Source organism: Zootoca vivipara, chromosome 4 (genome assembly GCF_963506605.1).
Source record: "Zootoca vivipara chromosome 4, rZooViv1.1, whole genome shotgun sequence".
Taxonomy (NCBI): domain Eukaryota; kingdom Metazoa; phylum Chordata; class Lepidosauria; order Squamata; family Lacertidae; genus Zootoca; species Zootoca vivipara.
Genome location: NC_083279.1, coordinates 41,077,345 through 41,221,523, shown reverse-complemented (window position 1 = coordinate 41,221,523; position 144,179 = coordinate 41,077,345).

The following is a 144,179-nucleotide window of genomic DNA, read 5'->3' as shown; positions in this document are numbered from 1 at the left end:
TGAGCAAAAACAAAAAAATTAAATTTATTCATCCCTACTTGACACATATTATATAACTGAATGTTTTATATATTCAAAATACAGGAGCTTACTGTGGGCAATGGTTGTCTCCTCAAACTTTCTCATGTAGTTATCCCTAATAATTAAACTCAGTACTTCTAGAAAGGGAAGAAAATGCACCCACAGCTTCAGTAAGTGTTCTCTGAGGTTCAGAAGAGTTTTTAAATCCTGCAGCTAGGAAGTGTTAACTTTCGAGCCTTACACTTTACACTTCTGCTGTGAAGAAATGGAGAGACACCAGAAGCTTCAGGCGAAATTGTTTTGGATGCTAGCTCATCAGGAAGCTTCTGTTCTGAAATTCTCCACAGGGCTGACAAAAGAACTCACACAACCAAATACAATAAATCAATAAGCTTTTAGAGCTTGTTTTAAATGGAAACTATTAACGGTTGAGAAAAACATATGGGTGGAAGTAACAGGGGGGAAAGCAAGAAGCAAAAAAAATTAACAAATCAAGACACACAAATGAATGCAATACACCAAAGCAAATAAAAACATTTGACCTTAATTTTGGCAAAACATCAAATGATGGAGAAGGGGATCAAATGACAGGAAGAACAGAGAGGAACATATTGCATAAAATGTAAGGGGAAAGTAGGTCACACACAAAAAAACATACTTTTAAAAATCCATGAATGTTATCAGCATTATATGCATACATTCTGTATATTCTTATGTAAACACTCATATTTGCTTTATAAAATAAGGGAGAAAACTGCTAGCACTGTTGCCATGGTTACCACACTCAGAAATAACAGAATGGCGTCAGTGTTCGTTATTTTATACCTTACAACATTTGAAGTGCATGCTATGGACTATTTTTAATACTTTGTTTTCTCAGATACTGTATGGCTTGTGTTCCAGACAAACAGGGAAATCACAGGATTTGTGTTATCATTGCCTGCTTGAATATACATACTCTGGAATGCTGGCTTTTCCAAAAGTATGCTGCCTGTTAGAAAATGTCATACAAAAATGATGCTGAATAATTACCAAACCACTAAATAAAGCAAAATCCATTTGAAAATAACAGGGTTTTTTTTGTTATTAACTCAAGATTTCTCATGTAATAGCAATTTATAGAATTGTCCTATATCTGTTTAGCTAGTAACAAGTTACACTGAGTTCAATGGGACTTACTCCCAGGTCTATGTGTCTATGATTGCAATGTTAGTGTTCTTGCTCAATGCAGATTCTTCAAGATTACCAGTCAGCAAATGAAATTATTTCCCCAGCATAACTTGCCAACATACTTACAGAAATTTCATGCCCAAAAGTTCCTTTCCATGTACATATAACACCCTGAAACCTGTAGAAGAAAGGTAAAAACCAACATGAAAAATGAAACAATACGGACAAACAAGTTACTAGATCTACCCCACCATATGATAATTGATTTTCACTCTTCTTCAGCAGTTTTTGTGAAGCAGAGAAAAAAATGGTCCACTCTCTTTTTTTCTATACCCTAGTCCCAATACCAGATCCACACACCCACCAATGACTATTAGCTAAAAACCTCAAGAAATCCTAGGCATGGATCTTCCATGTCACATTTAGTTTGGCCCTTCTATTAAATGCTAATCTCTTTGCAATTCATTATATCCTAACTATGGTTTGTCAATGACTTGTTGTTCAGCTCTACTTAGTTATATTGACCTATGTTCCTTATCCATCCATCCATAGATGCATAGGTCCTTTCATACATGATTTCCCTTACCTTCTTTGGAAATGAATAATGAATTGATAAAACAACCCATAAGTGTTTCATATATAGAGATGGTCTACACAAGAACACTACACAAACATTGGAGGTGAATTCTTTTACAATGCCATATATTCTATTAAAAACTATTCTTTCCCCAAATAATCTCAAAACAAAGCAAAACTATTGCAAAGGAAAGCAGACTGGGTGCAACTTAAATATGAATGCTTGAGTCTTGTAATTAATACAGGTGGGCGTTTCAGGCTAGCTAAGAAATTCCAACAGAATAAAATGTGAACAGATGAAACCTTTCCACCATTTTCTGTTTTGTTTTGGTGTTATAAAATGGTTTCTTTTGCTTTTAGAGGCTGCAAGGAGGGGCAAGGGTTCACAGAAAGGTACATAGGGAGGAGTTATGCACAGGAGGTTTAAAAGTTTAAAATGGGATGTGTTGCACAGAAGGGTCAGAAGTTCATTGCAGAAACCTGGCAATTAAAGCGAAATAAAATTTTAACCAGGACTCTCCTCTCCCTCTAATTGGCTAAAAAGTCAGAAGAGGGAGTGAAAAAATGTCTGTAATTCAAGATGCATGACAGGAAAAGGGCTGAAACACAGTTGAGACCCCATAGTAGGGAAGAGTAAGGCTGCAAAGGGACCCAGACGTGGACCTGAAAATAGATAATATTAGCTTGTTTAGAGCAACTAGAAATACAACTGGATGAATATGTCTCTGTTTATTTTTTGTGGGTATCTACTCAAACTGCAAAATTGGTTTATTTTCCCTAAAATATATTTTTCTCAAAAAATTGTTTCACCTGTTGCCTTACTAAAATTCTAAGTAAAAGCACAGTTTGTTTGGGGAAAAGTTAGTCAAGGGTCTTTTTAATCACCTTTGTGCCTATGTGCCATACTCCTCTACCCAAATTCCAAAAAAAATTATATGACTTTTTAAATGAAAGCAGCCAGGGGGACTGGAAGGTATTGGCTTGGAGGAGCAAGGTTGGTTTGGCTAGCTTGCTTGGCTCTGTCTTTCTATATATAGATATAGATATAGATATAGATATATAAATGTTCCCACTGCGTGCACGGATGTAACACCCTTCCTCTGTAACCGCTGAACTGAATTCCAACAAATTTGGCCACAACATTCCATGCCCATCAGGGAGGGATCTGGCATAAAAATTTTTTTCCAAAAAAGCACACCTTTCACAGCTAAAATAATGATTAAACACAAAAAAGTGGCGCCCAAATTATACATCACCAGCAGAAGGTCTGAAGACTCCAACAGCATCCAATAGAAAGACAGATCGCACCCTTGCTGCCTCCAAAGCCGCGCCACCAGATGACACCACAAACTTCCACAGCAACCAACTGAAAACAGGCCTTTTGCAGCAACAGTGCCCAACATTGCCCAGCAGACTGAATAGGCCGCAGCAGACTAGGCCACTTTCCAGACTAGGCCAAGTGGAGGTAGGGGCCTGCCGGGGGGGGATGGGGGGACCAAATAGGGGACAGGGATAGGCAATGGGTCAGAACAGGGTGGGAGGAGGCACAGGGATGAAACCTGCCCTCTCCACAGTATCTCGCCTCGGCTTTGCAGACTAGGCAACTTTCCAGATTAGGCCAAGTGGAGGTAGGGGCCTGCCTGGGTGGGGGATGGGGGGCCAAATAGATCATAGGTTGGGACAGGGTGGGCCCAATCACAGGGATGAACCGGGGGATGGGGGGAGGGACAGAACAGGGTGGGGGGAGACACAGGGATGAGCCTATGTAAACATAACACACGAGAAACAGGGGGACTCTGAAGGTGAGGGGAGTCTGAAGTGGGACTCTGAGGCTCCATTTCATAAACTGAGCCACCGCAACTAGTTACTCAATAAAACTCAATGTTAACTTTGCCTTGAAAGTTGTCCAAAAGCATTGCAGAAGACATGCATTGAATAACCCACATACCCTTCATTTTCCTGCACTGTGGCTTTATGCATGCCTATTGCATACTGGATTCCGTCTCATGTATAAACAACAAAAACACCTTCCAGCTTAGAAAGAGGCCATTCTGCTGACCTACTTGCTATAAAGGAGAGTTTGGTGCACTGTATCCAAGCATTTGAAATATGTCAGTTGAGCTAGGCATCAGATCTTCTCTCTATAAGAAGAAGACCACTGGATTAGTGTGCCTCCCCCCTTTCTTTCCACAGTATATTCTATTCTTTCTAGGAAATGATGTGTTGATTTAAGCATCCACAGTGATTATTGCATTGTTCCTGCTGATGAAACAGGACCGATAAATTATTTGGAATCAAATGGATGAAGGCACAATACTGGATATGCTTAGCATGACACAGAACAGAGAAAGTCTTTCCCTTAAGCTAAAAGTTATGTCATGGCAAAATTTCTAAGACAGCATCATTATGGTTTTGCTTTACTGTAACACACATCAAAGCTTACAAACTCATTTTAGGATGTATCTGGAGCCTGAACTAAGAAAAGAGTTGGAACATTAGCCTGAAATATAACATAATAAAATGTAAATGCTGTCCTGTGCCCATGCTGCACTGTAAAATGTGTTTAATAGACACCACTCAAAAACAGCACATCTGTGTGTCACAATTGATGCCATGCTGTGCAACGTGGTCTATAATACATTTTCAAGGAAAATAATGAGATTTGCAGCTTTCCTTGGTGATAATATGTTTTTTAAATGCAATTTTGGGAAGCCAACCTCAAAGCCAACCTCATATTAGAATGAATAATTGCATTGGAAATAGTTAATTATTTATCAGATGGATGCAAACTGCCTAGGAAAGTATTGATTAACAATTAATTGTGATATGACAGCCTTTATATTTAGATATGTCTAGGGTTGGCATATGTCAATATTTCATCCATATGGCACGTCGGAATTGAATATCTATGTCTGATCTGCAGGTTTGGATGCTCAAAATCTGAAAATGGCTGGAAAAGGGAGCAGATTAGTTCTTTCGCCACTTAGCTCTCTTCTGTTGAGTGCTGATTCAGCCCCAGAGAAGCTCATGCTTGGAAGCCTGGGAGAGCAGAGATAGTTGAGGGGAAAGGGAATTTAATTGGTTAAACCACTGTATTAGCTTTCCCATCCTACTCCCTTCTCCTGTCACTTGGCTTCCTGGGACTTGTGTACATGCTAGCTTTGCTTTGTAATTGGAAAGAAAAAAAGGCTCATGTCAGCATGAGCCCCAAGAGTCCAGTGAGAGCAGAGGGCAGAGTGGGAAATAGTGGTCAAACCCCAGCTAGGATGAGCTGCAAGTTACAAAAATACAAAGAAGGTCTGTTGGATCAAACCAATTCATCTCAGCCAGAGTCTGTTGGCATCATTGGACAGCCAGCAGACTCTGGAAAGCTTACATCCAAGTTGTGAAGGCAGGACATCCTCTGTTCTTCCAGCCCAGCACCTGGGACTCATATTTTGCCATCTTTGGACTTGGATGGTCTCATTTAAAATAGGTTTTTATGAAAGTCAGGGGAAGTGTCTGTTTTGGGGTAGCACCTATGGTAGCAATGCTCAGTAGATGAAAGAGTAACTGAACATGGATGGGGAACTTGTGGTCCTCCAGATGTTGACAGAGTCCCTAGCCAGATCCAGTCACCTCTGGGAATGATAAGGGATGGTGGGAGTTGTAACTGAATAACATCTGGAGGACCAGAGGTTAGTCATCTTTCATTTATATAGTGTGAATTTGCTGAGTATATTTGTTATCATTAAGTCATGATGAAGATAAAAAGCCAAAGTGCGTCTGGCATTTTTAAAGATACACATTTATTTTCAGTATTTTTTAACAGCACCATTTGACACCTTCCAGAGACATCCAGATCAGAAACGTGGTGTGTGTGTGTGTGTGTGTGTGTGTGTGTGTGTGTGCGCATGTTTATCCTATTGGAATTGCAGACTGCAATGAAACAACAGTATTTATCTGTGGAATGAGGGCTGCATTTATTGCAAGCCCTTATTGTTCTGACTCCATCATTTCTGAGGAGCCTCATGACAGGAACAATCAACAAAATATGGGGGGGGGGTATTTAAGAGGTCATAGTACTAAATCCTTTGTACAGAAACTACCCAACAAAATACAGAACAGCATCTATTTTAGAAAAAACTTACGTGTCCTCAAAGCTACATTATTTTCAAAGCACTGCTCAGGAGTGGAGAAAGAATGCAAACTTCACTTCAAACATTTTTTTTTAAATACTCTGTCCTGAAACTTTCTAAACTCCAACTGACTGTTTAAATGGAGGAAATAATTTGATTTATTAATCCAAATAGAGCAATGAGCAAGCACACCGGAGTGCATTATGCAAGGAGCAGTGGGGTTCAGCAGTGTTAAATGACCAAAGGCATTCTGGTGTTGCAGAAGGTGAAACATTTTCTTTCTGGGATTAAGAAGTGTGAAAAGCTGCCAGCAAAAATGAGATGTGGTGTAAGCAGTCTCGTTCAAATCTACCCTATGCATGCTTTGATCTAGGAGAGATAGTGCAAGTGGTGTTAACACTCATGGTTAGCCCCCTGACAGCCATGACTGAACATGCTGCTGCTGGTGGTTTGCTATTCCTGCCTTTGTCAGTTTGCCTGATCAACAAGGTTGCAACAGATGGATATGATCATTGCAAAAAGGACTGTATTCCAACAGAGACAAATACCAAAAGAGAAGCTGTGCTGTTTTGCAGTCATAGAGACAAGAACCACTGTGAAGCCTGTGAGACTAATTGGTTAAACCGTAGCATGGATCCACCTGCCATGCACATGTATGAATACACAGCAGTTGGGACAAAGCTGCACTGTTGAAGCTAGTAATGGAAGTATATACAGTGGTACCTCTGGTTAAGAACTTAATTCATTCCGGAGGTCCGTTCTTAACCTGAAACTGTTCTTAACCTGAAGCACCACTTTAGCTAATGGGCCCTGCTGCTGCCGCCGCGCCGCAGGAGCACGATTTCTGTTCTCATCCTGAAGCAAAGTTCTTAACCTTAGGTACTATTTCTGGGTTAGCAGAGTTTGTAACCTGAAGCGTTTGTAACCTGAAGCGTTTGTAACCCGAGGTACCACTGTAATCCTACTTTATTTGAATAATGATACACTGGTACCAATCAAAGCCACTACTACCATTTTCTTTTACCCTGGAAGTTTTAGTTCATGATGCAGACGGGTTGCAGTTGCTAAGTGATGAGCAAAATGTTCTTTGCGTCTACTCAGAGCATTTTTCATCACCTATACAAGCATTCAATCCTAGTATGGAAAAAAAAAGAAGATTCCAGTTTCCTGGAATGTATCCCAGCACAAATGAAGAACTGAATGACCACTGTCATTTGGTCGGAGTCCTGCTCTTGGGGGGCTCAAAGGTGCCAGGGGAAAACATTATTCTTCTCCCAGGCCTTTGCCTAATTAAACAATCTATGGCCTTTTAGTGGAGAGGGGTTATTATTTTGTTTGCTAATATCTTATGTATTTTTGTATTGCAAACCACCCTGTGATCCTAAGATGAAGGGCGGTATAGAAATTTAAATAATAGCTATGATTATTATTATTATTATTATTTAACAACAATAATAGTTGATCCAAGCATCCTTCCAGACTCTGACAGATATACAGACTCTGACCAAGAGGCTGATCCAGAAAGCCATGACAGCCCTGGGATGGACAAACAACGTTCTGGTGGAAGCGCATCAGCAGTAGAAACAGCACCAGGAAGAAAGAAGATCAAATTCAGCAAAGAGGACTCGTTTGCAACATTAGATACAGGCCTTCCCCTTGCAGAAGATGAAGCGCTAGTATTACATCTGCTCAACAACCAAAGCTAATTTCCCCACCTCCCACTCTTATTTCAAAGCTATTTCGTCTTTGTATCAGATAGGCACCTGGCCAATTTGGTTGCCAATAAATAAATATTGCTGCAAACATTTCTGAGGTAATGGTCTTTCCAGCAAGTGGCTCTTGTCCAGGTTTGTTAATTGTCTTACTTTAAATGTTGTGAAGATCCTATGTCCTTTTAAAATGGTTTTTTTGGGGGGGGGTATTGGGTTGTTTTTATTTGGATTATGTATTTTGTGGTTTTCTATTTTGGTTTTATTCCATGAAACACCCTGAAACCTCAAAGTATAGGGTGGTATATTAATAATAATAATAATAATAATAATAATAATAATAATAATAATAATAATAATAGGCTAACATATAAAAGGCCAAAATATGGCTGAGCTATAACACTACTACCAGGGGAATAGCAAGAGATGACCCCCAACACCATGTAGAGAGATCTGTGGTGGCCAGTATAATATGGTGCTCTCCCAAAGTGGGTGACACTGCAGCATACCTGGATGGGGATGGGGAGGGAAGGGGCAGGATAGAGGCAAGGTTGGGTGGCACAGATGGAGCCAATGTGGCACTCCTGCTGGTGCACCAGTGCACCTCCCCCTCTCTATTACCCTTCCTCACCGCAGCTGCTTCCAAGTAAACCGATGCTGGTATCATAAAGGTGCCTCTACAGCTCTGCCCTACTACAGCAGCCAATAGTGACAGAGATCATATTGTTACAGGTTTGTGGGTGCTAAATGTCTGGGTTCAGTAAACCTTAGCATTTGATTAGAGCTTGTGTGTTAGAACCAGGAAAGAGACAAGACTCGTGTGTGCTGAAGATAGTTCCATGTGTGCATCTGGTTCCATGTGCGCACCAGATGCTTCTAACCCTTTCTTTAGCATGTGTGAAAGACAAATTCAGTTAGGCAAACTTCCCAAGTTGTGTGGTAGATGTTTCTTAATCCTAGGAAATCAACATGAGTAACATGTTGTTACAAGGTCTAATGGATCCATTAGCACATCTAAGGAGCTGTGTCTTAGCCAGAGTTAGAAAAGGCAGAGACCAATAAAGTTTGGGAGGAACTGTGTGATGTAAGCTGACAGGAGGAAGTTGGGGGCAGAGAGAAGCATGGCAGTTTGTTGTTGTTGTTGGGCAGCAAGGCTGCAGTCATGTGAAGAGCAGAAACCTATTGCATAGCTGCCAAGTTTTCCCTTTTCTCGCGAGGAAGCCTATTCAGCATAAGGGAAAATCCCTTTAAAAAAGGGATAACTTGGCAGCTATGCTATTGGAAATTGATGCTCTGAACTCCTCCATCCAGACTCCGGTTGTACAGTGGTACCTCTACTTACGAATGTTTCTACTTCGAATAGAGCTCCGTCCGCCATCTTGGATGCAGTTTAGATAGGATTTTTTTCTACTTACGAATTTTTAGATAGGGTTGCTTCTACTTACGATTTTTTTCTCCCAATGTATTCCTATGGGATTCGACTTACAATTTTTTTCGACTTACAAATGTGCGTTCGGAACGCATTAAATTCGTAAGTAGAGGTACCACTGTATATATGTGTAAATAAGCTATACATGATAAAGATACCACAATCTCCACTATCTCTCATTGTCCAAAAGGAAACACAAACACTGAGCAAAGAGCCTGCAAGACTTGGAATCTGACACCACTCGGAGAATGAGGTGGTATGTAACAATCTGTAATGCAGCAGTGTTATACCCCAAAGCTATTCACTAGGGGATAATGTACAGATCATCAAACTGTTCACATGTTCCCCCCTGCATTCAGTGTTTAGGGTTGCATCTGCTGGCCCTACATTGCATGCCCTGCCACCCTCAGCCCAATGGCGGTGATGACTTAAAAGGGAGCCTGTGGGTGAGCAGCTGTCCATACAAATGGGCCTCCTACATGACTAGCATTCCCAGGCACTCTGAAGGTACACTGAGATCTACAGTGATATCTTCCCATGATTTGCAGTAGATAAATAAAGGTTTCTAGCTTTCAGTAATTTAGAATGGCAAGTGAAATTGGAACAAGAAAAAAAGATCCATGTTTCATTCTCATGGTTTTTTTGTTTGTTTGTTTTGGTCAGCCTCAGTGTTCACTAAGCCCCCACTTGCAAAATAAGAAATAATGTTAATTGTTTACTCTGCTCTTTTTGTTCCAAATGCACCAGGAGAATCCAGGTATTGGCTCTGCAGGTGTGTTTGAACAGTGCTGACCTCCCCTTTCTACCTCCCTTCCTGATAAGAAGTAGCTACCCACCTGCCAGGAGATCAGGTAAGCACTACTACCTGCTACTGCCCGTTATAAGGGTGATAGAGGAATGTGGAGCCAGCACAGATAGGCATCTCAAGGTGGGCTTCAAAATGAAGCTGATCAAGCAGCAGGGTAGGGGAAAATAAACGAGAGTCATCTCCAGGTCAGCATGTAAACTACCCTTCAGTTGTGGGGAGGGACTGATTAGAGAAGCCGAGAGGAGGGAGTAGATGAACAATATTTATTTCTGGCACAAGAACAGACCAGGGCTAATTAACAAGTCTAGAGACAGAAAATTTCTGAAGATGTCCAACAGTGAGAAGGGCTTTATATACTGAAATTTACCAATAATTAAGCCCCCCCCCCTTTTTTTTGCATCATATTGACATGGTGACATATTTCCTTGTGAATGCATGAAGATCCAGTTTCAGGTCCAGATAACAGCAACTTACTCTCTGTCTGCCTAACCTGTCTCACAATTTAAAAGAATCCCCTTTTCTCTTCTTTTTTAGTACATTGGAGGAAGTGGGAGATCGTGTCCTCCCTCAAAGAGTGTTGCAGTGAGACCTGGAGACCGACCTCCTATGCTGTGGGTGGGTAAGATTGGTCAGCCACAACACCCGATTGGTAGGTCCCCCGGTGTTGGGTTTAATCTGGCCAATGGGATGCAGTCCAAATGGATCAAGGGACCTATTTATGCCCATGCATGTGACCCAGAGCTTCCTCTTTTGGTGCGTGCACTGGAACACCCACCCACCTCTCCCTACTTTTAGGGCTCTGTTGCACTTGACCTTGCTATGCCATCATGTGTTGTCTGTCGTTGGGACAGGGGCATGGCAGGAAATTTCCCCACTTTGCTGATTGGCTGGTGCCATTTGGGTTTTGCCTGCAGTGTAGCAAATCATCACAACTTGTAAGGTTGCGGATAGGCACTGGTTCGGGTGATAGGGATGGGAGAACGCTCTCGCCATCCCTACATGAAGGGTATTCTGTTAAAGGAATCCAGGGATTCAAATGGTTTGGTCAACCCCTGAGAGGGGGTTGTGCCCATGCCTGAGTCCAGGGGGACATCTGGGTGGTGGACATAGCCTGTTCCCAGTTTTCCGCCTATCCAGGTGTTCATCCTTGGCTGACCTATGCTGGTGCCCTGGAACAGCACTACCTGCAAGGGTGCAGGGAGCTAGTCGATCCAGAGCCTATGCAACCACTCACTTTCGGTAATCAATAAAGTTGTGGCCTAAATTCTGCCAAAAACCAAACCAAAAATTTGAGTCATGTGTGAATTTATTTAGGGGGGGAGGCGTGGTCTCTGGGTCTGAACATGTAAATACAAATGGTACAACCACAACAAATAAGATAATGGTTGATTGCCTTGAGAAAGATATAAGTAGAATTATTTCTAATGTCAAGAGAATCTCTGGAGTAAAGGTAAAGGTAAAGGGACCCCTGACAATTAGGTCCAGTCGTGACCGACTCTGGGGTTGCGCGCTCATCTCGCATTATTGGCCGAGGGAGCCGGCGTATAGCTTCCAGGTCATGTGGCCAGCATGACAAAGCCGCTTCTGGCAAACCAGAGCAGCACATGGAAACGTCGTTTACCTTCCCGCTATAGCGGTTCCTATTTATCTACTTGCATTTTGATGTGCTTTCGAACTGCTAGGTTGGCAGGAGCTGGGACCGAGCAACGGGAGCTCACCCCGTCACAGGGATTCGAACCGCCGACCTTCTGATCAGCAAGCCCTAGGCTCAGTGGTTTAGCCCACAGCGCCACCTGGCCACCCCTTGGCAGTTTCCTGTTAGTTTTGTAAAAGAAATAGAAAGGTTGTGTGATTCAGAAGGCCACATCTGCCCACACTCTTAAAAAGCATTTCAAAAATTTGAAAAACTAAGTCTCATTGACCTAGATGGAGCCAAAGTAAGTTTTTGTCATTGGTTAGTTTTCAGTGGGCATGGCAATTGTTCCACAGTGCAACATCGACACAGAGTACACTATGATAATGGAATGAAGCTATTCTAAAAGTTTCTCAAGAGCTGCACAGCTGTTTGAAACTACTTCTGCATTCCTCATCCTGCTATTCGACTATCAGCAGGAAAGGGTGTTTTTGAGCTCTGAGCCTTAGCATGGTTGCTGTTAAAAGAGCAAGAAGAAGCGCAAGAGTCTCTCCAAGGCATTGAGCAATCAAAAGTCAAGCTTAAATAATTAAAAGTGCAGTTCTATCTACCTCTACATCATGAAACAGCAAGCCCCCAAATCCTGGATTTTGCCTTTGCTATAAGAGTGCACTTTCTACTGACCTCAATACAGGGATGAAGGGAGGCGTAGCCATATGAAAGAGCAGGTGTGTTGTTGTTTTTAAAGAGACAAGTATTTTTTGAGATCTTTGGGGGGGGGTGTCAGTGCAAGGCTGTAACATATGGGAGCCATGGAGTATAGATTGGCAGCTGTGTGCAGTTCAGAATGCAAGGCTCTGTCCTGAGAATTTTAAAAGGCATTTCAACTATGGGGTAATGAACTCAAAAGGGCGCTTTAAAATCACCTGAAATTGATTTTTTAATCTTGATTTTATACAATTCACAAATAAAACCAACAAACGTATTCCATTTGTGTCTTCATTGCAAAGTATGAGGGCAAACTGCTTTCTTTTAATCACTTGTGCAACTCTCTTTATTATTGATTTCCTTCTGACTTCGTATCTCTTTTGGAAATGTGTGACAGACCTTAATGTTTGAAATGGGGGACAGGGGAGGGATCTTAGTCTGAACAAATTAACACAACAATGAACTGCATAGACATAAAACATAAAATGTTTTCTTCATTCCTGTGTTGCGTTATGTTTACTTGCAACTAACAAGTCTAGACTATGTTGGGAATGGGTGTGAGTATGCTAACCCATAAATCAATAAAACAAAGCACAAGATCATTGTAATAAGTCTTAGCAATATTGCAGTTTGCCTCCTCACCATTCATGCCTCCGGCTTTCAGGTACAAAAGGCTTAGCTGTGCCAATATATATTAAGTACATCTAGCTTGTCTACTTGTTAACGATTCTGTAATTACTCCAACACAGTATCCCTGTTCAGGCATTATTCCTAAATGGGCTTTATTTATTTTGTTTGTTTGACTTCTATATCACCCTTCATCATAAGATTTCAGCTTTCCCCACAAACCACCTGTGTGTCTTCCACACCCACAACCTTCCCATGTTAAGCGGGATTGTCTGAAGCACACTTGGGTTAGGGGTCTCAGTAACATGAATGATTGTCAGTGTGTTCATCTACTGCAGGGGTGTTGTTGTTGTTTGTTGTTTAGTCGTTTAGTCGTGTCCGACTCTTCGTGACCCCATGGACCATAGCACGCCAGGCACTCCTGTCTTCCACTGCCTCCCGCAGTTTGGTCAAACTCATGTTCGTAGCTTCGAGAATACTGTCCAACCATCTTGTCCTCTGACGTCCCCTTTTCCTAGTGCCCTCAATCTTTCCCAACATCAGGGTCTTTTCCAAGGATTCTTCTCTTCTCATGAGGTGGCCAAAGTATTGGAGCCTCAGCTTCATGATCTGTCCTTCCAGGGAGCACTCAGGGCTGATTTCCTTAAGAATGGATAGGTTTGATCTTCTTGCAGTCCATGGGACTCTCAAGAGTCTCCTCCAGCACCATAATTCAAAAGCATCAATTCTTCGGCGATCAGCCTTCTTTATGGTCCAGCTCTCACTTCCATACATCACTACTGGAAAAACCATAGCTTTAACTATACGGACCTTTGTCGGCAAGGTGATGTCTCTGCTTTTTAAGATGCTGTCTAGGTTTGTCATTGCTTTTCTCCCAAGAAGCAGGCGTCTTTTAATTTCGTGACTGCTGTCACCATCTGCAGTGATCAAGGAGCCCAAGAAGGTAAAATCTCTCACTGCCTCCATTTCTTCCCCTTCTATTTGCCAGGAGGTGATGGGACCAGTGGCCATGATCTTGGTTTTTTTGATGTTGAGCTTCAGACCATATTTTGCGCTCTCCTCTTTCACCCTCATTAAAAGGTTCTTTAATTCCTCCTCGCTTTCTGCCATCAAGGTTGTGTCATCTGCATATCTGAGGTTGTTGATATTTCTTCCGGCAATCTTAATTCCGGCTTGGGATTCATCTAGTCCAGCCTTTCGCATGATGAATTCTGCATATAAGTTAAATAAGCAGGGAGACAATATACAACCTTGTCGTACTCCTTTCCCAATTTTGAACCACTCAGTTGTTCCATATCCAGTTCTAACTGTAGCTTCTTGTCCCACATAGAGATTTCTCAGGAGACAGATGAGGTGATCAGGCACTCCCATTTCTTTAAGAACTTGCCATAGTTTGCTGTGGTCGACACAGTCAAAGGCTTTTGCATAGTCAATGAAGCAGAAGTAGACGTTTTTCTGGAACTCTCTAGCTTTCTCCATAATCCAGCGCATGTTTGCTATTTGGTCTCTGGTTCCTCTGCCCTTTCGAAATCCAGCTTGCACTTCTGGGAGTTCTCGGTCCACATACTGCCTAAGCCTGCCTTGTAGAATTTTAAGCATAACCTTGCTAGCGTGTGAAATGAGCGCAATTGTGCGGTAGTTGGAGCATTCTTTGGCACTGCCCTTCTTTGGAATTGGGATGTAGACTGATCTTCTCCAATCCTCTGGCCATTGCTGAGTTTTCCAAACTTGCTGGCATATTGGGTGTAGCACCTTAACAGCATCATCTTTTAAAATTTTAAATAGTTCAGCTGGAATATCATCACTTCCACTGGCCTTGTTATTAGCAGTGCTTTCTAAGGCCCATTTGACTTCACTCTCCAAGATGTCTGGCTCAAGGTCAGCAACCACACTACCTGGGGTGTACGAAACCTCCACGTCTTTCTGGTATAATTCCTCTGTGTATTCTTGCCACCTCTTCTTGATGTCTTCTGCTTCTGTTAGGTCCTTACCTCTTTTGTCCTTGATTATGGTAATCTTTGTACGAAATGTTCCTTTCATATCTCCAATTTTCTTGAACAGATCTCTGGTTTTCCCCATTCTATTGTTTTCCTCTATTTTTTTGCATTGCTCATTTAAGAAGACCCTCTTGTCTCTCCTTGCTGTTTTTTGGAAATCTGCATTCAGTTTCCTGTATCTTTCCCTATCTCCCTTGCATTTTGCTTGCCTCCTCTCCTCCGCTATTTGTAAGGCCTCGTTGGACAGCCATTTTGCTTTCTTGCATTTCCTTTTCCTTGGGATGGTTTTCGTTGCTGCCTCCTGTATAATGTTACGAGCCTCCATCCATAGTTCTTCAGGCACTCTGTCCACCAAATCTAAATCCTTAAACCTGTTCCTCACTTCCACTGTGTATTCATAAGGGATTTGATTCAGATTGTATCTTACTGGCCCAGTGGTTTTTCCTACTTTCTTCAGTTTAAGCTGGAATTTTGCTATAAGAAGCTGATGATCTGAGTTACAGTCAGCTCCAGGTCTTGTTTTTGCTGATTGTATAGAGCTTCTCCATCTTTGGCTGCAGAGAATATAATCAATCTGATTTCGATGCTGCCCATTTGGTGATATCCATGTGTAGAGTCGTCTCTTGTGTTGTTGGAAGAGAGTGTTTGTGATGACCAGCTTGTTCTCTTGACAGAACTCTATTAGCCTTTGCCCTGCTTCATTTTGAACTCCAAGGCCAAACTTGCCAGTTGTTCCTTTTATCTCTTGATTCCCTACTTTAGCATTCCAATCCCCTGTAATGAGAAGAACATCCTTCTTTGGTGTCATTTCTAGAAGGTGTTGTAGGTCTTCATAGAATTGGTCAATTTCACTTTCTTCAGCTCCGGTAGTTGGTGCATAAACTTGGATTACTGTGATGTTAAAAGGTCTGCCTTGGATTCGTATCGAGATCATTCTGTCATTTTTGAGATTGCATCCCATTACAGCTTTTGCCACTCTTTTGTTGACTATGAGGGCCACTCCATTTCTACTACAGGATTCCTGCCCACAGTAGTAGATACGATAGTCACCCGAACTGAATTCGCCCATTCCCTTCCATTTTAGTTCACTGATGCCCAGGATGTCTATATTTATTCTTGTCATCTCATTTTTGACCACATCCAGCTTACCTCCACTCATGGTTCTTACATTCCAGGTTCCTATGCAATATTTTTCTTTACAGCATCGGACTTTCCTTTCGCTTCGAGGCATATCCGCAACTGAGCGTCCTTTCGGCTTTGGCCCAGCCGCTTCATCAGCTCTGAATCTACTTGTACTTGTCCTCCGCTCTTCCTCAGTAGCATGTTGGACGCCTTCCGACCTGAGGGGCTCATCTTCCAGCGTCATAACTTTTATATGCCTGTTGTCTTTGTCCATGGAGTTTTCTTGGCAGGGATACTGGAGTGGCTTGCCAGTTCCTTCTCCAGGTGGATCACGTTTAGTCAAAACTCTCCACTATGACCTGTCCATCTTGGGTGGCCCTGCATGGCATAGCTCATAGCTTCTCTGAGTTATTCAAGCCCCTTCGCCACGACAAGGCATTGATCCATGAAGGGGATGGATCAACTGCAGGGGTGTCAAACTCAAATTCATCGGGGGCCGCATCAGCAGTTTGGTCACCCTCAAAGGGCCGGTTGTGTCTGTAGGACTATGTGTCCACTCTTTATTATCATAAATTATTGTCACTGCATTCAATTATTACTGTTTTTTGTAATAATGTAAGCTCATTCCCGCCCCCACGCGGATCACATTCCTGAGTCGTGGCGCGTGTGTGGGAGGGGATGTAAACGAGGGAAATTTGAACAAAAGGTGGGGATCGACGGCTTCCGGGGGGGGGGCTCAACTAAACCTTCGGCAGGAAGGAGAAAGCCACTGCTGGGATTAAAAACCTGCAGATGGAAAGAGGGCTTCCCTCTCCCGCCCTGCGCACACCCAAACCCCGCTAGGCAGGATGCCACACGCTGCAACCCACCCCATGCTTTGGAGAGGGGCAGGAACATGCGGTGCAGCGCCAACTCCCTGCTTTGCTTTTGCATCCTCCCTCCTCAGCGCCAGAGTCCCTTCCCCTCGTGCTGAGGGAGGGCAGCGGATTTCCCGAGGAGGAAGGCGGCGGCAGCCCCAGCGGACGTGCATCTTCGCCTCAGAGCTGCTCTTCCCCCCACCCGCGCTGTTGTCGTCTTCGCCGCCGCCTCTCCCTACCGGGACTGCAGGCAGAGGAGGCTTGAAAACCTCCCCCCCCCCAAAAAAAATTCCCCTCCCACCTACTCAAACCGCGAGACGACTCCATCTGGAGCCCTACATCACGAGGGGCTGAGAGGAGGCGGCGACAGAGCGGGAAGAGCAGGAACCCATGCCGTCGTCGCTGCCTCCCTCCCGGCCGCCCCCCAGGGAGCAGCTCCACCGGAACTGAGAAGCCAAAGGGCGGCACGGGGGTGGGGGGCAGAGCAAAAGCCAGGCACCCTCCCGAGTGTCTATGAGGAGAAAACGGGGGAAGAGGGAAGAGAAACCCGGCTCCATCAAGAGAGCGACTGTTGCGCTACGCCTACTTCCCCCTCAGGCTCACTCCGCGTCCCTTTCGCCCGCTCGCTCGCCCACCTCCCGGATGCAGCCGAGTAGAGGAAGGGAAGCGGCGGGCGGCGGCTCCCCAGTGCCGTCTCACTCGCTCTCGGAGACAACAGCAAAGCCTGCAAAAAAAAATCCAGCGCTGCTCCGTCCCGGCACCAACTTTGCCGGCAGCGCCTGTAGGGCTTTCCTACCTCCTCGGCGGGCTTCCTCCTCCTCCTCCTGCATCTCACTTCCCCGTCTGGCCACTGTGCCACCGCCTCCCTCAGCCTCATTCGAAATTGAAATTCCCTGGCCAAGGCAATCAGCACGGCTCCAGCGCCCCGGCCTCCGTCTGCAGCCCCGCCCCCGGTTTTGACCCTCGGCCAATCGCAGGCTCCAGAACTACTGTCAGTGGTTATTGTCGGCGGCGGCTACGCGGGCCACATGACGAGGTCTGGCGGACCGGATTAGGCCCCCGGGCCTTGTGTTTGACACCCGTGATCTACTGCATTATCCAAAATGCATTGTAGGAAAATTGAGGGGGGGGACGACAATATATACTTCTAATAAAAATTATTGGCATATCCCTAGTTGTACCAATAACTTGACTGGGAGCATGTGCATTGGCTTTTGTCCCTCCCTCCCCAAATTTTTCATGCAATGCCACATTCTGTTGTTGGGAGATATGGTTGTTGCTTGCAATTTTCTTGCCTCTCCACTATTCCACTATGTTTTCCATGAAGGCAAAAGTGTGTGTTTTTCCATTTTGAAAAGACATACAAATTTAAGAGGATGAATTTGTTCAGTGATGTCCTGGAGCAAGAACCATGTTGAACCATCTTCCTTTCTACCTCAATAGCAATTTCCATAATTCAAGAAAACGGGAAAGGCCTTGATATTAATTCCATGATTTATTTTTTAATTGAAAGCACTGCAGTAAAGTATGTGTGTGTGGTGAGGGGAAGGAGGACTCTTGGTGTTGAAGCTGAAATTTATTTATGCCAATTTCAATTATTCATATTTACCTTTGGATCAGGGTGCCCAAAGAAGGCCATATCTGTATACTGCAGACGTATTGACTCTGCATATCAGCCCTCGGCTTTTGTCACGCACTAACATTATATTCAATAGGAAATTATTTCAGGCTACCATCATTTGGCTACAGTACTTTGAAGAAAAAGGGTTTTCTCTACACACTAGAAGCAGGAAGGGGAATTCTGTTCTATGATTTTATAATTACCTATCAAGCTAGTCTGTTCTTCCACTACAGATAATGCATTTGTGACATTTGACACCCCCCCTCACCTGACTCTTCAACATTAGGTTTACAGAACAGCTTCCAATACAATAAACAAAGCAACAATAAGTTAACATTTCCAACAAGTATAACAAACGACGGCAGCCTAGTGAGTTAAAATTCCAGTTAAAAATACAGCCAGTGATTTGAATCAATTATAGTTTCCAAAGAGTCTTCAAGAAAAGCTCGGGCTACAAAACTTGTCCTCTGAATGGGTATTAGCATCAGTAAAATGACTAGGCTACCACTTTTTAAGTATTGTTGCAGCTGGCAAGCCAACTTCAACTAATAATGAGTGCTTCACAAACAGGAGCCACTTGGGCTTGCAACAATAAGACTGGATCACATACCCACACTGTGGACCTGGTCCTCAGTCCCATCTAGACATAGTTGAACACCTTGTCCCCGAGCCAAGGTGGCATCTATCAATAGTATCTCCCTCTTGTTTTTATTTGGCTTTAGTTCATTGGCCTTTATCTGTACGACAATTGATGGAGAGAGGAGCCTGATGGAGCTGGCTTCCCAGCAGTTCGGATACAGTAGCTGGTCCCCCACCCCCACCCACCCCTCTCTCTCTCTGTGTGTGTGTGAGAGAGAGAGGAACAAAGGAGTGACCACTAAGAAGTGCCTAGTTGGCTTAGCCTCTTGGTGCACTTCAAATGGGAAAGAGATCCTAAGTCAGGAAACCCCAGATGATCTAAAACACTGTGGTGGGCATAGTAATGAAACCACCAGTTTAATACTGTATTTGGCTTTTGTTTGCTAGAATAAGGTGACTAGTAGTATGCAGCAGTAATGTGCCAATGTTTCAAAATTTGCAGAGATACAGCATTTAATTTTGAACCTGTTGATGATAAAGGCCCTATTACACCTTCAAGTTCAAGTTATTATTTTATGTTTGCTGGGCATAGGTGTATTTAGCTATATTATATTCTCTTCATCTTCATCTTCATCTTCCCCTTCCTTAAAAGCATTCTGAAGAATTAACATTCTTACTTTACTGTTTCTTGGGGACTATGCTTAAAACTTAAACACACATTTCCTAAATGTAAAAAAAAAAAATGAAAAGATACAAAATAAGAGTGTTTCATTATGTTTCATTCTGTTTTTTCCTTCTTCCCACTGGAGAATCTCATTACACATCCAGCAAAGGAAAAGCAAATGAGCCATGAAAGACCCCTGTAGCTTCCTTCACTGTTGAGAATAGTGCCAGACATTAACAAAAAATGTTAATATTAGGTACAGCCTTTAATTCAATCAGTCATTGGCTTGCTAATAGCATATTATGAAGACAATCTCCTAAATAAGTAGAAGGGATGCCCCTGAAGCTTTCCTCCCATATTGCAAAATAAATGAAAGGAAGGGTCATTTTTGACTTGCTTTTTAAATCATCTCTCTTTGCCTGGTCCACAGAGAACAAAATAATGAAGTTTAAATGGAAGACCTTGGAGATCAGTAACATTATGCTACCTGTAAGAAGTTACATCCATGGTAGTTGCCCCCATGCTCCCAAAAGGAAGACATGTAATAATAAATGTGGTAAAGACTTGCAGCTTTATTAACTGTAACATCCAAGGATCTGCAGCAAACAGGGCTGACTAACTCAATCCAAGCAGGCAGCTTATCTGGGGAAGAAAGATGGGAACTTCTTACCAACACCCCTGGTTCTGAGCACCTGATCAATAAGTTAAGTTGTCCATGCCCTTCCTTAATTCCTCACTCAAAGTCAAGCCGAGTGAGCGCTGTAATAGGTGTGTGTCAATCTGAGTTTATTTCTATGGTTTATCACTGTAGATCATGGCATTAATAATAAGGTTGGCACTAATATGACAGGACCCTCCATGATGAACCTTGTACAAGCCTGATTCCAGCCTTGCCCCATGTAAAGTATTCATCCTGACCTATCTATATATGACCTAAGGGTTAACCCAAGCAAATATAGTTTCCAAGTACAGGGAGCCACCCATACAATAGCAAGGTGATTTGAAAGCAGACAGCAGACAAGAAATGGCCAAGTTCAATTAAGGGAATAGCACACTTTTGTTTCACTTTAAGGACAAGTATATTATTTTCTTCCACTTCTTGCTCTTAGTGTGGGTTTATATCCCAATTTTGTTTCTGTAAAAAATAGTTTCTAGATCTTATTGTATTTACATTAAGTGTAAAATGAGTCAGATTTAATGTTTCCTATTCTATCTGCCTGCTTAACAAGAAGCATTTTGAATTTATTTTTGCTGCTGCAGCTCTTTACAGCTTAAAAACCACACAAAACCATCAATTATATAACATGTTACTTTTTGAACACATAGGTTAATTAATTTATTTTGGGGGGTGGTGGCGGCGTGTAATTTACTGAGCAAAGTGAGGCTTCAGTTTGAGGCAAATGTTCAGCTTCTGGTGTTGATGTTTTTGGATGTGTCCTTTCGCTGCTACTACTCATCGTTATAAAATTTGGTATGTATATTCAGGATCTTAATCTACAGTTCAGGTTCAAAAAACTGTCTCTTCATCTACCCCAAGCCTGTGGGCCTAATTAGCTTCCCCATTCAGTGTAATAACATTCCCATAATCCTTTTATCCTGTTCTTTATTTGAATGTTAGAAAAGAATTGCTTCCCTTTGTGGAATATCTTTAATTAAAAAAAAAACCCTTTCTACTATAAGATTGCTTATTTAATCAGTTTCTAAAACTGGACTTTAAAACCATTTTCACAAATAACTATGAAATGAATTTTGTTATAACCAATATACCTTAAAACTATGTCGTATCCGTTTTAAACTGAGAATCCAACACATGGGATACTGGTGCAGCATACATGAAGACTCTGAGTGGCCTCTTATACGAGGCTTCATAAAAACCTCATACTCGTCATGAATGAATCCTCAATTCTAAAAGTGGTGGGGGTGAGAAGCAGCAAGGAAGCTGTGACTTATGTGACACTTTGCAAGTTTTGCATGGCCTTGAAGTGCTAACACAATTTGACTGGCTTCTGCAAAGGAGTAGAGAGGCCCAGTGTATGGCAGGATGCTTCCTAGAACCCCCTTGAACAAAGATGGAACCTGGAGCCCTCCGGGTGATGTTGGGACTTCCCCATCAATCCCAGCCAGCATGGGCAATAGTCAGGGAACTGTAGTCCAACAATAGCTGGGGGACACAGGCTCCCCATCCTGGCACCAGACGCTGTTCTAGATTCTGATACCTCCCCCTCCCCCCAGGCCAACTCTGCAGGTGAATGACTACAGGTAGAACCCTAAATCATTCAACAACTTCTAGGCTGGGCAGAATTCAGTGTCAGCTTTATAGCTGACAGGTAAAGCAGTCTACTGGCTAGAATGGGTTGCATAGTTTCCATGTGCACACGAACTGCATCCCTGGGCCACCATAGCCAGAGGCCTTTATAAATTGTGTTCATATTTTTCTAGAATAAGGCATACTGAATTAAAGAGATTTGCTCTTTATAAGAAGCAGCACATTCTCTGCCTTATTCATATGAATGAAATAGTGCATTTGCACATGAATTTCATAGTCTTTAAAGATGCTAAAGTGCTTTGCCACTCTCATGACCATTTTACACCCGCAGCACAATCAATTTGCATCTTTTTTTCTAAATCAAACCAATTGGTCTGAACATCTTTGCTGCAGATATTTTTCCTTGACAGTTCAGTAATAATAGTATATCATTTAGAATAGAAACTTTTCCTTTTTTTAAATGGACCCAGCTGTACCAGTACGATAGCTACATTTTTATACTTTTGAATCATAATAAAATATGTAATTCCCAGTGGCATTTAGTGTCAAGTCTACTTCTACCAACAGCTAGAATCCTGTCCCAATTTGTTTAGTTAATCGTGCAGTCACTTGAAGTAGTGCATCAAATCTCTTGCTTTCCCATTTGTTTCCTTTTACATTTATTTAGTTTCATGAGATCTAAGAATGAGAATCATGTAATTAAAGGCTTGTGCTGATAGCCTACCAGCTGCAACATTCTTCAACAACATTATTTACATTCAAATATAGGTCCTACATTTAGATTTTCTTTCTTTCTTAAAAAAAATATTTTTAGATCCCCCCCCCCCCAAAAAAACAACCCTTAGATATCTTGAGATTGCATCAAAGGCTAGCCTCTGTTGTTATGGTCACAACGTTAACATATTGGTTGAAAAGAGCATATGTTCCGTTTATCTAGCACCTTGCATACTGTTTATGGAATCAATTAAAACAGAGCAGTGGCAGTCTGAAGCAGTTTGGCAAGGTAGAATAGTAACCTTGCTGAATTTAGTAGTTCACACATGCAGTAACATTTCTTATTCTGTCATCATTTAGTCAGTCAGCATGTAATGACTTAAAGCTAAATATGAAGAATTTAGCCATTGAAAAGTATTGTGACTGAGGTAACTGTGGTTGCTAGTATGGAAGTTCTGTTTGTGATGAATAATCAGTGGTGGCTATAAGACATCATGATGCTACAGCCAAAAGCCCAGTTCCACTCCTCTGTCAACGAACAAGGCCCTACATATGACTAATGAATGACTAGGACTAATGACAAATGAATATGAATGTGTTAATAGGTGCTTTAAATTTTCACCTAAATATGCTTTTAATGTGTCCTATTATGGTAGACTTGTTATCTACTGCCATATTTTGAAGACTGCATTGTATCACAGCTTTAACTTTTGGGTCAAGATAGAGGCAAAACAGATGTTGAGCAGTTCTGCCTTGTTTCCGTCATCCAACAGCATTCCTCTCTTCTCCACACAGAGGACCTACCACTTGTTTGCTCTTCTTGTTTTGAACATAGCCAAAGAAATCTTTAAATTGTTTTTAACCTCTCTTGCAAGCCTGAGCTCATTCTGAGCTTTAGCCAGCCTGATCTTCACCCTGCAACAGTTGGCTAAGTCAGCAGAGCATCTTAAACTCAGGTTTGGGCAAAGAATGCCTGCATTTCAGGAAGTTGGACTAGGTGGCCCTCATGGTCTCTTCTACTCCATGATTCCATGATTCTTTCTTGATTTCTCCTTTCTTCTATTTAGTATACATTCCTTTCTTACATCTCAGTTCATCTGTAAGGTCGTTATTCAGCCACACCAGTTTCTTTAGGTGCCTCTCTCTTTTCTTTCTTGTTGTAATTGTCTGCCTTTGTGCCTTCAATATTTCACCTTTCAGAAACTCCCATCCATCTTCAACTCCCTTCTCTCTCCCTTCTCTCTGAGTATTTCTACAATCAGCTTTCCCTTCTCTGGGTATACTGAAACCCAAGAGAACATGATCATTTCCTCTCAGCGTTCCCCGTGCTTTCACTTCATCAGTCAGTTCCTCCTGACAGATGTGGGGAGGCTAATATTCTTGCATTCTGGGTGCAAGCAGCAGTAGTGAAAGCAGGTGGGAACAGACTGGGATTGTGATCCTTTTCCGCAGCCACCAAGAGCAGCAACAGCTGCCACCTCCAACTGGTTCCTGTTTCAGGCACCTGAATGAATGAAATTGTTCAGCCATTTTGTTTGTTTTCAGCTATACAACGTTTAGTTTCTATTTATATGCTGCTTTGCAAAGAAAGAAAGAAAGAAAGAAAGAAAGAAAGAAAGAAAGAGAGAGAGAGAGAGAGAGAGAGAGAATATAAAACAGAGCAAAACTATACAGTCTTTCTGACTGGCTATTGAATTAGGAACAGTGTATATAAGTGACACTTGCAGTTGCAAGCAACATAAGAAGAAGTACCGTATCTGCTGGATCAGGCCAATGGACCATCGAGTCCAGCAGCCTGTTCTCACAGGGAAACTTAAAAGCAGGATTCAAGCAAAATAGCACTCTCTCCTCCTGAGGTTTCTAGCAACTGGCATTCAGAAGCATTGCTGCCTCCAGCAGTGGAGGCATAGCATGTTTAGTAGCCATTGATAGCTATTCAATGGAGAAATTTGTCTACTGCTCTTTTAAAGCCATTCAAGTTATTGGCCATCACTGCCTCCTGGAGGGGCAAGTTCTGCCTGCAGAATGGAGAGAAAGACATCAGAGGAAAGAAGCCAGGATGGAAAGTACGGCAGAGGACTTCCAGGGACCAAAGAAGCTGAGCTGAAAGCAATAAGGTTAGAAGCTGCACCATCTATAGACTAGGATGAGCTGAAAGAAATTTCTTTATTGCTAAGACTTGGTTGAAGCATGGAAATGGTTTAAACAAGGTTTATATGAACACCTTTACCTCTGCTATTTTCCACATTGCTCTTAAACTGCTGAAACTATTGCAAATCCCCCACCCCCACCCCTCAAAAAAAATTATTTTAAAAATCTTCCATCTGGATAGAAGGTTTCAAATCCTTCAGTAAAATTGGAATTTCTTATTGGCTAAGCATTGGTCTGGTGTTTTGATCTTCAGTCATTACCATGTCTGATTCTTAGTCAGGTATCTGGGATTAATATCAGAATTACAGATTATAAATGGCTGCTTCGGTGAAAGCAGTCAGGAAATAAAGATGTTCATTAGGTGGCACTAATAAGAACCACAGGAGTGGTTATGCTTCCTAGAGTTCTTGGCTCCTTTCCTTCTCCCAGTGAAGACTACTGCCTGTACCACATAAAAGGAGTTTCCTTCTTGGATCTACTTTTTTCATATTTGCCATGGAATGCCACATCATGATGATTACATAATTAAATAATTAATCGTGCCCTCATAAGAAAAGGACTCCGCTATTATTGAACTCACTAGTATAACGATTGTCTACAGATCGCGTCTTACCTACAATATTTGGCTTGGAGTATTATCTTGGTATTTTAATTATTATTCTTCAACTGTAATGTTGCTCATATTTAAGACTAGCATTTTATCATGTTTCACCATCACAGAGTCATTTTTTATACCAATGTTATTCCCTCATGGATACTGTCCATTTAACTAAATCTCTGGCAGAAATTGCAGCTTCAATTTCATGATGAAATGACATTTATTTAAGTATCATTTGCTTCAGTACAAGAGGTTTTATCCAAAGATGACCAGAGTTTTATAATAGCTAGGAATTAAATATGAGGAAAAAGCAATTACAGCAAACTGATTTAAATGTTTCATCCATTAGTTTGTTAAAGTAAGTAAATTGTGCACCATCCTTCTGAGTGAAGTGAAACAGCATCAGTTGATTAATCAACAAGTGTGTGTGTGTGTGTGTGTGTGTGTGAATATCATATTTGAAACATTACTCCTTAACCCTAAAATGTCCTCTTCATGAGAATTATTATTACATTCTAACTGCCTCACTTAGAACTTGAGCATATAAAAATTCACAAAGCAGTTTTGAAAGCAAAAATGTACAGAAGTTTACACATATTTTCTGATAAAATGTGTGTGTGTTTGTATGTCTTTGCTTTTTTATATCTGGTATTCACAACATGTGATCAACAAATATTTCCCACCATCCATGTATGGTGACACAAATGAAGTTACTGTTTTTGCCTCCCTGGCAATTTATGAATTACTTAATTTAGATTATCACTGATAAACACATGTTCTTGGTTACCTTTCAAGATTAGCAATATCTAATTAGTGTATAGATTTGGCACATTAAAAAAGGGAAAGTAATTAATAGATTGAGAAGTGCAAACTGACCCTGAGATGCCTCAGTAGTCTTAAGTCCAAGCATACAGATTCCATTTTATCAGCATGGTGAGTAGATTTCTCCCATGTTGTGCCTCTTTAGTGTGGCAGTAACCGAGTCACCAACGCAGTGGCTGAGAGGTCCTTGGTACTGATGGAGGATGCTCTGTGTCTAAGCACCATCATGGAGCCAAACACCTCCCAAGCCCAAGCTGGTAGAGGTCCCCAGAATGCAGATGCCTGAGAGCCCTGAGCTTGGACCAGAGACTGTAGCTCAAGGCCTCAATTGAGAAGCTTTCCTCCAAATAAGTTGCTTGTTCTCTGTCCATGGTCCTGAAATGCATGATGCTATTCTTCTGCATCTTCAAGGAAACTATCTTTGATTAAACACTGCCTACCTGATTCCCACTTGCCTGTTTCCTTTTGCTTGTCAAATCCTGACTTTGCTCTGTCCTACATGCCTTCCCTCCTGCATGCCAGTTGAATCAATACATATGCACACCAGCAAAACTTCACACAAAAAGAATGGTTGCAATCATGCAATCACATCAGTTGAATTTCTTCAATGTTTTATAAATGCTTATATCCACATTTATTATGTAAAAGGGTTTGAATTATAAGAATTCTTTCTTAAAATGCCTTTCTCTATAAATTACCACACGAACATTTATCTCCTCTTTTCTTCTCTGTTTTGGTAATGCAAATCTCCACTTCTTATTTTTGGCAATATACAACTGGCTATCCTGGTATACAGCTCTATATTTACTACTACATATTAGTTTCATACTCCCCTATGAAGTAGTTTGTGCTGAGAGGAAGTGACTCCCTGTAAGTTTCTTGGCTAAGTAGAACTAAAAATCCTCACACCTAAATACAAGGCACCCTGCTGGTTTCATGGATGAGTTCCTTCCCAATAAACATGTTTAAAGTCAGGATGCGGAATGTTGATACATGGAATGAATGCAGAATGAAAACAATAATCTATAACATTCCAAAGGCAATGTTACTAATCAAGGTGAATGATTCTTCACTGCAAAACATTTGGTTCTGTTGTTACCATGTAACATTTATACAGTTAAATGTAACACATACAACTATGTAAAGCGGTTTTCAAGAAATACATATCTAAAGAAAGACAACAAAAAGCACCACATCTTCTGGTGTTCTGTAGGGAAACAAAAGATATTCTCAACCAAGAAGGTAGGGATACTCTGAGCTCCAGAATAAATGGATTCTGGCTAGCTTTGTAAAGCTTTTCTCTTTGGAATGCAGAGATAAAATCCTGGCCAGGATTCCAAAGAGATGGGGTGTTTTGTTTTTGTTTTTTTATAAAGGCCAGTTTTGTTGGAACATAATTCATTTAAAAAATGATTGGCCAACCTGCAGGTTCTCTTGTCTACAGGTAGATTTACAGTAGTGTCAAGGGAGAGAATCTTTTTCACAGGTGGTCATAATTGGTGGTCTGTCACAATAGTTCTGCTGCCTATGAAATCATTGACACTGTGTGTATTATAGATCCAACATTTTTAACACAAAGAGATTGTTTGTGTAAGTAGGGAATTCATACAACTGGTGTACACATTAAAAACCAAACTGGATCCATATAGAGGATTAAAAAAGACTACACAAATTAGTGCAATTTCTGTAGTTGTGTGAATCCATTATCTGTGTTTTACTTGAAAATGTGTATTTTAGATATGTGCATTTACTAAATGGCATTAGTGTAGTGGGGTCCTTTGTAGCAGAGAAATAATTATTTATCTCAAAACTAAAAAGGGAAATCATAACTAGGGGGAGGAAGAATTCCCTGACTTTGTCCTATATGCCTCCTGAGAAGGTAAACCAGCCAAGCGAGAATGGTTATTAGCAACATTACTTGATTGTGAGGCTGTTGCTGTCTTTATAATGACCTTCTAATGATGATAATGTCAGGGAACTAAAGAGAAGAAGGTGAGATATTCAATTATAGCTGCAATCAATCTAAGGCAAGCTGTTGCTGATAATTAAAAAAAAAAAAGCCCAACATGATTGTGCCGGGCCATTTGGTTACACTTCAAAAGTTAAATAATGACTTTATGGTTTTAACTTGACACTGAGAAATAGATTTAAAGTTGAAGATAGGACTACTTAAAGCTCTCAGAGTCAGTTTTCATGTTGTGATTAGCTGCTTATTTCCACTTTCAGTTATGAGGTGCAGCCCTGCATTCCTTGCAAAATAAAACAACATATTTGGGTGCACTATTGGACATAGCTGCCAAGTTTTCCCTTTTCTTGCAAGGAAGCCTATTCAGCATAAGGGAAAATCCCTTAAAAAAGGGATAACTTGGCAGCTATGCTATTGGATTCCATGCTGCTATGCAGAAGTCAGGAGTTGTGATCAGTCTTTTGCACCCCGTTGCAGAGAATCTTAAATATTGCTTGCCAATACTTGGGAGTAGGCAGAAGGGTATTTAAGGAGGCCCCACCCATACCCCCCCTTCTTCAGTTGGAATCTGGCCCTCCCTCCAAGTTTACAGTATGAAATAACACAGTGTGGGGCCAAGTCATTCATATATATATATATATATATATATATATATATATATATATATATATATTCATCTGTAATCAGCCTGTAGAGGGGGTCCTCCCCCCTACTCCATACTCCATCAGATTAATTAGTTTGGTCGCTCGGCAGGTGTGAGAAGGAAAGGGAAGAGGCTGGTACTAATGAGGAAATGAGGAACTGTTCAGATGAATCATGATTCCAGAGACTAGCGCACAGGGCTGTGGGACTAGTGGTGCATGGCATGGATTATTTGTGACTAATCCATGTCACCCTCTGAGTTATGAGTCTCTGAGAGAGCATGGTGCAGAAATGTATCTTTCTTTACCTGAAGGGGTATGGCATGAGAAGAGAATTGGAGTTATGTCCACCTTTCCTCCCTGCAGCATGGGCTTACCCAATAATGTCAAGCCTAGCAGCCTAGTTGTTACAGTATATTTCCCACATGTAGGAAATTCAACTATGCAGATTGTCAGATCTGGTAGCCAATGTTCTAAGCATTCTTGGAAAACAGTTAAACAAAATTCGCCTGGTTTTTTTAAGAAAGCTTGGAAAAGGCAGCTAATTATGATATAAGACAGCAGTGGGCATCACCCATCACTGTTATTCATGACATCCATTTTGAATATATGGGTTAAATTATTGGGAAAACATTGTGTATGTATTCAATGAATAAATCCAAGTAACAGCCCTCACTGTGCTTAATATTTCAGCTGCAGAATCCATGTATTCCCACACACAGAAAAGGGCAAATCCAAGGTGACCTCTTAGATAGTTGAGTGGTATTTGACATTTGTGTGTTCCTGTTGGCTAAACTCTATTATTGACATTGAACTCTTGAGATCTTTGCTCTTAAATTGGTCAACAAATGATTGCTTTTAATGCACACTCCCCCTTCAAAGTGACATGTTTGTAGTGCTACTATTTCACATTACCAGCTATGAAAATCAATTTATCTGATGCATGGTTGCCACTGATGTATCCCATTTACTAAAATAACTGCTCTGGCTAGGAGCAAACTCTGTACCATTGTACTAGGTTCAGACATGTTTGATCACAGTTCACTTCCCAGACTGCCATGAGTCAAGGAGACTGAAGGTGTATGTACTTCAGCTGAAGTACATAACTTCAATAATCACTATGTGATCAAACAACAGTATGTTGTTTGAATGCTAAACATGCACATCTCTTTTTAAAGAGGATCTTGTTCTAATGAACAATGTACATTAGTAATAGATCCAAGTTCTGTTGTCCTGCCAAACATGGCCATGAAGTAGAAAGATAATGGGCACAGCACACATAGAGGCAAAATATCCACAAAAATGCAGCATTCAAAGATAGAACTCTTAAGTAAAAAAAAAACAAAATATAGAAACCTCTATAAACTTCCATGGGTTTCAACAATATGTGTGGTGGGGCAGATTCTTCCCATTCTGCACATAGATAATCATATGAAAATATAGCACATAGACCCCAGCAGTTATTCAATGTCAATCTCACATGATAAGCAAACTCTCATATGGATCCTTTATATAAAAACTTAACATTAATTTGTTTTTAAATGATAATTTCTTAAAGGTAAGGGTTTTAAGGTTTGATCTTTCATTCTTTACATTTCTCAACTACCAGTATAGTGATCCTTAGCTCATACATTTTGGAGCAGTCCAGGTAAAAAAACCAATGGAACCATTGAAGAGATTGAGAATTACTTGCACAGAAGAGTAAACATGATTAATGCTACAAAACCTCCCATCTGTGATGTCCCCTTCTCCCATCTGTGAGGTTAGTTGAACTCAGAAAATGCTCTGTATATTAGAACAACCCCCCCCCTTCTGCCTCTTTTAAATGTAGCTCTTGTTTGATATTGGGCAATTTTTTACTTCAGTTGCAATGAAACTCTACTTTGGGTGCCTTATTCCTTTACAGTGTGTGGATTTATTTCTTCAAGAAAGACAATGCTTTGAGAAAGTTTCTTTTTGTCACTTGCAAGGTTGCTCCTGCTTTTAGGAACATCTGTAGTCAATGGGTTGTATCCAATGCTGTGAGCAGTGCTCCACACACACAACTTGACTTTCATTTCCTCTCCTCTTCCTGCACTACCAACACCCCAAATCCAAATGTTTCCAAAATACGTGTGGAGACGAACACATATTTTGGTTCACCACTATCCTGAATACACTGGACACGGATGGGGCTCAATAAAATGACTATTCCTCTGAGGAAGGAAAATCACCCAGTTTTGAAAAAATAGTTGCTGTGAGCAGAAAATTTCTGAAAGCAGCAACAACTACAGAAGAATAGAACCAGACACAGTACATGATACAAGAGATAAGCAACTAATTATTGGAATGTGCAATGGGTTTCCAGCAGTGAAAAAGTTATTCAGCCAGTATAACGGAAGCTTATGCTTATCTGCACCTAAGGAAAGAATCTTTTCATATGCTATTATGTTTAATCAACCAAAGAGGTGAGATCTTGGTGACAATCTCCTTGTGAAACTAGTTATACTGAAGGCTAATACAAAGACTTAAGTTGTCAGGATTGGTTCAATGAAGTGTTACTTTCCCCTCAAATTGGTACACATTGCTTTAAATGCCACTTTTAAGTTCTTGTAAAATGACAGATAAGCTTTAAAGAGATTTAACTTGCATATACACAAGTTGCTCCAGCATTACTAAATAAAAGAATGACTGAATGAATTTTATTTTAGAATTTAAGTACTTATATTTGAATAACTTGTATATTTCTATTTAAGTTACTCCAATATATGTATTTTGTCCAGTTCTTTTAGCTTTTCGTTTTCCTTTCTTTTAGTTTATCTGTGTCCTTAGGTCAAAACATTGATAATTCTTCAAATCTGGAACTGAATATATTTCTGTTAAATGCTTACAAGAGGAACATTATTGTCTGTTTCCGAGCATAGCTGCCAAGTTATCCCTTTTTTTAAGGGATTTTCCCTTATGCTGAATAGGCTTCCTTGCGAGAAAAGGGAAAACTTGGCAGCTATGTTTCCGAGATAGAAAACAATATCTAGGCCTGGAAACGATGCCTTATGAGGAACGGCTTAGGGAGCTGGGTATGTGTAGCCTGGAGAAGAGAAGGTTAAGGGGTGACATGATAGCCATGTTGAAATATATAAAAGGATGTCATATAGAGGAGGGAGAAAGGTTGTTTTCTGCTGGTCCAGAGAAGCGGACACGGAGCAATGGATTCAAACTACAAGAAAGAAGATTCCACCTAAACATTAGGTAGAACTTCCTGACAGTAAGGGCTGTTCGGCAGTGGAATTTGCTGCCAAGGCATGTGGTGGAGTCTCCTTCTTTGGAGGTCTTTAAGCAGAGGCTTGACAGCCATATGTCAAGAATGCTTTGATGGTGTTTCCTGCTTGGCAGGGGGTTGGACTGGATGGCCCTTATGGTCTCTTCCAACTCTATGATTCTATGATTCATGTATTCAGAGGTATAGCAAGCCCAAGTGGTACCCGGTGCAGATTTTTTTTTATAAACACCCCCCCCCACGCCGCTTTGCTGGGGCACTGGCAAAGCTGCGCCTCTTGGGAGTCACAGTTTCTGTACATACGTACGTCCCCTCCCTCCCTCCCTCCCTCCCCCCCTCCCCGGCTCGCTGTAAAGCAGCAAAGCGGGAGCCACTTACAGTGAGCCAGGGTGGGAGGGGGCCCCCCGGCTCGCTGTAAGCAGTTCCTGCTTTGCTGCTTTACAGCAAACCAGGGAGGGAGGGAGGGAGGGAGGGAGGGAGGGAGGGAGGGAGAGCTGTGGCTCCCATCTGCCCCTCACTGTAAAGCAGCAAAGCAGGAGCCGCTTACGGTGAACCAGGTAGGGAGGGAGGGGAAGCTGTGGCTCCCATCTGCCCCTCACTGTAAAGCAGCAAAGCAGGAGCCGCTTACGGTGAACCAGGTAGGGAGGGAGGGGGAGCTGTGGCTCCCGCCCGCCCCTCCCTGGCTCGCTGTAAAGTGGCAAAGCAGTAGCCGCTTATGGCGAGCTGAGGAGGGAGGGAGGGAGGCTGGGAGGGGCGGGATCCTCTGCTCACAGCTGCTGCCGTGAACGGAGGATCCTCTACATGCGGCTGTGGTGGTCGAATGGCTGCTCACGCTGCTGTGGCGGAGTACTGCCTTGTCACCCCCGGAGACGTGGCACCGGGAGCACACACACCCCGTTGCAACGCCACTGCATGTCTTTCCTGTTCTCCCACTCTTCCATTTGTTATCTTCTGTAAAAGAATGTACTCACTCAATAGCATGAGGGTTTCTCTTGCCGACAGACTGAATAGTCAGTATTTTCATGTTATAGACCAGCCACCCTGAACCTGGTGCATTCCAGATGTTTTGGACTATAACTCCTGACATCTCTGCCAATTAAACATAGTGTCTGGGGCTGGTGAGAGTTGTAGTCCAAAATATTTTGAAGGCAAAAGTTGAAGGAGGTTGTTATAGATCCTAAGCTATATAAATAAAATCCTGAAATAGTTTCTGATTCAGGCTTAAATCATTTCAAGAATTCCTTGTTTTCCTTCCATGTCTAGTTTTAACCCAAAGTAGCTTGAGGCTAAATGTGCGTGTTTTCCCCCCAAATTCAAAAATCTCCCTACCAAACCTGTGTTTTCACTAGTAGGGTAAATATACATTTTCCCCCCATTAGATGAAAAAGCAATATAGGGAAGGTGATTTTGAAACTCAACCAGAGAAGGGACAGCTATGCTTTGGGTTAAAATGACAGAGCATCGTGACAACTTAAAGACTAACAAATTTATTAGGATGGTATAAATTTTAGATTAGGAACATAGGAAGCTGCCTTATTGTATTGTTTACAGACTGTCTGGCAGAAGCTCTCCAGGATTTTAGACAGAGGTCTCTCCTATTCCTCCTACCTGGGTCAAATTTAGAACTTTCTGCATTGCAATGAAGATGTTCTACCACTGAACTACAGCCTTTCTTTTAAACACAAACATGGAGAACCACTCAGAAAAATACATAACGCATAGGATGAGCCTGGAGTGATTTTTTTCATTGTGATGCTGCCTGATTTTATTTATACATATTTCAGATGTGTGACAATGTCTTGAACAAAATCAGTAGAGAGGAACCAATACACAATAATGTCTAATGCTTGGCCACAATCATCTACCCACTCTATCCCTGTGGATGAAAACCCTGTGTACAGATCATATTCTACAAGGAAATATGTATTATCTAAGAAATCTGTAGGTGAGTTTCTTTCTTGGGGATAAACCTTTGATGTCATGTTCCTGGTGAGCCTTGAGCAGTAACTGGATCTGTGCAAAAAAAAGTTCAACAGCTGGTGCTGTTGGGTTGGAACATGTTGAAAAGGAGATACTGGAACCAAAGACTGGTATTCGACTGATGTTTCTGGGTGACAAAAGCATATTTCCTTGACCATTCCAAGTCTGACTGAAAACAGAGTGGAAGCTAAAGCAGGCCTTGTTCTCCAAGCATCTTTGTTCCAGTTTGGAGCTGGAACCATTTGCCCATGACAGATGACAGAAGATCACTACAAACCTTTCTCTCTTGTGAATGCATTGCATCTGCTTTCTTCCCCAAGGCCCTGTTCTCTTTCCACTGTGTACTTTACTAGTTCTGTTAAACAGAAGCTTCTCACAGAGAACAGATTAAGGAGACTTTTTGTTCTTCCATCAGGATGAAAGAGAGAGGGAGAAGGGGAAATAATGTCCTAATGTTAGACAGATGTCTCAGTAGATAAGCTCTGGGACAAATTTGAAGCCAATATTTGAGAGTACTTGTGCTTAGTGCAGCATGTATTCACAAAAATACACTGTAATAAGCATATGTTATGTACAAATATGTCACTTGCTCATTATTTATTTTATTCTTTAGGTTTCTAGCACATTCTTCAAGTACATTATCAAAGCACTTTGTAGTCATGTACTTAAAACACATTAAAGCAGTTAAGCTATGAAAGCAGCATGAAAATATCAAAATTGTTGAACTAAACCAGGTGAACAAAAATTAAAACAATGCATCACCTTTTTGTAATGCTATAGAATACCTCAGAATAAAAGCCCCAGTTATCCTACTGGCATCTTCTTCCTACCCTAATGGAAGGTTTGAGTCCACAAGCCATAGTTAGAATGCCTCCATAGCCAAAGACAGTTTTTGAGATAGGCATTTTACCCTTTTATGAGAAGTCTGCACCCAACATGCTTCAGTCCATGCACCTCTTCAGCATTTTGGAGAAGAGTCTATTGTTCATGCCTACTTTTTAGAGCTCTGTCAAGCTCTACAACAGACTATTCCCCCAACTCTACTAACATGGAACATAGGACGCTGCATTTTACAGAGCCAGACCATTGGTCCATCTGTTGTCTACATTCAGGAAGCAGCTCTCCGTGGTTTAAGGCAAGAAGTCCAGCCCTACCTAGACATGCTGCAGATGGAGCCTAGGATGCTCTACCACTGAGCTGCAGCCCTTCCTGCTACCAATGGACTAAGTCAGGCGAGTCTCCTACAAGCTAAGAAAGTCACATGATTCTCCTATAGAAAAGCTGACATTTGATTACACCGAGGCAAATTAAGAAAAATCTTCAGAAAGCAACCCATAGTGCATACAAATCTTCTCAGAATGAAGATGAGATAACTGACAGTCTTCAGAATCCAAGATTGTACACTTATTATATAATAGGAAATAAGTCAATAGGATAGGAAAAGGATATACAAGGTGTTTCTGTAGCTCAATGAACCTTATGACTGGGTCACATGGGATTCTTATATTATGAAAGAAAAAGGAACTTAACCTTCCACTCAGGTAACTTATTGCATGAATCACCTATGCATCGACATAAGAATGACCATCTCAGTGCTCTAAAAACACAATGCAACACAGATGGACACTTCACTAAGTAGTCATGTTGTGTATTTCTGCCCTATATGTCTTTGATTCTTTCACTGGAAAAAGGAGACTACTTGCTGTTACAACAAGGAGGTTGAGTCTTTCCTATTTCCTTCTACAGAGATGCCAAGTGGAAACCTTTAAGAACTCAAAAGCAACAGATTTTAAGAGTATTATAGTCTAGAGGGTCTAAGCACACAATTCAACTAAATTTGAAGTAAGTATTCCCCATGAAGAGGTACCTTGGTAATAATAAAACAGCAGGAACACTGACCACTTCAGTAAATCTACTGGCTATTTGTCCTTTAGTAAAAAGTTCACGTTTAGCTTGAAGCAGCTGCTTGAGCTCCCAACAGAAGAAGCAATATGTATCAGCATCTATTCAGCAAATCCCTTTCTTTAATAACAACTAATGGATAGTGCTTCCCCCCCCCCTCCACCCTAGGAAGTGATTAATGCAAAATATTGGGGCTGTCATTTTCAGGTCAAATGGAATGGGAATCACAACCAGTAAGTTATAATTAATTGTACTATGCACTGACTCAGCTAGTTAGTCCTAACGATTTTATTTTTAAAAAAATTAAGCATTTCACAAAAGGGAGGCAGGAACATTTCCAGTGAGTAGAGTTAGAGGAATAACATGTGTGTTACACAGAGGATTAAAATAATGTTTGCCAGGTGCGGTATGCAGAAAATGGAGAGAGAGCATGTCAGGAGCTGGAAGATCCACAGTTGTTTTCACCCTGTTCACATGAGTGGTTACCCAAGTGAGGGCATAAAGGTTGTAGGCAGCATGGGCACTCACTATGTTGTCTGGGAAGTTTCACTATGCCATTCAAGATGGCCAGGGAATTGCAAAACATGGTATGTGGGGTGCCAATAATAGCATGAAGGGAAGCAGTGGCACTTCTCTCAGCAATTGGGCCCCGGGGTGGTGGTGCAAAGTATGTGGGATGCATAAGCGTCATGCTCAACAGGAGACTTGCTTTCTTGGTGGCATATGGTCCAAGATGGTGTGTATGTGTTTCTAGAAGAAGGAGAAACAAGGTCTCAGGACTAGATGAGGTGGACTGGCATTGACACAAATGGCTGCCAGGTTTCATGATCATTGTGGGCTTGGTCCTACAAATGCAGTCCTGACACAGTGCAGCACTTTTAAAATATATAGATATCACCAGCCATTCTGGATACCATTGTGGTGACTAAACTTCACACAATGCATGCATAATCTTGCAGTGTTGGGCACTTAGACATTACTTCCAGTTGTATGGGTCATCTACATGTTCCTTGTAAAAACCTTCTGGTTTCCCCCCCTGATTCTACCCCAAGCTCTCTGTGACATGGCAGAAAATTAACTGCCCTGATAAAATGCAGTTCCTAAAATATATCAATAAAATAGTAATGATAATCAGTTAGTTGGCTAATATTGGTGAGGCTGCTTTTATTTTTCATATGTACCACAAAAATAGAGAAATTGTTTAAACTGATATGTTTTCCCCAGAACTCTTTGGATTCAGTTAAATGTATTTTCTTCCACTTCACACATTTTTAAGGCTAGTAATTTATAGAAGGAAATATGTTCAAAATATGATTCCTGCCCCACTGCTCTTTCAAATGCCAGAATGCTGAGGGCAACCTTAGTATGGTTAACTTTGTAGGGGAGCACATTGGAATCTTAGATTACAATCTACTTACTGAAAACATTGAGAAAGAATGTCAGGAAAGTAGAAGCCAGCACAGGCCATGCAAGGTTCAGGTCCAAAAAGCTGTATCAGGCAGCTGGTGCCAAGCCTTTGGTTCCTACTTCCAAGGCAGCCAGTTTGAAACTGCCAATTTTTTCTCTCTCAAGCAGGATTTTTTTTTGTTATAGGTCCAAATACTTTTTTTGGGGGGAACTATTCCAGCTACCTAGCTTTTTCCAGCCTTTTGGCAAGATTTATCTATGTATTTTATTTGTGTGCATTATATAAACTTTTAAATATTAATATGATTATGTACACATTGTTTACACATACTGCACATGATGGCAGTGTTCTTAGACATCCTCTGATTAATCTAATGAATCTAATCTAATGAATCCCAGAGCCCCAGGGCTAAATGCTGTATCCAAAATAGGAAACATTCATTAAAGAACACATATTGTACTCTGTGAGGTACTAGACTTAGTCTGGGTTTCATGAAATAATAGTTGGTGTGTGCGTGTGAATATATCAATCTGGGTAGTGTGGCAACACATAAGAGACTTTAGATATTGGATCTCAGGTGGCCATAGAATGGGATCCATATTTTATCTGGGATAAGGAACAGAGATGTTGTTAAGAACAGCTGGATTTAGACAGTATTTTGGATTGATATTTTGAGTCTCAACTGGTAAATGACAAAAGCAGTCTAACATATCAAATGAGAATTTTAGCACACTCTGAAAGGAGGGTAGAGGGAATATTCAGGGTGGGATCTTTTGCCATGAGTAAAATTGAAACAGGATTCTATCAATGCTTTCAATCTGTGTGGAAAATGCATTGGGACAAAGGCAGCTGGTTTAGATACCCCAAAAGGTTTTAGAGAATTGAGCCACATGGAATTAAAGAGATTTCAAAATGGATGAACGCAAGTCCTGCCAGAGCCTTCCTAAGCCTTAAAAACAGTTCAGCATTTGGGTAGGATTGAGACTGTGGGGTTTGCTTTTATTCTTTCATAGAGAAGAAAGCATTGCCTATGATGCTTGCTCCTCCTCCTCCAGTCCTCAGATATATATTTTCCTATAACACGTTACGATTTCTCTGTCCTTGAAAGATGTACAAACCTGACATAGTAACAGGACAATGGAGAAAAGACCAGATGGAAACCTTGAATTACAGAGTCCCTGCCAGTAGTGAGTGCTACCAGGGAGGCAGCAGTATTTGTCCCAATGCATTTGCCACACAGCATTGATAGAAGCTTGTTTCAATTTTACTAATGGCAAAAGATCCCACCATTGGGACAAAGGCAGCTGGTTTAGACACCCCCCAAATGTTTTTGAAAATTGAGCCACATGGAATTAAGGAGATTTCAAAATGGATGAATACAAGTCCCGTCAGAGCCTTCCTAAGCCTTAAAAACAGTTCAGCATTTGGGTAGGATTGAGCAGTGGCGAAGCTGCATGCTCTGGCACCAGGGGCGGAGAGCAGGCAGGGGCATGGCTGGCACGCATCCCAGGGGTGTGCATCACACGGTGTGTGGTGTGCATCACGGGGGCATGGCACTTCGCCCGCAGGGGTGTGGTGCGCCGCCCACAGGGGCGTGGCGGGGGTGTGTGCACCGCATGCCAGGGTGGTCACGGTGGTACCCCCCTCCCCAATGGTGCCAGGGGCGGTGAATCCCCCCCCCCGTTCCTCTGCCAGTGGGCGGCAGTAGTTGCTAGATCTCTCATCACTATGACTTACTCCAATTGAGAGTGGGAAAACCAATGTTGATACAGTGAAAATACAATGGATTGGCTCCCCTGGTGCATTTGCAGCACACTGACCACCTCACCCATCTCCTTTCCCATAAGACAACAATGCTAGTGATGGGAGTTCAGGTAAACAACAACGTCTCACTCCCGACAACCGTGACTGATTCCTGCTTAACTGGCATCTGAAGTACACCATATGTTTTTAAATTTGTTCAGAAATGAACTAGAGTTGGGGGTGAACAGTGAGATAGCCCAATTGTATAGGGTGGTTAAAACAAAAGAAAAAAGATTGCAAAGAGCTCCAAAAGGATCTGTCCAAGCAAGGTGGATAAGCAATAAAATGGCAAGGGCAACTCACTATAAGGAAGTGCAGAGTGAGGCACGTCTAAATTTCACATCTACACTCGTGAGGTCTGAACTGGCAGTGACTGACTGGGAATGACACCTTGGAGTATAGCAGATAACTTGATGAAAATGTCAAGGCAAAATGTGGCAGCTGTGAAAAGAGAGAATTCCATATTGGGGATCTTCAGAAAGCGGATTCAAAATGCTAACTGCCACACTATACAAATCTATGGTGTGAGCACACCTAGAACTTTGTGTACAGTTCTGGTTGCCTCATCTCTAAAAGGGTGCTGTAGAGTTGGAAAAGATGCAGAAAAGGGCAACCAAACTGATCAAGGAAAGAGTGCAGCATTTGGGGCTTTTTAGTTTAAGTAAAAATGTGAGTGAATGGGGACCTGATAGAGGTGTATAAAATGTGTACAAAATTGTGTGAATATGGGTATGATCTCTCATAAGTGGGGAGATGGCCGTTGCACTCAAGTCCCACTTTTGAGCTTTCCATACGCAACTGGTTAGCAGCTGTGAGAAAAGAATGCTGGACTAGATGGACCTCAACCTGACCCAGGAGGACTGACTCTTGTATTCTGTATCTGCAGTGTAGAAGGACAGTAGGTTCGTCCTACTTACACCTACATAGTGGTGTAAGAGGGTAATAACTGTGGTTCTACTTCTAGAGACCTTGGGACCTTACACAGCCATATAAGAGCCGCATCATTCTCTTTCAATTTCTTCAGGTTACTCATTTCCCATAAAGTCTAACCTTTGACACATATTTTATTCAGTGTTAAGTGCAGTCCCTCCTAGTGTCCCAATTTTCAAGGGACATCCCTGATTATGAGAGGCCATCCAGGTTTCTGATTTGATCCTGGAAAGCCCTGCTTTTCCTTAGGATGTCCCTATTTTCATTGGGGAAATGTTGGAGGTTTATTGAGTTATCTATCTATATCTATATCTATATCTATATCTATATCTATATCTATATCTATATCTATATCTATATCTATATCTATATCTAATCTATATCTATCATCTATATCTATATCTATATCTATCTATATCTATATCTATAATGTTTTATTGTTGTTTTTTTATATGTTGGAAGCTGCCCAGTGGCTGGGGCTACCCAGTAAGACGTGTGGGGTATAAATAGTAAAATTATCATTATGGAATGGGACATCCCTATTTGCATTGGGGAAATGTTGGAGAGTATGTAAGCAGTTCAAAAGATTTCACTTGAAAACAGAAAGAAACTAAACCAGTTTATCTACCTTCTTAAGCAATAATATATTAAAACACACACTGACATAAACATATGCTAAACAAAATAAAAAAATTAATAAAAACTTAGTTGGTCTTTAAGGTGCTACTGAAGGATTTTTTTTTATTTTGCTTCGACTTAGACCAACACGGCTACCTACCTGTAACATGCTAAACAGAAGCAGTTCATAAAGAAATCCTGCTTAGTCATGTACAAAGAGTCAGATTTTGCAGTTGTGAACAATATAGACCTGGCTGTGTTTTACCACATTTATATGTAAAAAAAGGGGGGTTCTTTCAGTAGATGCTGGGGGTTTTCACTGCCAGCTAGCATAGAAAAAGGAATGGGCATAAAATCTTAATCTCCCAAATGTTTCATTTGGTAGCCTAATCCCCCTTCAGATGTCAAATGACCTGAGATAAGCAATGTCCAGCCACACACAAAAACTGTTTCCAAATGGATGATTAGTTAGAATTATCCCCTTCTATTTCTGAATGAACCTTTGAAATTAGATACATCCTTTGAATAAATATGATAATGAGGGGCTCCTTGCTTGAGATTGCCAGAGACAAAGGAAAGTTCCTCTAAAAGTACACAGACATGTGAAAAAATGACCTCATTCCCACAGTTTGCTAAGGAGATATTAAATGAAAGAACTGTTTGTAGATTATTTCTAGTACATAGAACAGAATTCATTTGTCTTATTTTTAAAAAGGGCTTTTATTTAAAAAGAATACACTGAAATTAAGATCTTAAAAACACTCTACTAAGGTGCCTTACAAAAGCACCAAATGATTGAAGGGTGACTGCCTTCTTTCTGTGTTCATGATTGTATTATGCCTTCTTATAATTAAATGTGTAGCTGATTAATGCTTTGCTGGGTTATCATAAAGTGTGGAAAACATTGAATTAAAAAGTGCATGCAATTATATGGATGAACTGGTAGCATTTGTTACATTTTGATGGCACACCTATACCAGGACAAATAGCTAAAGCTATTTAACTTTTATGGAGGGTAGGGGAATCAACCTGAATGACAAAGCTAGCACCTTGATGACTTTACAGGTATTTTCATAATAGAACATATTATGAAAATGATTTTGTGCAGCCCACAGTGTATCTTTAAGCCATAGTAGCACATTGGGGAATTCTTTCCTTATAATAGGAGTGGGAATAAAATAGGCCCGGAATGTCACAAGATTTACCAAGGCTATTTCTGTCAGGAATAGTTTTTCATGCAAGTGTTATGATTTGGCATTTGTGGTGGTCATTCTGAGGCTGCTGAAAAGCAAGGAAATTGCCATCCATTAAAGTATTTATTTTTCAGAAGCATTAGGAGCCATTTCCCCAATTTTATGAGTTCTTGCCATTTAAAAAATATAATGTGGACAATGTTTTGCTTTTATCATTAAAAGTGATCCTACCTGCCACAGGCAAGATCATTTTCATTCAACTTGCAACAACATTGTGAGCTAGGTCATTTCATTCATTCATTTAATCAGTGTACTGTATTTATATTCTACTCAGTGCTTTTTTCTGGGGGGACACAGACCCCTAAACATTTTGTGAATCTTTCTACTTTTGTCCATTTACTGTATTTATTTTTCCTGATTTGAACTATAAAATGGTGATTTAGTTCATATTGATCAGTCTTTTGTTGGGAAATTATTGGGGTATGAGCCAAATGAGGGAAAAGGGGAATTGGGGGTATCTCATTTATAAAATGCCTTAAGACTCTTACGCCTCTTTTTTTAAGGAAATCTCTATATTTATACACTAATTTTACCCTTCTCCAATCACTGAATGTGACCACTGCTCTGGCTAGGGAACCATCAAAGTATAGATATTCCACCCTTTCCAAGTCTGTGAAATTAATAGGGATATCTGGCACGCTGGTCTTTAGAAAGTTTAACAAATGATCTTTACGTTCCTCTTGAGACAGGACACCTGGAGGTTTAGGATAGCTTGAAAGGACTAGCTTGTTTGAAGACAGCACTAGTTTCCAGTTATTAATTTTCATGGTCTTTTCCTTACGAGGTTTTGTTTTTCCAGCTGATAATACATAGGACCAAGGATCCTGGATCAAGGGTTCTTGCTGAAGGATTAGTGCTGGTAGGGGACCCGGACAGTCCAATGCACACTCGGAACAGAGGTTGAGAGGGGGTTCTTGTAAAGGTGACTTCCCAGCGGTCGACCTCACTGGGTTCCTTCTGCTTCCAGTAGTTGGAGCACTTTCAAGGAGATTAAAAAGCTTTTTAAAATCCATTTTTTTGTATTGCACTGTTTTATAATTTTTGACATTCTTACTCTTCTTACTGTTCAGTAGTCTTCTTTTGTGGTTTTTAAATCTACCAGATCTCTTAGCTTTCCTTAGAGATCTATTTTTGCAGGAGACATGAGGGGAGTTATTGCTAGCCATTTCTGGCACACCACCGGTAGATTTACTCCAGAAGATTTTACAGATGTCTGTCACGGTGGTCAGGGTTTTCGTACAAATGGCCAAATAAGATTTTATAAGTTCAATGTCCTCAGTTAAGAGGGCAAGCCATTTAATAATTGAAACTTCCTCATCGTCTCTCATCGGGGGCTGGGGTAGGGAGCCTTTAAGTGATCTGGTATTTCCCGAAGAAAGATCTGAAATTTGTTTTAGCATAAAGTTCTCCATTATTTGGTTTTGGGATAATTCAGGGGGAACTTGGAGTTTAGCACTCAGAATCAGAGATGGTGCAACATCAGTATCAGATAACATTGAGGATGTTTTGAGTGCATTTAATCCATTATTATGGCTTTCCTCGACGCAGTCTTTTCCCTGCAGGATCTGCCCATCGTTGTAGCAGCTCGAAGCCTTAGTAACGGAGGGGGGAGGAGGAGTTTCTATATCCTGCTGGTTTCTAGTAATCTCAGTTTTTCCCTTATTCGAGTAGAAGCGAGTAATTTTTGTTTGCACCTTCCTTAGAGATTGCGCTTTCTTTAAAGTAGCTTTATTAGCTTTTTTTGATCTTTCATCGAGCAAGGTAGTTCCTGAAGTTTTACATCCGCTCCTGGTCGTCACCATATTTGTTTAAGGTCACTTGGGGTTAAGAAACCTCAGTTCGGTTAAAATTCAATTCAGTTCTGTTCAGTAAATGAGGAATTGCAACAGGGAGTATGTAGGGAGTATACGCTGGGAGAGACAGCTACAAGATGGATGTGGTATAGCTGGAGATAGCTAGAAACTCCCTCACTCCCTCATTCCCTCATTTCTCCGAGTAAAAGTTTAAGATGTAATTAAAAGAATAGAAGATAAAAGATAAAGAAAAAGCCTAGAAGAGGACTTGACAAGGCTTTAAAAGGCTTTAAAAAGGCTTTAAAAACGGTAAAACAAACCGGTAAGTACAGAGCTTAAACGGAGAGGTGATGCACCGCCATCTTCGTGTCGGGAGCCTCCCCTAAACTGCGATTTAGAGTACCCCTAAACATTTTTTTAAAAGCACTGATTACACTTAATGCTTCAAACAGTCTTAAGTGAACACACACACATACACATATATCACACATATTTAAAACAAACAATTAATATGAGAAACTGCAATGCAGTACAATGCAATATTAAATAAAACTACAATATATATATTAGAGAGAGCCTCCCTCTTATAAAGGCACATCCTGACTCATAAGCTACTACACATCATACTCAAATTCTGACTTACATCTACACAAATCATAGGGAAGAATTCAATATAGCGCTCAGAAGATAATTTCCCAGACATAGCAAGAATATGGCAGTCAGAAGCAGTGTCTGGGCTTGAATGTCTGGGAAAATCCGGACGTATGGCAAGATTTTGTTGAATTCACCTTTTGCAAAACAGCAATCCTAGCATAAAGTGCAATCATTTCAGCTTTTTGGACAAAATGATCTCCCCTCTCCTGTTCCCACACACTGATCTAGGGCTTCCTCCAAACCCTCTCCCCCAAGCCAATGGGGGCAGCATTGGACTGGCTTCTGCTAGCAGAACTCCTTAGCTGAATTCGGCCCTTAGAATATCTACTATTCAATATTGCTCACCCCACTCTACTCCCACTTCTCCCACACCTTGACTAAGGCACACAAACACACCGTCCGTCCAATCACTCCAATATTTCTCACTCAATCACAAACCACTATCACCAGCAATTCATTTCAGTCAATGAAAATCCACTGCAAAAACCAAGGAGACAATGAGAGCATTCACTGCCATTACAGTACAGTGGAACCTCGGTTTATGAACACCTCGGTTTATGAATTTCCGGTTTATGAACGCCGCAGACCCATCTGGAACGGATTAATTCATTTTCCATTACTTTCAATGGGAAAGTTCGCTTCAGTTTATGAATGCTTCAGTTTAAGTACTCCGCGGACCCGTCTGGAACGGATTAATCCACTTTCCATTACTTTCAATGGGAAAGTTCGCTTCAGTTTATGAATGCTTCAGTTTAAGTACTCCGCGGACTGTCTGGAACAGATTAATCCACTTTCCATTACTTTCAATGGGAAAGTTCGCTTCAGTTTATGAACGCTTCAGTTTATGAACAGACTTCCGGAACCAATTGTGTTCATAAACCGAGGTACCACTGTATAAATAACAACACAGCACAATACAATTGCCACACAAGTGCACTGCTTCCACTAGCAAACTGGCTCTCAGCCAGGTTACTGGCTCTCACCTGAGAGTCTCATCCAAGGATGGATGGAACTTCACACATACCCCTTCCTGGTCCTCCTTCCTCTCAATAAGGAGCACCCTCAGACAATTCAAGCCACACAAAAGGCATCTGCACAGAACCCCACCCTTGAAGTAAACACTCATCATAATCCCAGCACCCCTTGCCTCATCAATGCTGGTTTTGTAGTTCTCTGGCCACAAGCAACACCTGGATCCACTTACTTCCTCCACAGTTCTTCCCCAACTAGATAGCTTGCAGGACCCATAGGGCTAAGAAAGAGTGAGGAGGACAGATGCTCTTATCTCCCGCACCCCTTCCTCCTTAGCACCTGTCTAGAAGTGTCTCCGTGAGGGAAGCAAACCCCTGCATATGAGACATTGAGGTAAACAGATATAGTATTGGTACCAGGGCCAGCTCTATGGCTAGGCTGGGTGGCGCAGGGCGCCACGGTGCCGGCCCGCCAGGGGGGGCACCACGCAGCCGCGCCTGACCGCCCGTCGGCCGCTCCGCCGTGCAGCAAGCCCACGTGCCCGCCCATTGCGCAGTAGCGCCCTCAGCGCCCGCGCTGCGTGCTGAGCCCGCCCACCCGTCACGCTGGAAAACGGGGCGGCGGAGGGATCCGCCGCACCACAGCGCCAGGGCGCCAAAGGTGCTTAAGACGGCCCTGATTGGTACTGCGGTGAGGAGACACTTATGTTATCAGGCCCACAGGATCCAAACATGATGGGGTGAGTTGTGACCACAACCTAGACAATGAATGTAAGGGTTGTGGAGCATAGGCCAAGAATGCTTGATGTGATCAGGAACTATGGGTGAAAGTCTGTTTGTTTCCACATATATATATGCTAACTCTTTATACATTTTTGCACGTGAAACTGTAGAATCATGCAGCAACTAATGGAAGGAATGGAATAGCATATGGCTTTGGAACAAAAGCACCGTAGTGGGTTCGTAGGTGTTTTGACAATTATATCCTCCCATGTATATAGCATACTTATAGCACACATTTATTGACCATTTTCTTAGATAGATCCATATTCACTCAACAGTTTAATGATGCAGAGTGTCAGAAATCTAGCAATGTGGTACCGTTTGTTTTATTTTGAAATAAGTATGATAAGATACTGTTAACTAATACTGCAACCCAGTGCATGAGTACTCAGAGGTAAACCGTAATGAGTTTACTGGGACACACTATTGGGTAAATGAGTATAGGATTGTTTTGCAGTTTTATTAAGCAAGTTTTTTTAAAGCACTCTGTATTTGAGCAGCTGATATTTCCTAGTAACAAACAACTAGGAAGGATTTTTTTTAAAAAAAAAATCTTAATCTCAATAAATGTACCCTCCAAGCCCCCAGCATGCTAATGCGTTTTCAACATGCAAAACAGATTTTTATATAGGGATCACTGCATGGAGATCCCCTGCCTTCCAAGGCACATGGAATAAATCATAAAAATATGCTAACATGCCAAATCAAAGTAAATATCTTGAAGCAAGAGCTCTTTGTTCTGAAAGCTAGAGGAAGATATGTTTTTTCTTCTTCAGAAAACGGTGAATAATAATTTTGAGATGTAGGTCACATTCCTGTTCCACTACAATTGGCCCTGGCAGTAAAAGATACTGAGATGCAGCTACGGGGAACACAAGTACCTATTCTAGAACTGATGTAAATAATATATAACTTCTAGTTATTATGTAAAGCGCATTTTTATAAAAAATTAAAATATCGTTTTTATATGAAGGCTTTGCAACCTTAGGAGTTAAAACGTAGCACCCTTCTTCATGAATATAAAATAGATTAAAAATGAAGTGTAAAGTAAGATTTACTGTGCAGTCTAAACTGCAGATACAGCAAGCTGGGAAAGGTGGCAAATCGGTAAGGGCAGAGAAGGGGGGCTGGACAGGGCCTACACTAGTTAAGTCCCAACCTCCCAGAGTAAACTTCTACATCTACTGGCAGGCTGGAGATAGCATAAATGCCAAAAAGGGGTGTGCCAGGGATGGGGAAGGTGCATGATGTGGTAAGGCTGGGCTGCACCACATTCAAACCCTACTCAGTTCAAGATCCCACACCAACAAGGCAGAAATTATACTAGTCAATTGGATTATATATGTCAAAAAGCTCCATAGAATTCAATGGAATAAGTTTGATTGTGGAAGCACACCTGTTGGTCACACCCACACCAGCCTGAAAGTGATCTCTGGAAGCAGTTTAAACACTAAAGAACCAGAGTGCACTACCACCAGGTTATAAACTGCAGGATCCAACATCAGTTCAAATGCTGCCTCTTGTGGCATGTTGCAACATGAACGCCTCATCCTTTGCATCCTGGAGGGGACTCAGAGCACCAGGGTGAATGGTACTTTGCACAGTGGGGAGCACCCTGAACAAATGTCAGGTGGCAATGAAGTCTTGAGCTGGACCAATCAAGGCATGATATACCCAGATGATGTATGAACATGATGTATCCAGAACCACTGCCCTTTGGTCCTCCAAGACCACTGTCTACACCCAAAAGGCCACCCCTCCCCAGTTAAGTGTGTACACCTTTTCAGTTGAAGAAGTCATTGAAAGTTCATGTTTGCCTAGATCTTTTCCTTTCATCCTTTTGGGTACCCATGTAGATGCTCGCCAAAGATACCTTCTCACCCTAAAGTTAGACAAATGAATTACCCTGGACAACTGGCTAGTCCTTGCATTATCCATAGTAAATATTCTTGCTTGTGTAGGGTTGCTCCAGAATGGTTAATGCCAACAAGGATTCAGTTCCTGCTGCTATCACAGCTAATATGATGCTATGCTCTCTCTCATGTTTGTACCGACAGTAGTATGCTTTTCAAGACCCATATTCCTTAATCCTGTTCAAGAGATACAAGTACTATTCATGATTATGAATAAAAAATATGTGGTGTTTCTCCAGGTTGAGAATAAATTCTTTATCTTGCACCTCATTATTTGACAATACTTTTGAGCTAAGACCGTAACCTGCACCATAGCCACCAATCTCATAACTTTACAACCCATTCCCAACATATTTCTTTTCTCATCCCCCCATTATTATTTTATCAGTATTCTCAACCTGAGGCGCTGCTGTATCCATCAATTTATTCTGCTCACTCAACATCAATATAACAGGACCATCTGTAACTACTGCAGTGACCCAAAAGATTTTTCCACATCTGATTTTATATGAATAACTGCTGTGAGTAGATGTATTGATCTTCTTCAGATGCCAATGGACAGCCTATTACCAACTTCTGATAGATAATTTTGGAGAACAACTTATGCTTCTTTGTACACTACTTCAGTGCCAATAATATGCATCGAGCTAACCTAAACTAAATGGATTCCATGCTAGATCAGCATAACATACATTTATCTAGGACAAGTGTTGCCTACTTGAACCAGAATTGCAGGAACAAATCCCTCCACTTTTGCAAAAAGCTCCTTCATGTGTAACTATCCCTCAGAGCAGTGAATTTTGACATCCAGCCATGCATAATGATTTCATTTCTATGTTAGGTATATCACTGGCTATATTCCCTAATACATGCTGAGTTTCTCTATCTTTCGACCCGCTTTTTTTCTTTCTAAAGAAGCTTTAGTAGATGTAAGTTGAAAAAAATTATACTGAAGCCTGCTTAGTGTGAGCAGATTCATGCCAGGGCTTTTCAGATACTCATACGACTGGAATATCTTCCTCCTTTCCCCTTTAAACCCAATCCAGATTTCTACTGCTTCTATTGCTCTGTTTCTTCCATCTCCAATAGGACATAAAATTCTGCTTCAAAAAATTTAAGGAGTATTTGATGTACTACCAACTTTGAACGCAGGAAAGATCTGGGAGTGCTTCACCACTTTGACAGCCCCATTTTGGGACTGTGAAGGTGGTTAGATGCCAGAGCCGGTCCGCTACATTTTGGCACCTGCGGTGAAACCTGTTCTCCATGCAACCTGACAATGACATTTTCCATGTGTATACAGCACCAAGCACTCACCAGCAAAAACAATATTTTTGCAATTATAATCAAGAAAGAGAAATATTTACACATTTGTACAGTACCAAGCACTCACCAACCCCCATGGCCAATTAGACAGGGATGACATGACACTGAAGAGCCAGTGTGGTGTAGTGGTTAGAGTGATGGACTAGGGCCTGAAAGAGACGAGATCCTCACTTGGTTATGAAAGTCACTGAGTGACCTTGGGCCTGTCTCTCTACAATGAATGAATGAGCAAGGAAATGGGCAAGCAAGGAAGGAGAAGCTGGAAGCCTATTTGCCAAGGCTGCCTGGGTGGCCTTGGCAAATACATAGGCTATGAGAGCAGCAAGCCTATTCACTGAGGCCACACGGAGAGGGGCAGCAGCACTTGGAGAAGGAGCGAGAGGAAAAGAAGCCACTGCCTTACATAGCAGTTACAGCGCCACCGCCATGTAAAGCAGAGGCTGGGCAGCAGCTTCCTCTTCCTCGGTGCTGCCCCTCTCAGGTGCTGCCCAAGCCAACTGCTTCACCCTGCTTCATTAGTGGGCTGACCCTGTTAGATGTTTCACGCAATTGCAGGCTAAATAAATTCTTATTATTTTCAGGAGTGAATGACTTCCAGTTTCATCAGTACATTAGTCAGTTTCAATGGATTCTTTGTTTTGTTTTGTGCGCCTTTTGGGCTGAAGTCAAACTGTAATTATTATTTATTTATTTATGCCCTGCCAATCTAACTGGGTTTCCCCAGACACTCTGGGTGGCTTCCAACAGATTAAAAACAGAAGAAAATACCAAGCATTAAAAACTTCACTAAAAAGGGAAAGTTGTGGTGCCTACTATGGCTGCAGAGACTGCTACGGGAGAGTTACAGTTGGAGCAAGTGAAGGAGTCTGCTTGGGCTGCAGCATTTCTTCTCTCTGTGCTCCTCTGAGTGGTCATTCCTCCTCTGGTCACTGCTATAGATCTACAATCAGAGATGGCTTTAGGGTAGCACGGCCAATTTGGCCTGAGTTGCAGGTCGCACCACAACAATGCCATAGAATAGACAGCAAGAGGCAGGGGGTGCTGAATCTTAGCGTCACACAGAGTGCCACTGAAATTCAAGAGTCCAAAGTCCGCCACTGCTATGATATATAGAAGATCTGGGATTTAGGACATAGCAGAGAATTCTGAAATAGTTGAGCACGGTTATCTCTTTTCTGTATATGTAATCAAATCTGAAGCGGGAAGCCAAAGATATGTGCAAGGAGCTAAAGGAGCCAAATAATCTAATTGCAGTAATTCTTAGTTTTAAAATAAAGTCTGTATCCAGGTTAGGTAAAGAAATTTGCTTGAACTTCAATATATTAAAAGAAAGGACAAGCATATAAATTATGAGGAATAATTTCCCTAGTTGAATGTGCCGCATGATAGAAGGAAGGAAACTAAAGGACATGCAGCGAGTAAAGAACTATGGAGAGACAAAGAGAGGGAAATATGGTTTCCATTGCAGAGTGGCCATCACTCAGTGACATGGCATCTTCTTTCCATGCAGAAAGTTTCAGGTTCAACCCCCATCACCTCCAGGTGGGGCTAGGAATGTCCTGTCTGAAACCTGATAGTGCTGTTGCCAATCAGTGTAGGCATGGGTCTGACTCAATATAAGGCAGCTTGCTACGTTCCTAAAGCTTTTCTCAAAGAAAGTAAGCTTTTGTCTGGTCTAAAAGGAGATTTGTTGTGGAGGCAAGTGCTCTATTTCCTAGGAAGGAGCAGAGGCCAAAGATTGCTAAAGATCCATGCCATTATTGATGATCACCTCATTTCCAGATGAGTAGTCAAGTCAAAACATGATATAGTTCTATGAAAGCTGGGTAGACTATCTATAGATACTCTTCAGTTGTGCTCCAGAAAGCTTAATCTGTCACTCTTACAAAAGTGTATATTTTAGTCCAAAGAAATCAGCAGTTTCCTACTAAACGTCAATGCATCACCAAGGATTTACAGCAATCATTTATAAGCAGATGGCACACATAAATTTCCTGACTGCAGCCAATAGATTCCACTCGGTTCTGGTCTTCTTTTTCTTAACACTCTTGCTGCTGTTTTCAGTGGTTGGATAGGAGAGGCCATTGTCAGAATTGTGACTTGTTTCAGCTGACGCTGGCAGCTCAGGAATGCTTTAAGAATAGCCCCCAGCTATCCTTAGCCAAGGGCAAGCCACTGTCAATATTCTGTCAGTCTTGATTATGCCGGGGGGAGGGGACCTTTTTTCAGAAATGATAAAATTAAATTGCTCATTGAAGAAGAAGAAAACGGAAGTTTTAGAAGTTGCTGTCCCCTTAAACTTACATTACCTTTTCAGCTATCTCTAGAGTGAACAAATCAGCCTAGTTTTGTTTCAGATGTAAACTTGTACCTTGGTTTTCAAACAGCTTAGTTCTCGAACGTTTTGGCTCCTGAACGCCACAAACCCAGAAGTGACTGTTCCGGTTTGCAAACTATTTTTGGAAGCCAAACATCCAACGGGGCTTCCGTGGCTTCTGATTGGCTGCAGGAGCTTCCTGCAGCCAATCAGAAGCCACACTTTAGTTTCCACACATGTTGGAATTCTGTTTGACTTCCAAGGTACGGCTGTACTCACTCTTTTTGTGAATTTTTAAAAACAAGCCTGAACCATTTCCATTCTTATTGTACTATTTTTGAAACATTTTTTGTTAATTTTCTATACATTGCATTTTTGTACTATTTCTCCCACCAATTTTTATTTGCTTCATAAAATTTATGCACTGCTTGATTGAAAAAAAAAAAAACAACCTAAAAAGGAGTTTACAATAGATCGAACGATAAGATCAAGACAACTTTACAACTCTACTTAAAACTTGCAAAAGTTAAAATAATAAATCAGATTAAAATTACCTCAATTTTCTAAGCATCTGGGCAGGCTTGTCTAAACAGGAATGTTTTTGGCAGGTGCCATTTTGTATGCTTTTCTAAAATCAAGACTGCATCACAAAAATCAGAGAAGTGTGTAATCTGATTGATTACGACATTCTGATCCACACATTACTGTAGCTCTGATGAATTAAGTTGGTTTGCTTTCAAATGCAGAACTTAACCAATTTCTCCTCCATCCTTAGCTTTCACTCTCAATGAGTCTCACACTAACCTTATGTTTGGAGCAAAATAAAAAAATTCCTTCAGTAGCACCTTAAAGACCAACTAAGTTTATATTTTGGTATGAGCTTTCGTGTGCATGCACACTTCTTCAGATACCGAAGTTATGTTTGGAGGATAGCTCTGGTTGGTTTTTGCATGCAGATACTTATATCCTTCAGCTGTATGCAAGAATCAAGGTCAATCAAGGTGAATGGAAAATAAAGGAACAAAAGTGTATCTTCTCCCCCCTCCCTCCCCCTCCCTCCCTCCCTCTCTCTCTCTCTCTCTATCTCTCTCACACACACACACACACACACACACACACACACAAACAACGAGCAAGAGAATCTGCCCGATGGATCTAGGCATTTATCTAAAATCAGCCTGTTCCTCCAGCATGACCAAATTTGCCTCATCTGATGAAGGAAGAAGCCTCATGAGACTCCTGAGGTGAGGAGGTAGAGTGACACGGTCTACTCAGGCCATCAGCTTGGAGAGAAAAGTCACAATAATTCTTCTAGGTTGCAGTATTCCCCAGGGGATAAAGATGGAAACATATACAATGCAGATAACATTTTGTCGAAGTAATGCTGAAGTGCATTTTGCTTCTGGGAAATCCTGATTAACATCCATTCCACAAATGAGGTCAGTGCTTGGAGTTAATAAGTATGGATTATGAACTCAGATTCAATGTTAAATAATTCCAGCAAATAAACATATATTTAAATAAGCTAATCTTCCCCCCTTCTTTTTAATTTTAATTATAGAATTAGGATTTCCAGTTTACATTATTGCAAGACACTGAGTGCATATAAAAATATTTATAGCTGACTTGACATAGGAAAATAGTTCCACCCTTGTCTATCTCTAGAGCCACAAACCAATTACAGGAAGAAAAATATGAGGGGGGAAATCCCATGCTAGAAAGATTAAACAAAAATCTTCATCAGAAGAGCAATGAAAAGAATAACAATCTACTTGCGGAAGAAATAAGCTCCACTACCAAGTCAGGAAAAGATGCCTATTGAGAATATAAATAAGGGAAATCAAATACCTCCAGATGTATCCGAAGAACTGTTTTGTCTTCACAGATAATTAAGTTTGTATGTGTGTGTGCTTGTTGTATTGAAATAATAATGAATCCATGACTAATGACAATGATAACGTCAATGCTCAGAAATTGTGAACCCCTTCTCTGGTGGAAGAATATGCATATATTCATGGCATGAAAAAAGACTAATGAAGCAGTAAGAAGACAGGAGAAACATAATCACAAAGGAATTAATGGATAATATTTGATAACAATAAAACTGAAGTGCTTGGGGTAGAAACAGTGGACAAGGTTAAGCAATCTCAGTTGAACTTCAAGTGTGACATTGCTTAAAGAAATCATAAACAATGCAACTTGCAGTATGGAGTTGCAATTGTAAGCACTAAAAGAGGTTCCAGGTTTGATCTTTGGCAGTCCATTGAAAAGGTAAGAGGGAATTTCCTCTACCTGAAACAATGGAGAACCACTGCTAATCAGATCAGGCAATACAGGACAAGATGTATAAATTATCTGATTGGTATAAGGAATGCTTATGTTCCTCATTTTCTCTCTAAATTAGCCAACTGAGTATTTTGTGTTAATGTTGACTGAGTGTGTTGTTGTCTTGCTTATTGTTTTAGCTGACTGATTATTAGGAGTGGAGGAGAAAGCTGTTTCAAATGGATTTATACATGGGCTTTTATGATCTAAGAAGCAAAGCGAAGTGTGGAGCTGGCTTACAAACGGTTAGCCAATCATCTTAACCATATCCTCCGGCTCTAAAAGAAGTTGGTATATTTGTTAAATAAATACAAATAAACAAAAACTGAAAGACACCCAACCAAATAGGAACAGACGGTGCCCGGAATACCTCCTGCATGATCACAAACAAATCACTACATGCTACTAAGAGTTGCTACTACTATTTATTGTTATGATTTATTCCCTCTATGAATCATTTCTAATTAACCAGCCTGAATCCATTTACAATACAGTCATACCTCATGTTACGTCCGCTGCGGGTTACGTATTTTCAGGTTACGGACGCACCGAACCTGAAAGCACGTGCAGAAGCACCGAATTGCATCGCACGCATGTGCAGATGTGGCGCTTCAGGATGCGGCCTTTTCATGTTGCGAACGGGCCTCTGGAACGGATCTCATTCACAACCAGAGGTACCACTGTATAAGAACCTATTTAAACACTTACATGTATAAAAACAGTTTAAAGCAACAACAATTGCATATATAAAACAATTGCATATATAAAAACTTTAATTCCCCCCCCAAAAAAAAACAGAGGTACATGCATAAAATCAGTTCAATCAGGCACGCAGGCTTTGATCCAGTACCTGATAGGCACACCTAGAGGGCGAGAGGCCTTGCTTTAAAGATGTGCTGCAGGTGTGTACCCACACATAACACCCAATTGTAGGAGCTGCAGGTTGGATGATTGTGCAGTTATTTTAAATATCAAAAGATATGTGCATTGCATTTGTTTTAATTGATAGGAACAAATGTTCATTAATATATTCATTTAGGCTTATATGCTGCTTCAGCATCCATAGCGGTCTGCTTGTCACTAGCTGATTTAAATAACTCAAAGTACCGATGAGTTTTTTTCTACAGCTTTGTAGGTATTTCCTCATTAACATTTAGCTAGATGGAACACAAAGGTGTGCTATTTTTATCCAGATTTAGCATTTCAGCTATGAAATAAGCTTACAGCTGTCTGGTAATTAGGATTACAATAATGTGCAGTTCTGAGTACAGTCCCTTCGTGAAAATGGATCTGCATCAAATGTTTTGTTGCAGTTTTTTAACGTTAAAAGGAGACCTTTTGGAGAGGGGGGGGGGGTAATTTCCAAAACAAACAATTCACTATTTTTTTTTTTAGTTCTGCACACTAACATGGATTCCCCTAACTACCACTGCTGCAATGGCAGGATGAGAAAACCATACATTTTTATGTAAGCTCAACAGTGCCACCTTGAGTGTTTGGGATTTTGCACCCTAGTTGAGAAAGAAACATCCAGGGCCTTGACCCCACCTACTCCCCACACAAAGGCCATCTTAGCAGAATTTGCTGTTTTTATTTATCTATTTAACTTTTTAACCACATCTATATACCACCTTTTTACCTAAAGAAATCCAGAGTGCCACCAGCCTAAAAAATATAATCAATAATGAAAACATTGGAAAATTATAATGCTTAAAAAAAGAAAAAGCAAGTACAGAAAATCAGAATAACAAAGCAGTTGAATCCCAATTTATGGTCCAAATGCCTGGGTGAATAATTATGTTTTTTAAGTGGAACTAATAAGCATGTTGGGGACAATCACACTTATTATTATTATTATTATTATTATTATTATTATTTTATACCCTGCCCACCTGGCTGGGTTTCCCCCGCCACTCTGGGCGGCTTCCAACAAATACCAAAATACATTAAAATATCACAGATTAAAAACTTCCCTAAACAAGGCTGCCTTTAGGTGTTTTCATCTCCCTGACCTCCGATGGAAGGGCATTCCATAGGGCAGGCGCCACTACCGAGAAGGCCCTCTGCCTGGTTCCCTGTAGCTTTGCTTCTCGCAGTGAGGGAACCGCCAGAAGGCCCTCGGCGCTGGATCTCAGTGTCCGGGCTGAACAATGGGGGTGGAGACGCTCCTTCAGGTATATAGGACTGAGGCCATTTAGGGCTTTAAAGGTCAGCACCAACACTTTGAATTGTGCTCGGAAACATACTGGGAGCCAGTGTAGGTCTCTTAGGACCAGTGTTATGTGGTCTCGGTGGCCGCTGCCAGTCAGCAGTCTGGCTACCACATTCTGGATTAATTGCAGTTTCCGGGTCACCTTCAAAGGTAGCTCCACGTAGAGCGCGTTGCAGTAGTCCAAGCGGGAGATAACTTCTGTTGGGAAGGAGTGCCACAACTTGTGTTCTGCCACCAAGAAGGCCCTGTCTTGGACAAACACCCTGTGACCATTGGGATGAGAATCAGAGCTTCCTCTCTTTCAGAAAAGAAAGGGTGCATTCAACTTTTAATTTTGCAGTACATGATGTATCAGTTACCAGTTAAGACACTGCTTGGCTTTGGGATAATTCTGCCATGCTATGAACTTTCTCACAGAACCAGAGTCCTAATTTTCTATAGTATAGGGTGAGCAAAAGCTATCTTTATGCCATTCAACTCATAGCCATGGGTTGTGGAGAAATTGAACTTCAGGTCATGAAGAAATAAAGTTTTTAGTTCTTTCGATAGAAACAATTGCTAAAGTGGATATTGTATAGCGTATCTTGATGGTAAGCTACCCTTCTGCAACCTTTCCTGCTGTTTGAAGTTAATGTGGTTATATCTCTGAGGGTAAAATAACTACATGGTGCTTATGTTACCCTGACAATGCAGCTTTCATCTCTGCTATGCGGAGGTCACCAGAAATGACATATTGGTTCATCAAATGAGTACTCTCTGCTCCGTAGGGCAGTGAAGTCTAGAGCAAATAGACCTCTGTCTGATATGCAGTGCATAACAATTTCAATTAGTTTAATATAGATTTACAGTTAATTGTCATTCCTGAAATAGTTGAAAAATTTAGATAACTGTATAACCCCCGATTGGGAAATATTTAATTACAATTCTTATTGTAAATTAAATATTATTGCATTGTAAATATATTCAAGTTGCATATCACAGAGGATACAAAGGGTGTGGCTTCTTTTGGAGCTTCCCTTGGCCCCCTCCCTGCTGTCCTTCCACTGGCAGATGATGACTTTCTTATTCCAACAGGCTTTTGGGAACTGACTGTTTATAAGGAACGGGTTGATGCTGTGATGTTTTTATTGTAATGATCTGTATGTTTAAATATATTATATAAATTCATATACGTATGTGTGTATGCATTAACAATAGTTTTTTCCCCTAAGTGCTTTGCTGTTTCTATTTTAACTGTAAGCCGTTCTGAATCTCCATCAGGAGAAAATGCAGGCTGATGATGATGATTAACATGAACAACAAATGTATTTTCGACTCTAAACAATGATGATTGCTTCACCCTTGGAAAATGATTCATTGCTAGACCTTTCCATCAAAAAACTAGAACTTTCCATCGAAACCAAAATATTCCCCCTGACACACACCATCTCTATGCACCACATCTTGAGCTCCTCAGAAACCGAAAGCAGCTCCTAGGTCCTTCAGAAAAATCTCCTTATCTCTCATTGAGTTAACCACATCCTTATCACCCTGATGTGCAACACTGCTTACTTCTGGTTTGGCTTGCCATGGCAGAGGCTGTTGATTACATCTGAGCCGTTTTGCATGGGATGAGATGGGAGTGATCGGAGGGGCAGCTTCACCCGCAGATCGCCCAACACCTGCCCTCAATACGAGGGGGCAGGGGGCACTGGGTGGAAAGCACCATGCATCTCTTTCGCAACTCTCCAAAGTCGCCACCATGAGCAAGTGAACTCCTGTTTTTTAAGATGATAATTTGGACTTAATTAATGGGCATGGTCTGAGTGTGGGGAGATAAACTACTCTGCCAACTGATCAGCCACTGAGGAGCTAAAGGATTCAAGTGGAAGAGAGGCTATCTTTATTATGGACTGGTATGTCAGAATGGAAAGGGGGAGGAGCCTCCTTTGTTTCTTTTTGATACTCTGCGTATTTGCTATTTTACTTGGCAAATCCCCCTGGAAAGTCTGAATACCAATTGATCATGTTTGCAAGTGAGACTGGACTGTATTGTAATATTGAAATAATATTAATTTAATTATTAACTGTGTGGGAAAAGATTTGCGAATTTGCAATGAATTTAGATGGACTGTCAAGAGCGGAAGGTGGGAATTGAGGCTTCTAACCAAAGTACAGGCTTATCTTTTCTGGTATGAGATGAAACCGAGAGGTTTGGAAGTATGCCTGGAATAACTGGCAGAAAGCCAGATTTCCTCCATTTTTGGACATGTCACATGGGATAATTACAGGTATGATGAAGAATAGAAAGCGAAAGATACGGATGAAAATAATCACCCACACATAAACATATTGTTTTGATATAACTTGCTTGCTGGACGAACTCAGAGACTGTGAAAACTAACGAAGGATTGACATCAGATTGATTTATGGAAATCACCTGGACTAATTAAGAAAGCAGCACAAATGTGAGATGATGGTGATCCTCTGACTTCAGAGCATGGGAAGTCAAACAAAGATTTAGGATGTGGACTGTTTGATTATTTTATAATTTGAAATGTTTTTATTGTGGCCTTTATTGGATTGTTAATTTGGAAAATTTAAGAAATTTTTTTTAAAACAAAATGTGCAACACTGCTCCATATTGTATGTGAGTTATCATGGGTGGCGTAGCAAGTCAAACCACCCCTAAGTCTGCCTTTGCAAATAAAGGCATAACACAAGTAAAATGCCTTTCTCCAGATTTAATCAGTAATCCTGCTCATTGTTTTTCTGGCATGAGTATTGTGAGTAAATGTCTAAGAAGCTGTTGGAAATTGGAAAACACTTCACAATCATTATCTGCATGAAGAGAAATGCAGGAAAATGTCAGGATCTAAGATAGTCCTCTTTATTAATATTGCTTCCTTTAAAACAATACTGGGCTGCAATCATAGCTGCCAAGTTTTCCCTTTTCTCACGAGGAAGCCTATTCAGCATAAGGGAAAATCCCTTTAAAAAAAGGGATAACTTGGCAGCTATGGCTGCAATTCAATACTCTTTAACCTGAAAATAGGTCTCACAGTCATGAGTGGGATTACATCTGAGTAAATGGGCATAAGACTGTGCTTCATTTGCTTATATAGCACTGATCCACATATAGTTCATATTTCCTGGGAAAGCATCATGGGCATAATAAATATTTTTAATGTCCTACATCAACATAAAAAAATAAATTTCTTTATAAGAGATTTTCCTAATCTAGACAAGAACAGCCTTCAGCTACACTAGAAGCCACCCGGAGTGGCTGGCGTAACCCAGTCAGGTGGACAGCATATAAATGTTTAGTAGTAGTAGTAGTAGTAGTAGTATTACTATATCTGATACGAGGATTTTGCTTCATCTTTTAATATTAGAAAGAGGGATCTTGTGCCTGTGGTACTTGCACAACCCCATATTTTCCCCACATGTTAATCACAGCTGATTTAGAGTGAGACCTAAAAAATATTAAGTTGCTAAGAAAAACAAGTTTGGAGGTTGTTCTGATAAAAGACATGGAATTGTATTCCACAATGTTGCTCAACTAAAAAGAAATCTATTAGTGGAATGGGGAAACAAATTTTCAACAATCTCCCATCTTCCTCAAGATGCCATGCACCCCTAAATCTGTCCCAGACAGATTTGGACCCTTCAAAGCAGATTTATGGGGATAAAACATTTGGGAAGCCTTGGGAGAAAACAATGGCTATATATCTTAGGAGGCAAATAACCCTCAGGCATTAATATTAGAGATGTTTCAGGCCAAAATCTTAGTGGGTGAAGATCGGTAAATTGTAGGAGAAGTGTAATATCTTCAATCTGTGATATTGGACGGAGGAAGACATTTGTTTCCTGGAAAGGATACATTTAAAGGTTAAAGGTTAACACACAGCAAACAAGTAAAATGACATTTTGTTGTATGGAACTTTTAGAACAGTAACCAGCTTTGTGCCTGATCAAAATCCTGGTGGGGGGAAGAAAGAATTGATTTCTATCACAATGCTAAGAAATTTCACTACATCTTCATATGAGTCAATTGAAAGCTGATTTCATTTTGGCTAGTGCTCTCAATTTTTCATTCATCTTTTGTTAGCCTCTTAACAACTGCCATACTGATCTGCCTGCATCATGTTTTAGCTTGCTGTCATGGCCACAATGAATTCTGCAATATACTCTAATTTCCAAATTAACATGATGTAGCTTAAGGCTAGTTCCACGGTAGTTTACACCAGGGCTCCCAGCCAACTGAAATAACATATCTTATGTTCAACTTACAAACATAGGTCTAATGCAGGCATCCCCAAATTGCGGCCCTCCAGATGTTTTGGCCTACAACTCCCATGATCCCTAGCTAAGAGGACCAGGGGTCAGGGATTATGGGGATTGTAGTCCAAAACATCTGGAGGGACAAAGTTTGGGGATGTCTGGTCTAATGCATGGAAGAAACAGAATGGCTGGGCTCTGCCCTGGATGTGCTCTGCTGGTTCCATTACCCTAAAATTAGTGCTTGCAAAGGTGTTCCTTGTGAATAGCTGCTGAGACATCCAAGGTCCATCCTGTCAAAACACACCTGATTTGTGTATCCTAATCCTGTCAAGCACCTAGGGGCAAAGTAAGCCCTTTGCAAACATCCCCCATTTTTTTCTGGGACACTTCGAAAGTGTTGGTGTTGACCTTTAAAGCCCTAAATGACCTCAGCCCAGTATACCTGAAGGAGCATCTTCACCCCCATCATTCAGCACCAAGGGCCTTCTGGTGGTTCCCTCACTGCGAGAAGTGAGGTTACAGGGAACCAGGCAGAGGGCCTTCTTGGTAGTGGCACCTGCCCTGTGGAACGCCCTCCCATAAGATGTCAAGGAAATAAACAACTATCTGGCTTTTAGAAGACATCTGAAGGTAGCCGTCTTTAGGGAAGTTTTTAACGACTGGTGTTTATCACATTATTATTATTATTATTATTATTATTATTATTATTATTATTATTTCTATTGGGAGCTGCCCAGCGTGGCTGGGGAAACCCAGCCAGATGGGTGGGGTATAAATTCATTATTATCATTATCATTATTATTAATGGATTGAACCTGAGACCTACCACTAAGCTGCAACTGTCCTTAATGGCAGGGCCAACAATATGCAGGTTTGCTTTATCCTTCATGCACTAGGCTCACAAATATAAAGGGTTTGAAACTGTACCAAGTTAAGACTAAGTGGAGGTATTCTAACTGTAATAGGCAGAAGTGCAGAGGAACATACAGAAACAAACTTCAAGATAGTTGGGCAGGCTTCTTTAAGTTGGTGAGCCAATAAGGAAACTCTCAAACTTGGCATTTGTGGCTAGAAAACAGTAGGTACAACTGACTCTGCTGAAAGAACAGAATAATTGAAAAAAAGAAGTGCTATTTTTAAATGACACTTCTCACAGCAGAACTGCACTTTAGCCTTACCATGACTTAGAAGACAACTGCTGCCTCAACAACAAAATCCATACTTAAAATTATGTTCGGGAGCTCCAAAAAGTCTTGTTCTGAACTCGCTGTTGTGGTTTTCTAGTGTATAACAAAACTCAGTCACATAAATCTACTCTCAAAGGGGGGAAAAGATAAAAGCATGCGTCCGATTCCCTCTTCTACAGAGATCCAGCTGACAGGCTCCTGTGCTGTATCAATCAAAAGCAATTGAAAAGCACATATGTTTTATTGGGGAGGGGGGCTTCCAGTTGCTGTTACCAGGGTACTACATTGCCAGGATGATAGCATAGTACAACAGCAGCATTGTGCTCTACACAAATGCTTTAAATACTAGTGATTATGTTTCTGTAGAGAAACATACACTATTTATTGTATACATTGGAATATACTGTGACCATGAGGTTCTGAAGCTGAATAGACTCAAATGAGAGATAATAGAAGAAGAAAACCACAGGATAACTTAAATTGCTGCCTGGAGAGGTGAATGCAGTTGCAAATATAAGATATTGAACTTCTTATGCCTGCAGTGCAGGGATGAGAAGGAAAGAAACCAACACAGAGGAAAGGAAGCTGGGAGGAAACAGGACTTAGCTTTATTGCAAACCATCTTTTTAAAAAAAAATCTCAAAAAGGTGCCAAGCAAATATCCAGGCAAGGAACCCCTTTCCCATACCAAACTGCCTGACTGCAAAAGAATGGCATGTAATGCAACAGGAACAGATTTAATTTCATGACCCTTATACTCTCAACCATCTAATAGGCAGGTCCAATGAAGGAAAACTCTGAGGACTGACCAATAGCCTGAGGGCAACACGCCAGTGCTTTCCTAAGGTATGGATTGCCACCCAATTTTAACAAAGGGTGCTAAAGAAGGAAGAAGCACTAAGGAGTCATATGCAGAAGATGGAAGTAATTAGGCAGCTGGCTGTACACAAGTGCTGTGTGCCACCGCTACACACCACTGCTGGGGGGAAACAGACCTTATCAAGCGTAAGGAGTGGCAACTGAAGTAGCCAAAGCAAATGGAAATCAAAATGTTGAAGGAGTGCTAGTGCTAGGTGGATAAATAATGGGTGATTTAAAGTGTCAGGGGACCACCTTAAAAAAATAACATACTGGGAAGATCTCCCCCACACATACAAAAAGGGGAGGAAATAAAATGACCATTTTCAAATCTAATTTTACAACCATACAGTTAATTGTTGCTGCCGCCGTCTTCGAACAGTAAGATCTATTTGAAATGTGTGACTGTGTCCCTTGTGTGTTTTGTTTTCTGAGCCAATATACTTTGGACAACAGAAAGTACCACTGGCATTAAAGCAAGAACATAAGATTGCCAAGGCATGCTATTTTCCGTTGTGTGTTGGAAGGAATGCCAAATGTAATTTCTATGGCTTCCTTTGGTCATGTTTAAAAAATCATTCTTAATAAACAGTGCTCACCCACACCCAGATAGTCACTCTGGATAAATGCTGAGGGACTTTTGTTCTGCTTATTCAGATGAAAGCTATGGCTAGCTGGGTTTCTTAAGACCCTAAAGACTTTTAAGATGTGGCGGATGGACATAAAAGACTGGAGATGCAGCTATTGTGGTATGTGAACACTCAAACAAACCATATCAGTAGAAGCCGTGCACAAGGACTTCTGCTTGTACAACGACACTTCCCTGCCTCCTGCCTGGGTGCCACCTGACATTGGCTCTGAATGGGTTGGAGGAAAAACCCAGAACAGCACACAGAAAGAATGTTCATCATATCACAACATTGAATTCTACCCTGTGTCTACAACCTAAGACCACATGAAAAATTATTAAAGTACATTGGGGGATAATCTAGTGATGTACCTGCTTGCACAATGGAAATTTGCTCACATAATGGGATTTCCAGTTTCGCTTCTTCCTGCTTCTAGCCTCCACATGACCCTAAAATCTGTTCTAGCAGATCCTCTAACCCTGTAGAACAGATTTTGGGGCACTATGGGAATTGAATCCATTTTGGTTCTCATTCTTAGCATTGGGACTAGTGGGAACTTGGGTTGGAATGGAGTTAGGAAATATAATCAGAATATTATGATGATAGGAGAGGATCTATTCAACATGTAACATTTGGAGGAATGCTATACTGTATTCTCAGCCTCTTCCATTGGATCTATGATGATGGTGATTATGATGATGATTCCTCCAACAGATGTTTAATGCTACCACCACAGCTACTGTCACTACTACTGCAATAAAATAACTTGTAGCAGGTGGAATTGAATGCTTTTGTTTTTACATATTTGCGACAACTTTTTGCGAGCAGACATGCTGATATAGACAAACAGAGATCTCCCATCTATCACTTGTCATTGCATCATAGGACAGAAATTGTTAAGCAGCAAATTAGGAAGAGCACATGCTGGCTTCTGAAATCAAATTAAAGGATTACAGGCTTGGCTTCTAATGCTGACAGGTAGCAAAACTTATTTGAAGAGGTATGCATTTTATTGCCAATTTGGAAACATTGGTATTCACTGTGCTTAATGAAACTGTCTAAATAATGTGGCACCATATAAATTTGCTGTATAAAATCAAAGGCGAACCATCATTCACTACCTAGCACAATATAAAGTATGATGCTGAGAAAGTTGTAACAATAGTCTGAAGCAACCAACCCTAAAAAAACTGGCACTTTTTAGAATGACTTGCTATTAAAGTATCAAAGTAAATAATTACTTGTCCAACTTCATATTCTTGCAGGAGCACATACTAATTATTATGTGAAAACTGTGGCCTTAAAAAAAAGATTATTTAGCAAACGAAATTTAATTGTAACTGTGCTATTCTTGTTCTAAAATGCTGCTGCTGAAATTAAAATGACAATTGCCAAATTCATCTACTCTCTTAAGTATGAAACAAAATGAAAATGATCCATTCCACTAGCTTAGTAACTGATAAATAAAATACTCTGTCATTTTCCAATGCTGCAATACAATCCACAGTATCTGGGAGTAAGGCCCAGTGAATTTAGAAATGAACTCAGTTGAGTCTTGCTTCTGAGTACAAGCATATTGGACTGTAATAAAAAAGATACTGAACTTCAAGAATTGTTGTTCCAATGGCTAATTAAATGAAAGCATACACCATTGCCTCTGGTCCAACATTAGTAAAATGTTAGGATTACTATAAATCTGTATAAAATGAAGCATCACTGATTGCTTGTCCCTCATCTTCATCATGTTAGGGTTAGTTGTGTATCCTACCCTGCAGCAGAGATCTCTATATTTCAAGGGTGGGTAACCTGTGACTCTCCAGATGAGATGGTCCTGGACCTTAGCTTCCACCTGGCCATGCTGGTTCGGGTTGATGTGAGTTGAAGTCCAACAACATCTGGAGGGCCACAAGTTCCCCACCCCTACTCTATTTGAAGGGCTATCAGAGGCCAGAATCCTCTGTTTGAAGGACTGACTTTTCCAAAGCTGGTTTAAGTATGACTGACCATAAGACGGGAGAAGTTGTCTTGAAGTTGTCCATGTCTTGAAGTGGTCCATGAATGGAGATCAGACACAGCAGACACACAGGTCAAATGGTTATGGTCTTCTATACTATGATGAGCTGTATTACTGTATATTTCTACGTGTAGTAATTATTTCTAAATTTTATCCTATAGATAAAATTAGCATGTGCAAATTTTATGCAAATATTTTGTTCTCTTTTGTTCTCCTTTGTTATTTTATCTTTATTTGGTGGTGCAAAAGCAGCATGTTCAGAGGTAGATAACTTGTCTCTGTGATAGATCAGTCCACAAGCTGTCTTTGTTCTGATAATGTTTTGTGTATTTATAGACTTTCAGAAAAATCATTATGATGAAGCAAGCCCACATCATAAATGTAGGGGTGGAACAGCATGGCAGGTCATATAAATTAATGATATTGCTCTATCAACTTTGCATGAGAGCTTAAGAAAAAAGATGTCAAATGTACTTCCGAATGTTCCATTTTTGTGTCTTAATTGTTTTTTAAATATATGTTGAAGCTTGGATATTAAGTGAAAGGGGATGCCTTCTACTGAAAGACTAATGTTGCCAGCAGTTAGTCTGCTGCATGGAGGTCTTGACTCCTTGGGGGGAAAGCACATTGTTGTGGCCAAGTACTGCATTTTCTTAGGATTATATTGTTACATTTAGAAGAAAAGCCAACTAACATCCAACCAGACTGTAACTAGGTCATGCCAAAATCAGTCAACTAGAAAAACAAGAGGTATAAGTTAGGTAAATGTTAACACTTGTAGGCCCCATTGATTACAAAGGAAGAATCAAAGACCCTACATCTCTTCCCTTGAAATTAATTTTATTCAACTGTGCTTAAGTGCATAATAAAGAACTGCCCTGTATTCCAGTCCATTTCAGAGCCAATTTCAGAGAGTTCATCTCTCTCTTTTAACCCCTGCAGTGCTTAAGATCTGAGTATCAGTCAGTTCATATATTAATGCCTGTTCTTGCTTATGTGTCCAGGTCATTTGCAGAGATGTGGAAGATGGTGACTGGGAAAGAGGTCCTTTTCAGTTGTGGCACTCACTGGCAGCTCTCTCTTGCAGCCAGTACGCATACCCCTAAATATTTTGCAAATCTAAGTTTGGCCTCACTGAAGGGGCAGTATTTCAATATGAGTAGGAAAATGAGAGAACCCCTAAACATTGCATTTTTTTAAAAAAAGGAAAAAAACAACTGCTTGCAGTCATCTACTTTTCTTGTTCTCCCCAGTTTCCAAGTTCTAACCTGTCTTAACTGCTGCTTTATTCCTGGTTTTATTTTGTTTGGTTTGTTCTGCTATGTTGCATTTGTTTACTGCATAGATTTGTATTGTTGCTTGCATTTTATTGTGAACAGCCTTGGAAATGCATATGAAAGCATACTACATGCATACAAATACAGTTCCTTGCTCCAACCTGATATCTGCTATGAATTCACTAAGTCTTTAAACCTCTATCTGAATCAAGAATTATGCAAGAATTCATATGGATACTCTAACGTGTTATGCAAATGCTAAGCACGATCATTGCCCTCCTCCTAAACCTTGGTAATTATGGCTGAAAGGCTTAAGACACCAGCAACAACCTGCTGCCGACACACCAATTAATAGTAATGCCCTGAGCTGCTGTTACAAAACAGAGCAAATGTCAAAGGCTGTCCACTACATAGAACTTAAGTGGATGGGCTAGCAGATGGTCTCTGCACAGCTACGGCCTAAAGGAAGAAGCAGCTAATCCAACAACCAACGTGCAGAAAATCCCAAGTACTCTCAGGCCATGGTCAAAGGAAAAGGAAAGCAAAATCCATTAATAAGAAAGCAATAAACCATAAATAGCAATGGAGTTTGTCCCAATAAATATTCTGAACTATCTTGAGTATGGCTACATGTGGTTCTATCAGTAGGTGGTTTTACAGTCCTCTGGTGTTTTTGCAGTACAATTTAGTAAAGTGGATGGGGTAACTGGTGATAGTAGTTTGATGCCTGAGAGGGAGATACTGGAGTGGCAGGATGGATGGTATGTTTGTGTGTATTGGTGGATGTGTGTGAAGTGCTGGAAGACAATTGGAAGGAAGGGAGCTAGATGAGCTAGTGGGTACTGTGTGATTTGTGTTCATGTAGAATTAATTATTTGAGTTGGAAGTAGATACAAGGCAGAATCATAGAACCACAGAATTGTAGTCCAACCCCTGCAATGCAGGAATCTCAACTAGATCATACATGGCAGGTGGCCATCCAAGCTCTGGTTAAAAACCTCTAAGGAAGGAGAGTCCATCACTTCTTGTGGGAGTCTGTTTCACTGTTGAGAAGCTATTAATGGCCAAAAAGTTCACCCTAAAGAATCGAGTGTGATGTGTAAGTGTGAGCGGGGTGTGTTTTGCATAATGTGAGTTAGGATTTGTCTTGGCAATAGGGAAAGAATAGAACACTTATTCTGTTGGTTATAGGTAAGAAATCGTATGATGAACACAGGGAGAGGTATGGTTGGAGAACAGTGGGGACGAGATGGCTGTGGACTATCTAATCCTGAATACACCTTACAAGTGACCAGGCTGCTAAGTGATTTCCCTGACTCTTGAGGGTTTCTCAATGTGTACTATTATGCTTTTGTTTTTTGAATATTTTATTGTTTCATCTGAAACTGTAGTATTTTAGTTTCATTCTAAACTCTTAGAGACTGTTCTAGTATTAAGTGAAATAGCAACTTATATCTGGTCATCCAGATTCTGGGCATTCCCATTCATTAGCTAAACTGGCCAAATATTCACCATGTTTGGGGTGAAGCTGCTCCACTGCTTCTGTCTCTCACCTTAAGAGATTCCCACAAATTTAAAAAAATTGTCTTCAATAGATTGTACATAGTGATATATCCATACCTGTATTCTGCTCCCCCTTCCTTTCATGAATTCCAAGATGGTATGTTATTACAAAGAATACACCAACAACTAGACTAGATTGTAACTTCCCTCCTTTCCCAGGGTAAAATCTGATATTTATCACGTCTGAGACAATGATAAACAAGACAATGTAAAGCATTACAGTGGAACCTCGGTTTATGAACACCTCAGTTTATGAATTTTCGGTTTATGAACGCCGTGGACCCATCTGGAACGGATTAATTCACTTTCCATTACTTTTAATGGGAAAGTTCGCTTCAGTTTATGAACGCTTCAATTTATGAACAGACTTCCGGAACCAATTACACCCATGTTTCAGTTTATGAACGCTTCAGTTTAAGTACTTCGCGGACCCGTCTGGAACGGATTAACCCACTATCCATTACTTTCAATGGGAAAGTTCGCTTCAGTTTATGAACGGTTACTCTGCGGACCGTCTGGAATGGATTAATCCACTTTCCATTACTTTCAATGGGAAAGTTCACTTCAGTTTATGAATGCTTCAGTTTATGAACAGACTTCCGGAACCAATTGTGTTCATAAACCGAGGTACCACTGTATAGATCATGATACCTGTTTCATTGACTCTTACTGATAAAACACTGAAAAGGGGGGGGGGACAGTGATAAGAGATGAAGATATGAGATGAAATAGAACTATTTTATGGCCCTTGAAGCAGAGTTCTTTTCAGAATCAAGATGACGCATTTCCTAGGGCTCCACCAAATGCCCAAAGGGAAGGAAAATGTATGCTCATCATTGAAAAGTAATGATTAATGGTGATTATGGTGATTAAGGCTGAATAATAGGTCCTGGATATTTTTGGGATTCTCATCCCACTCCCAGCTCTTCAGCAGATGACAAATGTAGCACACAGCTGCAATGCTATTTAGATGCCTTCCATTTGCAGAATTAGGAGCTAATGTTAAGCAGCTGTAAACTTCCATAGATTTATGGGTGCTCGACATCTCTATAAAAATTATTTAAAAATCAGGTATTTTAGATCCTTGAATGATAATTTAGTACCCAGAGGCTTTGTATCTCTGCATCTGTTTCTGTCTCCTTCCCACTCTCTGCATTTTAAACTACATTGTTATTTCAAAACTCCAAAGATGAATTAGAAAATAGATGAATGACTAATGATGAATGAGTTTATCTCTTCTTTTTGTCAAAATCAGGTGAAATGGTGGAAGTACTAAATCAGTGCCTGGCCGTAGTAATGCACTAGATGGCAACCAATAGGCTGAAGTTTGATTCAGACAAGAGAAAGGTACTGTTGGAAGGTGGCATGTCTTCTCCACAAAGTGGTGGTCATTCAGTGCTACATGTGGCTATAGTCCCACTGAAGGAACAGAATCACAGCTTGAAGGCACTCCTTGGACCACCTTTCTTGCTACAGCCACAAACTACTTCTGTAGCATTTACCGGCCAGGGTGGGGCACCAGCTGCGATCCTACCCGAACAAATTTAGCCTAACAGGTATTGATGTTCTGGTGACCTTCAGGTAATACACTACATGGGACCTGTCTATGAAGGATGTTTGGAAGCTGCACCCACAAATGTTGCAGCTGCTTTAGTATTAGCTGCGACTGGGTTTTATGATCACATTGCCAAAAGTGGCCAGCATGATGGAGTGGGAGCGTTGAGCTCCCCTACCACAACATAAGCTTTCCTGCCACTTACTGTTTTAGTGCAGGAGCTGGGTGGGATGGCAGCAAGAGCTGGGCTACACCCCAGCAGAGCCAACTGGGTGTTAGCACAGCCAGTATGCTTGCGCAGCCCCATCCTCACTGCACCCTGTCACATCCCACCCAGGATAATGGCAATGTTCTTGCTGTCAGAAGGATGCTTCCCACTCCTACATATCACACTTGTGTTTGATCAACTGCCCTGCTTCTCAGCCTGTTATTATGCTCAGTTCTAAGTGGTTTTGACCTTCAAAGCCTTTCATAGCTTTGAAACACAGTATCTGAAAGGTCACTTTTATTTAATCCCGCTGATTCTTTTTTATGCTGCTTTTTAATTTTGTGACTTTTAGCTCCCCCCCCCCCATTTATATATGAATGGTTTTAGCCCTTTTTTCAAAAAATAAACTCACCTGGGAATATGACTGGCATAAAAATACTGCAATTACAAAATAATATAATACATTTATTTCCATAGTCAGCATATTTTACAGATGGACACCAAAAAGTATGTCAATATCAGAGAAGCAAAAAGGTAGCCAAACTAAAATCAGCTCAGTCATGCTGACTGAGTGGAGAGGGAAGCTGAAATAGATTTCAATCTCAGTTGAATTTCACAGCATATACATTGAACTTTAAACTGGACGTAAACTGGGGAGGTGTTGCATATAATCTTGGCACACGCACCATGCCCCTAACCATCCCACATTGTGAAGGAAGGTCTGCAGGGAACTTGATCGTACTTTTTGCTGAGTGCTTAAAAGCTTCCCCGTGATTGGAAACTTTCCGAAAGAATATGAGAACAAAAATATTGCCATATTTCCAAATTCACACTTCTCTGAATTTTGCAGTGCAATTCTTAAGCCAAGTAATGCATACCAGAATGCATATGCTAGGGTAAAGTGTGAACAAAAATGCTTATGTTAGTGGAAATAGCATATGAAAAAAATTGCATACTGAAAAAAATACTTTATAAGACTGCATACAGATAAATGTATATTAGGAAATTGGAACTAAAATGCTGGTGAATTTTCATGAGGACCTGAAAAAAGTTGCAAACTGATGTGGAAATGTGGATCACCAAACTTAAGATTAGAAAAATGAGAAACTCTGACCCCATTTGTGCTATACACTTAAAAACACCTGAAGCAAGCTGCCTCAGGGCAGCAACCTGAAATGGGGAGTCACCCTGAGAGGGTGGGTGAGAAGTTGCTACCCAAAGCAACAAGATGACCAGCAGCACCATCACTCACCACACCATCATGCTTCTCCCTCACAGACAGAGCTGCCACTTCCTGCCCCTTGGCACTCGCTGCTGCCTGGTGTTTGCTGTACCTAGGTGTTTCCTTCACCTAAACCCAACAGCTGCAGCAGTGGGCTTAATGGTGGTTGCAGTACACTCCTCTACTCACCAACAGGCCACTATTTTCCTCCTGCTCACCTTCTTCAAGGCAGCCCAGGGAGTGTAGAGGAGTGTGCTGCCACCATCCAGCAGCATGCCTCTGGAGTTGAAGAGGAGGAGGCGGCAAGCATCCAGCCCTATTTTAGATTTTACTTCTTCTGCCACCGCCAGCTCAAGTGGTTCAGGATCAGAAGGCAGACACCAGACAAACATGTGGAGATTTAGGGTGTGAGTATACAAAATACTTAACACCTATTAGCAGGGGTCAGCAACCTTTTTCAGCCGCGGCCGGTCTACCATCCCTCAGACCATGTGGTAGGCCGGACTGTATTTTTTGGGGGGGGGGCCGAACGATATCCTATGCCCCACAAATAACCCAGAGGTGCATTTTAAATAAAAGGACACATTCTACTCATGTAAAAGCACACTAATTTCTGGACTGTCCGTGGGCCAGATTGAGAAGGCAATTGGGCTGCATCTGGCCCCCGGGCCTTAGGTTGCCTACCCCTGCCTATTAGTCAACAAAAGGGAAATTATGCCGAAGTGAAATAACCTGTCTTTCCTAGGACTAAAACCGGTCATAAACCCCATGCAATGTTTACGAAGCTTTATAACCACTTGCTCAAACCTCATCATGAGAGCTTCTCTCCAGACCCCTGCAGTCAGTGTTTGTGAAGTGGTGAGCTGAGCATGCTCAGTAAACTACAAGCCTCAAGACAATCTGTGAGGGCTTGGTTTTCGCAGCTAATGCAGCTACGGTATATAAAGCAAACTGGAAAAATGTCTGCAACCCTGTAGGAGAAATGGAGAGTAAGCTACTTGGCAGTGCTAAGGGACAATACATACTTCCAGAGAGATACAGAGAGAGAATTAGAATTACAAAAGCTGCATTTTATTTGTTATATTAAAAATATTCTATTTGTTATGGCCAAATAAAAACCTGTCGTATAGGAACACTGAAGTGATTGTAAGTTTAGAACACCCATTTTCATTTTCAATCCCGCTTTGAGAGTAATGATCTTAAAAATTTATAGGTAAGATTAAACATTTGGTATTGCTGCAAACATTTTATTTCCAACTTTGTAGAGCTCCTGGGAATCCTCTGTGTTATTCTTCCACAATATGAAGTAAAGCACGTTTCCTCATGCACACTTGGGAAAGATTTTTGGATGTGATGAAGTTTACAGATTTTATCTGTTGCAGATATGATGACTTTATTGTGGAATCAATTGAGGTAACAATGAATCCTGCATAACATGCATACATCTTGCAAGAATGTCAAGTGGAATGTTCCACTTGGATACATATATTGGATGAAATGTAAGCCCAAGTAATAAATACAGCTTAAAGGTATACATTACGGTGATAATAAAACGTCAGAGCCTTGCACTAAACAAATATTACTTAAGGAAAGGCTCACACACTGAAGGTTTATTTGCAAGGTTTTTCCCCCTGTAGCATTTACTGTGTAGCTCATTTGAAAAATATTCATGGCATTCAAAAATATGAGGTCACTTCCATTAAGAAACTTTTGTTTTGTTTTGTTTTGTTTCTGGCTTGTATTGGACTGGCTTAAACTATCTCCCAAAATGGGGGATTTCCAATTCAATCCAAATTTTTTATTGAATATGTCAGTATCTCCAATGACCTCAACAGGGATAGTTAGAGGCTGCAGCCCCAAATTGACTGGAATCTGTCAAAGGCTGAACGGGGTATGTTTCTGCTTGCCACTCACTAGCCAGTTGGGAGTTGGCTAGGTGTATAGATAAGCACAGAAGTATTCTGTTGCCAGTATTTTTATCTCAGGGCATCACTTGGGACTGATGGCTAGGATATTATAATCTTCATAATCATATTTCACTCACTGCATTCTAAGGAACATTCTGCCCCCCAGCAGACATGGTATAAATTATGTCAGCTCTCTGCCTGAAACTATGGACTGGTGTAGGAATTGATTGCTTGTTGCCTTTCCATGAATGGAAAAGCAAACTGAACGGTGATTTTTAGTAGAAGAGTGGTCAGATGAGATCAGTCAGCCCCTTCTGTACTCATATTATAATGGAAGCGCAAAAAAGCTCATGTCCAATTAAATGCAATTACTAAAATACCCAGAGACTAAAACTAAGCACATATATGTCTCATTTTAAATAAAACCTATACATGTAAACATCCAATTTTAGTCGGACACGACTAAATGACTAAACAACAACAACAACAACAACAACTTGCAATATTCCCTAACATGAAATAAGCCACAATAAGTTCCAAGGTTTTAGTCCCTGTCAGCATGTATAAGATTTTCGCCTCAAAGTTTCTCAACAGGAAACCAGCCCATTTCACTGCAAAACCCTAATCAGGAGGTTTAAGAGTGATTTATCTTAATATAGAGATATACAAAGATGGTACGATTCTGTAATGTAGCTCTGAAGTGTTACCTTATCACTTTTTAAACCATTAACAACCTAACTCTGTTTTATCTTATGTGGTGCACATGCCTTATCTGGGAGAGAGAGAAAACACCCTTTGGTAAAATTTATTTTTTAGCAATAAATATATTGTACCATCCTGAGCAAATTCATATTAATCTTAACATGTTTTCCCTACTATTAATTCATACTGATTTTTAAAAGATTATCTTAAGTGTTGCAAAATTCATTATCACCTCAATTCATAAACTGCTAGCAAGAAGTTCCTCTTTTGAATACAATATTTGTTTCACTTTACATTTTCATTCTTTGCATTTTTCTTTAAACATGCAGCAAGGCGGAATAGATTTAAATTATGGAATAATAATTCACATAAACTTGTGCATGAGCCATAATTCAACCTTTGCCATTTTTATTATGTAGTTAGTATGCCAAAGTAATATTTATGATCTGATTTCTGCACCTAAGTAAGCTCTTGAATTCTCTGACAAAAGCAGATATATGTTCATATTCACTGTGGCTCCTAATCCACAAACCTCCACAGCAATAGGCTGCAAGTGCATTGATACACACGCAAACATCCAGGAGTGGGCAGCCTAGTGGGGCAGAGGAGTGGAGTCACCCTCCTGTTAGTGGCGTCACTGCCACTTACCGGAATAGGTGAGAAGCAAAATGGTGGCTGCACAGGAACACTGATGGGAGCACCAGATTGGCTCTGCCAATGAGCCCTTCCAACCTGCCCTTGTTGCTGCCCAACCTTCTCTCTCTCCCATCACAGCTGCTGTTGGGATAGCAGCACTGCACCACTGCATCCCCACTCCAGCCCATAGCTGCCAAGTTATCCCTTTTTTAAAGGGATTTTCCCTTATGCTGAATAGGCTTCCTCGCGAGAAAAGGGAAAACTTGGCAGCTATGCTCCAGCCACTCCTGCAAACATCTCTTAATTATTATTTTTTATTCACTCTATTTCCATACTACTGAAATTTGTAAGTTCATGGGGTGGTGAGTGTTGGCTTTCACCAGGGGTAGGCAATTTTTTTTAGCTGTGGGCCGGTCCACTGTCCCTCAGGCCTTGTGGCGGGCTGGAGAAGCAGCACTGGGGGAGGGGAGCTGGAAGTAGAGGTGAGGGAGGCAAGTAGTCTGAACGAACAGAATCCCCATGCCAATCCACGGACAGTCCGTGGGCTGGATCCTGAAGGCAATTGGGCCTGATTCGGCCTGCGGGCCTTAGTTTGCCGACCCCTGGCTTAGACAGTACCATTCATCTTTTGGATTTAAGGAGTATAGTCTCTGGATTCAACTCCCTTTCTCCCAATTGTGTACTGAAGCAACGCAGTCCGATATTCTGTTAGGGGAGTGATCTTTAATAGGTAGGTGGCAGTCACAAGGACCATAGCATCCACAGCAACATAAGGTGTGCTGTGACTGTAGCATCAACACCATGTCCTTTCTTCACTGAGGGATTTTTTAAATAAGGGTTTTCACTTGAACTCATCCATGCACTTTTCTCCTAGATTAGCCTTTTCTGATCTTGAACCTAGGTAGGAAAACAAACATCAGAAATAAGAGAGCTAGGGAAAGATGTAGGTGAGGGTACAGCTCCTCCCAGCTAATTACCTCATTTCTTGTAAAACACAGACCTCCCACCACACACACACCACAATTTTATTTGTGAATGGGGCAGGCTCATGAATAAACAGTGCCTGTTGCCATCAGGCCTGATCTGACCCTGAGAATGGAAGTATATTCTTTTGTATAATTTCCAAGGAATGAAACAGTATCCCCTCCCTCCTAGTCTCTTTATGAAACTGAAACTTAAATATTAGCATGTAAGAATTGCTCATCGGGGGTGGGGGGAAATGAGGTTTTATTTTAGGAACTTTTAATAGGAACATAAATGTTGCATTATGAAGTACAGCACTCTGTAGTTATTTCAGGGTGCAAGTAAATGCTAAATTTAAATTTCAGTGAAAGGAATTAATGAATATTTCTCCTACTTACGCAACTCAGACAAAAACCTGTTAGCACATTTGGATTAATTACATACCAAGAAGACTGGGTTAAATAAACCACCATTCATCTGCTTTAAATGCTTCTCTCTATATAATCACAGTATGCTCATGAAATATTTCAGGGCAGAATGTTCGTTTTACATTTCCTGAATCACAGGTAGCTTTCAAAATAACACAAGTCTCTACAGAATAAGCAGCTCCTTAACAATGATGTAGTTTAAGCTTTTGTTATACAGTATATTTGTACTGAAAAAATAAGTTGAGTGCAGTTTAAAAAATAAGGATGGTTTTAGCATTTCACAGTTTTATATATTTTTAGAAATAATTAACTGGTGTTTCTTGGAAAAGGTGGTGTTTGGATTCACAAAAGAATGAATGACTGATGATTATGAAGTGGCTTTTATCAGTTGGCAATGTGTCATACATCACTTTCTTCAGGTGGTCTTTCAGGGGTACCCTCTTTAGGGGGGGAACATGTACTATGTCACTTTCCTCAAAGAGTGATAAGCTAGCCCTGTTGCATTTATGGGGTCCTCCTGTTTATTCTGGTTGACCTTTCTCCCAAAGTCCTGCCTGAAATGCACCATTGACAATACCCCCATCAAAAATGGTTAGAATTCTCTCCTATTTATCACATGTATCTGAACATTCTGACTAAGCAAAGATTAATAAAAAAATTCCTTCAGTAGCACCTTAAAGACCAACTAAGTTTTTATTTTGGTATGAGCTTTCGTGTGCATGCACACTTCTTCAGATTTCGTGTGCATGCACACGAAAGCTCATACCAAAATAAAAACTTAGTTGGTCTTTAAGGTGCTACTGAAGGAATTTTTTTATTTTACTTCGATCCAGACCAACACGGCTACCTACCTGTAAGCAAAGATTATGAGTGACATCCAATGATGTCCACCAGCTCGGGTAACAGGACTTCAGATTTCTTCCTCCCTCAAGCCTCTGGCATCCCTGAAATCTGTTCCAGAAGACTCCTCAACCCTCCAAGCAGATTTTGGGGTTTTAAATGGGGGAGGGTTAAAAGGGGACAACAGGAAGTAAAGCCACATTGTTGCAAGTAGACATCTACTGGTGCCATGTTGAATCTCTCTCTCTCTCTCTCTCTCTCTCTCTCTCTCTCTTTCTGTCTCTTTCTGTCTCTCTCTCACACACACAGTTATTGGAAAATATATATGCAATCAAGATGATCAAGTGCCTGGAAGGAAGTTGGGCATGTTTAGCCTGGAAAAGAGAAGACTGAGAGGAGATACGATAGCCATCTTCAAACATCTAAAGAACTGTCACATACAGGATGGAGCAAGGTGGTCTTCTCCTGCTCCAGAGGCTAGGACCCAAACCAATGACTTCAAGTTACAAGAAAGAAGATTCTGACTAAACATTAAGAAGAACTTTCTGATGGTCAGAGCTGTTCACCAGTGGAAAAGGCTCCCTCAGAAGGTGGTGGACTTCCTTGGAAGTTTTTAAGCAGATGTTGGATGGCCATCTGTCATGGATGCTTTAGTTGAGATTCCTGCATTGCAGGGGCTTGGAGTAGATAACCCTTGGGTTCCCTTCAAACTCTACAATTCTATGACCTTGAATTTAAACCTTCAGAATCTTCCACTGTTAGAAGTAGGTGCATAATACTGAATTAAAATTACAAACAGGTCCACTCTGGTTTTCTTTTGGATTACTGATACAAACGCTCAGTCCTTGATCTATATCAGGAATGCTGTAATAGAGATTTTAGAAAGATGTGCATTAAATACTTTGAACACTTGAAGTGCAATGTGTAAATACATATTTACTGACTCACTTCCACTTTGTATATACTGGAAGAGAGACGAATACAAGCATCAAGGATTTATCAGTGTGTCTGATATTTCATACATGGCTGGAATATAGTTTCATGCTGTCACCCTGTATAGGTGTTCATGGGTGTTTTTGTAAGAGATCATTTGTTTTATTTCCAAGCTATGGCTTTTGGGAAGTATCCCTTGGGCTAAAAACCAGAACAAGATTTACATGAAAAATGCAGCCATGCAGTATTAAACAGTTTTGTTCTCTTATCTTCAAAGCTTTTTAAATATTTGTCTTTAAATGATGTGCAACAGGGAAGCTCCCTCAACTAGAAATATACAATACATAGTTTACAAACTTTTACAATGTTATCAGAAAGACCTTAGTCAATAAAGCAGGGGAGAAAATAAAATTTACATTATATTTTTGGCAGAAAAGAATATTCTTTAAGGTATGAACAAAATGATAAAATCCTAAATAGTCCTATGCAAATTATCTATATGGGAGTATGTAATTCTAATCCTATTTATAGTAGACTTATTGAAGTCAATGGATACTTATTTAATTAAAATGAGTTAATTCTAAGCAGAATTTAGTTGTATGCAACCCCAGGGGTATGCACAGAACTTGTAGGATTTGCAAGATTGCAAATGAATCGCAGAGAATGTATTAAAAGAACCACACTTCACTCAGCAATATGCTGTACCAAACTATATACAAAATATTAGCCATCCTTAGCATCCTTTCCTTGCTCATATCACCCAAAACTGATTCCCCACCCCCCACTGCTACAACCAGTTGTAGATCACTTTAGTTCCTGCTCACATTACAAGAGTCGTCTTGTCTTTGTATTTGTGGCACTAGGAAGCAATCCTGTTTGTTTGGGATTTACTCAATGTCTTACTGATTAAACTTATTATTCGGACCTAAATCAGATCAGATTTCCAAATTTGTTTCCCCTCTGCCAGTTGGCAGCAGTGCCCGCGCGAAAATCGTTAAAAAAAAAAAGTCTGAATAAATCTGGATTCTTTTTTTTTTTTTTTGCGATTTCGCCAAAAAAGCTCAATCACTTTCCTGTCTGAATTTTCACTGTTTGAAATATGACAACCCTATTTTATATAGATATAGTTTCCCACTCTGGAATAGCTTCTTACCATGAAAAGTGGGTTAGAAATGCCTTTAAACGAACAAATGTCATACCGACCAACATTCAGCGGGGGGGAAGAGGATTAAAATGTCCTGTGAAAAAGAAGAAAAATAGAAGTCTCTTTTAAAGGACAAGTATCTCTTTTCGGGGGGAGGGGGTGTGTGGAGGAGATGTTTCAGTACAGCACTTGCTCATGCACTCTGTTATAAGCCAGCAAGGTATACATACTCTTATATGTGTAGATACTGTAATATTATGGGTACACAATAGGGAACCTTTAGGCTCCCACATTGAACAATATAGGTTCAATAGTCCTTTAGAATTCTAAAATTATATGATTTTCTGAAGTGGTCAAAGCATGTTATTTCACAGTCAATAGAAATCATGTCTAATATCTGGATGGCATTCTAACTGTCCCTATACCATTTTAGTAACATCTCTATTATCATTGCAGATGAATGTAAAGTGTCACTAGTACTTTCCAAAAGCATGAGGTCATGGCAATGTCGTGGTTTATTATTACTTTGAATTATGATTTTTATGCCTTCCTCAGGTTCTCAGCTGTTGAACTAATGCACTTAAGTGGGGTTTTTTAAAGTACACAAATCTTTTAGTGCATGTCAGTGTACTCAATTAGGTTTCAGAACATTATGAGTTCAAAAAAATGCTGCTACCTTTTACGTCCATGAAATTAGCAAATTGACAGTTTGGTTCAAATGTAGGTGTGTGGGCAGGGGGCATTAGTGCTGCCTTCCCTCACTTTTAAAATTACAGCATGGAGTAGTAATTTAATCATGATGCATCTTCCTAAAGAACAGTGCATACCAAGCCCAGATAACTTTGGCTTTGTGTTGCATTATTATACCTAGTCATGGCTTGTGGGGTTTTGTCTCATTACAGGCCAAGTAAAGTGAGGAAAGTGAGGAGGAATTAAAGAACCTTTTAATGAGGGTAAAAGAGGAGAGCGCAAAATATGGTCTGAAGCTCAACATAAAAAAAACCAAGATCATGGCCACTGGTCCCATCACCTCCTGGCAAATAGAAGGGGAAGAAATGGAGGCAGTGAGAGATTTTACTTTCTTGGGTTCCTTGATCACTGCAGATGGTGACAGCAGTCACAAAATTAAAAGACGCCTGCTTCTTGGGAGAAAAGCAATGACAAACCTAGACAGCATCTTAAAAAGCAGAGACATCACCTTGCCTACAAAGGTCCGTATAGTTAAAGCTATGGTTTTCCCAGTAGTGTTGTATGGAAGTGAGAGCTGGATCATAAAGAAGGCTGATCGCCGAAGAATTGATGCTTTTGAATTATGGTGCTGGAGGAGACTCTTGAGAGTCCCATGGACTGCAAGAAGATCAAATCTATCCATTCTTAAGGAAATCAGCCCTGAGTGCTCACTGGAAGGACAGGTCATGAAGCTGAGGCTCCAATACTTTGGCCACCTCATGAGAAGAGAAGAATCCTTGGAAAAGACCCTGATGTTGGGAAAGATGGAGGGCACTAGGAGAAGGGGACGAGAGAGGACAAGATGGTTGGACAGTGTTCTCGAAGCTACGAACATGAGTTTGACCAAACTGTGGGAGGCAGTGCAAGACAGGAGTGCCTGGCGTGCTATGGTCCATGGGGTCACGAAGAGTCGGACATGACTAAACGACTAAACAACAACGAGGCCAAGTAAAGTGCCATGTGGTACAAAATATTAGCTGACCATGCCATGCTATACAGTACATAGTTAAATTATGGGATTCACTACCACAAGATGCACTGATGCCCACCAAGACAGATGGCTTTAAAGGGGAAATAGACAAATTTAATATCCAATATTGGATGTGGTGTGCCTCTGAACACCATTTGCTGGAGAACACAAATGGGAAGACTCCACAGTTAACTGAATGTTGTTAAAAGTAAACGAATCTTTGCAAATCATACCGGTAGTTCCTGCACCCATGTCTATTAAATTCCTTCATCTAATATTCTACAGTTCCCGACCGCCATATTTCAAGAGGTAAAAATCCAGACGCAAAAAGTTGTTGAGCATTTTTATAGCCCCTCCGCCAGAGCTGCCCATGCCACAGCCCAAGCCTGAACCCACAGCCACTCATGCATGGAAAACAGATAAACCCAAAATCCAGGACATTTGCTTTTAAATGTAAAATTTTCCCAGATGGCCATGTAGGACCCCCAAAAGAGAACATGTCCGGCAGTTCCAGGACATATGGCAACCATATACCTGGCAAAAGAAGTAAAAGCATTCTGCAGGAATGATCCGAGTTTTCATGAGTATATTCTAACTGCTCCCCAGTTTTCGTGAAATGGCTCCCCTTTTTGCCCAGGTTTTGGAAATCTCAACTTTACCTAACAAAATAGTTTAATGCTGAATTTCAAAGGATTGACTCCAAGTGACAGAGCAAGAGAGGGTAGGTCAGGATCTATCTTGCTGCTTCTCTTTGTTCACAGCAAGCAATGATTTTTGTCACAGGTTAACCATACAGGTTTATACATTATAATATGTATACACACAAATCATAAACACACAAAAATGGAAGCCTGTCCTGCTTTCCCCTAATCAGATTCATTATACACTGTTCAAATTACATGTCATCAGCCAACTTGCACAAAAGCCCAAAGTTTTCTCTCTCTTATGGAGAGTCATTTCATTAAATAATATTTCCTCACTCCAAAGAAATGGGACAGCTTTTACCAGGTGTTGCGACTAATTGCCTGAAATAATGGTACACTGTCTAAGAAGTGTAAGTTATAGCAGAATAGCTCCAATTAACTGATAAGGACCAAGGTCATGATTAAAAGAGAAAACTAGTTCCAGAATTATCTTACTTGCAAGCTTACCCAAAAGATAAATAGGCAATGAACGCTTCTTTCCAAGATGATTGGTTAATTGCCACTGCTGATGGGTGCCAATAGCCCAAGGGGGAAAAGACTCATCTCACTTAAGATAACAAATACAGGTATCAGATTCAGGCCATTGAAACTTTATATTCACAATATCCCACTGAAGACAGCACAAGAATAAATCAGTCCCTCCAGAGGTTTCCTAGACCTAGCTAGCATGGTGATGACTCCATAAACTGTATTGATTCACATATCAATAAATTAGCTTCATATGTGTCAATCTGTCTTCCTCGCTCTTCTAAGATATAACATATGTGAAAATGGCTAGGGATAGTGACAAAAGAAAGCCTTCCACAGATTTTGTGTCCGTGCAACATTGGGAATGTGGGAGTCTTGGGAATGTGGCATTGATAATATTGTGTTTTTTCCATGCATCACAGTGTCATGTGCCATGACCTACCCTTCTTGGATTGGCTGTTTTCATGTGTGTTTTGTTTACTTCTGTCAAGCATGCAATTTTCCTTACTTGTCCCAGAGTAAGGACACAATGAAATGCAGTTGGCTTGGGTTCATCAACATCATTTGACATGGTATTGTCTCTATGCCGCCTGCATGATTTTGGGATCCAGGTGGGTCAAGCGGGACAAACTATTTGGTGCCAAATGAAGATGACCTTATTTGTCCAGGTATTTAAAATGGTAGATGGTTTTTGAAATAAGGTTCCATTCTCTTTTTAGGTTTCAAGTTCTAATCTTTCATTATGTCTATGTTGGTTGCAAATTGTAATTGTGATGTGGCTGCAAACTGTAATTACGGTGGTACCTCGGGTTACAAACGCATCAGGTTACAAAGGCTTCAGGTTACAGACTCCGCTAACCCAAAAATAGTACCTCAGGTTAAGAACTTTACTTCAGGATGAGAACAGAAATCGTGCTCCGGCGGCGCAGCGGCAGCAGGAGGCCCCATTAGCTAAAGTGGTACCTCAGGTTAAGAACAGTTTCAGGTTAAGAACGGACCTCCGGAACAAATTAAGTTCTTAACCAGAGGTACCACTGTATATGTTGTGCAGATTAATTTTGTTCACACTTCCATACACCACCCTGGAATATTTTGATGAAGGGTGGCTAATAAATATTTAAAATAAAATGGGAGGAAACTTTGTTCTTCCTCCTGGTTTCACCTGCTTTCACTTCATCCGTTGCTGCTGGCCTGCCACCTGTCTGGAAATGATTACCCATCATGTTGCTATCAAGCACACATGCAAAAATGATTTTCATTTCTAAAGCAGCACAGTGATGCCCTGAAAACTGCCCCATTTTTGATTATGTGCACTGCTCTTTCTTCTTTATATGCTTTCAATTCAGAATATTGGGTAGCATAGCAGGATGAAACGGCGGGTAGCAGTGGGGGAGCGGCAGAGCACAATGGGGGGGTGAATCTCTTTGGGGGCATGATCAGAGGTGGGGGTGGGGGTGTATTACTGCTACTTGGCTAACAAATGTTGGCTGTGGAATTGATCATCTTGATGGGCCCAAACTAACAAAAGATTACTTGATCCCAACATGTGGCAACTGCAAATATCAATTCATTTTGAGAAACAGGCTGTTCTTATTGGATGATCTTTGCTTACTGAAGAAAGTATGTGTGCAGTTTCATGCCCATGAGTTCGTGTTCTTATGTTATTGTGAAGCACTTAGGATAAAGCACTCTGGGCTACGATTAAAAATGAGATATGAACCTGTCAAAAGTTTTATATTTTGGTAGCGGAGTGGAAAGATGTGCATATCTTAAAATATTATTCCCTTCCTAGCTAATTCTGTTTTCTGCTCAGTGGGTATTGATTATGGAACAGTAGTCAAAACTTACAGCATTTCTTGCTAAATTAATAACAATCAGGAGGAATTAATTGTAGCCAGTGATTAATTCACTAGGCAAACAACCCACACCAAAGTCAATATTGCTTCTATCAACTCTACAATCAATACCCCTTTCTCCCCCTCAGTGTCATCAGTCTTTTAAACTAAGCTGCCATTGCAGCATAGAAGTATCCTAATATGTGGTGGTATGAGAAAGCAGTGCTGTCTTCTCTTTGGGAGAGACAGGAATTTCCTATGGTGACAATTAGCAAAACAAGACAGAGTGGCTCTACGGATTAGAATTTTTTTTGCCACATGTTCACAAAGTGAATGTACTCCTGAGTTATGGTATAATTTCACAGGGCAATTCTATATGCAGGAAGCTGGTATACCCTGAAGTTAAGCCAGAGTAAAGTACACCAGAGCCAAACCCCATCCTGGAGCCGTCTAAGCTAGGCAAAGCCTGGCAGAGGGAAAACAAACCTTTAAATAGAGTTGGAATTATGCTACACCCCACCCTTTTTAACAGCTTAATTTACACTTGGTTCCCAAACCATGTGACTATGCTGAACAGGTTTAGTATCCGCCCTAAATCTCCCTCCCTCCTGTCTGCCCCTCCTCTGGGATTCCCCTTTTTCACAATTTATATAGCCTTTTTTTATTCCAGGGTTTAAACAGTATACAGACTCACACGGGTTTAAGATCCATTGAGATGGCTCAGTCACCTGAGCCTTGCTGAACCAGGCTGAAAATCTCAGCAAATCTCATTCTATACTGACGATGGGGAATTATGCTGGGAGAGCCCACCACCACCAAGAACAGGCATCCCCAAACTTTGGCCCTCCAGATGTTTTGGACTACAATTCCCATCTTCCCCGACCACTGGTCCTGTTAGCTAGGGATGATGGGAGTTGTAGGCCAAAACATCTGGAGGGCCGCAGTTTGGGGATGCCAGACCAAGAACCTTCTGCTTTACCCACATATCCACTGGATCATCCTGGTGGATCTTGATTCCTTTGATACTACAAAGAGGCAAGTAATTTATTTCATGTGGTTACTACTTCAGTATACTATTTTGATATGTTTTGTGATATGGGAAAAAATGGTAAACTCGCCTTTACTAACAGCAATATTGCAGATTGATCTACAAACTCATTAGCTATTCAATGTTAAAATAAAACAAAATGGAGAGAGACCAACTGACAACAGTTGTGTATAAACTATTTATACACACGTTTCTACCCTTTCCAAGGTAAAACATATATATATAATATCGAATGAAGGAACTGAGGAGTCTGATGATTAGATGAGTTAAATCACTTGTAAGGAAATTGAAAATTGTTTGTTCCAGGTTGACCCATGGTACTCCAGAAAGAACAGCGTGGGTGGGAAAGAAGAGGAAATTTTGTCAGGGGCCTGCCATTTCTCACTTATTACAGCTTTCCCATAAGCTGTTTGATTGATTATTTGATACATTTAGATGTTGTATTTTAAGAATAAATTCTTTTCAGGGTATCTTACTGTTAAAAATAATTAAAACAGTAACATCTCATCAATTTACAAAAATATCACGGCATAGAAAGTAACCAAACTAGCAACAATAAAGTAAACTTAAAATAAATCCCTGTGATAAAAAAAGGTTTCAATATATTTCCCCACACAGATAAACCACTGCAGGTACAGGTGAGATGGACAGTAGATGACCAGTGGTCTGACTTGGTATAAGGCATCTCAATGGTACTTGAGGAGAATATGCTCCACAGCCATAACCCCTCCCGGCACTGCCTGAAAACCAAGAAACATCCCTTCAGACGGACAAAGCAAGGGAAAGGCAGAAGCAAAAGGCACAGGGTACTTCTTGCCAAAGACTATGGCCGAAACTACATGTTCTGGCAGGAAATTGACACTGCTTGCTTTATCCTTACTAAGGGAAAGCTCCCCCTGGAGGTAACTAGCCTAACAGACACATCCCAAAAGCTAGTGTCAGCTCCAAGCTTGGTGGGCAGGTAAGTCAAGATTACAACAAGAAAATCTTCTCCTAACCCATCTGCTTTCCTTCTATCTCTAGTCTGCATTCCCACTGCTGCTCAGATTGTTGTGCAAAGGGTGGCAGCTGCTGTTCCTATTGCTCCCTCCATTATTTGCCCCCTAGGGGAGAGGGGGACAGGAAGGTAATTGGAAAAGGAACAGCACCAGGACCAGGAGGCAGTGGGCCTCCTGCTGAATTATGGGTCTTAACAGGTACCCAACAATGCCAACTCCTGACATTAACCCTGCAAAAAGCCTTTCAACAAAACAGTGTGCTTCTGATATGGAATTTTGTCATCTTGTTTCTATGGTGAGAGGGGCACTTGAAGAAACCGGAGGTTGTGTCCTCAAAATAGACTGTGCTTCTGGCCAACACAGCAGTTTTATACACTTAGGTCTATGCAACTATTTACGGCAATAGCCACTATCAGGCTGGTAAGCATGCCAAAGACTTAAAGGGAGTGGGGAGTTCATATAGTTCTATGTATTATAAAAAGAAAATAGTGCCTTGGATTAAAAATGCACCACTGTATGAAGAGGAATCGTTCAGCAAATTTCCACTTAGGGTTGTTTTGTCTCTGTGGCATGTCTTTGAGAAAAAGCAGAAAGAAGATAACTACTCCAATCCTGGTACTGGATAAGAAGAATCTGATCAAGAGCAGAAGCCTCTTCTATGAATCCCCAGTAAAGACAGTTACCAAAGCCACATATAAATGAATAAAATCATTATGGACAGGTTTTAGAAACAAAATGTCCCAGAACAGAAATTATATGTCCAATTATACTTCCACATGAAGATACAAACCAGGCTTTCATATTGGAACCTGTTGCAGATCTTTGAATATATCAGTAGAATTACTAAAAGGACTGCTATGCTAGCTAATTAGTGGCTTGGATCATCACTTCAGATTGCGAGGTCACAATGAGTTTGAAATCCAATTAAAGAAAATCACTTCTTGCTGACTATACAATTGAAAACAGATCTGTATATTGACCTCTCCTGTTTGGGCACCTTGTATAATTTCTATGGTTTAATTGCATGGATTACCCCAATTTGAAGAGCTTATTAAATTCCAGACTACTGATGTCTGGAAGATGCCCTTTTTCATGGTAAAATAAATGGCTGTTATCACAGTTGATAAGAAGTGAAGCAAGCATCCTGATTAAGTAGGCTGGAAATGGAATTGCTAGAAAAATGAGTTGTATAATGAATTGCAAGCTCTTCAGCCAAGAGAGCTATAATCAGGACAATAGCTCTAATGCCACCAATACAATTCACCAAACCTAAATCATGGGTCGGAACCTGTGGCTCTCAAGATGTTCCCAGACTACAGTTTCCATCATCCCTAGTCACTGGCTGTGGTTGATGGGAGATGTACCCCAAAAGCATCTGGAAGGCCATAGGTTTTCCATTCCTGGCCTTGATCAAAGATGGATTTCAATACCGTGGTGCCACACAGTGCAGGAAGGCAGGGCCCCACCAGGGGGTGAGGCAAGTGACAATGATCTTTGAACATCGATAAATAATACCGCGTGCTCATGAACAACTGTGTGCCCAACCAGACAATTTAAAATGTCAACAAGCAATTGATCAGATTTTAATAAAGGATGCAAAACAATGCAACAACTATTTAAGCATTAGAAATCCAAAGAAGGTAAATATATATGTGCACATATATATCTCCAATGAGACAGAATACTGATGATAAAATGCAGCTGGTATAGCTCAGTCGGTAGAGCATGAGACTCTTAATTTCAGGATCATGGGTTTGAGCAGTACGTTAGGCAAAAGATTCCTGCATTGCAGGGGGTTGGACTAGATGACCCTTGTGGTCCCTTCCGACTCTATGATTCTATGATTTCAAAACATTTGATCTACTTCCTACTCCCAGTATATAGGGTAAGAGCGCCATTGTTTAACAAGAGTAGGATAGTGTCTATTCATATAGATAACATCCTGTATTGAAAAACTCTACCAAGAAAACATTTCTGGTGTGTTTTTGAAAAACTCTTCTGCTGATTTCCTGGTAATGATGAGCAAATCTACCACTTTCTCTGGAATCCAAGCTTGGAGCAGTGCTGCTGAACCTGCACCTGTCCATGAAATTGCAGATGGCTCATGTAACACAGGCTATTGCCTTCAAAACAGGAAGGAGGAGGAGAAGCAGCTTGCTTTTGTGAGATGAACACACATTTCCAAAACACTAATTATTTGTTCTCCACAATATTATGGATGTCTCATGCATTTACAACTGGGATTCATCTTCATGCATCATTAAAAGCCTAATGTATACCTTTGGAAAGCAAGCAAGAGAGAATTGGGGGGAAATAAGGAGAGAGTCTGCTGCTCAGAAATTACAAATTCTTTAGTTATTTTGCCAAGAGACTTTCTGTGGTATTCATTTTCTAAAGTCTTCCACTGAATTGGAAAAATTAGAGGCAGGAAAATAATCTATATCCGTAACAGATATGCAAATAGCCGGCTTTAGAATGTTTGTTAGAGAAGTCAACAATTCTCACGGATGCAAATCTGACATCTCAATCATTCAGAGAGGCAAGAATCTGAGAGCCAATATCTCTTCCATGTCAGTGAGCTGGTTCTACAACATCGCACATCTGTTTTAACACATGTACACATGTTGAAATAGATGCAAGTGGTCTCATCGTATGTGATGGTGTTTGCATGATTTTTTGAAACAGAAATTACCTTTGTAACAATTGCCATACGCAGAGAAACTCAGCTGGAATTCATTTAGAATTCAGTAATATTTGAACAAAAAAAATTATACCCTTATGCAGTTAAGAAGCAGAGTAAGGCACAATTAACATGGTTGACTGTCAAAGCTATAGAAATTGAACAAAAAGCACACAGTAGTGAAATTAGTATATCACTAAAATTCTCCTACTTCTTTTTGAAAGATAATTTGGAGTTGTTGTTTTTAAGTCAACCTTTTTAAAATAGGCATTCGATTTCTGTCACTTAAAGCAATGTTGTTTGGGGATCAAATAGTAATTGAGCTTTCATTGTAAATAAAGGAATAAGAAACAAACAAAAGGAAAAATTATTTTAAAAAAGAAAGAAAGAAACAAAAGGAAGACATTGAGCAGCTATATTGCACAACATCAGTCAAGAGTCCCCTGCAATCTAAAAAACACATGAAATTTAGATGTACAGGGCTTCCAAGTTCACTTTATGGGAGGAGAAAGCTCCGTACATCCCTTCCTTTGGAACATGGAGCTTCACATTCTGCAGAACTGATGGGGATATGTGGTCTCAGTCCTACTGAATGATTGCTATATAGGAGCAGACTTCAAAATTATAATTCTTCATCTAATTATCAGTTTATTATTACTATTATTTGTTAGGGAAGTCACCTCCACCTCTTACTCTTCCCAGAGTAGTTTAACAATCAATCCCTCTTCCCAGGGAACTCTGGGTACTGTAGCCCAGTGAGAGGAATACACATCTCCTATCAACTCTCAGCACCCTTAGCCAACTACACCTCCCAGGAATATTTGGGGGAAGCTATGACTGCTTAAAGTGGTATAATACTGCTTTAAATGTATAGTGAAGATGGGACTTTGCAGCCTCTGGATGTTGTAAACTATCACACCCATCTGTCATGGCTGATGAAAGCTGGGGTCCAAAACATCAGTTTGGCAGACACTGGTTTACAGTCTAAAATACACTCACACAAATGAAAAGGGGATTGGGAGTGATGAGAGAAAAGGCAAAGTCTGATGTTGGTTCTTAGGTACAAAGTTCAGCAGATAGGAGTTCATCAGTTCACTCTGGTGACCTTATTGGTGGCAGTTGGTAGGTGGATGGTGTTGGGCTCTCAGCTCAGCTGTAGCTGTATTCAGGCATGATGGAAGGTGCCTGGCAGCTGCTTCCTCCCCCTCTGATATCAATGCTAAGTCATTATAAATATAGCTAACAATACAATGGCAGTCATTTGTATGTATGTACCCCTTTAGGAATATTATATATTTGATCTAAAATATAAATTAGGTACACTCAGTGCAGATTTCCCCCTAATAATGATAATTTTAAAATGAACATTGACATTTGAAACGGAGTCGAAAGCAGACCTTTTTGCTGATAAACTCAAAGACCATTTCAATTGAAAGTGCATCCTTAAGAAAAGATGAAAGCTGTTGCTCTTACTCTCTTTAAAACCATTTGCGTTCAGCGAAGCCTTCAAGCCACAAGGCTATGATTTTGCTTTCATTCTGTATCCCTGACAGCTACAGGAATTAACATTTGCCTTCTTCAAAACACTAAACCTGAGTGTGTCAGTATTCAGCTAGGAGAGCTAAATAAGTGTGCATCCAATCATGCCATGATGTATTCTGGCATTACAGCCCAACCTGTCATATCACAAGCCAGCAGGTATGTAGCAGAGTGACAGAGCTGGACACATACGCCACTACAAGTTGAGATGGGCTAGATATAAGAAAAGCCCTGCCTGATAATAAATCATGCTACATCCATGCTGTTTACACCATTCATTTTTGTCATGAGATAAAATGCTGATCCTCCGTAGCAGCAATTGCATTTTATCAGCCTAGTAACCAAAGAAGCAAACAGTAATTGTCATGTAACATCATGTAAGATTACAATAGTTGGATAATCGTTCCTTTAACCAGTGATAACTCAGTTCTCTTACCTGCTTTAGTGGTGCTTCCCCCCCCCCCCCCAGTCATGCCATTAATCATGAACTGAGGTACCACAATAAACTGAGAAAGCCAGATTTTTTTGAAAAGAGTAATGGAATCATATAACTGTAGGGTCGGAGGGGACCCTGAAAATCATCTACTCCAGGGGTGTCAAACTCAAATTCATCGGGGGCCGCATCAGCAGTTTGGTCCCCTCAAAGGGCCGGTTGTATCTGTAGGACTATGTGTCCACTCTTTATTATCATAAATTATTGTCACTGCATTCAATTATTACTTTTTTTTCTAATAATGTAAGTAATAACTAGCTCTGAAAGCAGAAACATAGTCAGAATAATGGCAAGTAGATATTCAAATGTACAATTATTGTACAATTTATTGAAAAATGATTTTTAGTAACTGCACTGGGTGGTGGAGGCTCGCTAGGGTTTCATGCAGGACCTTTGCAGAGCTACTAGTACCTGGAGATGCTGGGGTCCTTCTGCATGCAGGGCAGATGTTCTGCCAGTGAGCCACCACCCTTCACCAAAGGGACTGGCTGAGGTTGACTCACTGGAACTGCTCTCCTGGTTCCAGGGTTTAAGGGCCAGAAGTATAAAGCAGCATCCTATGTTTCTGAGGAGAGGGAGAGGGAGGGAGGGAGGAAGAAAAGAGGAAGTGGGAGAGAGGAAGGAAGGAAAGAGGGGAGAGAAAGAAGAGTAGGAAATAAGGAAGGGAATAAAGAAGGAAAGAAAAAGAAAGAGGGAGAGAAGACGGAAAGGGAGAAATAAGGAAGGAAGTAGAGGGAAAGAAAGAATAAGAATGAGGGAGAGGAAGAAAGATGGGAAGGACAGAAGGAAGAAAGGAAGGAAGTAAGGAAGAAAGAAAGAAAGAAAAGAGGGAGCAGGAGGGAGAGGGGAAGGAAAGAGGTGAGAGAAAGAAGAGTAGGAAAGAAGGAATAAAGAAGGAAAGAAAAAGAAAGAGAAAAAGAAGGAAGGAAGGAGAGGGAAAGAAAGAATAAGAACGAGAGAGAGGAAGAAAGAAAGGGAAGGGGGGGGGTCGCCGCCTTGATTCAGCGCCAGAAAAGAGCGCGAAGGGACCCAGGGGCAAAAAGCATTTCCCATGCAGCGTGAGGCAGCGGGTGTCCGTTTTAGGAGAAGTGGGTAAAGCCTCAGAGTTGCACGTTCGTGAGGCTGAGCTGCGGCAGGAGGAGGAGGAGGTGAGGCAAGAGGAGGAGGAGGAGGAGGCTTGCCGGGTCGGTGCCCGGCAGCGCCGTGCGGAGAGTCCCGAGCCTCTGGGTGCTTTGTGTTTCAGCAGCAGCAGCAGCAGCCGTTTCCAGGCGCCAAGCCGTGGCAGGAGGAGGATTCAAAGTGCTACAGAGCACTGCTGCGTCGCAGAGGCTCGGGACTTGCCGTGCGGCCCTGCTCCGGCCGCCTTTCTACCCCCCCCCCGGCCCCAGCTGTTTGTCGGCGCTTTGTTGGCGCGGCGCTTCAGCAGCAAGGTCCCGCTGCTGGGTCCCGCTGGCTGGGGCGCTCGGCGGGCCACATGACGAGGTCTGGCGGGCCGGATTTGGCCCCCGGGCCTTGTGTTTGACACCCGTGATCTACTTCAAAGCTTTGCCATGCAGAGATCTCAACTAAAGTATCCCTTCTTGTAACTTGAAGTTGTTGATTTGGATCCTAGCCTCTGGAGCACAAAAAAACAAGCTTGCTCTATCTTCCATGTGACAGCTCTTTAGATATTTGAATATGGCTATCATATATCTCAGTCTCCTCTTTTCCAGGCTAAACATACCCAACTCCCTCAACCATTCCTCAAAAGGGTTGGTTTCCAGACCCTTTAGCAGACCCTTTAGCATCTTTGTTCCCCTCCCCTGCTTGTCAATCTCCTTTTTAAACTGTGGTGCCCAGAACCGGACATAGTACTCCAGGCATGGTCTGACCAAGGCAGAACAGAGTGGGATTATTACTTCCCTTGATTGGGACACTTTACTTCTGTTGATGCAGCCTAGGATAGAAATACTGTGGATCCTCAGTAAATTTTACATTCTGTTTAACAATGCAATTCTATGCTTGTCTACCCAGAACTAAGATCCCATTAAGGTCAATGTGGCTTTTCCTTTCTTCAGTGGAGTTTCTCCCCATATTTTCCAAGGAGGACCTGGACACCCTGGTCAAAGTAACAGGGCAATCCTAACCACGTCTACCCAGAAGGAAGTGTATTGAATTCAATGGGGCTTGCTCCCAGATGAATGGGGTTAGAATCCCAGCCTAATGGATTATCTTGTATTATCTAATTACATTGTGAAATATAGAGATATAGCTGATAATAGTTCTCTTTTGCTAGGTCATCAAGTTTCAATAATATGTGGAGAGACATTTTTCTGTATTCTTAATGAATACAGAAAGTAATTATCCTGGATGCATTTTTTAAAAAATCAAATAAGTGTTTTCTTATTGCTGTTCAATGTGGGTGTGTGGGTAAAGGTGTCTCTATGTGTGTAAAGTATGAGGATGAGCTCCAACCCAATGCCATATGTTCTATATTTTAATGAGAATGCTCTTTTTCTAACTTGGCCTTATTGCTTACTGTGATATTCAATGTCATGTTCTACCCTTCTGGAATTTGCACACAAACTAAAGAAAAGAAGTCCTCCTACTATATATTAACCCTCACACTATGAGTACATGAACGATAATGTAATGGACCAGAACTGCGTGGAAAGGGATCTGTGCTATGGGTTGGCTTACAGCTACCATCACCCCTGGTCACTGGTCATGCTGGCTGGGGCTGGTGCAGGGTCACAGGTTCACCATCTCTGCTCTAGGATTTGGTGCTTAAGTTTTTTATGGTACTTTATTAAAATTCTAGTAGTGCAATCCTATACGTGTTTTCTTGGAAGCAAGCCCCACTGTTTTCAATGAGGCTTACTCCCTATGCAAGTGTGTTTACAATTGCAGCCTTAGCTGCAATCCTGAGTAAGCCCTACTAAACACAGTGGGACTTAAAATAGGCATAAACCTTTATTAGATTGCGTTGTAAAGCAATCCCTTTTGGATTTGGATTTCCTTGTGCATTTTTATTGTATTGGCATTATCACAATGCTAGTTTTGGATTGAGAGAGAGGGGGAGAGAGCGCAAGATTAAAAGCTATTGTAACTTTTAACAAAATTATACAATTACAAAGTCAAAATCATCTTCGAATTCAGTATCCCTTCAGATTTTAATACTGGAATCCCCTTCCAATTCATTATTTTCCTTGTTAAGCGATTGATTTTTTTCCTGGGTCAAAGGGTGATTCTCACATATTTAAAAGACATTCTCTTATATATCATAACTGCTTGCCACAGAATTAACAGATGAGGGCATCAAAGCAAAACAAAATTAAAGTAATTATTACAGCATGGGAGAATGCTTAACAATATTCTACTGCTATTGTGTTTTGACTGAATTAATGAAAAGAAGTATTGGTTTAACTCACAGACTGAACATAATCTGGTTTGCTTTTAATTCAGTGCATGTCCTGTATTTTTACTGAAAGACAGAATAATAAACTTGGCATGCAAAATCATAACATAATTCTGCATGGCAACCTGGAATATGAGTCTGATCCCTTGATCTGTTTTGAAGAAGATAGGTAATAAGTTTAGGTGCAATTCTCTACGCATCTCTTCAGAAGTGAACCCTGTATTGTTCAGTGTGTATCGTTACAGCACTGCTTGCAATCCTGCCATCTCTATTCAGAAGTGGATCCTATTGAATTCAGTGGGACTTACTCCCAGGTAAACGGAATTAGAATTCCAACTTTAGGCACTTCCCTAGTTGCACAATTGTTGGTTTATTTGAAACATCCCACCCTGAATGAAGTGCTTACATATTTAGGAAGAAAATAATGAGATGGGAATATATGGTGGTATGTCATGTAAGAAGTGAACAGAACCAGAATGCAAACAGCCCTTTCTTTAATAAATACATGCCAGGATAGAAACTGACAATATGTTACATTTCTATCTATATTTACAGATATCATTTTGTCTTAAGAAATCTCAGAAAATCTACACCTAATAGATAATTCTAAAAAGCTGATGGTTTCAATACTTTCCTTGCTATGCCTTGACCTGCCTGGTACCCCCTATAAAGAGTTTATCAACTCATTCCTGGCCATTACAAGGTCATCTTTAAATCCTTGTCAGTTTTCTGATTATATTGTTACGAATGTAGATGTCTATGCAAATGCATCAGTTCCTTATTTTATGAAGAGAGCTACTTTCTTACCACATGAGTGCTATAAGGATTTCTTAGCAATACACAGTACTAAGCAAATTGGTTTCATTTCAGTCCATGGAACTAAAACGGATTCACCAAACGATCCTATGAAGCAAGATGGTGTTGCTACTGCTGTCAATGTCATTGAACACTCATTCAATGGTGTAATCAATATGTGGATAACACTCAGATCATTTGAATCAGGAGAGGTAGTCCATGAGCTAGATTAGTGTTTGAAGGTTGCGATGGGTTGGATGTGGGACAGTAAAGTGAAGCTGAGCCCAGTTAAGATGGTAGTATGGAGTTCTCAGGTGCAAGAGATGGGGAAATAACTTGTTCTGGATCCAGTTGCACTCCCTGGAAGGAGCCTGGGGGTACTGCTGGAACCATTATTGTTACTGGAGGCCCAGGTGGTGTCAGTGGCTATGAGTGGCTATTTTTAGCTGCAGTTGGTTCTTCAGCTATGTCTCTTTTGGACATAGCAACCTCCAGATGGTTGGCAGCCTCAATATGGTGCACTAGCATCACTATTATTCAGCTTCTGTTGTGTGCTGAAGATGCCATTTTGTACCTTGGTCTTTAACAACTGCAGGATCTTTTGCTAAGATCAACCTAAACTGTGCTCTCAATTGTGATATAATAGTGGTGAGTGGGTTATTTCTAGTATTAAGAACTACATGTCTATCACAGGATACACAAGTGATAATGAAGGTTTTTTAAAAAGTTCTGCCGTGACGTGCTATTCCTTTTTAATCTACTTCATAATATATACAACTACTGTACTCTCTTCTGCTACCATGCTTTCTGTTCAAGATCTAACACTTATCTCAAGACATTAAAATAGTCAATAAAGTCAGGAATTACCCTGACCTTCATCTATAGCTCTTCGGCTCAATTCAGCATGCTGCATATTGATGAGCTCTGCTCTGTAGCATAGTTCACTTGGATTTTCTAATATTTGGATATGTCTGTAGGAGCTATAAATGGTAAGTGCTTATTGATCCAACATCATTTGTTATTCATTACTGTGATGAGTTTCATCATACCTTTGATATAATAGTTCTAAAATCAGCCCAATTCTATACAGGTCTACTCAGAAATTAGTCTCCTTGGGACTTTGAGTTCAAACTCAGGCCTGTGTGTATAAAATTTTAGAATTTAAAATTTCTATCTCACCCTTTCTCCTGAAGGAACCCACGGTGGCAAACACATCAATAATAATAATAATAATAATTGTAAAGGCATTCTAAAAACAGTTCAAAGCATTTTAAAAACAGCATTCTTAAATATTAAAAACCAGCCAGTGATTTCCAGATGTTTGAGAAAATAGGAATCTTTTCCAATTCCTCCTGCAAGTCAATAATGAGAGAGATGGATGGATCTCACTAGGGAGGACATTCCACAAATGGCCACTGAGATGGCTCTGCTGTGGATCCAAACCAATCAGGCAACTCCCAGTGGTAGAATTAGTGCACAGATATTGGATGGATAAGTGTCCCTTCAGCATAAAGATTATAGACTTTCATTAAAGCATAAAAACTATGTGATTTGGTTAAATATTATTTTAATCTACTTCATTTTCTGTGTCTCTTCCTCTCTCTTCTCTCTTCTCTCCAAAGTACAGGTAATTTTGGGTGATAACCACTAATACAAAACATGAGTGGTAATGGAACTATTTACCGATTAGAGATTTAAAAGCATTTAAAACATTAGACAATAGTGGAGCAACCCCAAGCAAGTACAAGTTGTCCTTACAATTCAGCACCACAGTGTAATAATGAAACCCAAACAGTGACAGGATTGATACTGTCAATAACTCTGAAGATTTTTTTAGTAATTGTGTGATTATAAAATTTGAAGAATAAAACCATACAGAGCAAAGATAAATGTGGCCTTTACTATATCAACTAGACGAATTAACTAATGCAAGGTTTCATTGACTTTCTTTTCATTTTCATGAAATGATGGGATGGTATTTAAGATGAGAAATTGGCAAAATACTAATTGTTCTTTACCAGTTCTTCCATCACTGGGCAAATATAGACAATTAAATTACCGAAGGCTTAATGTGGGAGTGTTTGTTCCATTCTGTGGTGCGAGCTGGGGTCATTTTCCTCTATCTGTTGTCTACCTGGCATGGGTGATTCCACCCCAACTTCGAGCACTAGTCAACTGTGAGATACTGGATGGAAACCTCTCCTTTCATCATAAAGAGGCTTCCCATCCTTGGGACACATTGGTCTGCCCCTGACACACATGCTCCAGAAGGTCCGCCTTTTTGTTCCCTCTACCATCAGAGCACTAAAGACAGAGCAGCTATAGCACTGGTCCTTGGGGTGATAACGGGGATAGTACACCTATCTCTGCCTCCACGAGCACACTCCTCTCTTGACCTTGAAGAGGGACAACCCTCAAATTCCTATAGCCCCTTGGAGACCAAAGGACCACACCCTTCCAAAGACCACTGGATTACAAATATTATTTTTTCAGCTTAACATGCTGCCCGTTTTTTTGAAATTGAACTTATAAGGCGGTCAAAACGTAAAATAGAAATGATTTCTAAAACTCACTACCTTTGAATTCGCATTGATTGTATATTACAGAGGACATGAACCTCGATTTGGATTTCCACCACACATTTTCAAAGGACTAAAAATAATAACTGTCTTGCCAGGGATATCAGAAAGAAGGCGTTTGAATGAGATTTGGTAATGAGGTAGTCATTGGAGAGCCCTGATGGCACTTCATAAGAAGGGGCAGCCCCTGAAGCAAAGTTAGCTGTTGATTAGCATGCCAAGTTAGAGTACTTAAAGGGAAGAGCAAGTCAGTCAGAAAGAGGCAAGTGGGTGGTAAAGGGGACAGACTAATGAAGAGGCCACTGTTGTGGCAAAATTTAATGCTAATATTTTCTCATTATTTGGAGAGGGAGGATATAGCTGCTTTTTTAAGAGTGTTGTATCATGAATACTAATTAGAAGAAGAAATGCAGACACTTGGTTGTCACCACGAATATGCAATGCTCTAATGTGCCTGAGGCCTTAGCGCATAGTAATTGGGTGGACTGCAAAGGGTGCTGAATGCAAATTAATGTATTTCGAGATGACGGGGGGAGTGTTGCAAATCCTTTTCCTTCTTTAAATGAAGAACAAGGCAAATGCTGAATAGTACACTTGGAAGCAGGATATACAAACATTCACTCTATGGAGGCGATGTAATATTTTTATTGAGGGCATACATGAATACTTACTTTTGCATACATAGTGTGGAGGGAGTGCTTTATGTGAATGTACAACCACAGATTGGATTATCATTTCTTCTCAGCTGAAAAATGACCAGTTGTTCAATTGTGTTCCTTATAGAATCAATCAAAATATAAATAACGTTGGCAGCAATTCTTCAACCAGTAATTGCGATAAATTGAATAATAGAATTATAGAGTTTGAATGGAACCCAGAGGCCATCTAGTCCAACCTCTGCAACATGGGAATCTCAACTAAAGCACCCCTGACAAATGACCATCCAAACTCTGCTTAAAAGCCTTCAACAAAGGAGAGTCGACACCACCTTACATGGAACTCTGTTCCTCTGTTGAACAGCTCTTACGCTCCTGATGTTTACCCAGAAGCTCTTTTCTTGTAACTTAAATCCATTGGTTTGGGTCCTACTCTCTGCCAAAGGAGAAAACAAGATTTCATCTCCCATAGATTAACTTCAAAATTTTCACACATTCTTGTAATCTGTTTGCATACTATAAAGACAAGGCTTTCAAACGTATCAAGTCAGGAGAAACACTCTGATCGTGATTAGTTTTAACAATGTTTAATTAGTAAAATACTACTTATTCTTTGCTTTGTGACCAAGCCAGTTTATGTGGAAAAAGTCATTCTGTCAGGTAACTTGGTCCTGAGCTGTTTCAGTCATCAGTGACTGAAATAAATCGATTAATTAATTAATTCATTTTATTTTAAAAAAAACCATGTTAAACTTGGTTTGGTAACTATTTAGAAGTCAGTAATTTGAGGTTTATTATTAATTTTTAAGGAAAGACACTTGAGAGAACATGCCTACACCTCTGTCTCTCCAAACTGTTCTTTTGTGGAAACCACAGGAGGTGTTGACAATTCTATCTAGTTCAGGGGTGTCAAACTCAAATTCATCGGGGGCCGCATCAGCAGTTTGGTCACCCTCAAAGGGCCGGTTGTATCTGTAGGACTATGTGTCCACTCTTTATTATCATAAATTATTGTCACTGCATTCAATTATTACTGTTTTTTGTAATAATGTAAGTAATAACTAGCTCTGAAAGCAGAAGCATAGTCAGAATAATGGCAAGTAGATATTCAAATGTACAATTATTGTACAATCTATTGAAAAATGATTTTTGGTAACTGCACTGGGTGGTGGAGGCTCGCTAGGGTTTCATGCAGGAGCTTTGCATAGCTACTGGTACCTGGAGATGCTGGGGTCCTTCTGCATGCAGGACAGATGTTCTGCCAGTGAGCCACCACCCTTCACCAAAGGGACTGGCTGAGGTTGACTCACTGGAGCTGCTCTCCTGGTTCCAGGGTTTAAGGGCCAGAAGTATAAAGCAGCATCCTGGTATGTTTCTGAGGAGAGGGAGAGGGAGGGGAGGGGAGGGAGGAAGGAAGGAAGGAAGGAAGGAAGAAAAGAGGGAGTGGGAGGGAGAGAGGAAGGAAAGAGGTGAGAGAAAGAAGAGTAGGAAAGAAGGAATAAAGAAGGAAAGAAAAAGAAAGAGGGAGAGAAGACAGAGATAAAGAAGGAAGGAAGGAGAAGGAAAGAAAGAATAAGAACGAGAGAGAGGAAGAAAGAAAGGAAAGGGGGGGTTGCCGCCTTGATTCAGCGCCAGAAAGGAGCGTGAAGGGACCCAGGGGCAAAAAGTGTTTCCCGTGCAGTGTGAGGCAGCAGGTGTCCGTTTTAGGAGAAGTGTGTAAAGCCTCAGAGTTGCACGTTCGTGAGGCTGAGCCGCTGCTGAGCTCACGTTCATGAGGCTGAGCTGCGGCAGGAGGAGGAGGAGGTGAGGCAAGAGGAGGAGGAGGAGGAGGCTTGCCGGGTCGGTGCCCGGCAGCGCCGTGCAGAGAGTCCCGAGCCTTTGGGACGCAGCAGTGCTCTGTAGCACTTTGAATCCTCCTCCTCTTCCACGCGGCGCTGCTGGGTGCTTTGTCTGTGCTTCAGCAGCAGCAGCAGCCGTTTCCAGGCGCCGAGCCGTGGCAGGAGGAGGAGGATTCAAAGTGTTACAGAGCACTGCTGCGTCCCAGAGGCTCGGGACTCTCCGTGCGGCGGTGCCGGGCGCTGACCCGGCAAGCTGCCTCCTCCTTCTCCTGCTGTGGCTCGGGGCGATCCACGCAGTGCTGCTCCGGCCGCCTTTCTACCCCCCTGGCCCCAGCTGTTTGTCGGCGCTTTGTCGGCGCGGCGCTTCAGCAGCAAGGTCCCGCTGCTGGGTCCCGCTGGCTGAGGCGCTCGGCGGGCCACATGACGAGGTCTGGCGGGCCGGATTTGGCCCCCGGGCCTTGTGTTTGACACCCGTGATCTAGTTTGATACTTTCAAGTTGTTCTAGAAGAGAAGTAGAAGGCCTATTATACCTGGTGAATCTATTAACATAATTAGCATCACATTCTGCTTAACAGCTCTCAAGATGGGATGCATTGGGGGAAAATACACTTGTGCTGAACAGTAAAGTAATAGCAGGAAAGTGTATTGATTTTCTTATCTCACAGAATCATAGAATCCATGAGAAGTAGGCAAGTGTGTATTTCTGCTGAGCGTTTTAAACATGAGAGTAAAGCAGATTTTGCAGTGGCTGGGAAACCCACACATTAGACATGAGGAAAATGTACATGAGGGTAATGGAAGGAACACTAGAGAAGAATGTGTGAGAGTGAGTTGCTTGGTAACAGAATGTGTGGGTTGGGAAAGAGGGACTGAATATAAATAGTGGCAGGCACAAGTAGAGTGGCAAGCTCAAATAGCTCCGTATACAGTAAAGCAACAGATAACTTAGATTGCTATTTACCTTGTGGAAGATGTATGTGTCCGATAAAAATGTTGGATGCTTTAGGTCTGCTTCTGAGATAAGAGAGAGTGTGTGTGTGTGTGTGTGTTGCTTTTAGAACACATGATGTTTCAACACCTCATTCCCACTTTAGAGAACTACATCTGAATGTTGCATGCTTCCTTATAGAAATAACCTAGCAGAACCTCCTAGGTGAGATCCCTTATGGCCATATGGTCTGTCATATATAAGTTATACCAGTCATCATGTGAGCAATTCTTTGGCACTGGGTGACATTCTAAACCCAAGTTAAACCTAACCCCAACCACAAAATTTTGGTCATACATTTTAGCAGGCACCACTCCACTGCACTGCACTTCCGCCCTCAACTTTCCCAGCAAGTTTCAGAGCCTTTGTTTTGCCCCAAAACAATTTTGGGAAAACTTCCCCTGGGTGGGTAATATAGCTGTCCGGGCTTGGCAGAGGAGGAATGGTGGAGACATCCTACCCATCCTGACCCTTCCAGGGAAGAGGAAGATGAAAACAGTATAGATTTACAACAGGGGGTTGAGGGAGGTCACAGCTCAGAGGCAGATGAAAGGGAAAGGTCAGAAATCATAGGAGAGCCTGAGCAGCTGGCTGACACTTCACTAGAAAGCATTCCAGACCCACCATCTCCCAGAACCCTGTGGACCTTAAAAGCAGGAGAGCAAAGAGCTCAAAGACAGAGGGCACTTAGCAGTAGAGGAGGTGATGGTGGTGACAAAGAAGGAAGTGGGAGAGACAGAGGGTGAAGATTCCTCGGGACAACACCATTATCCAAGAGGCTTTTTACAGCCTTTTGCTGTAAAGTTTGAAATAAGAAAGGACTGTAGGAAACTTTTCCTTTTCTTTATACTTTCCTGGGCAACCAGCCGGGAGCCGCTGGCAGCATCCTGACAATAGCTTCACACGGCTCTTACTTAGGATGGGAAATGAAGGGGATTGGGGGTTCACAAGTAAGATTGAGGGAAAGGCTCTTGGGCTCTGTAACACTTCTGTTTTTGTCACCAGTGTGACGAAGCCCAACAGTTTAATGAGCTCAGAAAAATAATTGTTGTACTTTAAATAAATAAATAAAACGGAGGAGGGGGCGCTCAGCTTGTTTGCACCTTGATAAATATGACTTTGCTGTTTCCAGCATTGGTCTCTGACCTGTATGATCACCATAGAGGAGCACGGTGAATAAGGGTCAGCTTATTTGCAGGGTTGTTCATAGTTCTCAGCATCAGACACATTATATCCTATAGTAGGCTAACAAGTTCTTCAAGTCCATGACAATTTTGTACAGCCTACCTGTCCTACTGGCATTTGAAAACACATTAATAGCAAAGTAACAGCACCCCCTACACAGTCCCTGCATGCAGAGAGTGAACGAGAGCTCTTTCAAGACCCTGGAGATTCCGGCAAAGCTGCCACAAATCTCTTCTGGCATCTAGTACTCCAGGGTATTTTACCTTTTGATCTTGTGTTGCAACTAACAATCTCTCCAAACAAAATTAAGTGTAGAGCAAGCTCTGGAATTCCCATGCTGCTATTCACAGAACTCCTTATTAAATACAATCAATAGCTATGAACACATGATTTGCCACCAGTACGCTACATTGATGTGGATATACAATGAAATCCCCATTTAACTGATTTCTCCATGACAGAATATAGTTCCTTCACTGAATGCTCATTTTAAACTTTCTGAATCCATCAGCAGCTGGCAGCAACCTTCTAGAATACCTGAACAAAATGAATAAGCCCTTAGATTACAAGAGACAAGCCATCCTAGAATTATGGTTCTAATTATGGCAAAAGTTGACATAAATAAATCTGAGCATTTCCTTTTCTGAAATGTGTTTGTCCATTTTGAATCAGATGCTGTTTTCCATTCCTGATCCACTACAATAGTCAATGTTGGTGTATAGCATTCAGAAATAATGCAATGACATTACTTCCCCTTCATATATGAACTTATTTTGATAATGTAATTAAAACCAATGAAAGCCTCCCTGGGCCGTTCTACTCTAAGTAGATTTATGCTTTTGTACCTAATGTTCATCACAATAAATTTGTCGGGCAACAACAGCCAAATGATTCTTCACAGCAACAAAAGCGATCTATGCCCAGTCCTCATTACTATAAGTATCTTTCCTTTGGTTGAAATACCGTAAGAAGGCTCCGTGCCCTCACTGTACTACCCTGTGTCACTAGATTTCTGCCTGAGAACTATTAACTAGCTTCTTTGTATAGGGAAGTTTTTAATGTCCGATGTTTTATTGTATTTTTAATATTTTGTTGGAAGCAGAAGCCCAGCCAGATGGACGGGGGGTATAAATAATAAAATAATAAATTTGTTGTTGTTGTTGTTGTTGTTGTTGTTGTTGTTGTTGTTGTTGTTAACTCTCCTTGAATTTCTCCTTTCCTCTGTTTTCTTTACTTCTTGTTGTCAAAGGACATAACCAAGCTATTATTCTGCATGTTTAATGAAGGAATATCTTAGTGTCCTGTAGTTGCAGAGCAACATGGGAAAGTCTGCAGATGATTGATGACCATAAGCCATAAATCTTCTTTTAATAAAAATACGGAATGCTATTAAAACTATGCTTTGCTCATACGTTAGTTCTGAAGACAAGCAGTTGTATAGACTGGTAAAAGGGGGGAATCCAATTATAGAAGAGTAGCTGTATTATCCGGTACCAGATTGCTGATCAACCTTCTAGCATCCAAAAATGAAGTTGACTGCTGTCTACTGAAGTACATATTGTAGCAAAGTTAAAATTACTTCTACACAATGCAGCCTGAACTTGTTATGCATCCAACATTCACAAAGACAGCTCATAATTATGAAATCAACATTTCCCCTTCTCTGCCAACTCCATTATAATCTGAGCTCACAACTCAACTGAAGTTTATATCTGGCTCATACCTAACTTGCCAAGTTGCCACCAGGTAGCCTCTCCTGCTGTTAGCACCCTTTCTCAAACAACTTATCTATGAAAACTGGGGTGGAACTGGAAACAGAAAAGGATGTCTGGTGGTAGTGGATGGCAGCTACCAACAAGCTCTCCCCGCTATTGATTCCCTTGCTTTGTTTGAAAGGGGGTAGAAGAAGCAAAGAGGTGTAGTGGGGAGGAGGTAGGTATAGATGGTTCAGTCTACAATACTTTCAGTCTGTGCCACTTTCATGTGGTAAATGATGCGCTCATCCTGTCCCTTTTCCACATGCATCTGTGATTTCTTTTTTTAGAAAAACTGCACAAAAAATTATAGTTTTGACAGCATTTTTCACAAAATTCACATTTTTGTATACATTTCCCTTAAAGCAGGCCCATGTAGAGGGGGTGGCAGATGGGTACACTTGCCTGAGGCCTTGGAAGGGGGTGGGTTACAGTTGTATCCATAGAAGTCTGTTGTATACATAGAAGTCTGGGACATATGTTGTGCCTTCCATATGATTGTATCCCCAGGGATGGTTGAGACAGAGTAAATGAAGGCATATTTTGAGTTCCATTTGTTTATGGTGAATCATGCCTCAGCTCATTTTATGGATCTTAATTGAGATCTGTGTCTGCTTCAGTAGAGGGTTACCTATGAAAGCCTATGCTACCATAAACAATTTTGTGTTACCTGATGTCATTTTATTAGGATATTTTCCTTTCTTACCCCCCCTTTTCTCATTATCTATGTGTAAAATAAGAATATTTAACAAAGTAGTTATGAATATCCAATATTACTTCTATTTTGTCACTCCATCATTGTCAAGATTAATGAGAACTAGTGCAGTAAATAATTGCTCTGAGCTGTTGAACACATCATTCTACTTGCTTATAGGGGAACACATCTTATCATAGTTCTTATATATACATGATTACTGCTGCTATACTAAATTCTCCTGAGTCTAGCAGAATCTGCTAGAGGAGTTCTGTTCTCATAGTACCATGGCCAAAATAAAGCAGAATCAAGAGTAGACTCACTTTTCTCAGTGGTAATATTGACAGACATGAGCTTAAGTAGATCCAATTCACAAAAAGTAATACAGTGGTACCTCTACTTACGAATTTAATCCGTTCCAAACACACATTTGTAAGTAGAAAATATTTGTAAGTCGAATCCCATAGGAATGCATTGGGAGAAAAAATTCGTAAGTAGAAAAAATCCTATCTAAACCGCATTCCAAGATGGCGGACGGAGCTCCATTCGTAAGTAGAAACATTCGTAAGTAGAGTTATTCGTAACTAGAGATACCACTGTATTGTTTATGAAAGCTATTCTCCTATAGGTATAGTTGTCTTCAAACATAATGGCTTATCCTTTATAAAAGAAAAGAACCAAAATAAGTTATAGAACCTAATCTCCCACATTATGAAAAATTAACATTATGAATTCAGAATGGTTCTATTTGGTTACAAAGTACCAGAGGTTTTTAAAATGCCATTTTTATTGGCGCAGAATAATCCTTCTCACTGAGGAATAAAAACTGATGAGTTTTTATCATTATTTGCAACAGAAAGTTCTTTTAGATTTGCATAACATTGCTATTAGAAATAAGGACATCTGACTTTATCCTGTTTGGAAAAACATTTCCAAATATTTTTTGAGATATTCCACCAGAGAAAAGAGAAGCCATCAACTAACATGGAAGGATATTTGTCATCAGAGGGAATGAGCTCCTTCATTATAAGATCTTGCTTATAATTAGAGGAGATGCTCCGGTGCTCTCTAATATCAATGTTTTGGTTAAGAAATGTTGATGGTGTGCGCTTCCTTTTTCCGGCGGTGAGAAATGGCTGATTGCCATACGATCGGACCTCAGACGTGCCAGTAATTCAGGGCTGATATGGGGGTAATTAGCCCTGGCAGACTCCCCAGGGTGGGGGAAGACTGTCTCGTAGACCCACAGATTGTCCAAGATTGTCAGCTTGCATCAAGGTGCAAGCGGCAGGACACTGAGTCCCAGAGCACGACATGGCTGGCACTTTCCAAAGCCACTCTCATAGCCGGAAATATCTGTTTGATAAAATAATTAGATTTGGACAAAAAACAGACATAGTCTGGGCCGAAGAAGACTGGGGAAAAACCTGCAGAATTGCACAGTCCCTGGTGTGTAAGATCAGACTTCAGAGATTCTCATCATGGTGTTTGGATTACGGAGGTGATTGGTACGTTCTTTTTCTCTTCTCAATACCTACAATTCTTTTCTATGCCAAGCCTCATTAAGAAACCTATTGTTTTTTTAAAATACAGGTGGCTCCATGGAACAAAGACATAGGATTCTTATCTCATTATACATGATCAAGCTTTCCTTAGCACCTCAGCCCTTGCTCCCCCCCCCGCAAGACCAATTGCAGTCATTTACAGTTGTTAACAGTCATCAACAGGTTTACCACTCCTATCAGCCCATCACCCATTCCCATCACCCCCACCCTCTGAATATACATAAGGGTCTGGTGGCTTCTGTTTCAGTGTATCTGAAGAAGTGTGCATGTACACGAAAGCTCATACCAAAATAAAAACTTAGTTGGTCTTTAAGGTGTTAATAACAGATTGCGATAGTGTATTGTTTCACTTTGGAAACAAGACTGTGGATAAATGGGGAAATTCTGGAAGCATTCCTATTAAAAATCAAATAGGAGATTCCATCTGAAAGGCAGGGATAGAAGTCTGTGGTGGCAACTGAGCTTCCAAGGCTTCAACGGCAAGGTAATAACAAAGCCTTTGGGCCTATTTCCCTTCAGTGCTGTCTCTCATAGTGTAATTTCCATTAATGTCAATAGGGGTTTACAGACTTATATGGAAGAGAGTTTATTTTCCAGTGTGTGAAAGTGATTGATTACCATTAGGACTTTGGGAATAAAAAGGAAGCTGGAACCTAGGAAATGTAGCAGAAATGTAGGGACGTTTATCTGCTATTAATGCAGGAGCAGCTTTATTATATGGGAACCAAATATATAACTTAAGCAGTTAACAAGATGTATTAATAATATTTAAGTGGTGTGTTAGTTCCTGATGCATCCTTACACTGGCAGAACTTAATAGGTCAAGGGACATCCATGGTAAATCCTGTTAATGTATGGAAATGACAAGGCTATTTCTCCAAGGTCTTGATTTTTATAGACTGAGCATTTTGCATTTCCAAAAGATCCAGGATCATTTGTCTCTGAATGGTAAATGATCTAAAATTCCCAGCGCATAACATGCTGTGAGCACAGCCATAAATTAATTATATGTGTTTTTATGCTTGAAATGTTTTATCAGTGGAATAATTCTACAGCTGAGAAAAAAGAACAACAGGCCTGATTTTGACCTCTGCTGTAACATTTCGTTGCCCTTACTACAGACAAAAGAGTCTAAAAAATAGATGAAAGCTCATAACTTAATGTGTATTCTTGAGTCAAAGTCCACATCCAAATTTACCACTAGTAACATGAGAACTGTGTTCCTGTGATGAGATCCCTTACTGTTCTGATAAGCATCTGGACAAAAATGCTCAAACATACCAGTAGTGGGTTCTCCTTAGGTATGGACATCTGGCTATTTCCACACATGTTTATACTCATGATTCTGCTCCAATTCAGCATTAATTCGTGGTTATTAAAAATGAAACTTTCCAAAATATGTATTTAAATATGCATTCTCTCTCAAGGTACATATATAAAGGTGTATTTTGATACATTTAAATGGCCAAAAAGTGTATCACAATATATGGAGTGGAAAAGAAGAAAGGGAAGGTAGGAGAGAATAATGAGAAGGATGTCTTGCTTTTCTTTCCAAAGGAGCCAAGTGCAGCAAACACACTACTGATAAAACATCTAAAAACCATTTCAGTATAGATGCAGTTTGGGAAAGATCTCTACTTAAAATGTTTCTTGGAAGAGGAAGGACTTCTGTAGGTGCCAAATGGCCAACAGTGATAGCACCTGCCTAATATTTAATATGAAGGAATTCTAAATGGTAGCTTCTTTTAATCTTCAGGTGCTTATTTTCAGTTATTACTCTTCAGTTAGACTAGCTGGTAAACGCTTGGCTTCTTTCAAGTTATTTCACTTCAGTTTCTTAACTTAGTTGCATGGGACGTCGCAATGTCGCTCGCACAATGTCGGGGCCCCCAATTGCCTCTGAATCTGGATCAGCCCTCCAGTTAACTCCTGTCTAAATACTCTCACAAGACACTAAACACTATCCTTCTATCTAAGCTCAGAGACTCCTTTTTCTAGATGTCAATATTTTCCTTAGGGTGGATGTTATACACACAGATCAGAACCAACTCTCAACTCCTTAAAAGCTCTTTCTGAAACCATCTCTGCAACTATCTGAACATTCTCTTAAAACTGCTCCTTTTATTTTTCCTCCAAAAGTGTGCTCTCTCTCTCTCGCTCTCTCTCTCTCTCTCTCTCTCTCTCTCTCTCTCTCTCTCTCTCTCACACACACACACACACAAAACTAGCGGTCTTGGTAGTCAATCAGAGAGAGGCTCCAGTAGTGGACCAGCACTCTGGTGGAAATCCGAGTCATTGCTTCACTAGCTCAGCTGTCCGTCACAGCCTCCCATCAGAAATACTGTGATAGTGCCTCAGCAGGGGGTTGGACTAGGGGAACTTTAATTATCCTTCCAGTGTCACAATTCTACATGTGTCCAGAGTGGTGTGGAAGCAACTGCGGAGTCAAAGTCTATCAACACCATCACAAAGAAAGGCAAAAGGGGTGTATAGTAAACAGGCATGTGTCCAGCAATCTAAACGTAGTCAAGCACTCTGATCGCTTAACAGTTCTGCCTCACTATTAAATTGTCGTATACATAAGAGTAAACCAATACTATAGTCTTCTAATCATCCACAGAGCCATTAAAGCAAATGAGAATTGCTAAAATGAATTGTTAACATGTATCTTTAATAATTAACGTGTCCCCTTTTTCTCTAGTTGCGTGTCATATCGTGTCAGTACCAGATGATAAATATATATTTTTAATCAGATGTAATTTCTAAAAATAAAATGTGGCAATGGCTGAAAGAGGAATGACCCATTCTGAGCTGGAGAGAAAATGCTAATAAAAAAAAATGCTGTATATTCTAACAAAAGTGATACTGGCAACTTGATAATTAATTTAGTTAATATGGAATGATATCAATTTTTCCTACAATAGTTGGGTCGTGAACATTAAAATGGGAGAAATTTAAATTTAACACCACCCTGGCTTTATAACATTTAATTCTAATGTATTTGCTGGTAATTTATTTTCTTGTTTTGCATAAGATTCAGATGTGAATATATTATATAAAGAGAAATCTATATTTTATTGTTTCAAACTGCATTATAATGTTAATTGCCTTGCCCCAGTGCCAGAAAATTAGCCTAAATAACAGTGCCATCTGCTGAAAAGTTGTAGTGACTTGCAGGAGAAGTTTCACAGTTTGCAAGTGGAATGAACCACAACACAGTGAAAAGGAGAAAAGAAACAGGAACAAAGTAAAAAGGTATTATTTGTTTAGGTATTTATTTATTTAAATATTTGTAAACAACTAACTTATGTAGAATATCAAGACAGTGTACAATATAACCAAAAGCAAAAAAAGCATAAGATACATAAAATACCCTAAATGTAATAATGATGCCAATGAAAATGAAAGTACAAAGGCGCTACTACAATTCAGTAATCAAAACAGATAGAAGGGCTAGCTGAGAGGAGAAGTAGGAGACAGCAGGGTGGGGTACCACTGCTCACCTGACCTTACCACTGCTCACCTGACTGCTGCTCTCCAGGTGATAGAGGAGGAAAGGCAAGAGGCAAGGTGGAAGGAAGGTTGATGCACTGCAACAGGAACACTGGATTGTCTCCATGAGTGTGTTTGCACCCCACCAACCTTGCCACTGCCTCACATTTCTTCTACAGTGGAACACACAGCAGGGTAAATAGGGTTCTTGGGCAGTTTCCATCCTGCATTGACAAGACTCAGACTTGTGTAGCTTCTGTGCCAAAAGTGCCATGTAGTTCAGTATACAGTGGTAACTCTGGTTAAGAACTTAATTTGTTCCGGATGTCCATTCTTAACCTGAAACAGTTCTTAACCTGAGACACCACTTTAGCTAAGGGGGCCTCCTGCTGCCGCCGTGCCACCGGAGCACTATTTCTGTTCTCATCCTGAAGTAAAGTTCTTAACCCAAGGTGCTATTTCTGGGTTAGCGGAGTCTGTAACCTGAAGCATTTGTAACCTGAAGCGTTTGTAACCCAAGGTACCACTGTACATTAACTGACATAGTTATAGCTGAATGACACGATTTAGTACATTGATTTCAAGGGGGCATGCATTCAACCAACCCTATTTACCTGGGAATAAGACCCATGAATTTAATAGGACTTACTGCAGAGTAGACATGATTAAGCTTCCACTGTTACTCTGACTCCAAATCATAATGGATATCCACAAAAGGCACTTGGCAGGTGTATGAACATGCAACCATTCTCTCATTTGCCACAAGAAATGCAATAATCTTTCCTATGTACTTTGCAATGCTGTTTAATTTCTAGCTACCTCCCTGACTTCCCTCCCCTGGTAACAGTTCAGCACTTACTGTTTGGAGATCTGAATGAAAATGGCTGCTGTGATCTTAATGAAAGGCTTAATGCATTCAGTTTTATGAATCAAACAATGTGGCATGTAGCTTTTTACTTCTTTGGAAGACGAATAATAGAGATTCCTCTGATTATTAAGAGATTGGAAGGGAAAGATTTTCTATTTTATCACTCTTTTGCACATTTTTACAACCAATTTATTTCCTGGTGATTTAAAGATGGAGCATATTGTCTGAACATAAATGTTTTTGAACATTTGTGGGATACTAAACATTATCTCTATTATTCCTGTGAACATATCAGATCTAACAGCTATTTTATTTTTATTTTGTAGGTATTGTGTTGTATTGCAGAGAAGAAAGCATCATTGAGGAAGATTGTTTTGAATGGTGTTTATTTAATTGCTACTGCTATTTTTGTAACAATTGTGCATGAAGATTTATATTCAGAATGAAATTGGAATAAGGCATAGAATTATTATACTAAGGAACAAAATGTTAATCTCTGCCCCCAGGTAACAATAGCACAGTACTTTTCTACATCTTATTAAGGCTTATTTTACCATTTAGGCAATAAAAAAGCTAGTTGTCACCATGCAAAAATTCTTTGGGATGCCTAACACTCAAAATGCTTTTATTCAGAATGGACTGAGTAGCTACAAGCAAATCATGCCCTTCAGTAAACAGATATCCATTCATTGTTGTTTCTCTTTCAAACACGGCTTGTTCATCCCCAGAAGATGTTTTTATGTGCTACACTACTAGTTATTTGGCAAGTAGTTGATTGTCCTCCTTCTCCTTGGCTGATTGTTCATTGCTATATTCAGTATGTATTTGTGAGTTTTCTTAAGATGGTGTGTTATTGCTTAATCATCCGTTTTCCTTGGAGAAATAAGACTCTCAGCTTGTGCGCTTGATCTTCGCCAGTCCTGGCTGCTCAAATCATGGAGGTCAGTCTACTAAAGTAATACATGTTTTCCTTACAGAAGACTTTGTCCCTTTGGTACTGAAAGAGGCAGTGATATGGCTCTTTTAGATTAGGGAGAATAGTCTCTGGACACTTATGTTTTGAACAACCAGTGGGCAATGTGTGTGAACAAGTTTTGCTAGTGCTGTTCCCAAGGTTTATGAGTAAAACTGATTATATAATTCTCTCTGTAGTTCAGCTTTCAGCTTGGTTTTGGCACTCAGACACTGCCTTGGTTTCCTTAGCTGATTATCTATACCAAGAGCTAATATAGGAGGAATGTGATCCTGCTGGTTCTCCTGGCAACCCTAGTGGAGCTTATGGCTTCTTGTTCTTCCTCTTGGCTCGTGTCCTATGGCTTTCCATAAGTTTTCAACCTGACTTCTATGCTACATGAAACCAACAGTGTGATTGGTATAATAAAGGTGTCACATGATCAAACCACCTTGCTCCCATCAGGACTATGGGAACTGCATTTGGAACCAGCTGGAATTTCAAGCCCTCTTTAAAGGCAGCCCCACAAAGAGCATGGTGCTGTACTCAAGCCTGTACACGATTAAACATGGGTTACTATGGCTAGAGATAAGTAATTTATAAATGTATTTTCTCTCAAAAGAGGCATTTTAAAATACATTTTCAACTGAGAACTCAAGTACTTTTAGAATTTATGTAATCTTAATTTTTTCCCCTGTTGTCTATATTTTTCCATAGTTTTAAAATTACCAGTATATCACTTCTGCACAAATTCCATTTAAGAAAACAATAAACCAGCAAAAGATAAAACAAGACATAAAAGTATAAATAAAAATGTAGTTTAAGGAAATCTGGAATTGTCTACAAATATTAGGACTGGTATCCCCCAAAAAGTGTCACCCCCCAAAAAATCCTATCTTTCCTCTAAAGGAAGAAAAACATTGTAGTTTTTAAATGTGTGCATTTTTTGTTTCATTATAAGAAAATTATTCTTTTAAAAATATATTATTTATCCCTGCATAAATACACGTGAAATTGATATCTCATATAGCAATTAGAGAAATAAGATACTGTTGAAGATATTACAGCTACCCCATCAGCTATTTGAGTTCATTCCAAATATTCATATAATAACTTCATACAGATCTCACTGAACCAGCATGGGCAAATAAAAGAAGAATAAACTTGAGTACCTGTCAAAAGAACTACCGAAACCAATTTAGAATCAGCCATCAATGTGTCTAGTAGTGCCATATAAATACAATTCTGCAAGTGCATAAGCAATGAATGGCCAAGATTTAATCATACTGAATCATTGTTTTAGTTCTAGCCCAAATTGTGATAATCCATAGAGTGAGAAGCTCCAGGGCATCAGTTTTTTGTTTTAACTATTCTATAGAAATGCATTTTCCAGAGGCCTCTCATTCTCCTTTTAAAGTATTCTCTTTGTAGAGAGGCACTGTTCAAAGAAAGAAAGAACAGTGCTAAAATCATGTGTTTGTTTGTTGTCTTTATGGACAGAATATCAGCCAATCTGCTGGATAGCATTTTCAAATGCTTTATAAACAATTATATGTGAACATTATTTGTTTGAACAAGTCAGAAATGCAAAAAAGTTCTTTCAGTACTCAGTGGTCTAGCATGTTTTCATAAATAATGCAGTGCAAAATGGGAGAGCAGCTTTTTTTTATTATTTTAAAGAACATGGAGATGCTTCAGTATTCTGTTTGATAGACAATCGAGAACACACATTGAAAGGCAGCTGTTTCAGATACTGCTGCTTGTTTGCAACAGAGGAAGTGCAAGTACCATAGCTTCTATTTCTCCTCTTTTCTGTAAAATGTGCACAGCCCAGATTTCCACCCTTCCTCCATGGAGACATTCACACAAAGCATGTATACAGATTACTGTGGGACAGGGCTTCTTCACTTTTACACACTACTCAAACCCTCCATCAGACAATTGTGTGATGGGGACAACATAGACACACTTTCTGACCTCACCTCTTCCACTGTGTCACTACTGGCCTTCACAATTCATATTGTAGCACGCCACACCAATCTCCAAGCAAGCAAAGCAAAGCAAGCAAATCTCCAAGCTGTTTGAGACGCCAGGGTTTCTGAGCACTTACCTTGGGTTCAGTTTCCTTGGCACAAGGGATAGTGGAAACTGTGGTGTCTTTATATTTAGGTGGCAACTGTGGTCCTTGCATGGCTAATTGAACAATGGAATCCCCCATTACATTTTTAACTCTAACTGGATCCAGGACCCCAATAATTGCAAGGGATTCATGCAGACTAACCTGCAAACAGAACATGTCAATGACTGTGTTAAATTCACAGTCCATAGAGCAGGGCCATCTTAAGCCCATCCGGCGCTGTGGTGCAAAGGTCCCCCCCCCCGTTTCCCAGAGTTGCTGACCTTTTTTAAGGGGGGGGGGACTCCAAAGTAAGTTGTACGGCGTGCGACGCCCAGGAGGAGCCAGTGCCATGCTTCCCTTCCTCGGCACTGCTGCTGCTGCGCTCAGGCAGGCGCAGGCTCCTGGTGGTGAGGAAGAGGCAGCAGCTCCGGAGCTCACTCTCGGCGGCCGGCCACCTCCTAGCAGCCCTCGTGCGCTGCAAGGGTCTGGCAAAGCACGTGCGTCGCAGTAAGCCTTGGCGCTTCGGCAGCTCCCGCCGCTGTGCCCTGAGGGCCCCTTCACTGAGGGGGAGACGGGAAAGGCGAGAGGCAGCCCTCCGGGCGGGCAGCAGGACAGAGGCTCCGGGTGCGGCACAGAACGGAAGGAAGGAAAGTCCTTCTCACAGACATCAGCTGTCTGGCGGACGCAGCAGCGCCCCTGGTGGCCAGGCGCCCTGGCGCATAGTGCCACCCAGCCCAGGCCTAGAGATGGCCCTGCCATAGAGTGATATGGGCATGTCAGTTGAATCAGTAAGTCAGCTGCTGGTTGGGTACTTGTAATGCAAGCACTCGAATTGGAGAATAGCCTCTACCAAAGAGTCATGGACTTTGAAGAAGCATTAACTCAGGAAGAAAGGGAGAAACGAGCTAAGAGGAAGGCATGTTTGGCAAATCCTCACTGTGACCAACTCCCGCCCAGAAACCTACGTCCCCACTGTGGAAGGGCGTGTGTATCCAGAATTGCCCTCCACAGTCACTTACGGACACATGTTAAGACCATATTCATGGAAGACAATCTTATTCGGCTACGAGTGATCACAATGTAGAATGATAGGTTCAGTTGCATAGACTCATATCCAGGACTTACATCCACTTCTCTGCCACCAACAGCCAGCCATCTCAAAGACTGCAGTGAAATTGTAACTGACGAGAGGATAAGATATCACACCATATCAACATTACCTGAATAATATGTCTGTTAAGGCCCTTAACAGCTACAATTTCCTAGCATTTTCGAGCGTGAGTAAATATGGAAAGCCCTTAAGGCAACATGTTAAACCAAAAGGGTTGTTGTTGTTAATCAAATTCTTTATAATTAGGTAAGCCAGTTTCTTTCTTGGGGTTACCACATGACATGGCACCCTCCCTGTGGAACGCCCTCCCATCAGATGTCAAGGAGATAAAGAACTACACTGCTTTTAGAAGACGAGCCCCCCGGAGTGGCTGTGGAAAGTCAGCCAGATGGGTGGAGTATTATTATTATTATTATTATTATTATTATTATTTCTGAGTGTGAGGCCCACATCGAAGTAGCTGGCACTCAGCATAGGTTAACCTTCTCCTGCCGCTGTCATGCCCTGAAATGGTCATATGAAATTATCCTGGGTCAAGCAGGGCAGATCACTGTTTGATGAAGGATTGTCTATATGCTGTCTTTTGTGACATCTCAAAATGTACTAGGGCAGGTGAACTTTGCTGTCTTGCTTGACCTTCTTCTTTATTGATTGAGACAGTTACAAGAAGAATCCATCTACATTTATAGAATGTAAATGACATTTTCAATATATTACATAGTGAAAACCTGTTATTAGTTTAGCACTGAGTTTGCTTTACTGCTACTGTTTTTTCTATTGTTGTTATTGCTATTTATCCTATTACTCTCAAATTTATTCAAATGTTAGTGGTCCTTCTGGGCTTTGACACCTGAAACCTATGTTTTTAAGGTCCATTCTGTTCCCTTAATTGTAATTTGTTTTAACTACCGGCATTTTTAATACTGAATTTTAATTTGCTGTAACTCACCCTATGAGCTACTGAAGGGCATGCAATAAATTTAACAATGATGATATAATAATTGTTTCCTTATTCAGTAGGCCACACAGAACAAGCCAAGGCATGGGTGGGACAGACAGATGTGTTGAGAACTTTCCAAAGCAGCCTCACTGTTTTGTACACCGTGGATGTGCATTGACTGTTAAGAACATAAGCCTGTCTTCCCCCTTCACATAAATGGACAATCATTGGATTGGGAGAGAACATATTTCCAATGCAGAATATAATTGGATAGTTCATATCACAGACATCCACTAGCTGAAACAACTCAAAACCATTTTGTTTCAACAATCTTGTCCAGCAGGGGGGAAAGGTCGCTGCCGTAGATGTCTGTTATGTATTGTTTTTAAACAATATTTTTGCACTGTTTTAAAAATTATGTTTAGTTGTTTACATATGTCCATAAATCACCTTGACATGCATGTAAAAGGTGATCCATAAATTTAATAATAGTAATAATAATATCAGAACTAGCAAATGTGGGTATTTTTTTCTGTATTCCCCTTCTCAGCCAATGAGACTACTTATTCAGCCTCACCTCATTCAGAAAGGAGTCTTCAAGCCTTCAATTTAAAAACAGTGCAGCCTTGATGAGAATTGCAAAACCAGCCTCTTCTTTACTCATTTTTATTTAGCAGTGCTAACTTCCTGTCAATACAACATACCTCAGAAGATGTGACTGACATTTGAATAAATGAAATGATTTCTCCGATAATGGATAGCTGATGTGTTGCTGCATACCAAGATCCAATCCAATCCATATCAAATATAGTTTATTTCAGAATGCTGCTGAAGTGAATTGCTGATCCATGCTAGAACTATTAATTGCATGTCTCCCTTTCTTGGTCGTGTGTGTGTGTGTGTGTGTGTGTGTGTGTGTGTGTGTGCTTGCTCACAATGCTATGCCGAGAGTGGCTTTTACAAGTAAGATTTGGCATTTGGGGACAGTTTTTCATTATTTTGTATCATGCTGGCATGTCAGGATCTTTAAGGACAACAACCAGTACATTTTTTTCCAAAATCATTTTCCAAGATTAGCATTTATTGAAAACTATTGCCACATGTACAACTCTAGGTGCTGAATGTAATCCCTCTATGCTGCAACTTTTGCATCCACAAACCGTATCCAGCCATATTAGCCTTGGCTAGATTATTTCTGCACACATAGTTGACATTGGACTGGGGGCAATGAGACTGGGAGAATATTCAACAGAATTGCTTGTTGACATTTCCCCTCAAGACGCATCACCCAGAACAGGAACGACTTGCCTGCTGGTGGCAGAGCTGCAGTAATAGCCTCTTGACAGGGCACCCCTACCACTTATTGGTAGTGGGAGGGTCAAAGGATCCATGAAGTCAGCGTTGCATGGATGCACCTGTGGATCCAATCCTATTTTGCTGCCAGCATACCTGCACAGCACCAACTCACCACTGCTTTTGCCCTGACCATGGGGATCTACAAGGAGCAAGGGGGCAACTTCCTGCCCTACGAACCATAATCTCAGGATTCTCAGATTTCATTTGAATAAATGAACAGTAAGTTTCTAGCATCTGTAGAAGTCGAGATATGAAACAAAATGTACAGGCACTATTTTCCTAAATTTTTGTAATAAAGTAGCTTGTTCCCCACTGTCAATCTTTTTCTTTGCCAACCCCTAGAAAAATCCCTATGGATGTTCACGCCCCTCCTGGCAAGCAGTAGTAGCAACACCACCGCCCAGAGGCTATTAATACAAGTACACCCCACCTGAGAATATCTTCTGCAGATCAGGTAGAGTCACCCACCCTATCCTGAGCTGTTGTTGGACTACAATTCCCATCATCCTCGATCATTGGCCATATGAACTGGGACTGACAGGAGGGCCAAAGGTTGGCCATGTCCTGCCTTTCCACTCAGTTCAACCCACAAGGTGGATCAAAGGAATACAACGTAACACAACTAGACCCCCCCCAAAAAAACCATCAACGCAGAAAATAAATAATATAATATATTATAGGTTTGCCATACATCAGGAAAATTCCTGACATGTCCTGGATTTCTGGTGTAAAAATGGCATCAGGGGGGAATTTATCCGAATCAGCAAAATGTCAGGAGAAACCCAGATGTGTGACAATGTGATAGAAAAAGCAGCATAAAATCACTAATTTGGGGAAAGGCTTCCCCACAAAAGCGCAACAATTTTTGTGGTTTCAGGAATTAAACTTTTTGAGTTATGGCAACCCTATATAATAGCAAGCTAATTCACCCCAAACGGTACAGAGATCAGTATCCATGAGTGGAATTTATACCATCAGAGTTAAATGCCTTTGTTTCTTCTCTAAAAACTTCTATATTGCTGAGCCAGCAAACCCCATGGGAAGATAATTCCATTTCCTATCAGCTTAACAGCTATGTTGCAATCAAGCCACTAAGGTTTCTACTGGAAAGTATCTCATATGTTTATGATCAGGTGTCAGGATTAGAGCATTATTAGATCCGGCCAAATTTTCCCATTCTAAAGCCTGTTTGTCTTCTGGGGGCGGGACGGACGGACGGACGACAACAATGGAACTCAAAAGCCTGCTTCAAGTGAAGATTTATTTGAGTTTTCCGGATCAGCTAGCTCTAACCAAAAATCATCAGCATTCAGTGGAAATTTAGCTCGAGAGTCATCCGCTGGGATATCTTTTAATTTGATCATTAATCCTAATTGCACAAGTCACTGGCTTCCAGGCTAAAATAAATAAGAGAAAAGAAAAGGGCAGCAGCCTTCTTTTCAGCTTTGGCATCTATACCTACCTCAATATTTAAATAGCAAATTAAGTCATTAACACACACAAAAATCCAGGAAAAGCAAAATATGAAAATTTGTTCTATTACCTCGTATAAAACTTTAATGTGGAATGAAAATGATTCATTTAGTTTGATGGCTTGTATTTTCAGCTTCTAAAGACTTTCAAGTGTAATTGTTAATGGCCCAGTGTTGAAGAATGCATCTTTGCTTCTTGAGCATGGACTTTATTTCACTTCCACTGCCCCCAGTTAACTAGGCCAAATCCTGACTTAGTTACTGTACATGATTAAAAAAATGACATTTTGCTTTCATTGATTATGTAGCATGATTCCTTTCTTATTGAAAAAGGAATTGGGGAAAGCAAGTCAGTTTTTCCAAGTACAATTAAACAATATGTTAATGTTAAACAAATGAAAATGGGCTTGTCCTTACTGGTAAGAACATGTCTATACAGTATACAGAAATGTGCAGTTGTTATGCATGTGTCTGTATGTGTAGCATTTGGAATCAGCTTGATTTGTTTCAGATCTGCTCTGTGTTCTTCCAGTTCAATTCATTATGCAAGTGCAAATCACATTTGTTAAATCCAAAGCTGTTTCGCCTCATTAACTATAACAGGGAATCTAAAAACAGTATAACTTTTCACATAAGTGGATAAAATTTGCAGCCATTACAGGCATGGTCACCCCTTCAAAGTGAATGAAGCCTGGTAAATTTCAAAAAAAAGATTGCTGCAGTTATTTCTCAAGGGCAGAGAACCACATTTTCTCAGCTAGTTGTTGTTGTTGGAGGGAGGCCAATCAGTTTGAAAACTGAGAACTTTTAATAATAGGCAAAACAAAAACAAAAAACCACAAGCAAGCAAGCAGACAAAGCCCCCTACATTGTGGCCCAGAGTTTACTCTGAGAAAGGACAGGGTACCTGGATGCCTACACTTCACTTTATAGCCAGCCTAGCGATATCCTAGGCTCACGAAGAGTCGGACACGACTAAACGACTAAACAACAACAACAACAACAACAACAACAACAACAAAGCAATATCCTCAAACCCACAACTTCATTTAAAAACTTGGAGGGAGGAGACTTGGTAGCTACCACTTTGGAGACTCCATTTAATTTTATTAAAGTTTAGTTAGTAGTTAAATTACTGTTCAAATTTACTATTAAAAATTAGTTATTAAAAGTTTTGGAAGACTTTCCAAATCCATTTCCCAATATGCAGTATAAACAACTGTTTCTTTCATGTTGCTGTTTTACTTGTTGATTCATTCTCCAGATTAAATCTGGTGATGCTTGAAAAATGTTAATTTCCAAACCCATGAAGAGTATATTTTGATGCTCATTTTGCTATAGCAACATGTGCTGGTTTTTCATTCCCTCATAAACTTGTGTGGCAAGATTATGGACACTGGATTAATTACAATTCCCTAATTTATGTCCATTATTGCCTTTGTTCTACAGATGGAAAGTTATGTAACTCAACAGATGGAAAGATGTCTGCCGGTCATAAACCTAATACTATTCTAGTAAAAGTCAACATAAGGTTCTTGCTTCTTGAAGTGTAAAGCTACTTTATGCAAATGAAATTTCACAATAAAATTACTTAGTACTTACTGCAAAGTCCCACAACATATATCAAACCATTCAAGATAAAAGGATTTCCTCTTACTGGAACACATAAGACCTCCATAATATTTTGTGTCCCTCTTGTGATTGACTAATGACTATATAGTTTAGCCCACATGTTTGAAAAAGAAAGTGTATCATAGCACAGTAAAATGTTGCTCAAGAAACTACTTCTTTTCACAAAATGCAGCACAGTAAAATGTTGCTCAAGAAACTACTTCTTTTCACAAAATGCTTATCTGGAATTCAAGAGATCTGGGATAAATTTCAGGCAGTGTTGCAGAGATTCCATGTGAATCCCTAAGTTAACTCCTAGGACCAATTAATCTGATTTAACACCAATTTATATGCAATTTATGGAGAAAGACTATTTCCCCTGGAATGGTGGCTGAGCGACTGCAGGATCCATGGCCTCTTTTTTTTGCAGATGGAGAGGGAGATCCACAGATGATGCAGAAAGCTCCATGGCCACTGCTCCATGGCCACTGGTGGTGCTCCATGGACAAAACTGGGATAAGAGGCTGATTATGATTCTTGTATACACGAATCTTTTGGTTTTATCTCAGAATGCAGGATTCTACTTTCTTGCCAAGCAGTTTGATCAGTAAGGGTAGGAGATGTTCAAGGCTTTTCTATCCCCCACCAAGTGGCCCAGCAGAAAATTAGCAAGAGGGGAATCTCAGCTGATGTCTTCAGGTCACCACAAACCCCTTGCTGCTCAACTTCAGACCTTTGAAAGAGACAAACCCGGAAGGAGGGAGACTGATACATGGTGCAAACTCACCCATGGAGCTAAGTGCCACTACCTCCCCACTCCTGTTATTCCCCCTGGTCAGCAACAGTGACCCACCTACAGGCATGCGAACATAGTGGTTCTGCTCCAGCCAGCAAACGCTTCTTCCTGAAACATGCTCAAAACAGAATTTGTAATTTATGAAACTACACTCAAGAAAATGCAGTGCATAGCATTGTCTACGTGTATCATTTCAACAAAAACTTGAAAGTAAGTTATATTAATGTTACCCCCCCCCCAATTCTAACTTCCTTTCTATCAAAGCAATAGTTGGTCCCTCCATAGCATATAGTTTATTAAAACTGAAATTAGTGATTGAAATTATATCTCCAGGAAGCTGTCATGATTCCCATTACAATGAAAATGTAATTACAGTTTAATTTATAACAAGTGTATTTCAATTATTTTTCTCAGAAATGAGAAACTTATTATTAGCAACTAATTTCAAGAATGCCAAGGTTTTGTCTGCAGATGATTCATTTATTTGCTGCCAAATAAAAGCAAAAGACAAGACTTTATGCTGAAGAGGCTACACATGTAAAAGTTTAGAAGAAACTATGGTTCAGGTATAATCTGTTGGAGGCACATCTGATTCTCTCTGCACCTTTATTATAAGTAAATGTGATTATCTCTGTCTTGAAAAGAGTGACAGTTAAGTGTGTGAAGGGGGGGGAGAATTATTCTCAAGGACACTTCTTAAAAATGAATATAGAAGCACACTGCTTAATAAATAATGCAACCTACCAGTCCTTGATGCTTTACTTTCAGGACTAGAACTCCCTGCAAATTGCCAAGAGCATTAAATGTTACAGAAATGGTAATAATTTGTGCAATTCAATGCACAAGAGTTCAAAGATTCAAATATATAAGCATTTTTGTAATATCCAGGCATTATTCCTTTACCGATTCCACATCGAAGTATCACAGTCCAGTAGGCATGTTTGCACATCACATTGCAATGAATGAAATACGCCAAAGAGCCTGAATTTACACAAACCTTATTGTCTTCAATGGATCTTGAATTAAAGAGGTCCTTGAAGGACTGTGCTCAGTGTGCAATGAGTGAATGTGAACAGACTTATGCCAACAAAATGCATCACTTCTAGGTAGGGATGGACCCATCTGTTGATTTCAGTTTCACTCAATTTTGCATTCTTTCAATTTTAAGTTTGGTTCACTGCATTTGTGCATCAGTTTGCAGTATTAAAAAAAATGCAAGAAAGCCAGTAGGGTATTTTAGTGTTTCTGCCTCCCATTATACACATTTTAATGCAGTTTTGCCTAATATAAGCATTTTACAAGCATTTTCCTAACACATTTCACATGTTAGTTCAGTAATATGTGCATTTTAATGCACTTACCCCTAAAATATGCATTTTATTACACATTTTTGATCAAAGAACTGCACTGCCAGACTTGGAAAAGTGTAGATTTCAAAGGCTAGCTGCATTTGGCTTTGCACATTGTTTCAGGAAGGTTAGAGGCAATGTGCTTCTGAATATCGGTTGCTGGAAACTGCAGACGGGGAGAGTGACCTCATACTTAGGTCCTCCTTGTGGGCTTCCCATAGACATCTGGTTGGCCACTTCGATAACAGAATGCTGGACTAGATGGGTCATTGATCTAATCCTGCAGGCTCTTCTTATGTTCTTACATTCAAGAGGGATATTTTTGTCCCATCCCTACTTTTAGATAGCGGGTTCCCCTTCATGGAGAGCCTAGGTTGTGGTGGGGGCTATCAGGACACCCTCCCTCCTGTTGGGTGGGATCGGTTAGATGACCAGGGCTGCAATTGGTGGATGCGAGTGTTTGGGAAGATTTGGATGTTGCAATATTGGGGACAGTCCACTGGCTTTATATTCCTTGCTCACAGTGTGAGCTTTCTCTTTGGCTGCGAGCTTCAGATCACCCGCTCACCCTCCCTTTAATTAGGCTGTTGTGTTTGACCTTGCTATGCCTGCCATGGGGTCGTCTGCTTTTGGGGCAGGGGCCTGGTAGGAATGTTTCCATTTGGCTGATTGGCTGGTGCCACTTGGTTTTCGCCTATTGCATAGCAATTCGTCACAACTTGTAAGGTTGCGGTTAGGCACTGGTTAATAAATTGGTTGGTGGAGGGGCCAGGATTGGCTGTTCCGGCCCCTCCAATGCTGTTGCTGCACGGGTGAATTCCGTTAAAGGAATCCAGGGGCTCGACATGCTTTCGTCCATACCCCCGACAAGGGGGGAGGCACACAAGAGCCCCTGGGAGCATTTGGCGGAGAGGCGAAGGGCCAGCCCTCCGGCTCCATTCTCTCCCCAAAATGCTTTCCCCGCATTGACTTCAGGAAGCGGGGAAGTCAGTTAGTTCTGTCTTAGAGACAGATGTATGATGTATGTATGGAACCAATGCCTAAGCAACCACTCACATTTTGTATTTAAATAAAGTTGTGGCCAAAATTATGCCAAAAACCTTAAACTTAATTTCTGTGTGAAGTGTGATTTATTGGGGGGTGTACTGGGGACCTCTACACGCAAGCCATTTCAATGAGAAAAGATAAGGACTTGTTAATTGTCCCATTAAAGGAATTGGATTTAAAAGTGTTGAACTTTGGATGGACCTTGTCCAATATATTAGTGATGACATTGCATCTTACTTACATAAAAACTAGCATATAGCAAATTGTGGGGAGTCTTTAATATTAGTATTTTAGTAAAATCCTGAGATAAGTTTGGATATCTAAAATGGGTATTTTAAGATGAAGAAAATCAAATGCTCTGAATAAGTATACATAGAGATAATTATTTCAAACTACAAGAAAAACAACTTCTTTTATCTCTGCGAGACCACTGAGCCAAAAATATAGCAGCAATTTTAAGGTTTGTTTAAGAAAAAAGATGTGAAGTTCAGCAATCCAAAAATGGGTCTTTTCAAGAAAGCATTTCCTGCAGCTGTGAGATCTTATGACATCTTAAGTTTAGAACTTGCAACTAAAACGAGTTACCCATTGTGTTTAACAGAAGTTCTATTCATGGCAGGCTGCCTTTGCTAACCAGCTGAAATCTGGAAGTATTTATGAACAACAAAATACACTGGGAAGCCTGATTTTAAAAATCAGCCAGTTTGTTTAGGAATTTATCCCTCCACCTTTATACAAATTACCACTACTACTACTACCGGTACTATCATCTTCTCACTTACAGAATATGGGGGGGGGGGCAATCTAACAATTTGTTGGGTGAAAAGGTGGGCATAATTAAAAATCTAGCACCAGTGGTACAGCACATTATGGTTTGCATGTAAAAAGTTTTCTGGGTTTATCCACACTTCTCCAAGTAGAGCTGGGAAGTCAGAAAAGCCTCTGACAATCAGTGCCATGTAAGGCAACTTCCTGTTTCAATCAGCTCTTAGTTTATTCAGAACCTGAGGACTAGGAAATTGATCAAGGGGTGTAGTTTAGTGGTAGAGCAATGTAAGGCAGGTCTCTGTTCCAATGTAAAGTTCACCATTACCGGTACCTTCTGTGTGACAAGAAATGCTCTTTTTACATCGATATTGATCATTTGTCATGTGGCATTCTGCATGTGCACCAGAGCCAATTTCGACCAAAACACCAAGACATGCTGAACCAAATAGGCAACCCAATCCTTTGACTCAGCTAAGATGCTCATTGTCATCACAGAGACAGAGGATCAACACATGATACTTCTACCTTCTGAATAAGCAAGAAAGTCAGTAAAAAGCTTCCCCTTGTGCATGCTCATCTACTGTAAGACTCAATATGAATGAAACTAAACAGGTAATAAAAAGTCTTGAGTCTATGAAATGCATGCAAGATAATTAACAATCAGTATCCCGAATCACTAAAAGCAGTCATTTGCTCTTCAGTTACTGTTAGTAAGATTGACCACCCTGATTCTATATTACTTCAAACATTTCTCTGGGAGCAAAGACATAGAGATCTGGAAGATATAGGAAGGGACCTCCTGTTAAACACACCTGAAATATACTCGGAGTCGAGAGTGAATTTCATGCTCTTTATTCAGCTCATAGTCATCAAGGAGAAGAAGAGAAGAATGCTCTTTTCCCCAAACCATCTGCTTATATACATTATTTACACAATGGCCTTTGCGTGATTGGCTACTTCAGGGCTACACCTGTGGGCCAATCAGTTTGTGGATTGACTTCTGCCAGCAGCCTGATTGGCTGCTCCTGCAGGCCAATCAGGTTGCAGATTCACTTCTGCCAGCCGCCTGATTGGCTGCTCCTGCAGGCCAATCAGGTTGTGGATTCACTTCCACCTGGAGTTGGATTGGGTGGCTCCTGCGGACCAACAGACTGCTGATTCTGGATCCTATTGTTCTATGATTCAGCTCAGTACATAACAACACCAGTAAGATAGGCAGGTGGAAGGAAATGGGGCCTCAGGCACCTGAGAATCATGGATGGAGCTTGTAAATTGTAATAAATGGTTTTGTTTTTTTGCAGATAGCCTTGCTTTGCATGCTTTTGCAAACTTTCACTAGATTTAAGTGGCATCTGCTGTTGGGCAAGTCCAATATCCAAAACCTCTTTGGATTATTAACTTTTTTCCAGCTTAGAATGTGCAGAAAAATCAATTCTCTGCTGCAACTGGCTTGTGCATGGCTCAGCAAAGAATGAAAACTGCCAGCTACAGCTCTTTGATTCACTGCCTGGCCCTAATTCTGAGTACCCTTCTCAACAGCCTTAGGGATTTTTGAATATGCATGTTGGTCTCCTAGGTGTTATAAGGCAGTTGATCATAGTCAACATATACATTTGCCAAAGCACACCCTTCTCCTCTAGAATATTTATCTTCCTCACTAGCATACTCTGTTTTGTAGGAATAGCATAGGACAGGCCTGTGCCAGATCGACCCCATAGTACTGACCTCCCTGTGCCAATGAAACAAGCACTCAAGGGATAATCTCTGTCTCATTTGCAGCATTTCAGTTTTATAGTCTTTATGGCCAGAAGGGGCATGGGATAATTTAGCCGCTCCTCTGCAATTTATTCCACTTGGATTCAAGAAAGCTTTTTAAAAAATGATCCCCCATCTGGATCTAAATGCTCTAAACAACTGTGGTTTTTGTATTCCCTTTGACATACAGTTTCTGTGTTTTATTAAATTTGATGCTGGAAACAGCTCCTTATTTGAAGTCGGAATCTGCATAACTTCAGCACCCACTTTTTTGGACCTTCCTTTGCAGAAGGGCCTTCCTGGCTCATCTTATTTTCATAGAAGAACTGTAGTTATATACAGTTCTAACCCAAAATAGTAAACTCTTCCATTGTCTCCCCCAACAGAAGGATGCTAACCAACATCCCTTCTAATCAGCCAACTCGGTGCCATTGTTCCTGCACTAGATGATCAGCCAAGTATGTCCACCAATGAACATGTCATTATAGGAATAACAAGATACACATTAAAATTTTGTCTCTATAATTCATGCTGCTCAGTATCAAGACAAACAAGGTGAAAGGGGGCTGGTTAAGCAGCTTATCAAGTGCTGAACTGCATCTGACAAATACAAAACCAGGCACCTGTGTTCCAAATGTACATGAATCTATGTTGATCGTTGAAGATCATGCCCTGTAAGAACACATATTATTTAATGAGCTAGAACTGAAATAAATGCAAAATTTACCAGCAGTTTCAAGGCAAATTGTCTGTCCACTCAGCATGGGATATTGTGGCAAGGTTGTATCTGACCAGAGGGACTGCAGTTAGTACGCAATCTCAGCTGATGAAGGATGCCTTTTTGGATACTATCATAGCATCCAAAGTAAAGACACCCCGTGCTGCAACTTATAGGGAAGTACAAGTTCGAAAAAGGTTTTGTCTGAATCACTGAACTCATGCAAAGCCAGTTTGGAGGGACAGGACCATGGACCTGCCCTTCCAGAAGCAATATCACCACTACATGCTGGGGCAGGGCGGTGGCGATGTCAGGCAGGTTTGGCTGTACTGGTGAGAGCTCAAATTGGTTTTGCTGGTGCTCTTCAGCTACCTTCCCCATCCACTAAAGTGATGCTGCTGACGGGAGACCAGGCTCACAGTGCCACTCACCCACCCACCCCTCTAGCAGCTCTTGACTGAACTGCCTACAAAAAGTCCTTCAGTCTTAACCAGATGGGGCAATGGGCCTTCGTCTATCCAGTTATTGATTCCAGGCACCTGTTCAACATAGCCCATGCCACACTAGTTATGATATAAAGGAGAAATAGAGCCAGGCATCATCTGCATAGTGCTAACAACTCAGTCCAGGTCTGCAGACTACCCAGCAGTTTCATGCAGCTCTTAATAGCATGGGGCACAAGAAAGTGCAGGAATAATCAGTGCTGAACTATAATTTCACTTTCATAATTATACTTTGTAAAAGTTCCTCCTTCCACCACCACCTCCTTTTTTGAAGCAAACTATTCACCACACTGAGCCTCTGGACTAGCTGTGTAAAAATGAATAAATCATCAGATCAGGGATAGTAGAATGTGCTGAGGATTGTGGGGAGAAAGAGATTCTTGGGAGCCATCCAGGTTATGATTCCTGATCTCCCTTGCTTACATCTGAAAATCAAGTACAAAAGGCACCATCTATCATGAGTTAGCATGAGCTCCAGATTTTTATTTATGCAAAAAGTTAATCAGTTTTAGCCTTTTCTTCCATAAAGGAAAGTAGATACGATGTTTCTCCTGAATTCACCTTATGTTTCTTTTTTCATTTTTCATATTACATACATTTCTCATAAATTTAATATTGACAATCCTTCCTTCCTTCCTACCTACCTACCTACCTACCTACCTAATTCAAATCATATAGTCTGCACATTGCTAAATTCATTACCTACTTCATTTGATGCCTACTGGTAATCCATTTCCCATTTTTGGGAATTGTGAAGATAATTAGCTCTTGGTAGCTGACATATATTCAGCCTTGAATGAGTTCCAATAATTACTGGTCTGTGTTTGCTTGTGCCAGATACATTGTAGGCTTTGACTTCCCTAAAACTCATTGAAATCAGCTACACAGAAACAAGCTAGCACTTAACAAAAATCCTCCCAACCCTATTCACATGTTTCCATTAAAGGTAAAGGGACCCCTGACCATTAGGTCCAGTCGTGACCGACTCTGGGGTTGCGCGCTCATCTCGCATTATTGGCCGAGGGAGCCGGCGTATAGCTTCCAGGTCATGTGGCCAGCATGACAAAGCCGCTTCTGGCAAACCAGAGCAGCACATGGAAACACCGTTTACCTTCCCGCTGTGCTGGTGCCCTGGGTCAGTGCTACCTGCTAGGGTGCAGGGAGCTAGTCGAACCAGAGCCTATGCAACCACTCACTTTCTGTAATCAATAAAGTTGTGGCCTAAAGTCTGCCAAAAACCAAACCAAAATTTTGAGTCATGTGTGAATTTATTTAGGAGAGAGGTTTCTGGGTCTGAACACGCAAGACAAGCAGTATTGGTCAGCTGACTGGTCTGCTGTTTGGGGCATTGCCTACTCTAGGTTGGCAACAGGAGAGAGATTATTGAGTGCTCACCTGAAGTACACTGAAGGGTTTTTAGCTTCTACCGGTGGCTCAGGGGATCTTTGGCACCATTCACATTACAAAAACAACTATAGCAGGGCTCAGCAAGCTTTTCCAGCAGGAGGCCGGTCCACTGTCCCTCAGATCTTGTGGGGGGCCAGACTATATTTTGAAAAGAAAAAAATGAACAAATTCCTATGCTCCACAAATAACCCAGAGGTGCATTTCAAAAAAAAAAAAAGGACACATTCTACTCATGTAAACAACACACTGATTCCCAGACTGTTCGTGGGCCGAATTTAGAAGGTGATGGGCCGCATCCGGCCCCCGGCCCCTAGTTTGCCTACCCATGGACTATAGAGATATATAGAGTAGTGAGTCCATGGCTTGGCTTTTGAAAAACAGGGGGTCTGCAGTACTTAGCGAATCAAGATGTACTGTTCTAGCTAACCTATTTGCAGATCTTGTTAAGCAAATAAAACTGCTGTCTATTTACCTCAGATAATTTGTCATGACTTCATTTCTGGTGGGGAAATGAAAGATTCTTCTTCTTCTCAGAGTTTAATGGCATAGCAAAACCCTAAAACCACCACCAACTGGCAACAATGCAATCACATTTCAGTCACAGTAGAGCTGTGATCCATAAACCCTCCAGCACTGAACTCCAGGGAGTCTTGTCCAAGAGATAAGGACCCACAGAGCAATTTGTAACACTCAAATCACAAAAAACTGTGAAGGAGAAGTCCTCTGTCTTTCATATCCTGCAAACAGTCCCGTACAGTAGATAACGATAAACTGTTTTCTCCACTCACAAACCTCACAGCATTCCAAGTCTGTCCTCCCTGCCCTGTACAAACCACTCTGAAGAGTGCAATACCCATCAAAACTCTCAAGAGATAAATTTGTATCTGCCACTCTTTCAGTGTAAAAGTGTGAAAAACATTTATTGATGGACAAAATAATACCTTCCTTCATGTAGAACCCACTTTTCTACTTTTGCATCTAACAGAGTACATTAAAAATGCTTTTAACTTCCAAAAATGACACTGGCACCACAAAATAAGTGTCCCTCTGTTCCAAAACCTTCCGATCCATCTGATCATCCACTTTATTCTCAACAATCACCACCTGTGTTGAAGCTCAACAAAACTCAGCCAAAAGTCACACACAGAGTTGAATTCAACGAAGTCCATAGTGTGACTTCTACTTGTGCAACGTAACTTCTCTTCCCTCTCTTACCTTTCAGACCCCCTGGAGCAGGTTTGGGAGGTGTTGGGGCATTACAGGGGAAACTCACACAGTGACTTGTTGGATACAACCCATAGGTCTGTACATTTGTGTCCTATGCACACAATGACCTTTGTTTGATGAAAATGGGCTATTGCAATAATGTTGAGACAGTGTGGGTCGTATCTATCATGGTAGAAGATAAACAGTATGACTTGCTAATCTCTGTACTGTTTATTTACCAAGAGGGAGAAATTGCTGATATTTTTGTAACTACAAATATTGAAACCATGCTGTTAATGGTGCATATTGGGTAGGATAATTAGAGCTGGTAATTGGAGACAACAAAGATGGAAATTAATTTGACTTTGGGAATTATTATATGATCATTAGGAGTGGAAAACAAGAGCAGAATGTAAATAAAGGGTGTGAAAAGGGCACAGTACAGGGAGAGTTATGCAAAGCTACCTCACATGGGGCAAAATTTGTGAGCAGACATTTTTTATTCCATTGCTTTTCTTTTTGGGCTTCATTCTATTGGAAACTGTTTTTAAAATTACTTTAATTCTCAAGCTGGCTAGGACACACTGAAATATTCATCATTCATTTAGAGAATTTCCTGCAATTGATAGGTTTTGCCATTAAGTTTTGAAATAATTTTGATTTTCAATGAATGTAAATTAAGCTCACTGGTATCTGATTGTCAAATAGCCTATAAAAAAGAGAACCTAACTAAATTCTATAAAATGTTACCATGGTGCTACATTTTAAAATGTTACACTTTGAGATGGATTTAAGTATCAGCAAATCAATTATATTGAGAGATTACATTTGAATGCCTGTCTTAATATGGATATCTGTGTCCCACAATTAGTATTCTAATGTATGTAACATTCCATGTAATGCTGACATTTCATAACACCTTTTAAATCTGTATAATTGGTACATGGGGAATTTCACTATAGTGGTGTGCTGTATACTTCCTGACTTTAATATTAAGAGGCTTCCCAAGCCTATATACACAGAGGAAAACTAGAATGAGAATGTAGATGTATTGGCTAAATATCATAAAGACAGAAAAGCAGAATGGTCTAGAAAATGAATTTTTTTATGGTAATCAAAACAACCACCAAACAGCCTATTTCCATCCAAAGGACTTTCAGCTTTTCTTTTTATTCCAACCGCAACCCACAGTATATGTCCTAGAATTGTCAAAGGTAGTTTTCTGTACAGCATACACATCTGCGGTTCAAAGAAAATAAGTAATAAATATCATCAGGTATGCCAAGCCATTAAGCACATTACCAACTACCTCAAGATATTTTGTCATCCTGGGTGAGGTAACATTTAGCTGTCCATCGTATTGTATAATCTTTTTCTGTACTGATGTCCATGTAAAGATACACAGGACTGGGTTGTTTATATTTCTATGTATGGTTCTATATCACTATCTTTATTTCCTACATTTTAATCACTATCATTTTAATTTGTTCTTAATTACAACTTTTATTTTTCTTGGCCACTGGAATAATTGTCCTCCATGATAGTGTCTTAATTCAAACTGTAATAATGAATTGGTGGGTTCTGTTTTACACATATTTTAATGGCTGCACTTTTAAATGACTGCATTTCCAGGTACATTCTTATACATGTAAGACACAGTGAATTCAACTGGATTTACTCTCAGGGAAGTAAATACAGGATTGCACTCTAAAATATGCATTTATCGAGAAAATAATGGTACTAATTACATTTTATTTAAAAGAGAAAACTACTTTAATATTTCTACTTTAATATTTAATATTTCAAAGAGGTTTCTTCCCTCTGACATGAATAAAACATAAAAGCCAGATTTCACATTGATAAAATGTGTAATAGTTGGAAGCAGGATTTCCTTGCTTGCTGCTTAAGTGATCTAGTTTATATGGGGTTGGAACTACAAATTTAAAAGTTAACACCTTAAATTTCTGACATCTCAAAGTCACCCATGGACTTTACCAGAAGACCAGATGCAACACTGGTGGAATACAATGTGCCTTGCCCAGTTCCATGTTACTTTAGTTCACTAATTTTGTAATTTTCAAGCCTTTATTGTGAAGTTAAAATAACAATCCAGTAAGAAATGTGAAATAAAATTAAATTAAAAAGAATTAATTTAAAAAGAATTAAAAAGAAGAAAGGGGGGTACAAAAATAATCCTGTGTACACAGCCAGGTAAGATTCATTCTCACGGGACTACACAGTGAATTAGATGTTACAACAAAAATGACAAATGTTATGAATATCAGATGAAGCCATATTTCATGGAGACTAGCCAATCCAGTGATTGGTCTGTCACATAAGTAACAAATGGTAATAAAATTGAGGCAAACAAAAATGTAAGTTTAGTGGCACCCCCAAAATGTCCTTAATTTATAAGTCAATTTTGCAGAAGTGAGAATTGAAGCAAATAATTAAAGAAAAACCCAAAGCCCTGTGATACGGTCAAACAAGCAACTACTAATAGAAAAAAAGTATAGGTGGTTTACATATTCATATTCAACCAGGTGGCCAAGTGGAGACTTGAACCCTGGTCTCCCAGGTCCTAATGCAATGCTCCAACCACTATACCACAGTGATAGAAACCAGGAGCAGCCAATGGGAACAGCTGCACCACAGACTTGGCGTCCCTGCAATGGCATCACTACCATGCAATGAGATGGTACGCCCAAACCACTTTAACCCCCACCTTGTGCTGGTATAGGAAAGCAGTGCTGCTGCCAGGCCAGGTCTGTGGTCACTCCTGATGGGAAATAGCAGCTCACATTATGATGCAATTCAAAAGTGAAATGCCATCTTGGGTCACCTGTGACTGCATGCCATCTGAGAAGTGGAAAGCAATTGGGGCAGGGTGCTGGGATGCAGTCAGTGGGTTTTGAGTTAGCATTCAAAATCCTGGGTAAACACAAAACAATTTAAACTTTCTGCCAACCTGCTAGAAAAATCTAGCTAGGCTCTTTTTCATTCACCAGAACTTCAAAAAACAGCTGCCATGTACTACCTTCACTTAGTTGTCACAAGCAGTTATTGAATTGAGCCAAGAAAACCCATTTATAATTCATCAATTAAAAATAGTGATTCTTGTACAGATTTCGTCTTTTAACATATCACAAAATCCTGACATTTTTGCTGAAAGTCTGTCACAGGGAGTAATTTGTTTCTAATGATCTGACTTTATATTATTAAAAAAAACCAAATGAAATGAAATTCAGTTTATTTGTCACGCACTAACATTTTTTGCTGTCTTTTAGAATAATGTTTTTCATCCTCAGTGGGATCTATTATATAGTAGAGAAGTTAGAAATATCAAGTCAGAGAATCTATGCATATATTTAAAAGCAAACCTATTCTAATTTCATGAGCTGATCTCACAGTTTTTGCTGGCTTTAATAGGGTCTACACGGATGTTACAAAGCGATGCCTCTCAAAGTATGAGGCAGGCTTCTCCAAAGAGACACGAGTAGCTAGCTGTTAGGGATATATAAAAGGAAATGGCAAACTAATTTTCAAATTGGAAAACTGCTATATTTCATCTGTATGAAGTATATGGAGCCCTGGCAGATAAAAGTGTGTGTGTGTGTGTGACTGCTCAGTTCTAAGAATTCTGCTTATGTTGCACATACCGTTCGTATTTGCTCCTTAGGTGGCAATAAATTCTGACTGAAGTCTTTTATAAAGCATGCTAGTAAAATGTGCCTCAAAAACACAGAGATTGAGCAATGCCCAGAATGAAGACACAAGACGTGTATTTGATTCCAAAGCTCACAACTTTATTAATTACTCCATAGAGGATATGCAGTGATCAAATCGAACTCAACATGACTACTTACAGACAACTTACCGTACTTTTCCGTGTGTAAGACTATGTTTTTTTTCTTTTAAAATCATGCTAAAAAGTGGGGGGCACCTTATGCATGAGTGGTGCATTGGGTGGACGTTTTATTGTTTGCTGCCGCAACCGGCAGCAGCTATTGTGCATGTTATTGGTTGCTGCGTCAATGGGTGTTGTTGATTGTCTGATGCTCTGGCAGTTAGGCGGGAGATTGGCAGTTTGTGCTGGCGATGGGACAGGCGGGAGGCGGATTTTGTGATGCGTGCGGGTGAGTGTTTTCCGGCAATCCCCCTAAAAAAAGCTCAGCAACTCTGGGCAGTCCTCTGCAACAAAAAAGCTCAACAACTCTGTGCCATCTCCCACCATTTACTTACATTGGAGTCCCCCCAAATAGGGGGTGTCTTATAGATGGAAAAGTATGGTACATCTGAGGAAATACAAAGGAAATCCCCATATCTCCTCAAGTGAGCAATACCACCCTGGCTGAAGTTCCCACACCTGTATCATGCTTGAGGCATGATTCTCACACTGCCATCTTGCCATAAAGGTGAGCAGAGGGGGCTGTTGTAAATCAGCTCCACCCTACTGGTCAGTGTCCAAGAACCAAAAGCATGATATGAAGTTGGTTGCTCATGGCCACTTCATCACAAAACAGGATGTTCCCAAAACTAATCATGGGGACACCTATTCACCTGCTCCACCTCAAATGGGCAACCAGTTAATTCCATATTATAAAAGGGAGAGGGCTTCCACCCTGAAATAAAGAGGCCAACTTTGGAGCATGCTGGGCCTTAAATAGGGTTGTGTAGGCCCCCAACCTGATTAAATAATTATCCCATAACAATTCAAAACACAATTTAGAGAGATGTAAAATATGCAGAGCATCTTTATATATATATATATATATATATATATATATATATATATATATATATATATATATATAAACAACCCTTAAAATAGCCAGCACATAAGCAACTATCAGCCAAGCATAATGTTAGACACACTAAAAGCAAAATAAAAATAGCAGCACTATTTTCATAAGTGCTTTATGTAGTCCTACCGACTATAACAATATATAAATGATTTGCTAAATCAATGATTTGTACATCTACCAAATGCAGTACCATCCATAAAATTATGCAGGATATAAGCAGCTGGTAAAAATGTATGGCAGGAATAGAGTGATAAGCTGGCCTAGGAGTTCATGATAAATTTGCTGTTTTATATATAGCACAGTAACCGTCCTCTTTATCTCCACAGTGAACAAAGACATATGTAAAAGTAGCTTCACTGCAGCTACAATTTACAATTCCATCTTGTTGCTTATTAAACTTACTACCTTAGTGACTGCCTTCTAGGTGACAGTGTTTGGGAATTCATAACTGTCTGGGGTCACAGAGGGTCTCAAATGGGTTTAAATGTATAATAACTGAGAAGCAAATGTTGTGGGTTGCTAAAAGGATGATTATTCCTGGTTGGATGCAGTATAAAAAGGAGTTTTGTTGGTAGGTAGATTTCCCTAGCTGTCCAATGCATGTTTAGTTCCTAATTTTCTTTTTACATTTTCTTTTTTTCTGTGAACCGCCCTGAGACCTTCGGGTATAGGGCGGTATATACTTTAAATAAATAAATAAATACATAAATAAATAAATAAAGTCAATGCTACCTATTTGTCTCTGAATTAGATACTGGAGCCCAAGGTTCCCTATGTCTTGACCCACTGCCATGATGTGTGTTGATTGGCTCACTTACCTAAGTCATGTACATTGCTTTACTGAGCTATTTCTCAAGGCATCTTGATGCAGCACGGTGCCTGTGGTTGCCATCTTTTGTCTGCCAGGGCTCCTACACTGATACATAACAGGCAAAGCTTCAAAGGGGTTAAGATGAAACATTAAGAAAAACTTCTCTTTATCTCAGAGTCATGGGTCCAAGCCCCACATGGAGCAAAAGATTTCTGCATTGCAGGGGGTTGGATTAGATGACCCTCCTTTCCATCTCTACAATTCTATGATTCTATCAGTACCATTCCCAGTGCTTCAAAAAATGGAGCAGATTGCTTTGGAAGGTGGCACACTTCACTTTGATTGGTGCATTAATGTGAAGCATAAAGATGTTTCTGTTTGCAATGAACAGCTGGTTTTCAATAGCTAGGCAATGGTTATTATTTGCTTCTGCCTTGCTGAAAGCTATGCTCATTTTCCACCTAATAGATGACTATATTTCTCTGGGAGATTTTCTACAAAGTTGTGAATATTAGCCTCTTCAACCTGTCCCCTCAGAACCGCCTTTGCCCCCCTTTCCTTGACCCAAATATGGGTGTTTTTTTCTGGTGCTGCCAATGATGACATATTGTATTAACAACCCTCAAATTGGGCTGGAAGAAAATATCCAATGGCAGTCAAAAACGTTACTATGTCCTCTTTCACACCATCACAGTAAGCCAGGGGTCCCCAAACTTACCCGCTTTGGGCCAGTGCCCACAGCGCAGATCGCGCGGCGGGCCGGAGGGTGGGGGAGCGCGCACCCATACACATGCACACACACTATTTCCGGCGTACTTCCAGGTCGGAAAGGCACCCCAAATAGCTTGTGTGCATGCGCACGGGCCTCCTCCGACCCGGAAGTGCACCAGAAATGACGTATGTGCGTGCACACAAGCTATTTCCGGCGCTTTTCCGGCCGTGCCGCGCCAGTAAGAGCAGGCAGCGGCAGCGGGGGTCGTCGCGGGCCGGATAAAAGAGGCCTTTGGGCCATATCCGGCCCCCGGGCCTTGGTCTAGGGACCCCTACAGTAAGCCATATTCTAAAATAAAATATTGTTTATAGTGCATGAACAACATGCTGAAACAAGATGCTGAATTTGGCCTGCTTTGCGCCTCCCCTTCCCTAGCCAGAAAACAAACCACAGAGAGGCTGTCTTAGTGTGACATGTGAACCAGCACTTGTGGTTTGTTTTTGGTATCAGTTCATGGTTTGTTTAGATATTAACAAACCAGAAATGCTGATTCACAGAAGTGCTGACTACTGTCAAGCCAGCAGCTCTGTGGTTTGTTTCCTATCTTATGAAGAGGGGTGCAAAGCAGAAGTGATTGCCCACAGGAAACCATAGTCTTACTATAGGGTTGCCAGGTTTGAGCTTTTTTTAAGGAAACCACCAAAATTGTTGAGCTTTTCTTTAGGAAATCCCCAAAAATGTTGCACCAAAAAAAACTTGACTATAAAGAAGTCTGATCGCTGAAGAATTGATGCTTTTGAATTATGGTGCTGGAGGAGACTCTTGAAGTCCCATGGACTGCAAGAAGATCAAACCTAGGTATCCATTCTGAAGGGAAATCAGCCCTGAGTGCTCACTGGAAGGACAGATCGTGAAGCTGAGGCTCCAATACTTTGGCCACCTCATGAGAAGAGAAGACTCCCTGGAAAAGACCCTGATGCTGGGAAAGATTGAGGGCACTAGGAGAAGGGGACGACAGAGGACAAGATGGTTGGACAGTGTTCTCGAAGCTACAAACATGAGTCTGACCAAACTGCAGGAGGCAGTGGAAGACAGGAATGCCTGGTGTGCTCTGGTCCATGGGGTCACGAAGAGTCGGACATGACTAAACAACTAAACAACAACAAAAGATCCAGGACGAAGTGCCACTTTTCAGAAATTCACCCTAGACATCAATTCAGTCTTTTAAATCCTAGTAATATCCGGAAAAATTCGGCCATATTGCAGCCCTACTTACTGTGACATGTAACATGAACATCTCCAACACCATCATTCAGCCCAGACATTGAGGGCCAGTTCCAAGATCCTTCTGGCCTTCAGTTCCTTTAACCTGAGTGATCTGTTACTCTAATGCAAACTTTATATCAGTTACTTCTCTAGCAACTGGGTAGAATCTCCACATGCGTACTGCACCCGGAAACTGGATCAAGGCAGACATCCTACTAGCTTCCACTGGGCCTGCCAGGCACAGACTCTCCACACAGTTCCTCACTCACTTTGCAAGGCCTAGAATTATATTCATGGTTTCCAGGTTCTATCCTCCTATGAACATTAGGAATCTAATTTTTTCTCATGAAATCCATAGCATTTATTGACAGCTGAGGAGTCAGGAAAGTGACACATTACCAAGGTTGGGATTTTCAAAAGGCTTCCTTTCCCTCAGCTTTCATAGTATTTTAATTTTTCATGGCTATTGAGTAGTAAGTGCATTGTTGGTTAGGTATGTTTGCTCTCCGCTTATACAAAAGGAAAATATCAACACCAGAGTCTGTCACAATGTGTAGATTAGAACATTGTACTTTCCACCCTTCCCCAGTGGAGCTGTAAGATCATCTGTAATTCACTATGCGGATCCTATTTAATGTCTAGCTTGTTTACTTTCCCGATATCTTCCCCCACATGAATTGCTTTGCTTTATTCTAAGCTGAATATCATTTTATTCTTGCCTTCAACAAAACTCCAGTTTGTAGCTCCCCTGTTTCTTTCTAGAGTATGCTTTCTTGATTTATTCACATGTGTGAATTTGACAAATATTATTCACATTCTGAGAATCACTGAGCTGCTGGTGAAGTCTTTGGAAAGATACAAGAGATACAAAATGGATAATATGGCATCTTTTACTTGGATGTAAGGCTACATAAGCTTGGGGCTACTCCTGCAGGACAAGAGGGAAAGGAAGGGAAAATTCCAGCTATATAAAACATGAGTAGAAAGGAAAAATACTAATGGAGTTTTACATTGCTGACCTAATCACCAGTGCTCTGACTCTTCAACGTGAACCAAAAAAACTACAAGAATTTCCTCTGCCATCATTAGGCTTGTTACAGTAATCCTCATTCTTATTCAAGCTGCACTCATAAAGACAGCAAGTTTTGTATCCCAATCTGTTTCCAAAAGCATGTTGTTCAATCAATGAGCCAAGCAATAATGTCTTGGTAAATACAGTACATATAACAAAATTTTAATGACTTCAGAACCTGTACACATAGATATAGACTTGGCTCTAGACTTAAGTCATGATTACATTAATGATGACTAACAAGTCTCATTCATTTCAGTGGGTGTATTCCAAGCATGACTGAGTCTGTCTCCAAACCATAGATGTTTATATCCTGTCCTACTTTGCATGTTCCAGACAGGTTATAATGCACATGCTCAATGTGTTTAGTCTTTATGAATAGCAGCATGGGCAAGGCTTGCCTTTATAATCATGCTTTCCTTGCACTGAGACTACACACATTTTTAACGTAAGTACAGAACTAATGTAAAAAGAGAACCAGTAAAAAGAGAATAAATAAATTGTTTAATTTTCATATTGTAACAAAATAGAACACATCTATACAGACATGAAGGAATAATCCACTTCCAGGTACAGTGGTACCTCGAATTACAAACGCTTCAGGTTACAAACTCTGCTAACCTGGAAGAGTTACCTTGAGTTGAGAACTTTGCCCCAGGCTGAGAACGGAAATTGTGTGCCAGCAGTGCTGCTGCAGCAGCAGCAAGAGGTCCCATTAGCGAAAGCATGCCTCTAGTTAAGAACAATTTCAGGTTAACAACAAACCTCCAGAACGAATTAAGTTCGTAACTAGAGGTAAATATACCCCACAGCAGTTGGTCATGTGATGCTGGCGGATGCATATAGATTCATTTTCAGATACATGGGTTATAACAGCATACCACATTTCCATGGAGTCATTTCCCTTTGCATTTTCCCTTTCCATTTAGTGCTTTGAGTTGTTTGGTTAGCTTTTCCATAACAGCCCTTGTCCAAACCTTCTGTTTCTAAACAGTCAACTGTAAATTATCCAAACCTTGCAAGTTTTGAGCAATCAATTGTCGGGCTGGGATATGATCAATTCTTTGTGCACCCTTGAAGATCCTGTGTGCAGTGCACCCTTGAAGATCATTAATGAAGCAAGTGTGGAACACATTTACAGTCTGTTTTGTGATCAGACACATTTCCTGAAATACTGCTGCCTACATCTGTTTTCACATTTTCAAATGAACACACTGCAATGCAGAATCAATCAAGAATGAGCTTTTATTTTCAGGATGAAACAAAAAACTCAAGAAGTGCATTTACTTCTTGATGTAATGTGAACCACGAGTTACATTACACAGTGCTTGGTCTCATGTCTTGAGGAGCACATGCCCCATGTCTGGATTTTGTAAAATGCACTGGGTACCACAGCAACAGAGCAGAGGTTGAGTTGCTGGGTCATTCACCCTCCCATTGGTTCAGGAATGTAGAGAGGGGTACATGTCCTGTCCTGTTTGCTTGTCAGGGTCTGACTCTGAATCTGTGAGAGTCAGCGGAAGGGGCTGTGGGTTTTAGACAGCAGTGTTAGTTGGCATGGTGATGGTGTCAGTGGATCTGTACATATGCATATTTGCTGCAGGGACCAGAAGACCTGTATATAGGCTTGTAATGGCATAGGGCAGGATCAGTATAGTAAATGTGGGGGGCATAAGGGGAAGGATTAGCTATGGCATGTCCTAAGGTCAGGTTGGGGCCTCTGCCTGGCTGGTATCTCTCACCCTGGTCACCCTGGCCTGCATCACAACAGGGATCAATGCTGAACAGCTCCCAAGTAGAGGACTGTGGTTTTTCCCAACACAGCAAAGAGCCATTCCACCAGCAAGGGCTGAGTGGAATGAGAAACTGATCTTTTTCCTACTGCCGTGCAAACCCCATCTGCCTCTAAGATTTGGCCAGTTTTCCATCTAACACCTGATGTTCTGTGTCAGTTATTCCACCACTCACAGCCACAGAATGTCCCTGCCTGGACAAAGAGATTCCATTACTAGCCCTTATTTTTATATTTGGGAAGCTCCTAAAAATCTACCTCCAAAGTTGACATTTTCTTCCATTTGGTTTCTTGGCAACGTGGGATTTTCTGGGAAGTTTCAATGAGATTCCTGATGCCATTTAAACATTTCTCCAGTATGACAAAAATAAATTTCTTCAGCATTTGAGATAGAAGTGTCAGGGTTGCATTTTTCATCTGGATAGCTATTGAGAAAACCTTGAGGCACTGGGATCTCAAATGTAGCATGGAAGCAATTCAGAGGAAGCAGATGCTCACTGCCTACAATTGAATATTGACATGCCTGATTTGTGTGCTCATCGGAAGGAAGATCAAGCTCCAAACGTGTATTAGTTATATACCAGTTTAACTGCCATGGCTTCCCAAAATGAATCCTGCTAATTGTAAATTGAGAAAGAGGATGAGACCTTTTTGTTGGTGATACAACATTCCCTGGGGACAAAGTATGACTTGGGCTGCACTGAACTCAAGAGGACTTACTTCTGAGTAGACAGATACAGGAATGTTTACTGTCACAGTGCAATGCAATCCAGAAGTAAGCTTCATTTAGTTCAAAGTGACTTATTCCCAGGTAAGTATATGACTTATTTATGACTTGTAGCCATAAATAGTGCCATAGTTGCATTGCTGCTGAAATCTACCTCCTGCTTCTCATAAAATGTAAGGTTATTGTATCCTAATAATATGGCACTGGTGTTTCTGCCATCCTCTTCACATAATTGGGAAGAGGAAAGTGTTATTATATTGGTACATGAGTTCACCTTCCCTAATAATAGTATCTCAACTATAAACCCATGTTCCTTGTCACATTTTCCTTTCCTTTAAAGTTAAATCCTGGGATAACTGGTCGCACTCCCTCTGTTTTAAAAATGACCTTTCAGTCTGGCAAACAAAGTAATACTGCCTAAAAAGGGATCAAGTGCCAGGTCAAACTTTCAACTCCCCAAGCTTGCAGCCATGTAAAATAATGGTGGGAATGCCCTCGCTGGCATGCAAATTTTGGACTAATGTTTTTCAGAGAAATATCAAACAAATTTAAACGCCCATTCAAGCTTCCCCAGGGCTTGACCTTTCGAACTTATGGGGTGCTCAGACAGCAATTTTCCTATCAAAGTAACTTCTGATGTGGATGCTGAATGCAGTGAGAGCTTCTTTGATGCAGAAATAGAAGACACTGCAGGATTTAAACCTATCATATCTGGACTCTGGCTACTGCAGAGAAAACAACTTATAAATTATGTGTTTCTAAGAGTGAAAAAGACCCAGTACATTTCTGTGCTATTTGGTGGGATTTCAGTTCTTACGAAACTCTTTTCCTGTCATAAATTGTGAAATTCAGCTTCCTGATGTCTTTTGCTACTTTTATTTTCCTACGTTATCTGCTGTCTCTTCATTTGGAAAAAAATGTATAACCTTTATACTGCTCCTTTGTTTTGTGACTTTGATTATGTTTTCTTTTTTTGCTTGCCTGTACTTATGATTTTATATTAATACAAAACACAATTAAAAATAAAAAATAAAATAAAAAAGTACTGCAATAATGGAATATGGCTTTTTCACTTGTAAGTCTGTCAAAATTCCAGAAGGATAAATAAAAGACGATCCTGCTGTTCCATTTGCTAAAAGAACATACTGTCACTTTTATCTCGTGCATTTCTTCTGTTCTTGCTGCATCGTTTGAGTTTATTAAATATCCTAGGGATAATACTCTTAGTACAGCTGTTACCGAGAACTAAAGAGAGATTTAAGCAAAACAAAAACTAAGGAGAGAGATTATAAAAAACTGCTAGGCTTGTAACTTAGGAGACAATAGATGAGGCTACAGCTTCCTCTATAAAAATAGCAGAGCTGTATAGCTTGAACATAACTGGTCTGAAGCATGGTAAAAAATGTGCCCCATTTCCCTCAGTATGTTCTATGCGTATAATGAGGCCATTTTCCAACACTGGGAAAATATGGAACAGCCTGTGGTTTTGTGAATCTCTTATTTCATCTTTGCCTATTCCCTACCCTGCATATCTTTTTCTGGTGACTGGGAGCTGCTGCCGAGACCACATAACACTGGTCTTGAAAGACCCATATTGGCTCCCAGTACGTTTCCGAGCACAATTCAAAGTGTTGGTGCTGACCTTTAAATCCCTAAATGGCCTTGGCCCAGTATACCTAAAGGAGTGTATCCACCCCCATTGATCCAGCGCCGAGGGCCTTCTGGCGGTTCCCTCACTCTGAGAAGCCAAGTTACAGGGAACCAGACAGAGGGCCTCCCACCCTGTGGAACGCCCTCCCACCAGAAGTCAAAGAGAAAAACAACTATCTGACATTTAGAAGACATCTGAAGGCATCCTTGTTTAGGGAAGTTTTTAATGACTGATGTTTTAATGTATTTTTTATCTCTTATTGGAAGCTGCACAGAGTGCCTGAGGAAACTCAGCCAGATGGGCGGGTTATAAGTACAGTGGTACCTCGACTTACGAAGACGATCCGTTCCGCGGCCGTCTTCGTAAGTCGAGGTTTTCTGATGTCGAAGCGCTGCTATGGCGCATGCACTTCTGCACATGCGCCGACCGCGCACACCGCTCTGTGTGGTGAAAGGACTTCCGGGGTTGTCGAATTCGGAAGTCGAAACCTTTGGAAGTCAAAGCGTTCGGATGTCGAGGTATGACTGTAATAAATTATTATTGCTATTGTTATTGTTATTATTTCCAACTGACTCCAGCTACAAAAGCTTAGGCTGCTGAAGAGCCTAGAAATTATCTTGGCAATTTCTTAGCGCAGACCCAGGTCATCAAGCCTGAGTATTTCCAGCCACCACCCGCCATGAACCACCATTGGAAGGATTGGCAGAAATAGCAGCAGATAAGCTCTACACTTTTACATGCACATTTTTTATTTAACTTCCTTTAGTAATATTTTCTTTTGAAATGTTTAAGAGAAAAGTATTTTGTCAACTTTGTTTATGACAAGTAATCATAAACATGAAATACAACATTAAAAATACACAACCAATTTTCACATAAATCTCAACAAGATCAGGGGTTGGACTAGATGACCCTCGTGGACCCTTCCAACTCTACAGTTCTGTGGTTGTATGATAATAAAGATGCAAAAAAACAAACAACCACAAAACAACCCAAACAACACCTCAACGCAATATTGTTGCTTCAGTGTATTCTGCATTGTTTCCACATTGTTTTACATCTGATAGATTGTGTATACGGCTTGTACATCCTTTATATGCATAATAATAAAATGCAAGATGACCAGTGCTTTTGGTCTTACTCAGACAATACACAGGATTTTTAAAGGATGCTTTAAGAAGGTGCTCATATGTCTCTTCCATTCTTATTTTGGCTGAGTCACATTTGTTTGTTCAGTTCTCTTAGATCTTTCTCATTATTAAGATCAAAGCAATTTTCTTGAAAGCAAATTTTGAAGAATCAGAGAAATAAATAGAATCATAGAATCACATAAGTGTAGAGCTGGAAAGTGTTGGTTTTTGGCATTTTGATTTATTCTATCTTGACAAGAGAAAGCTTTATTTTGTTATTTTTATTTTATTAATTGTTGTCATTTTTATTTTTGTGTTGTGTGTTGTATTGCAAATATATGATGTTAGGTAATAATTTTAAGCTACCTGGAGAATTTTAATAATGGACAAAAATATAAGTTAAATATTAGTAGTAGTAGTAGTAGTAGTATGATTTCACATAGTATCATTTTTCTGTAATATAGATGCCTCTCTCTCTCTCTCTCTTTATTTAACTTGATCTTAGAGTACTGCTCTAAACCTCTAGTCAAACAGAGTCGATGATAGGAAAATGGGGAAATGACCCTAAAATTGTTCCTGTATATAATGCAGAAGGATAAAGAAGGTGTAGGCATATTGTTCCATTGAATCATTTATTACTGAAATAGAAGAGACTGCATTGATATCATATATTTTACCTAGCATATTTACTGGGAAAGAGGCCACAGCCAAACAGAAAGATTTATTTCCTCTTTAAGAGAAATTGAGCTATTGTTTTTCTGAACCAGTTTCTATGATATTGAACCAAAGAAACAAGATAATAATATGTTGACTTAAAAACACAAACTTCTTATCCACCCAAAGGAGGGGAAACGCAAGAGGAAGCTGAGGAAGATTGCTGCTGTTTCATAGCAATTCACTCTTCTTCTCTTCCTTCCTTGCTGCCATTATGCCTCCAGCCCACATCTTCCAGTCCTCCAAGCCAATAGGAGGTATAGAAGCATTACACCGTTAAGTTCTTACCCTCTGTTTTCACTCAAAATCCGCTTACCTCTGAATACATAGGACTCTGCAATCACCAGAAGCTCTTCTTCGTGTTCCTCCACAAGAGGTCTGGAGGATGGCAACACGAGAATGGGCCTTTTCGGTGCTGTCCCCCATTTGTGGAATGTTCTCCCCAGGGAGCCTTGTCTGGCACCTTTATTATATATCTTTAGGCACCAGGCAAAAATATTCCTCCTCAACCAGGCCTTGGGTTGATTAATATTCTACAGCCTT